Source organism: Mobula birostris, chromosome 3, assembly GCF_030028105.1.
Source record: "Mobula birostris isolate sMobBir1 chromosome 3, sMobBir1.hap1, whole genome shotgun sequence".
Lineage (NCBI taxonomy): Eukaryota > Metazoa > Chordata > Chondrichthyes > Myliobatiformes > Myliobatidae > Mobula > Mobula birostris.
In genome coordinates, this window is record NC_092372.1 from 131,929,575 (window position 1) to 132,073,753 (window position 144,179).

Here is a 144,179-nt window from a genome sequence, read left to right on the forward strand (position 1 = left end):
TGTAACGGGGTAATGAATCATGCAGCATCCACACAAACGGGGATCTGATGGGCTCGCGCCTCAATCTCACACATTTGGCGGGGCTGGAGATTGTCTTCCCTGGATTTACGCAGCCAGTGGAACCAGAGTATTTCATTTACATAATTAGTCTGTGCAAAGGGCCTGTTGCTGTGCTGAACTCTTCTACGTTCTATTTACTAGCCATGATCCAACTGGATATCAGAGTAGACCTGAGGAACTGCTGCTCATATGGACCTTCACCTTTCTTCACATATATCCCTGCCATCTATCACATCATTGCCTAACAGCCCTATATTTTGCCTTTTTATTCTCTTACTATATGTGGACATCACTCTCAAGGATAGCATTTATTGGACTGTGACCATTCGCTGAGCAGGAGTACAAAAAGGGAGCTGTCTTTCACATCAGGTCCGCATTTAAGTTTAAAAGGCAGAAATTTGCCTCAGATTTTCAGAGTTGGACTGCGATCAATCACTGAGCAGGACTCGTTCGAAAGGAGAAATAAAAATAACGCAAGCACAAGCAGAGTAGCCATTCTCGGAGTGGCCATTATTGTGAATGGGTCAGTGTTTGGAAAGGCTTTGGCTCATCAGGCTTGGGCGAGGCAAGTGTCTGGTAAATTGCTCTTTTTGTTCTTAATTCCTCATTGTCATCTGTTAGGGCCTAGTAGTGCAGTGAGAATGGCTCCAGAATTACTCTGTGTGGGATTTAGGAATTTTGGGAGACCACCTGTCTCCTGGATAAACTCATCTGCACCAGGTGCACTGAGCTGCAGCTCCTGAGAGAATGTATTAAGGAACTGGAGCTGTGGCTTGATGGCACTTGGCTTATATTTTGCCCGACGCCGGCCCCCTAGGCCTGAGTCAACGTAGTAGTCATATGGGAGATTGAGGAGGTGATAGGTAAGAGCTGCAGGATGGTGGTCACCCCTAGGTTGCAGGAGACGGGTAACTATCAGGAGAAGGAAGGGAAATGGGCAGCCAGTTCAGAATACTCCTGTGGCCATTCCCTTCAATAATATGTATACCCCACTTTAGATACTGTTAGAGGTTGACCTACCGGGGGGAGCCACAGTGACTGGGTCTCTGGCACTGAGTTTGGTGCTGTGGCTCAGAAGAGAAGAGCGGTGAAGAGGACTGCAGTGTTGACAGGAGATTCCATATTCAGAGAAACAGAAATGAGATTTTACGGGTGCGATAGAGACACCCGAGGGTATGTTGCCTCACAGGTGCCAGGATCAGGGTTGTCTTGGACTGTGTCCATGCTATTCTCAAAGGGGAGGACGAGCAGCCGGAAGTCTTTGTACATATTGGCACCAATGACAGAGGTAGAAAAGGTGAGGAGGTCCTGAAAAGAGATTTTAGGGAGCTAGGTTGAAAGCTGAAAAGCAGGACCTCCAGGGTAGTAATCTCTGGACTGCTGCCTGTGCCACACAGCAGTGAGGGTAAGAACAGGATGATTTGGCAGGTGAATGTGTGACTGAGGAATTGGTGCAGGGGTCAGGGGTTCAGATTTATGGATCATTGGAATCCCTTCTGGGGAAGGGATGACCTGTACAAAAAGGACAGGTTATACCTGAACCCAAAGGAGACCAATATCCTTGCGGGCAGGTTTGCTAGAGCTGTTCAGGAGGGTTTAAACTAATTTGGCGGGGGATGAGTAATAGTGCTGAGGATGAGGTAGTTGGTTTTCAAACAGAGACTGTTAGAGAGATTTTTGGGTTTAGGACATATACCTTTAGCAATTGACTTTGGCTCCCAGTCTTCACATCTGAAAATGTATTGTGCATTTAATTTGGAGTGCAGCACTGAACAGTGGGTTCCTAAAAGCTGTGAATCCCAGTCCAGACAATGCTATTTAAAATTCACTTGGATGTCTGTGGTGTGGATGGGAACCAGGAGGTGTGAATGTTGTATGTAGTTTCAAAGGAAGCATTGTCCATACATTGTAGATATAGAGTTGTCCTTTGATGCTTGACACATAAAATATCGAGCCCCATGTTGGGCTAGCAGACCTTACGACCAAAAGCGTCTCTGTATGATGCCTGCTGTATCTTGTTTTGTCGAGTAAAGAAGCTGCTTTGTATCTACCAATTTTCTCCGGAGACTTCATTCAAGCAACAATAGAGGCAGTGTGTAGCGAGACTGTTAGCAAGGAGAGGCTGATGATGGGGCAAAATTGCAGTTACAATGTAAAAGGCAGACAAAAACAAAACAGGTGAATACAGGTGTAATATGTTAATGCAAGTAATATACAGAATAAGGTAGATGAACTTGTAGCACAGTTACAGATTGGCAAGTATGACATTGTGGGCATCACTGAGTTATAGTTGAAAGAAGATTACAGCTGGGAGCTTAATGTTCAAGGATACACATTGTATTGAAAGGACAGGCAGGTAGGCAGAGGGTGTGGGTGGGCTCTACTGGTAAAAAATGAAATCAAATAATTAGAAAGAGGTGACATCGGGTCAGAAGATGTTGAATCTTTGTGGGTAGAGTTAAGGAACTGAAAGATTTAAAAGACCCAGATGGAGTTATGTACAGTTCCCAAACAGTAATAAAGATGTGGTCTACAAATTACAACAGGAGATAGAAAGTGGATGCCAAAAAGCCAATGTTACAATAGTCATGGGGGAATTTCGATATGCAGGTAGATTAGGAAAATCAGATTGGTGCTGGATTCCAGGAGGGGAATTTTCCAGAATGCTTCTGAGATGGCTTTTCAGAGCAGCTAGGAGCCTACTAAGGGATCAGATATTCTGGATTGGGTGTTATGCAATGACTGGAATTGATTGGAGAGCTTAAAGTAAAGGAATCCTTAGGAACCAGTATGATAGAATTCACGCTGAAATTTCAGAAGGAGAAGCTAAAGTCAGATGTATCTGTATTAAAGTAAAGGGAATTACAGAGGTATGAGAGAGGAGTTGGCCAAAATTGATTGGAAAAGAACACTGGCAGGGATGATGGCTGAGCAGCAATTGCTGGAATTTAGATTATGAAGACACGTAGACCCCTTTTATTGTCATTTAGTAATGCATGCATTAAGAAATGATACATTATTTCCTCCGGTGTGATATCACAAAAACAGGACAAACCAAGACTGAAAAAACTGACAAAACCACATAATTATACATATAGTTACAACAGTGCACAATACCATAACTTGATGAAGAAGTCCATGAGCACAGTAAAGTTCAAAGTCTCTCAAATGTCCCACATCTCGCGCAGACGGGAGAAGGAAGAAAAACTCTCCCTGCCATACCCGACCACAATCCGACTCTGAGTCACCCAAAAACTTCGAGCTCTGATCAGCTCTCCGACACCGAGTACTGAGCGCCATCTCTGTCCAAGCGATTCTTCCTCTTTCTTGGTCGCCAAAAGCAGGCAAGGCTGGGGATTTTGAGGCCTACCCTCCGAAAGATTCCCGACCACACAGTAATGACAGCAGTGGACGGGCGTTTCAGAAATTTCTCCAGATGTTCCTCTGTGATTTCACGTCCATTCTCCATTAAATCAGAATTGCCCACGGCCCCTATTTAACAGATACGACATCATTTTTTACCGGAGAGCTTCTGGAAGCAATTTGGAAGGCACAGGATGTATACATCCCAAAGAGGAAGAAGTATTCTTCAGGCAAGATGACACAACCATGACTAACAAGAGAAGTTAAAGACAACATAAAAGCCAAAGAGAAGACATTTAATAGAGCAAAAAATAGTGGGAAGCTTTTAAAAACCAACAGGGGGCAACAAAAAAGTCATAAAGAAGGAAAAGATGGAATATGAAGGTAAACTAGCCAGTAATATTAAAGAGGATATCAAAAGTTTCTTCAGGTACATAAAGTGTAAAAGGAAGGCGAGAATAGATATTGCACTGCTGGAAAATGATGCTGGAGAGGTAGTAATGGGGGACAAAGAAATGGCAGATGAGCTGAATAAATATTTTGCATCAGTCTTCTCTGTGGAAAACAATAACAGTATGCCTGAAGTTCGAGAATGTCAGGGGCAGAAGTATGTGAAGTTGCCATTAATAGGGAGAAGGTTCTTGGGAAACTGTAAGCTCTGAAGGTAGATAACTCACCTGGACCGGATGGTGTACACCCCAGGATTCTGAAAAAGGTGGCTGAAGAGATTGTGGAGGCATTAGTAATGATCTTTCAAGAATCACTAGATTCTGGAATGGTTCCAGAAAATAGAAAATTGCAAATGCCACTCATTCTTCAAGAAGGGCCAGAGGCAGAAGAAAGGAAAATACAGCCAAATTAGTCTGACCTACATAAATATGTTGGAGGCGATTGTTAAGGATGTGGTTTCAGAGTACTTGGAAACACGTGATAAAATAGATTGTAGTCAGCATGGTTTCCTTAGAGGAAAATCTTGCCTGACAAGTCTGTTGGAATCCTTTGAAGAAATAGCAAGTGGGAGAGACAAAGGAAAATCGGTTACTGTTGTGTATTTGGATTTTCAGAAGGTATTCGACAAGGCACCACAAGGTGCTGCTTAGCTTATCAAGAGCCTATGGTATTACAGGAGTTACTACCATGAAGAAGCAGTAGCTAATTGGCAGGAGGTAAAGTGTTAGTATAAAGGGAGCCTTTTCTGTTTGACCGCTGGTGGCTAGTGGTGTGCCATTGGGGTCTGTGTTGGGACTGCATCTTTTTATGTGACTTGGATGGGTTTGTGGCAAAGCTTGCGGATGACAAAAGGATAGATGAAGAGGTGGGGAATTGTGAGGAGGTGGAGAGGTCTCGGCTTCCTCCATCAGAAGGACTTAGATTACGAAAATGGACTAAGAAGTGACAGATGGAATACAGTGTCAGGAAGCATATGGTCATGCCCTTTGGTAAAAGAAATAAAAGGGTAGACTATTTTCTAAAATGGAGAGAAAATTCAAAAATCTGGTGGAAAGGGACTTGGCTGTCCTAGTGCAGGATTCACTCAAAGATTAATTTGCAGGTTGAGGAAGGCAAATGTGATGTTTGCATTCATTTCAAGAGGACTAGCATATAAAAGCAAGGATGAAATGCTGAGGCTTTAAAAAGCACCTGGAGTATTGTAAGCAGTTTTGGGTCTCTGATCTCAGAAAGGATGTGCTGACATTGTAGAGCATTAGAACATATTCTGGACTTAGGGTGTATAGCAAAATATTAACTTCTGCCACAAAAGTTTAGACCTGAGCATGAAATTAACTTTAAAATGCAGCTCTGGACAATAGGTTCCTAGAGCTGTTAATTGAAAAACCGGACAATGCGGACTAACATTGATTTTGGTTGTCTGGAGTGTGGGTGCAAAGGAGGTGTGAAAGTTATGTGCTTCAAAGGAACCATCATAAATCCATTGTAAATCTGGATTTGTCCTTTGATCTTTAGCTTATAAAATGTCATGGTGTGAGCAGGCCTGTTCACTGGATAGTAAGGAGCAGAAAGGGAAGGAGTGGACAGACATCAGTGCAAGGAGGGCAGCAGAGGAGCAAGATGCAACATAAATGACAAGAGTACAGGAAGAAACTATAACTGCTAAATTAATGAGATTACATGGAGGCGTGAAAGACCACAGTAACCAGGGTAACACATTGAGGGATCGAGTAAAGCAGCAGCGACATTTTGTAGATCAGAGAGAGCCAGAGGGAGAGAAGATAATCCTCCCACAGTCAGGTGACAAGTCACGGTAAGGGAGCTGGTTAAAAGACAGGTTTCACTCCCAGGTGGTGCCCTGGACAAACAATGTCTATGCTGGGGTACAATGCTGAGAACTCAGGTTAAATCATATGACCCACCTTCTTGTTGTCCCCCACAGACAGAGCGGGAGATCAAGTCTACCCAGTTACAGTGTGATTGCGAGAACACCAGCCAGCTGAACCAGACCTGACCACAGCTGATGGAAGCAGACCCACAGCAAACGCAAAGGCAGAGGACACTGAGAGAGCGTGACAGCAAGGCATGTTAAAGTATGACAGTAATGGTACTCTGAAATGGAGGCTGGTTGCTGAATGCCGGTGATTAGTTGTATAGCACAGCATAGAAAAAATATTGGGGAAAGTAGATGGGAAGGGATCAGAGATACAGCAGAGACGTCAGGTTCCACAACTTCGATGGCATAGCAGACCGAGAAAGAGAAGAAATTGCACACGGCATCTGAACACAGTCACCCCAACCTGAATGGGGAGTGAATATAAATGAGCTTGGCCTTTTCAGCAGTTGGGTCAGAGATCGACTGGACAGTCTGGAAGGGGGTGCCACTAGGGAGAGGTCCTTGCAGTTATTCAAATAGAGATCACCCAACCCCTCCTGTACATCGATGAGAGGGCCTGTGAGCCTGATACATTTATCTTGCTTGTGCCCCTGGAAAGACAGTAACCACTAGTAGCCACTGCAGAGTTTTACTGATCAGAGAATGACAGGGTAAAGATAAAGAATGTGATTACCACAATCGGCCAGCAGGCAAAGAGGGAAGCAGGCATAAGAATGACAAAGCTGCATTTTAAAAACTGTTGGTCAGATTTCTGAACCAATCTCCGCTTAAACTCTTGTAGGTAGCCATTAGGGATGATAGCACACAGTAGACATAGATCCACATACAGTGATTGCAAGGGTTCCAAAGCAGGGTAATTCAGCTGCCCTATTTGACTAGATCCTCAAGGTTGGAATTCCCTGGTACAAATTGATTTTTGTCCAGGAGGGCCAAGAGGAGGGACTGTTAGAGCATATTCAGGACTTCAATAACCAATCTTTAGACCTGAACACGGACTGTAGATTCAGCCCTGGACAATGGGTCTCTAGAGCTGTTAATTGAAAACCCAGACAATGTGGATTAACACTAATTTTGCTTGTTTGGAGTATGGGTGTGAAGAAGAAGTTGTGGAAGTTATATTTAATTCAAAGGAAGGTGTAGATACATTGGAAAGTCTAGAATTGTCCTCTGATCTTTAGCATATAAAATGTCATGTACTGTTGGGTTGAGCAGGCCTGTTCCTACAAAAGGGTCTCAAAATGATACCAGCTGTGTCTCATGTTGTTGAATAAAAGACTACCTAATATCTACTAGCAGCGTCTCTCCGGTAACTTTGTTCACATTACAACAGAGGGTTCAAAGGAAGTTCACAAAAATTATTCTGGGATTGAAAGGCTTGTCATATGAAAAGCTTTTGATGGCTCTAGGACTCTACTCACTGGAATTCAGAAGAATGAGGGGCGGCCTCATTTAAACCTATCAAATATTGAAAGAGTGGATGTGGAGAGGATGTTTCCTATGGTGGAGGACTTTAGGACCGGAGGACACAACATCATAATAGAGGGGTGTTCTTTTATAATGGAGATGAGGAGGCATTTCTTTAGCCAGAGAGCGGTGAATCTGTGGAATTCATTGCCACAGGAGACTGTGGAGGACAAGTCATTGGGTGTATTTAAGACAGTGGTGGATAGATTCTTAATTAGTCAGGGCATGAAACGACACAGGGAGAAAACAGAAGATTGGATCAAAGAGGGAAAATGAATCAGCCATGATGAACTGGCAGAGCAGACTCAGGCCAAATGGCCTAATTCTGTTTCTATATCTTACGGTCTTTTAGTCTTATTGTTCATTTATAATTGTCCTGGAAAAATATTCACTCTGATGGAAACAATTTTGCTGCCACTAATGGTACGAAATGCAAAAGTTCAAAGCAAATTTGGTTTCCTCCTTCTGCAGTCAATAATCAGATTGTTAGCTTAGCTGACATTGAGTGAAAGGCTGTTGTTGTGGTACCATCCAACTAGATTTTCAATCAAAGTTCAAAGGATATTTATTATTGAAGTATGTATATCATTCACAACTTTGAGATTTGACTTGACATCCACAAAATAAAGGAACATAATAAAATCCACTAAAAATGATCCCACACAACAAATATCATCGCGTGCCCAATGTGTGAATAAAACATCAAATTGTGCAAACAATAATAAAATAAACAAATAAAACACAGAACATGTGCCACAGAGTCCACAGCCATGGAGACAGTTCAGAGCTACATCCAGTCCAGAAGCCCGATGGCTGCAGTCCACAGCCACGGAGACAGTTCAGTGCCATGGTGAGTGACGCCTCTTGGAGTAGTGATTGAATACTAGTTCGTCATCTGTCCTCGGTTTCAACGCCTTGATCATTTTAATCAGGTTTGGTGCTTAAAGCGGCTAAACATTGGTTCATTTTCCACTCTTGGGCCCAGGCCCCGCAGCTTCGATCCTGCCCAACGTTTCATTCCGGCCACAAGTCTGCTCTAGCAATGAGTGTTGCGGCCGTACCTGCATTCTTACGAGTTCAATTGACTGAGTCCTTCAAAAACTCCAGGTCGTACAGACAGTTCAAAACCTCAACTCCCAAAAGGAAATTACGGGCTGTGGATTGCAATGACTTTAGTCCAGAAAAGGTATAATTAATAGAATAGTTAGTCATTTTGTTTGCTGCCTGCAAAATACCATTGTGTCTCATCAGCACCATCTTGTTTGGATCTCCCTCCTATATGCTGATTTGTCACCACCTTTGATTCCATTTAGCAAACTTAAATATGGCTCTAAGTTGTACTTGGCTTCAGAGCTATAAGTATAAAGTGAGTTGAGCGGGGGTGGGGGGGTGGGACAGTGGGACGAAGCACACAGCCCTATAGTGCACTTGTACTGATGGTGATTGTGCAGGTGATGTTGTCGCCAAACCAAACTGACTGGAGTCTGCAAATGAGGAAATCAACGAACCCATTGTATGGGGAGGCATTGAAGCCAAAGGCTTGGAGCCTATTCATTCATTTTGAGGAGATCATAGTGTTGAATGTTGCACTGTAGTCCATGAAGAGCATTCTGATCTATGCACCTTCATTGTTCAGATGTTCCAGGGCTGTGTGAAAAGCCAATTCTGAGTATGCTGTTTGTCATTTAGCTTGGTGATAGCAGTGCACTGCACGGCGGAAGGTGTCCTCATTATGAGAATGTGATTTTTGTCTCTAGACAATGACTACTATGAATGCTTTCATGGCAATGAAGACTCCACTTAAGAGTACAATTTGCCTCCATGCTATCTCTAGGTTTTTTCCAAGTGTCATGCCACATGGAGAACAACTGAGGAGCTGAGCAAGGATGGTCACTAGCAATGAGGCAGAAGATTCCTAGCCAGTGCTTGAACTTCATGCCACTAAATCAATATTAAAGATTTCCAGGAGAAGTCATTTGCAACTGTGCCTGTTCTCTGTTTGTGATGGATCGGGAAGTACCTATTAATTTTGATAGAGGAGTTGGGATGTTGGCTTATCTTGTTTATCGGCTCTTCCAATTTAGAAACCTGTGCTGGTGTCTTTGTATTGAGGACTTTGCAATCTTGCTTTGGCTGAGAGAACTTTGTGGCGCCTGAATCTGATGCTGAGATCAATGACAGTTTCATTTTTATTTTGTTTCAATATTTTGGTTATGATACAACAAAATGGTTTGATGGCCATCTGATAGATGCATTACACTACTGTATATCGGGGCAAGATCAGGTATTGGACACTGGGTTGGGTTGGTGGATTTTCTCCTCAGATGAATGACTCTAATGAATGAAGTGGGTTTAACACATAATATAGTTACAGTAACGAGATTAGCTTTCCTCCAAAAAAAGATTAATTAACTAACTGAACTTAAATGTCTTTTCTACTGTACTGGGATTTGAATTTGTGTGTCAATACAAGGGTTTCACTGCTGAAAATCACCGTCCTCTATCATATACAATAGCTAGACTATGTTGTCACAGATTTTTTTTCTTGCAGCTATACAGCATACCAATAATAAATCTAGAAAGTATAAAAAGGATATATCAAATAAATCCTGTCAATGTGGGATTAGTAGTGTATTGGTATGAAAGAGATGATCAATCTGTCTGATTTAAGAATATTTCTTTGGTGATGTAACTGCTTTAAAGTTGTTCTGCCTGAAGTTAAGAATCAATACTAGAGATTTATTTCCTAAAGAGGTTCACTAAACAGATATATTCTAGGTGCTTTATTATTTCTTGCGTAGCAGTTAACACGACACTATTACAGCTCAGGGCTTCAGAGTTTAGAGTTCGATCTCACACCCAGTGTAAAGGCTGATTTATACTTGTGCATCAAATGTACGCCATAGGGTGACGTGCACCTCCCCAAAAATGTAACTTGCGCGTCGCTGTGATGCAGACTGCAGCAACTGTGATTGGTCCGCTTGATAGCATCGCATTTCCTCCTACGCATTTCCGGTTGCTTTTCTCCGCCATGTCCGTACACTGATGCAAAATAAACGGTTGGAGACGATGAACCAAATCTCCAATCTACCTGCCGACATCCAAAAATATTTGAAATGCATTTCCTTGTCCATGTCTCTCAGGAAGAAACTCAACACAGTGGCATAGAAACCTCACCGCCAAATAGCGACGCAGACACAACTACGCATGCTCGCTACGGCGTAGGGCTATGCAAAAGTATAAGTCAGGCCTACGGCGTAGCCTGTACGCACAAGTATAAATCAGCCTTAAGGAGTTTGCCCGTCCTTCCTGTGGAATACATGAGTTTTCTCTGGCTGCTGTGATTTCCTCCCACAGTGCAAAGCCATACGAGTTAGTAGGCTAATTGGTCATTGTAAGGTGTCCTGTGATTGGGTTAGGTTTAAACGGGGGATGCTGGGCAGCGTGACTTAAAGGGCCTATTCCGTGCTGTATCTCTTAAGAAAAAACTCCACTGAGGCTTTGCCTCTTTTTGAGGAAGGGCTGTGTAGGGAGAATGAAAGACTGTCCTGGATGTAAGGAAATTGACCCTGCTCACTCGCACTGCTCCCAGCTGTGAATTTGGCTTGATGTGGAGACTGAACTAGTGAAGTTAGCAAACCAGTAAATTCACAGTGCAGTTTGAAGTTAAATGACACAATGGGGTGGACGATTATGAGTTCAGAAGAAAAGCAGGCAAATTTGTATGAAATATAATCAATGCACAAGGGGAGAACAGAGGAAGCAAGCACCGTAGAATGATTAAAGAAGCATTTGAATTCAAATCATGCTGAACGGAAGGAACTGTATTTTCTCTCCTTTTGAACCAGGATGAGCTGAATGGTATTTATCCTTTGATCATTGTGAATTGTAAAGTGGATTTCACCTGAAATTGGAAGCATGCTGGCTGCCCAAATGGAAATATTGTAAACCCTCACAATGTTTTTCTGATACCATAAACCCCTAGTTTCATAGTCAATCTGTATGAAAAGGAGAGTATTTACACCAATTTATTTGATTGTTTGTTTACAAAGGGACCCAATCTTTTATGATGTTATAAAATAGCTTGAAGGGGGTCTAGTCTGTTGAATAGGTTTTACCATCTCTGCGTAAAGATCAGAAGGTAACACCTGCGTGGATAGCTGTTTGCTGCTATTGAACTTTATAGCACTAACCGTGTGACTTCACGGAAACTGTGCACGGTTTCCCTTTGAGCTGCTGACTGCTGCAGTGTGCTGCCAGCAAGTGGTTTCTGCTCTACATCATTAATTCTTGAATGTTGAATTTGTGATCTCAGCCAGAATGAAATACATCTTGTGATGGCTTTCTTTGATTATTCCAGCCTGACTAATTGGTAGAACTCTCTGACCATCTGGAAATGTCCAACATTCTGCTGAGTGATACAACTGGCTGGTCTGCAGATGGTTTCCTCTACCTTGAGAGAGCCTTCCTTTCTCAAACTGAAAATTCTGGACCAAAGGTTGCTGAGAATGAAGGCAAACAACAGGAATTCTGCAGATGCTGGAAATTCAAGCAACACACATCAAAGTTGCTGGTGAACGCAGCAGGCCAGGTAGCATCTGTAGGAAGAGGTGCAGTCGACGTTTCAGGCTGAGACCCTTCGTCAGGACTAACTGAAGGAAGAGTGAGTAAGGGATTTGAAATTTGGAGGGGGAGGGGGAGATCCAAAATGATAGGAGAAGACAGGAGGGGGAGGGATGGAGCCAAGAGCTGGACAGGTGATTGGCAAAAGGGGATACGAGAGGATCATGGGACAGGAGGTCCAGGAAGAAAGACAAGGAGAGGGGGGGGACCCAGAGGATGGGCAAGAGGTATATTCAGAGGGACAGAGGGAGCAATGAGAGTGAGAGAAAGAAAGTGTGCATAAAAATAAGTAACAGATGGGGTACAAGGGGGAGGTGGGGCCTAGCGGAAGTTAGAGAAGTCGATGTTCATGCCATCAGGTTGGAGGCACTTCACATTCCCAATCTGACTCACACTGGTACAATCATTTTCTTGTGTTTTCATCAACACACACAAAACGCTGGAGGAACACAGCAGGCCAGGCAGCATCTATGGAAAAGAGTACAGTCTCTGTTTCATAGAACATAGAATTCTACAGAACATAACAGGCCCTTTGGCCCACAATGTTGTGCCGACGAAGTAGCCTGCTCTAGAAACTGTCAAGAATTTCCCTACCTCATAGACCTCTATTTTTCTAAGTTCCATGTACCTGTTTGAGTCTCTTAAAAGACCCTGTTGTATTCGCCTTTATCACTGTCGCTGGCAGTGCATTCGACACACCCACTACTCTATGTGAAAAGCTTACTTCTGACATCCCCCTTGTACCTCCTTCCAAGCACCTTAAAACTATGCCCCCTCGTGTTAGCCATTTCAGTCCTGGGAAAAAGCCTTTGGCTATCTACACGATCAATGCCTCTCATCATCTTATACACCTCTATCAGGTCACATCTTACCCTCTGTCGCTCCAAGGAGAAAAGGCCAAGTTCGCTCAGCCTATTCTCATGAGGCATGCTCTCCAATCTGGGCAATATCCTTGTAAATCTCCTCTGCATCCTCCCTATAGAATCCACATCTTTCCTGCAGTGAGGTGACCAGAACTGAATACAGTACTCCAAATATAGGCATCTGTTAGTCTCATGAGACCATGGATTTGTGCCTTGGAAAGTTTCCAGGGCACAGCCCTGGGCAAGGTTGTATGGAAGAGCAGCAGTTGCCTATGCTGCAAGTCTCCCCTCTCCATGCCACCGACAGCTTGGCACCAGTGTCGTCGCAGAGCAATGTGTGGTTAAGTGCCTTGCTCAAGGACACACTCGCTGCCTCAGCCAAGGCTCGAACTAGCGACCTTCAAATCACTAGACGAACGCCTTAACCACTTGGCCATGCGCTCTAAATAGTACTCCAAATAGGGTCTAACTAAAGTCTTATATAGTTTTAACATTACCTCATGGCTTTTGAACTCAGTCCCATGGTTGATGAAGGCCATCACATCATACACCTTCTCAACAACTGTCAACCTGCGCAGCAGCTTTGAGTGTCCTATAGATACAGACTCCAAGATCTATCTGATCCTCCACACTGCCAAGATTCTTACTATTAATATTATATTCTGTCTTCAAATTTTGAGCCAAAGGCTGGAGAAGGAGGAATCTGATTGGAGAGGACAGAAGGCCATGGAAGAAAGGAAAGGGGGACAGCACCAGAAGAAGGCAATGGGCAGGCAAAGAGATGAGGTAGGTGAGGGAAAAGGAGATGGGGAATGGTTAAGGAGAGAGCAGGGAGCCATTACCAGAAGTTCAAGTAATCAATGTTCATGCTATCAGGTTGGAGGCTACCCAGACGGAATATAAGGTGTTGTTCCTCCAACCTGAGTGTGGTTTCATTTCGACAGTAGAGGAGGCCATGGATAGACATATTGGAATGGGAATAGGAAAGGGTATTAAAATGGGTGGACACTGGGAGATCCTGCTTGTTCTGGCATCTTCTAGCCTCCAATCTGATGGCATGAACATTGATTTCTTGAACTTCTGGTAATTGCCTCCCCCTTTATCATTCCCCCATCCCCCCCTTACCTTATTTCTTTGCCTACTCTTCATCTCCCTTTGGGAAAGAGACTTGCTGTATTTTACATTACATATTTCCAATGGGGTTTGTAATTGCAAGAGAAACGTCCAAGACAATCACTCACTATTATACTGCCCACTGATTTCGTGCACTGACTCCAATGCCTCTCTGTAGCAGGCTGGAACATGGTCTGCGCTAAGCCCAGCTCCTCCAGCTCTTCCACCAACAAGCAGCTCACTGATGGGGTAGACCTGCACTACTTGAAGCTCTTAATGTCCAGCATTGTCTTGTGACCGTAAGAAAGACGTCTAAAAAAAGACAAAAACCCTGAGAGGGTGCCGCATCCAAACGCCGTCTTACCGGAGTTAATTGCAGTCCAATTCCGACGCCGTCTGTAAGAAGTTTCTATGTATTTTCTGTGACTGTGTGGGTTTCTTCCAGGTGCTCCGGTTTCCTCCCATATTCCAAAAATGTACCAGTTAGTAGGTTAATTAGTCATTGTAAATTATCTTGTGATGAGGTGAGGATTAAATAGGGAGATTGTTGGGCAGTGCAGCTTGTTAGGCTGGAATGGCCAATTCCACACTGTATCATAGAAATGTTAGCTAGGAAACAGCATCTGTATCTAGGAAAATTGCTTCTTTCTGGACTCAGTATTGAAATACACAACTTCATGTAACTAGCTTTCTCTTTTGGTAATGGAACTAGTCAGACCTTTTATAATCTCTAATGTGTTCGATGGCTAAGTCTCTACTCACCTTGCTGGGGTTTTCATACAGCTTTGTATTTCACAACTTTTGTGTGTCTGTCTCCGTCTCAGTGCGTGCATTTTATAGATGTTATGTTCCTTTGTCCATGCTCTGCCTCTAACTGCTACCATAAAGATATCAATGACAGTCTCATCTACAAAGTTGGGAAAGGTAACGAGTAAGGCATCCTGAAAGTCAGTGATCTACTGCTGGGCACTGGCTGACTAGGCAAAGTTATAGGTCAGACACTTACTGAGGGACCACGTTCGGGGTGTAGAAAGGCACCTTATGGAATGCTGCTCATATTCATTCTATGCTGGCTGTTATATCAAAGGTGTAATGAGGAGTAAGAGGAAAGAAGTGTGGACTGAGCTATATTAAACAAATAGAATCAGTCATAATGATTGTATGTGATACTTAAAGGGTTTGTGAGGTGTGTTGGTTATTATGAATCGGTATTCTATTCCCTAATGTACAATATAAGAAAATAACATGTGCTGATAAAGATCCCCTGGGCTACTCGGCCTACTCAAATCCATTTTGCTCTCTGTAAACCATGTTACCTTACTGAGTTGTTTTTGTTCATAAGTCCTGTTTCCCAAGTTTTATTTGACTTTTCCACTTGACTACCTTGCATTAAGTAGTTTATTGGTTGCAAATAACAAAAGGAGCTCTTAATGATAGAGGGAATTTAATTAAGCAAAACACCCCAAGGTGTTTCACAGGAGGAATAGAAAACTAGATTTGATTTTTATCGCGAAGAGGAGATACGGAGCGATGAACAACTTGTAGAAGAGCTAGGCTTAAAGACAGGCTGTGTAAAGCCATGGAGAGATTTGATGACTAGTAAGAGAATTTTAAAATCCACTTTCAGCCTAACCCGAAGCAAATTCAAGTGTATGGGTTATAGGGAGGATTGCAGCTATAACATGGGCAACAAGTTTTAGGTCGACTCACAGTTAAGAAGGCTAGAATGAAGAAGCTTGCCAGGAGTTTATTGCAATAATCTGATCTAGAGGAAGCAAAGGCAGTTATGGGTGAGCTGAGGTGGAAGCAGAGCCAGGTGAAGTTATAGCTAGAGAAGAAGATTGGCATAATGATAGTCTGGACATAATCTGTTGCCCAATTTGGAATCAAATATGCTACCAAGACTGGCTGGCTTTCAAACAGATCACAGGGAGAAGGACAACGTCAAAGGTTGGAAAGAAAAAGTTGTGACTGGGCTTCAGTCTTCTCAAAGGATGTTCTTTTGGTTAGAAAGTTTTAAAATTTAATTGCTCAAACTGATCACAATATAATGGCAACTGATATTATGCAATTACTATGTGCTTAATAAAAATATTCTGTTAAATACCTGCTGTTTCATACCACCAGGACTGCACATCTTCTCCAAAGCTTCTTTCCTGTAGCTATCCAGCTTATGAACAAAACTCACTCAGGTGTAATACCCTAATTGTCCCTGCACAACATCTGTTAAATAGTCTTTCCTACTGTTCTCGTTCAGTTGATAATGATTGAGTCTGTTCATATGTTCTCATTCATTTCAGTTTGATTATTGATGTTTGCTCATGTGACCATTCTGCTAATTGTTGATTGATCATGGCTATTTGCACTATTGTCCTGTAAGTTGTTGATTGCTATCATGTTATCTGTTATGGTATTGTCCTGTGTTTTATGTTTGGCATCGCACCACAAGTAATTCTGGTATGTTTCGAATATTGGCAATAAAATGATCCTGATTCTGAATTTACCCAAAGTTGAGGTAAGCCTATGAAACATATGTCATTGTAATTGACCTAATTAAACTTTTACACAAAGCTTCATTTTATCAGGCAGCAATGCAATACACAGCTGCACAAAGCCTTTCCTGAACGGAAATGGAATGGTCAAAAGCACAGAGATGTTGATTGGTTGCTAGTGCATGGAGATGAGGAGGAATTTCTTTGGCAGACGATGGTGAATCTGTGGTATTCGTTGCCATATGTGGCTGTGGAGGTCAGATCATTGGTTGTATTTAAACCGGAGGTTGATATAGAGTTGTTAAATCAAGGCGTGAAAGGTTACGGGGAGAAGGCAGAAGAATGGGGTTGAGAAGGAAATAGATCAGCCATTTCCATGGGCGTGATAGGCTGAATAACCTAATTCTGCTCCTATGCCTTATGGTCTTATGTCAAGAGTCCTCTCCAAAAGCAGACTTAATAAATCATTTTCTTTTCTCTGCAAAAGCATTACTAAATGCTATATTCCTCTAATTTGTGCTTTGATGCCCTCTGCTGGCAGTATCGCTATTCCTGCATGTGTACAATTCCTGTTTCAGCAAGATTGAAGTCAGGTTTCTTTTCAACTCTTGACAGCAAATAATTTCCTATAGCACAGTATTATTAATTTATTGCTCGTCCCATTTAGTGCCAGCCTGCAGAGTGCTGATTCATTCTAGCACTTTTAGTCTGCCCTCCAGTCCTACTCATAGGTACACAGGCCGCATGCTTTAAAAAAGGCATCCAATCAGGCCGCTTGTTTGCTGTGCCAGGAACTTGGAGCATTCCCCTGAGTCTCTGTTGTGTTGGGAACTTGAATGACAAAAGCCTGGCATGGACCCCTGTCTTCCAGTGACACTCAGTCACTTTCCCTTATGTGTGGAGACGCTGCCTGTTGGGCATGCTAGGAAGTGTGGTGTGGCGTCCTGCAGCTCTTCCAGTTAAACACAATGAAAGCTGCTGTTTCTGCCACTCGCATATTGGCTGCACGGCTTTCCGCAGCCCAGAGACTTCTGTGTTATAAACCTCAATGGCTTGTGACCATCAGCTAATGAAACATAGAAACATAGAAAATAGGTGCAGGAGTAGGCCATTCGGCCCTTCGAACCTGCACCGCCATTTATTATGATCATGGCTGATCATCCAACTCAGAACCCCGCCCCAGCCTTCCCTCCATACCCCCTGATCCCCGTAGCCACAAGGGCCATATCTAACTCCCTCTTAAATATAGCCAATGAACTGGCCTCAACTGTTTCCTGTGGCAGAGAATTCCACAGATGCACCACTCTCTGTGTGAAGAAGTTTTTCCTAATCTCAGTCCTAAAAGGCTTCCCCCTTATCCTCAAACTGTGACCCCTCGTTCTGGACTTCCCCAACATCAAGAACAATCTTCTTGCATCTAGCCTGTCCAATCCCTTTAGGATTTTATACGTTTCAATCAGATCTCCCCTCAATCTTCTAAATTCCAACGAGTACAAGCCCAGTTCATCCAGTCTTTCTTCATATGAAAGTCCTGCCATCCCAGGAATCAATCTGGTGAACCTTCTTTGTACTCCCTCTATGGCAAGGATGTCTTTCCTCAGATTAGGGGACCAAAACTGCACACAGTACTCCAGGTGTGGTCTCACCAAGGCCTTGTACAACTGCAGTAGAACCTCCCTACTCCTGTTCTCGAATCCTCTCGCTATAAATGCCAGCATACCATTCGCCTTTTTCACCGCCTGCTGTACCTGCATGCCCACTTTCAATGACTGGTGTATAATGTGAAAGTGATAGAAAGACAGGCAGACTCACCCGTATAAAGCTTCTGCTGAGTTGCTAAACTCCACCACCCTCAACCAACTCTTTGAGTCAGTACTGAGCACATATAGGAGCAGGAGTAGGTGAACTGGCCCTTCATGCCTGCCCTGCCATTCAGTATGATCTTGACTCATCTGTCCCAGGTCTCAACTCATCTTCAGTGCCAGTTCCCCACAGCCCTCAATTCCTTGATCTTTCAAAAATTCATCTGCCTCCTCTTTAAATACATTCCAAATGATCTAGTCTCCACAAACCTGATCCAGAAATTCATCACTTTCTGTGAGAGTGAACTTTCATCATCTCCTCGAATCACAAGATGGGTCCAAGGACTCAAAATGATGCCCAGGCTCATCATAATCTCCAAAGCTGAGGCCCAGGTTTCATTTATTACACTGCATCTATATGATGCCTGAAGGATCTGGTTGAAAAGAAAAACTCAACTTTAAATCAGAAAATTGCACAACACAGCTGATTGATGAATCAGGTAGTGATGTTTTGATCCTCATGAATCACTTGCTTGAATGTTGGTCTCCTCAGGGTAAAGAGACCTGGACAGCTTTCCAATGTTTGTCTCAATTATATTATGAGGGCATTTGGTTAGCAGAAGTGATAGCCATACATAACTGTTGCTTCTCATGAAAACAATGGTGAGGTCAGAATATTTTAACAGGATGTAGAAATTTAATATCTGAAAGGTATATAAAATCTTTGCCAAAACTAACAAAGGTATGGAAATAAGTGATGACTGATAATGAATTAAAGTTTCAGCTCTTGGCAGATTGACAAAGACAAATAATTAGTATATAGCAGTATCCTGTTCACATCAAATGCTCTGCTGGTGTTTGTTTTTCTTTTGGTCATTGTGGATGTACATTGGACAGAAAAAGTAAAGTTGCTGCTCTTCTTTTAATAATACTGTGCCATCTTTACTTCCGCCTAGCAGATTTAACATTAATCTTTCTATGAAGTCACAAACTGCGCAGCTATGGAGTTTAGTATCTCATTAAAAGTTGGAAGCACCAACTGCGGAGAGTTCAGAGAGTTCAGAATTGTCATGCTACATTCCAGCCCTTGAATAGTCTTCAGATCCATATCCACCTTTGTAATTTTACCCATTGTATGTGGGGCATGAAAGATAATGAATCGAAAGCCTTCCTTTTAAATGAGAAAACTTAGGAAGTTATCTTGGCTTAATTGCTAAGGGAATCACAATAAAATGACAGCAGATTTTAGTTAATTGCCCAATGTTTAACCAAGCAATTAAATAAAATCCATTGTTTACCTATGTAGCTCCACAGTGAAGCTTTATTGAGGTTAACCGTACTTTATCTAATGGAACAATGTGTCCTAATTTCTGATTTTTAAACTCTCCCTCTTTGCTTGCTCTCATTTCCCCTGTGTAGCGGTAGACGTAACTCTATTACAATACCAGCAACCTGGGTTCAATTCCCACCGCAGTCTGTAAGAAGTCTGTACATTCACCCCGTGACCGCATGGGTTTCCTTCCACATTCCAGAGACGCATGAACCAGAAGGTTAACTGGTCACAGGGTGTAAGTTGACAGCATGGGCTCATTGGGCTGGAAAGGCCAATTACTGTGTTGTACCTCTAAATAAACAAAAATAGAAATAAATGTGTTTAAGGAACTCGTGGATTGCTCTGTTCCTATGATTAAGTTTTCAACAATCTTGGTCAAAATTTATTGCTTTCTTCCTGTCACCAAAGTTCTAGCTTTCTCTCATCCTAATTTCCAATATACAATACCTCCCCCTTGATTTTTCCAATTACAGATCTCAGGCACATTTTAACCAGTAAACTGATCACTATTCATTCGACATTTCCTCCCAATGTAACATCTCACCACTCAACTACCTTTCTTTTCCTCTGTACTTACTGACAAAATAAGGTTCCCTTTTTTCAGAACCATTTCTACCTTTCTGTTCAAAATTGAGTATGAAAAAGGCTGAGCTTCCATTTTTTTTCATTCGACTAGCTCATGCCTAGACTCTCTTTTCCAAGATTCTTTAAGAATTGTGATCCACCGTCCACATTTCTCCAGTTCTGACTTCACCTCATCTGTCCCAATCCTTTTCAGTTCTGGTATATTAAGTTTATCCTACCAACAGGGTTAAGATGACATTCTTCGGTGTTAGAGTGGCATCTTCCTTCGATTTTGCTGTACTCTCCCTTCATTTGACCCTTCTGTCAATGCAGTGGAAAGCCAGAACAAGTCAATGATCCTAAAATTAGGTGAAGCTTATCAGATGTGGAACCAGGCAGGAGCTGTTCATACAAAGGTATTTAAAATCTGGAACCCCCTCTCCTCCACGTCGCTTGGATCAATTGAAATGTTTTAAGACAATCAACACATTTTTGTTTGGTAAAGATTTCAATTGCACCAAAATGGTAAATAAGATCATGGAACAGAATAACAATGATCAAGCTGAACTACATAACAGGTAAAATAACCTTCTGCTGTTAACAATGGCATTTAATATGCTCACCTCCCCTACTATGCTTCCCTTATTTTCCTCGAATATTGGACCATGAAGAAAGTTGTCTTAGTTTACAACTGGATATAGATCATCTGGGAAAGTGGGCAAGGAATAGCAGGTGGAACTTGGCTCAGACAAATGTGAAGTGATACATTTTGGGAAGGTGTATCAAGGCAGGACATAAATAGTGAATGGCTAAGCTATGGGGAAAGTTTGTAGAATAGAAAGACCTTAGTTTACTGAAAATGGCAACACAGGTAGACAGGGTGGTGATGAAGTTATATGGCATGTTTGCCTTCACTGGGTGAGGCATTGAGTACAAGGGATGATTAGCCGCACTGAGTATTGTATGCAGTACAGTGTTGCCACACCATGGAGAAAAATGATTAAATTAAAAAAGATGCAGAAAAGCTTCAAGGTTGTTGCTTGAATTGGAAGTGATTAATGTACCGGGTTTTTGAAGTTTAGAAAAGATCGAGGAGGAGATAAAAGGGTGGTGGTGGGGGGGGGGGTAGAATTTGCTCTACTAATCAGAGACAATATCACAGCTGCACTCAAGGGAGACATAATGGAGGGGTCAGACACTGAGTCCATTTGGGTGGAGCTCAGGAATAGAAAGGGTGCAGTCACACTGATGGGATTGTACTACAGACCCCCCAGTAGACACCAGGACATTGAGGAACAGATATGTAATCAGATTAAGGAAATGTAGAAACATAATAGGGTTGTTGTCATAGGGGATTTCAACTTCCCTAATATAAACTGGGACCTTCTTAGTGTAAGGGATTTAGATGGGGAAAAATTTGTTAAGTGTATTCTGGAAGGATTCTTAAATCAATATCTGGATGGTCCAATGAGAGGAGGGGCTGTACTGGACCTGGTGTTGGGTAATGAGGCTGGGCAGTTGACTAACCTTTCAGTGGGGAACAGTTAGGGAACAGCGACCATAACTCCTTAACTTTCAGGATAACTATAGATAAGGATAGGTATGGTCCTTGCGGGGAGTTTCAATTGGAATAGAGAAAATTATGAAGGCATGAGGCAGGAATTAAGAGGCGTTAGCTGGGAGCACCTTTTCTCTGGCAAGTCCACATCAGACATGTGGAGGCTGTTGAGAGATCAATTGCACAGAGTACAGGAAGGGTATGTTCCTGTTAGAAGGAAGGATGGGGATGGAAAGATAAAAGAACATTCGATGTTCAGAAGGTAATAAATTTAGTCAAGAAGACAAAGGAAAAGTATGTAAAGTTTTGAACGTTAGGATCAAACAAAGTACATGAGAAGGATAAAGAAGCCAGAAAAGAAATAAAAAAGGGAATTAGAAAGCCAGGAGGGGCCATGAAAAGTCCTTGACAAGTAAGATTAAGGTGAATCCGAAGGCATTCCATACATACATCAAGAGTAAGAGGATAACTAGGGAGAGGGTGAGACCACTTAAGGATAAAGGATGTATTTTTTTGACGCTGAGAAAGTGAGTGAGGTACTTAACGAGTACTTTGCTTCAGTATTTACCAAAGAAATGGATATAGAAGACCAGGAGATCAGTGCTGAGCGTATGAATATGTTAGGGCATTTAGTGTTCAAGGAGGAGGATGTGCTCTTAAGGAGTATTATGATGGAAAAGTCCCCAGGGCCTGATGGGATTTACCTCAGGTTATTGAAGGAGGCAAGAAATGAGATTGCTGGGCCTTTGAACATTATCTTTTTGTCCTCTCTAGCCACAGGTCCCAGAGGACTGATGAGTGGCTAATATCGTACCTCTATTTAGAAAGGAAACAAGGGAAAATCCTGGGAACCATAGACCGGTGAGTCTCAAGTCAGTTGTAGGCAAATTGCTGGAAAAATTCTTAGGGATTGGATACGAGCATTTGGAAACCCATGGCCTAATTAGGGAGAGGCAGAATTGCTTTGTGTGTGGCAAGTCGTGCCTTCCCAACTTGATTGAGACTTTTGACAAGGTTTTGAGAGAGATTGTATGAGGTTCGGGCAGTGGATGTTGTCTATATGGACTTTAGTAAGGTGTTTGACAAAGTCCTTCATGGGAAATTAATCCAGAAGGTTAAGATGAATGAGAAAGGCGGCAAATTGGTTTGCGCATAAAAGACAGAAGGTAGTGGTTGAAGGGATTTATTTGAGTTGGAGGTCTGTAATTAGAGGTGTTCCACAGGAATCTGTGCTGGGACCTCTGTTGCTTGTGATGTATAGAAATGACCTGAATGAAAATGTAGATGGGGGGTTCATAAATTTCCGGATGATACCAAGATTGGTGGAGTTATGGATAATGTAGAAGGCTGCAAAGCATACAGCACAATATAAATCAGTTACAGATATGGGCTGATAAATGGAGTTTAACCCAGGTAAATGTGAGGTGTTGCACCTCAGTAGGGCAAATGCAAGGGGACAGTACATTAAGGGCAAGGTCCTTAATTGTGTTGCTGAGCAGAGAGATCTTGGGATCCAAGTTCATAGTTCCTTGAAAGTGGCTACACAGGTCGATAAGGTGGTTAAGAATGCTTATGGAATGCTTGTTTCTATTAGTTGAGGCACTGAGTTCAAAAGTTAAGAGTTTATGTTGCAAATTTGTAGCACTCTGCTTTGGACACATCTGCGGTATTGCGTACAGTTCTGGTCACCCCACTATAGGAAGAATACTGAGGCTTTGGAGAGAGTGCAGAAGAGGTTTACAAGGATGAGGTGGTTTAGAGGTCACGTGCTATCACAGGAAGCTGGATAAATGGGTTGTTTTCTCTGGAGCGCTGGAAGCTGAGGGGAGATCTGATAGAGGTTTACAAGATTATGAGAGACATAGATAGAGTACACAGAGAGTATCTGTTTCCTGGGGTTAAGATGTCTAATACCAGAGGATATGCATTGAAAGTGAGAGGGGTAGGTTCAAGGGGGATATGAGGGGTAAAGTTGTTTTTTTTTACTCAGAGAGTGGTGATGTCCGGAATGTGCATCGTGATATGGTGCCAGAGATAAACACATTAGAGACGTTTGGATAGACACAAGGACGTAAGGAAAATGGATGGATTAGTGTATGAGTGTTTTTGGTTTGCTATTTAGCTGGTTTATCACAGCATTGTGGGCCGAATTGCCTGACCCTGTGCTGTATTGTTATATGTTCTCTAAGGAGACTTTTGGTAGGATTCAGTCTGAGAGGCAACATGATGGAAGTATATAAAATTATCAGAGACACAGATAGAGTAGGTTGTTAGAGTCCTTTCCCATGGAACAAATAGCAAACTACTGGAGGGACTCAGTGGATCAAGGTGAGGTTAATTCAGAAGGCATACATAAGTTTAAGGTGAGAGGTGGGAGGCTGAAAGGGGATCTAAAGAGCAAATTTTACATTCATCTATCATATTATGACCACTGTCTCAGGATTCCTTTACCTTAAGCTTATTAATCAAATCTGGTACATTACACAACACCCAATTCAGAATTGCCTAGTGGACTGAACCACCAGCTGCTCTAAAAAAGCTCTCTCATATGCTTTCTACAAATTAGACCTGTTGGGATCCAGCACCAACCTGATTTTCCCATCTACCTGCACACTGATATCCCCCATGACTATCGTTACATGTATTGGACTCCCATCAGGGTCTTTTTACCCTTGCAGTTATCCACATGAATCCTACATCTTCCAATCTTATGTCACCTCTTCTCAAGCATTTGATTTCAATTTTACCAACAGAGCCTCCCCTCTCCCTTTGCCTACCGCCTGTCCTTTCGATACAATGTGTATCCTTGGATGCTAAGCTCCCGACTATAATCTTCTTTCAGCCACAACACAGTGATGCCCACGGGGTCATACCTGCCAATCTCTAACTGCGCCACAAGCCCATCTACCTTATTCCGTATACTGTGTACATTCAAATATAACACCTTCAGTCCTGTATTCATTGAACCTTTTCAATTTTGCCCTGAAGTCACACTTAAACTCATCCCACCGACTGCAATTTTGCTCTATCATCTGCCTGCCCATCCTCACAGTCTCACTGCATACTGCATCTAGTTGTATATGAACTGCCCCATCTTTATCTCCATCACTCTGGTTCCTGTCCCCCTGTAAATTAGTTTAAAACTGCCCCAACAGCTCTTGCATACCTGCCGGCAAGGATACTGGCCCCCTTTGGGTTAAAGTGTAATATGTCCCTTTTTCACAGGTCATACCTTCCCTGGAAGAGGTCCCAATTATTCTGAAATCACCAGTTCCTCAGGCACTCACTCATCTGCCAAGTCATCCTTTTCTTACCCTCAATTTCCATTGAAGAATCTTCCAACTCTTCATGGCTACCACAGTCTCTTCCTTTTATTTGTGAGCAAAAGCTGAAGGAAGATTCTACACAATCCTGTATTAGATTATGAAGACACGCAGTCCTCTTTTATTGTCATTTAGTAATGCATGCATTAAGAAATGTTACAATATTTCCTCCGGTGTGATATCACAAAACGCAGGACAGATCAAGACTGAAAAAACTAACAAAACCACATAATTATAACATATAGTTACAACACTGTAACAATACCATAACTTGATGAAGAAGTCCATGAGCATAGTAAAAAGTTCAAAGTCTTTCAAGTGTCCCGCATCTCACGCAGACGGGAGAAGGAAGAAAAACTCTCCCTGCCATGCCCAACCACAGTCCGAATCTGAGTCATCCGAAAACTTCGAGCCTCTGATCAGCTCTCCGACACCAAGTACTGAGCGCCATCTCTGTCCGAACGATTCGACCTCAATCTCGGTTGCCAACAGCATGCAAAGCCGAGGATTTTGAGGCCTTCCCTCCAGAAGATACCCGACCGCGCAGTAACAACAGCAACGAACTGGTGTTTCAGAAATTTCTCCAGATGTTCCTCTGTGCTTTCACGTCCACCTCCAACAAATCAGAATTGTCCACGGCCCCTATTTAACAGATACAATATCATTTTTCATCGGATGGCCGTGCACATGCGATGCGCTGCTCTCTCTCCTCCTGCCGTCTGTTTACTACAGATGAACAGTTATAAATATTTCTAGCGAGGACTCCTGATATGTTTTCCATGCTGTTGAGACAACCTGCTTGGAAGGAAGTTGTAAAATCAGCCTTTGATGCAAACAGTGGAAAATTCTTCCAACCTCCAAAGAATGAGCAATTTTGTCATATTTTGAATGAAAGTTTTGTTGGTGTCTGTTGATTTAAAAAAAAACACTGGCTCCCATTTGAACACTTCTAGATCTTATATAGTGTTGAGGGCATATTCACCCTAAAACTGAAGTAGATAAATAGCTTTAAAAAATGATCAAAGGTTAAAATAACTTCTAATCTGAGATGAGTTGTCTACTCTATCATATCTTAGACAAGGAAGAGTCAAGTCTGTAAACAAATCTGCAGGTTAAAGAAAAGTCAGAATATTAAGCAAACTTGGAGTATCTTTGAACTGTTTAAGCAGATACTTAGGATATTGACAGCTATAACTCTTTTCATGTGGTTGTCTGGAAGTATTTTTCTGCTGAAACACGTCATGTCTTATTCTGACCAGCACTTGCCTTGATGTGTCTGATGCAGAAATGGATGGTAACAAATTGATCACTTTGCTTCCTGTTACTGGTATTATTCAGTAATGCTTGGGTAAATTCCAGAATCCCCACCAGCCTTTCTTGTAATCACAATGGGCCATTCTTTTAATCTGAGCAATTTAGTTTTGACTGGTGTTAGTCAGCGGGAAACCAATGATCAAGGCAATCAGAATTGCATGGGTGTGGTTCATTTGGGATCTGTGTATCTGGAGTCATGATTCATGGCTTCCCTGTTCTGCCCAGCAGCATAACAATAGGTTCAGTTTTGGGTCAAGTGAGTGTCAATTAATTCACACTGTGATCTTGTGCTCATTTTTGTGAACACTTTTATTTTTACTACGTAGCGTCAGTGTTGGGATACGTAAAGCAGGAAATGTGGATTTGGTTAGTTGGGAAGTATCCCAAATGTATTGTGATTGCAGTAATTTCAATGACAATTCTACCAGCACGAGCAACAAAAAGTGAGCATAGAAGCTGATGTTAATTTCATGTTGATTTATGGTCACCCAAGGCCACGATTAGATTTACCCTGTAATGATGACGGTTGATGATTTGAGTACAACAAAATCTTGGCCATTAAATTGAGACTCCAGTTGCATGCTCAATGATTCCACAGCACCGCCTGAAGAAGAGAAAGAGAATTCTTCATCAGCTGATATTATTTTCAATATTCCCCTTAACCAACAACACCAGCAGCAATAAGGTAAATTAAACATAGAAACATAGAAAATAGGTGCAGGAGTAGTCCATTCGGCCCTTCAAGCCTGCACCGCCATTCAGTATGATCAAGGCTGCTCATCCAACTCAGAACCCTGTACCTGCCTTCTCTCCATACCACTGATCCCTTTAGCCACAAGGGCCATATCTAACTCCCTCTTAAATATAGCCAATGAACTGGCCTCAACTGTTTCCTGTGGCAGAGAATTCCGCAGATTCACCACTCTCTGTGTGAAGAAGTTTTTCCTCACCTCGGTCCTAAAAGGCTTCCCCTTTATCCTTAAACTGTGACCCCTCGTTCTGGACTTCCCCAACATCGGGAACAATCTTCCTGCACCTAGCCTGTCCAATCCCTTTAGAAGTTTTTACGTTTCAATAAGATCCCCCCTCAATCTTCTAAATTCCAGCAAGTATAAGCCTAGTCAATCCAGTCTTTCTTCATATGAAAGTCCTGCCATCCCAGGAATCAATCTGGTGAACCTTCTTTGTACTCCCTCTATGGCAAGAATGTCTTTCCTCAGATTAGGGGACCAAAACTGCACACAATACTGCAGGTATGGTCTCACCAAGGCCTTGTACAACTGCAGTAGTACCTCCCTGCTCCTGTACTCGAATCCTCTTGCTATGAATGCCAGCATACCATTTGCATTTTTCACCACCTGCTGTACCTGCATGCCCACTTTCAATGACTGGTGTACAATGACACCCAGGTCTCATTGCACCTCCCCTTTTCCTAACTGGCCACCATTCAGATAATAATCTGTTTTCCATTTCTTGCCAGAAAAGTGGATAACCTCACATTTACCCACAATAAGTTGCATCTGCCATGAATTTGCCCACTCACCTAACCTATCCAAGTCACCCTGCATCCTCTTAGCATCCTCCTCACAGCTAACACTGCCGCCCAGCTTCGTGTCATCCGCAGACTTGGAGATGCTGCATTTAATTCCCTCATCTAAATCATTAATATATATTGTAAACAACTGGGTTCCCAGCACTGAGCCTTGCAGTACCCCACTAGTCACTGCCTGCCATTGTGAAAAGGTCCTGTTTATTCCCACTCTTTGCTTCCTGTCTGCCAACCAATTTTCTATCCACATCAATACCATACCCCCAATACTATGTGCTTTAAGTTTGCACACTAGTCTCCTGTGTGGGACATTGTCAAAAGCCTTTTGAAAATCCAAATATACCACATCCACTGCTTCTCCCCTATCCACTCTACTAGTTACGTCCTCAAAAAATTCTATAAGATTCGTCAGACGTGATTTTTCTTTCACAAATCCATGCTGACTTTGTCTGATGATTTCACTGCTTTCCAAATGTGCTGTTATCGCATCTTTGATAACTGACTCTAGCATTTTCCCCACCAACGATGTCAGGCTAACCGGTCTATAATTCCCTGGTTTCTCTCTCACTCCTTTTTTAAAAAGCGGAGTTACATTAGCCACCCTCCAATCCTCAGGAACTAATTCAGAATCTAAAGAGTTTTGAAAAATTATCACTAATGCATCCACTATTTCTTAAGCCACCTCTTTAAACACTCTGGGATGCAGACCATCTGGCCCTGGGGATTTATCTGCCTTTAATCCCTTCAATTTACCTAACACCACTTCCCTACTAACATGTATTTCCCTCAGTTCCTCCATCTCACTAGACCCTCGGTCCCCTACTATTTCCGGAAGATTATTTATGTCCTCCTTAGTGAAGCCAGAACCAAAGTAGTTATTCAATTGGTCTGCCATGTCCTTGTTCCCCATGATCAATTCACCTGTTTCTGACTGTAAGGAACCTACATTTGTCTTAACCAATCTTTTTCTTTTCACATATCTGTAAAAGCTTTCACAGTCAGTTTTTATGTTCCCTGCCAGCTTTCTCTGATAATCTTTTTTCCCTTTCCTAATTAAGCCCTTTGTCCTCCTCTGCTGGACTCTGAATTTCTCCCAGTCCTCAGGTGTGCCGCTTTTTCTGGCTAATTTGTATGTTACTTCTTTGGAATTGATACTATCCCTAATTTCCCTCATCAGCCACGGGTGCACTACCTTCCCTGGTTTATTCTTTTGCCAAACTGGGATGAACAATTGTCGTAGTTCATCCATGGGATCTTTAATTGCTTGCCATTGCATATCCACTGTCAACCCTTTAAGTATCATTTACCAGTCTATCTTAGCTAATTCACATCTCATACCTTCAAAGTTACCCTTCTTTCAGTTCAGAACCTTTGTTTCTGAATTAACTATGTCACTCTCCATCTTAATGAAGAATTCCACCATATTATGATTGCTCTTACCCAAGGGGCCTCGCACGACAAGATTGCTAACTAACCCTTCCTCATTGCTCAATACCCAGTCTAGAATAGCCTGCTCTCTAGTTGGTTCCTCGACATGTTGGTTCAGAAAACCATCCCGCATACATTCTAAGAAACACTCTTCCTCAGCACCCTTATCAATTTGGTTCACCCAATCTATATGTAGATTGAAGTCACCCATTATAACTGCTGTTCCTTTATTGCACATATTTCTAATTTCCTGTTTAATGCCATCCCCAACCTCACTACTACTGTTAGGTGGCTTGTACACAACTCCCACCAGCGTTTTCTGCCCCTTAGTGTTATGCAGCTCTACCCATATCGATTCCACATCCTCCCGGCTAATGTCCTTCCTTTCTATTGTGTTAATCTCCTCTCTAACCAGCAACGCTACCCCACCTCCTTTTCTTTCACGTCTATCCCTGCTGAATTATTGCAACATGTAAATTGGTGGCCCTGTTTGCCTACATAACATAGTGCCCAGACTTCAAACAATAAGTTATTGTCTGTGAAATCCTTTCAGGATGTCCTGGAATGCTAAACAGAATGAATTAATTTGGATACACAAGGGATTGAACAGATGCTGGAAATCTAGATCAACACACACAAAATGCTGGTGAAACTCTGCAGATCAGGCAGCATTTATGGAGGACAGAAAAACCATTGGAAAAAAAAAAATCAGATTTTCTATTTTGTTTTGTGCTTTGGTGCCGTGACCTTGATAATATCCTTAGGGTCACATTCCACCTGTACGTTGGTATAGATTCTGTGATCAGTGAAGGGATGCTCTGGACTTGGAAGAAACTACTCACAAGTATCTGAGCCACTTTGGTGTTATGCATAAGTTCAAGGATGGGTCAAGTTACTTGTGCAGCCAAGCATATTAAAGCATTTTCCTGCAAAAGTCAGGAAGAAAAACACATTGAGACATATAGAAACAGCAAAGGATTGGACTGTGCAGGTCTAGACCTGTCCACCTGGAATCTCCACTGTGATGTCCCCATTCTCCCATTTAGTTTACCTGCTTGCAGCAGGCTTGTCTTTTTGCTCCTTTCTGCCTCAAAACAGAGTAGTGAGATCTGGGTAGCACCAAGGCCTCAGAGTTATTTAAAAGCTATTAAAATTTAAGCATCTAACATAAAAGGATTAGAAAATTCCTTCACAAAAAGCATTATAAAAGATAAAGCTAACTTAAAATTGAGGTCATTATAACTACATTCAGTAAAATATTGAACCAAAGGGAACAATTGATCTACCCCTTTGCCTCCAAAAACTTAAGTTTACAATCCCCATTGAAATGAATGGGTGCAGGATATTGCCTGGGTGTAATACTGGGGAGTGCCTACAAGATTTTGCCTTGTACACCGTGAGAGCAAACTGACTGGTTTGTGTTGTGTGTTTAGTATATCAGTAATATTTTAGTAGTATTGTAAATATACTGTATTGTTTGATTAAGCATTCTTTATTGTTTACATAATGTATTCAGGTTGTATGTAAAAGTACATAAATGGCCTACGTTATATTACTTCCACGTGATATATGCACGCCTCACACAAAGTAACAAAAAAACAAAGATCGACTCTCATTCCTGGCTCTCTTCTTTTCCCTTCAATTAATTTTTATGTTTTGGTGTTACAAAACGTAACACTGGAAACAAGACAGCTTTAAAACACACCCGAGACAACTAACCACATCATGAAGTGCAGCAAGATGTTTGAGCTTAAAAAAAAGTGCAGCACACTTTCTTTGCAAGAAAAATGGTCAAGTGGAAAAAAAAGCAGTGCAGCATGTTTTTATTCTTGGCAAGGGGAGAAAGTTGGTCGAGTTAATACAAAAAGATAGGAAACAGAAGAATTCATGGGTTCATGAACAGTGAGAGCTGGGAGAAATTAATCATTAAAAACAGCAGACAAAACAGCTACTTCAAAAATATTGATATGTTCCATGACACAACAGATAACTGGATTTTGTATACTGAACAGATTGAGCAATATTTTAAAGCAAATGGAAGATGAGAAGCAATTGCAAATTTTGCTGAGTGCATTGGATTTAAAGGCATAGAGTTTCTTTAAAGTTTAACTGCTCCAAACAAACCAGCTGAAATGTGCTTTCTTGATATGGTAAAAGTAATGCAAAACATTTAGAACTGAAACCATTGTTGATTGCAGAGTGCTTTAGGTTTCATAAGCAGCATCAAAAGGAGGGGGAGTCTATTCCAGCATATGTGGTTGGATTGAAGAACTTTCCTGAGCATTGCTAGTTCAGCAATTGGCTTGATGACCATATATAACCATATAACGATTACAGCATGGAAACAGGCCATCTCAGCCCTTCTAGTCCCTGCCGAACTCTTACTCTCACCTAGTCTCACTCTGCATTCAGTCCATAACCCTCCATTCCTTTCCTGTCCATATATCTATCCAATTTAACCTTAAACAACAACATCGAACCTGTCTCAACCACTTCTGCTGGAAGCTCATTCCACACAGCCACCACTCTCTGAGTAAAGAAGTTCCCCCTCATGTTACCCCTAAACTTTTTTACTTTAACTCTCAACTCATGTCCTCATGTTTGAATCTTCCCCACTCTCAATGGAAAAAGCCTATCCACGTCAACTCTATCAATCCCTCTCATAATTTTAAACACCTATATCAAGTCCCCCCTCAACCTTCTACGCTCCAAAGAATAAAGACCTAACTTGTTCAACCTTTCTCTGTAACTTAGGAGATGAAATCTAGGCAACATTTTAGTAAACCTCCTCTGTACTCTCAATTTTATTGACATCTGTCCTATAATTCAGTGACCAGAACTGTACACAATACTCCAAATTTGGCCTTATCAATGCCTTATACAATTTCAACATTACATCCCAACTCCTATATTCAATGCTCTAATTAATAAAGGCCAGCACACCAAAAGCTTCCTTCACCACCCTATCCACATGAGATTCCACCTTCAGGGAACTATGCACAACTATTCCTAGATCCCTCTGTTCTACAGCATTCTTCAATGCCCTACCATTTACCATGTATGTCCTATTTTGATTAGTCCTACCAAAATGTAGCAGCTCACATTTTTGATGCACTGAGAGATTGCTTAGTTTGTGGAATCTTACAAGAAAGCATATAAAAACGGCTCCTAACTGAAACACAACTTACATTTTAAAAGAGCTGTCTGGATCAATGGAAACAGCAGACAGATGCAATTGAGTTGCAGTCAGGAATGAAAGTGAACATGACCAAAATTGCAGCATCTAAACAGAAACCTGCCAAGCCAAACAAATTGTGTTACCATTGTGGCAGGGGCTCACATACAACCCACCAATGCAGGTTTAAAGGTGAAACACGCAGAAAATGCAACAAAGTAGGATACATACAAAGAGCATGTTGGACAGACATACCTCTAAGTAAATGGACTACACGGAAGAGAAAAAGCTAAAAAGTCAAATTGCAGTTTCAAGAGCACTGATCTGCAAGTTGTTTATGAAAAATCTGGTAATGATGAGAGTGATACAGGGCTGAGCGCCTTGAGATTTACATTGTGAAAACTAATATTAGACACTGCAATATAGCTTACACCAGAATGGCAAGTTAATTAAAATGGAATTGTACACTGGCTCGGCTGTTTCGCTTATTCCACAAAATAAGTTTGAATGACATTTCAAGGACACTGAACTGAAGCCTGCAGATATCCAGCAGTGAACTACAACAACCCACAAACCTCATTGGGCTGGTATGTGGTAAAAACAGGAGGACAGGCATTGTGGGGATATGAGTAGCCGAGACAACTACAACTTGATTGGAGATCCATCCACCATTTGCATACCACATCCTCTGCAATAGAATCAACTGAAAGTGAATTAAGAAAAGTACTGGATGATGCCTCAACTATCTTCATGCTGTATGTTATGAACCATTCCACAGCAGAGACAAACAGGTATTGGTGGCAACCTCTGTTCCTGTGATTGAAAGCATATTGGACCAAGGAAGGGCCGTGTTGTTCAGAGGAAATGCAAAAGTGACAAAAGCAGTGGTCTGACTACAACTGTTCTTGTAGGTAGCATATCTGAGGAAGCCTCTGCTACATTAATCAGACAATTACTTGTGAAATATGGCTTGGCCTTAAGCTGGTAGAAAGACCAAGGGAGCTTCAGGAAAGTTTTAGAGTCATAGAAGAGTACAGCACAAAAGCAGGATTTTCGGCCCATCTAGTCCATGCCGCACCACTTAAACTGACTACTCACATTCACCTGAATGCAGACTGTAGCCCTCCATAGCCCTACCATCTATCTACCTATCCAAACTTCCCTTAAACATTGAAATTAAGTTCGCATGCACCATTTATGCTGATAACTCATTCCACACTCTCACGACCCTCTGAGTGAAGTTTTCCCTCATGTTCTCCTTAAACTTTGCACCTTTCACCATTAACCCATGACCTTTAGTTGTACTTCCATCAAACCTGAATGGAAAAAGTCTGCTTGCATTTATCCTATCTAAAACCATATATATCTCTATCAAATCCCCCTTCAGTTTTCTATGTCTTAATGAATGAAGTCATAACCTACTGAATTTTCCTTATAATTCAGGACCTCCAGTCCCAGCAACATCCTTGTAAATTTTCGCTGGACTCTTTCAACCCTGGTTACATCTTTCCTGTAGTTATATGACAAAAACTGTACACAATACTCCAAGTTAGGCCTCAATGTCTTATATGTCTTCAACATCTCAGTACTCAGTAATTTGATTTATGAAGGCCAATGTGCCAAAAGATTTAATTACAACCTGATGATGCCATTTTCAATGAATCCCAGATCCCTTTGGTCCACAGCGGGCCAGTGCCCTACTGTTCACAATGTAAAACCTACCCTGGTGGACCTACCCAAGTGCAACACCTCGCACTTGTCTGTATTACATACCATCTGCCATTTTTCAGCACATTTTTTCAGCTAGTCCAGATCCTACAGCAAGCAATGATAGTCTTTCTTGCTGTCCTATGCAAATTTGCTGATCCAGTTAACCACAATCACACAGATCATTGATATAGATGACAAACAACAATGGACACAGCACCGATCCCTACAACACTCCACTCGTCACAGGCCTCCAGTCAGACAGGCAATCATTTACTACCATTCTTTGGCTTCTCCCACAAAGTCAATGTCTAATTCTGTTTACTACCTCCACTTGAATGCTGAGCAACTAAACCTTGTTGACAACCTGCTATGCGGGACCTTGTCAACATTAAGAACATTGAGGGAGTTAGATATGGCCCTTGTGACTACGGGAATCAGGGGGTATGGAGGGAAGGCTGGGGCAGGGTTCTGAGTTGGATGATCAGCCATGATCATAATAAATGGCGGTGCAGGCTCAAAGGGCCAAATGGCCTACTCCTGCACCTATTTTCTATGTTTCTATGACAAATGCTTAAGAATGCTTGGGTTAACATTAAGGATAAGGGATGCTTAGGAATGTGTGTCATCCAATCAGCAGGGTAGATCTGGGAGAAGGTTCTAGAGAATGCTGGAGGAGCAGTTTTTGTGATGATCACTAAGGTGGGTCAAGGTCTTTTTCAGCAGGATATGGAAAGAAAAGGAGCTGAGAGAACTAGCTATAGGATTTGATCGGGCAGGAACATGTGATGCAATGGAGCCCTCTTATCAGGAAGTGGTGAGTAGGAGTTAGTGCAGTGTGTACATCAAATACAATGTCTTCTGGAAGATTTGTGTTCCATCATGCACATGTGACTGTTTAAGTAGAATAGGCCCTTTGTGTTTTTCTTTCTTTGTTTCAATTAACATTCTTAAATACACTTCTTTATAATTGTATGCAGTGTATGATGTGGTATTTCTTGTCAGTGGGCAATTGCCAGGGGAAGTAAATCACACAGCATTCACACAAACCAGGATTTGGGTGGGCGAGGCATCCCAACCTCACAGATTTGGTGGGACCAAAGTCATATACACCATAGACATCCAAAGCCTGGGAAGGTGGTTTCCTGGCTGTGGAATGCAGTGGCTGTTAGCAAGGGGTTAATGAGCTGCATTTCCAGAGATGTCCAGTAAAAAGGGGTTTCGTTGTGGGGGCTCATCCAGGATTGAATTCATTGAACTTCATGTGGTTGCCCTAAAAATTGATTAAGTTGGTTTGTGTTTAAGCCCTGTTAAACTATCTAGAAAAATGATTAAGGCATGTGGTTATGGATGCTGCAGGGATTAAGCTTTGGTGCGATTCATAGAGATCACTTGTAAGTAATGCTTGTGTTCTGGCAGAGTGGTCCCCAGCCTGAGAGGTTTAACCAAGCATTGCTAGACATGCTTGGAACCCTGGAGATCTGTAAGAGGAGTAAATGGTCCACTGCTACAAATACACGTAGATTGAAGCTACTGGTACTCACCACATTATCGGGTGCGAAGCAAGTTTGCTTGTTGACCTCTGTTTTGGGACTGGTGGGGGAGGATTTGCCATAGAAAACCTATCTTAAGTCTGTGTCTGACATGAGGGAACTGCAAAAGGCTTATGAACTAGCTGAGCTCTCAGCTACCAAGTAAAATCAAGGAAATAAAAGGAGATATGAAGAAAAGATTAGGTTCTCCCAATTCATGGCAGAAGACCAAGTCATAAAGAATTTGGGGCCACCTGGGGAGTATTGATTGGCTGTTCACTAGGTGTTTATGCTTTACGTAGTGGAAAGTCAGATGCCAAATGTGCCATTTTTCCAGGTGAAGCCAGCAGATGGAGAATTTTTCCATTCCCATCAGAACCACCTTCCATCTCTGGGACAAGAAGTACATGTTGACCCAGAGCCTGTCATAGACCCTACACCTAGCAGCTGGACTTTCCCAAACCTCCCTACACTGATGTGGGGAGGGGGATGTGCAGTGGACAGGCAGGCTTGCAGCTAGACAATGAAGGGAAACTGGGCTCTAAAGCTACAGCAAGAAATAAATCATACACTGCATAAAATTATAAAGGATACTTACAAATTTCTGCTTTATCAAACACTTAGTAGAAAGAAAAATAAAAGGACCCACTACAGTCAAACCCATCCAAATGTGCACATAAAGTTAGAGCTCATCTTGAAGTTATCATTTTACTCACACAGTGAACCCATGGTCTGCATAGAAGCACACCCCACATTCCAAACTTTGCACAAAATCCATCTCAAATAAATGGGCCCTCTCTCAGGAGCATTGACCCTTCCTCTAAGCCATTCAGCTGCACAAAGCACTTACTGCAAAGGGGTGTCAGGACACTGGAACAGGGATCCAATCACAGACTCAGTACTGTGCACACTATGATAGTAATTAAGTAACAAATCCTAAGATGCAAACAAAGTCAACATCAAAGCTCAGGCAGAGATCAAAACATCCAGAGAAATCCAAAAACCAGAGTCAGGAAACAGGCAGAGTTGATATTCAGACAGACAGAGTACAGATACAAACACTAGAAAGGCTCAGGAAAATTCACTGGCACAATCTGGCAACAAACAGCTGAAAACACAGGACTGAAATACACTGAGCAATGAACAGAGAGGCAGATGATAGGTGGAGCACAATGAGACACAGGTGGCAGCAATACAGGTAATAATGAGAAACAGGTGAGAGACGGAATACTCAGTAATACAGGAGCTGGAGTAGAGCAGGAGCACATGGTAATAGCCACAGACCAACAGTGAGGGGGGAAACACAAAAAGACAGAGTTGAACTGGAGGTACTGACAGGTGGATGCTCCTTCCCACAGCACCTTCAGCTATCTTGCCCCCAGTCCTCTCCACAGCTCTAAAGGAAAAAACCCACAAGCCACACTGCACGTCTCAATCTTATTCCGCCCATTTCTTTCTAGAACCTTCTCCAATTCCACCATCCTGATTGGCTGCCATAACATTCCTAATTTGAACACCATAGCCCCTTATCTTTTAGCTGAAACCAAAACAGTCTACTAGCAGAACTCACTGCTTTTACAGAACTGATAAAATGAAGTATCTACAGCACAACAGAAGAAACCTTAACTAGGGTATTACATTTATTCTGCACTTCCTTTTCTTCTTAACCAGGGCCTCAAGATCTCTTGAAAACCGAAGTTCTCTAAACCTGCTATCTTTACCTCTTATTCTGACAGGCACATACAAGCTTTGTATTCTAAAAAATTCAGTTTTGAAGGCCTCCCAATTACCAAGTACACCTTTGCCAGAAAACAGTCTGCCCCAACCCACACTTGCCAGATCCTTTCTAGTACCATTAAAACTGGCCTTTATCCAATCAGGATCTCAACCCACAGACCAGACCTACATTTTTGCATATTTGCTTTGAAACTAATGGCATTATAATCACTAGATACAAAGCGTTTCCTACACAAACTTCTGTCACCTGCCCTGTCTCATTTCCTAGTAGCAGATCCATTATCGCAATTCTGTCATTGGGACAGTCAATATGTGGAAAGTAAAAATCACCTATTATAACAACCTTAGGATTCTTGCAACAGTCTGTGATCTCTCCACAAATTTGTTCCTATAAATTCCTCAGACTGTTGGGTGGTCTGCAATATAGTCCCATTAACGTGGTTATACATTTCTTATTCTACCCATAATGCCTCATTAGACAAGTTTACAGTTTGGCCTGACTGTGCACTGCCATGATAAATTGCCTGATTAGTAATGCCATCCCTTCTCCTTTAATCCCTCCAGTTCTGTCGTGTCTAAAATAATTGAACCCCAGAATACTGAGCTGCCAGTCCTGCCCTTCCTGCAACCAAAATTCACTAATGGCTACAATGTCATAATTCCACGTGTTGGTCCATGCCCTGAACTCACCTGCCTTTCCTACAATACTTGTTGCATAGAAATGTATGCAGCTTAGGACATTAGTTGCACCATGCTCAACCTTTTGATTCCTCACTTTGTCCGAAATTTTAACAACATCTATCTCCACAATCTCTCCACTATCTGTTCTGGCATTTTGGTTCCCAACCCCTGAAACTCTCGTTTAAATCCCCCTCCCTTTGCAGCACTAGCAAAGTTTCCCAGAAAGATGCAAATATTTGGCTTTTGTAAGTATAATGAACCAGAATCTACTTCGCGTGTATTATGGTTATTGCATGAATGTCAGTGGGAGGCAAAAAGCTGACTGTAAGAGTAGATGCAAAGACCAACGCCCAGCTGGATGAATGGAAGGCCAAAAAGAAAGAGTCAATAGAGACACAAAAGCAGAGGAGTCATCAGATGATGCTGTGGATGAGGAAACCAAGAGGAGAGATCAGCTCGTAAAGGGAGCAATAGAAGGAATTATTATAGAATACTCTAGTGAACTAAACAGACCTTCCCAAATTAAGATGCACATACTAAAAAAAGAAAAATGAAGGAGAAGAAGGGTGTCCATAGCTGTCAGAACTTTTTCCTGAAGACGCAGAGTCAATGCTGACAGCCGCCACAAAGGAGGCCCCAGAACCTGAGATTATTTCACAGCCACAAGTCTCACTTGCCAAACAGGTGACGCATCCACCCCCGTCAGGAAGGATGTTATCCCACAAGAGTAAGAAAACCTCTACAGTGATTAAATCTTTAGGCCTGAATGGGACAATTTAGAATTCATTATTCTGTGGATGTCTATTTTGTAGTTGTATTATATCAGATCTTGACCTGGATCTGGGCCGTACCCTCCAAATATCCGAACCAGCCTCTCGTTTTTTTTGCACTACCTTACTTTCCCTTTTCTATTTTCTATTTGTGATTTATAATTTAAATTTTTAATATTTACTATCAATTTGTACTCCAGGGAGCGCGAAGCATAGAATCAAATATCACTGTGATGATTGTACGCTCTAGTATCAATTGTTTGGTGACAATAAAGTAAAGTAGTATACTGTATGTATAATATATGTACATAAGTTGAGATACATTCTATATTGAGTTAGAATTAATAGCTAAGAAGAAGGAGTGTTGTGTATTTAATATTTCAGTAATATTTGAGTAATATTGTAAATACTCTGTTTTGTTTGATTAAGCACTCTTTGTTGTTCACATAATGCTTTGTGGGTTATCTGTAAAAGTATGTAAATGGCATACATCATCACACCACCACATCACATATGCATGCCTCATTTAAAGTAAAGAAACAAAGTTAGATTCACTTTCCCAGCTTTATTGTTCCCTTTTCAATAGGTTTTAATATTTTGGTGTTACAAAACCTTACAGTTTGTTCTTCTGAATCCTAAATCCTAGATTTTATTCTCAGAGGTCTCAGGTTCACTTTAGTTTCAACAGCTGATCGCCTGCAGTTACATTTTGAATCATTATCTCAAGTCTCAAATCTGGCTGTTCATCTTAATTAAAAAGAAGGTCATTTAGCACAGTCATCAAGAAACTATTAAAACAATTTTTAAATCAATTATTTATTAAAATCTATTATATTTTGCAAATTTAGGTATGGCTGTCAGAATTCACAAAAGCAAGTAAGAGTGATCAATTTACCATATAGTTACTTGGCTGAATGAGGTTCTAATACTTCATTCAGACCTCACACAAAAGTGAACACATTTTCAGGGTATTTTGCAAGAAAACTATAACAATAATCTCTGCAGAGTTATGTTATGGTCTCCTATACTTTGGAGAAACCCAGTGAGATCCGGGTAACGGCTTAGCACACCAATTTAAAGGATGACCTTGAGTTTCCAGCTTCCTTTGTTCTTTATTCCACTCTCACTCTAAACTGTCTTAGCTTCAAAGTAAGATCATTGTAAATTTGAGGAACACCATTTCATTTTCATTCTGTGATTATCACTGTGCTAATTTCTCAACAGTGAATTCAACAATATCAGGTAACCAACCTTTTGAATTTATTCTAGAACTGATTAGTTCTGGTGTAGGAAACGGAGAGGTTGTAAATTCTCAGATCGGTGTTTCAGGTCAGTGATATTACACAGACCTCCTCTGTCCATATAAATACATCCTGGCCAATAGACTATCTCCAGGTTTTCTATTCTTGTTTCAGATTTCCATCACCTGCAGTTTTATTTTGCTTTATAATCCTGGCTCGTTCAGAAGTGACTCGGTTTTCTCTCTTCATCAATATTGTCAGACCTGCTGGGCTTTCTGGTATTTTCCTTTACTTAACATTTCAAACAACTTCAATGTCTTAACCTGACAGAGGTGGCATCTTTGTTTTCTGTTTTCTCTCCACTATTTACCTCTTCCTCATGCATCATAGTAGCCTTCTTGACCCCGCTCTATGATGTCCATTTTCTCTTTGTCTGTCTCCACCCTATTCCTGTGATGTCCATTTTCTCTTTATCTCCATCCTATTTGGACATACACTTTCTTCTCATCGTTCTCTTCCTCCAACCTCACCATCACTGCTGTGCAATTTAAACCTTGCCTGTTTTCTAAATTTTCCTAGTTCTTATGAAAGGTTATCAATCCAATATATATATTCTTTTCCTGTGAGGCTTGATACTTAGATTTCCAATATTTTGTTATTTTTATTTCAAGTTAATCGCATCTACTGTTATCTGGTTTTCTTTTGAACTGCTTTGCATTTAGTTATTTGAAGTGATGGAACAGCAGTTGCTGGAAATTTAAAACAAGAAGAGAAAATGCTGGAGAAACTCAGCAAGCCAGGAAGCATCTGAACATGAGCGATCATTGACCTTGTCCTTCCGCAAATACTACCTGAACATCCCCAGCCTGCCTATTCTTACACCAGAATAGACCAGTTCTGGCATAAACTGCAAAGGTGATATATCACAGTGTGGTCATAGCTGGAATGTTTCCAGTAGAAGAAATGTGAGTCTGCAAACAGTTTGACTTTCATTGCTTCAATATTTACATACAGTCCAAATTCATCTGCCATTGTTTGGATATTTTGCAAATAGTAGTATAAATAATAAAATGATTCAGTTTTAAAAATAGTGGAGTCGGTTTTTACCCTGTATATTATCAATATCACAGGAAAGTGAGATATTTGTTGTGAGTAAAATTATCCAAAATTAACCGCATGTTAGAAGATTTGCATCCAGTTGTTTAACTTGGCCTGCTACATCTCCTCTTTCTCAGTTTGTTTGGAGTCTGCATTAAAGCAGTGGGAGTTTAAACTCTTCAGATCAAGGTAAATAACTCCATGGTAGTAATTTTGCTGCTTGTCAGCTGCAGATTTGCAACAAAGGTGAACATACAGCTGTGGTGTGCAAATGAGGCTTGAACATGAAATTGTATCACTAGAATTGAAAAGAGCGCCTGGTAAACTGTACACACCAATTAAACTTCATTATTGCTTTATATAACCTTGAAAAGTAGGTGGCTGATGTGGGATTAACAGACACCTTCCGAAGGATTTAACAGTGCTTAACTATTACTAATATAATGACAAAATTTGGACAGCAAAAGGCATAATCTATTTAGGTTAGTGAATGCAGCACATTCCAGACTTGTAAAGAATTTCTATAAGATAACTGTAGCCTACAATTTTTTGTGAATTCTGATAGACGTACAAAACAATTGAGAAATAAAGAAGCAACAAAGGCTGGTAATACGTGAGTTAAATGCAGAAAAGGTGGAAAATGTTCACTGTGTTGGCCAACACTTGGGTGACAAGGCATAAGCTAATAATTCAGGTATGCATTTTTACCACAGCTGACGAAAGATTTGATTGAAGGGCACACCTGAAATATTTAATACGCTTTTCTATATTGCAGTTGTTAACTGAGCATGTTTAGATCTTTATGATTGTGGAAATAGCGATTTATTTATTTTGGAAGAGTTATTTCTTAATAACCTACCCACCTCTCACCTGAGTTGGTCTCCCTTATCACCTGCCAGCCTGTACTCCTCCCCCTTCCTCCACCTTCTTATTTTGGCTTCTGTCCTCTTCCTTTCCAGTCCTGATGAAGGGTATCAGCCTGAAACCTCCCTTCAATAGGTGCTGTCTCACTTGCTGAGTTCCTATAGCACTTTCCATGTGTTGCTCAAGATTTCCAGCATCTGCAGTATCTCTTCTGTTTAATCCTTAACATCAGACTGTTTCTTTTTGTTTACTTAATGGATTTCCAATCATCCTTCAAGCAGGTGAACCATCACAAGGCAACAGCCTCAGCTGTGTACCTGGCCAGTACTGAAAACCTATGCCAACCAACTGGCTGGAATTTTCGAGGACATCTTTAACCTTTCATTGCTGTGGTCTGAGGTTCCCACCTGCTTTAAAAGGACAACAATTGTTCTGATACCCAAGAAGAACAGGGTGAACTGCCCGAATGACTAATGCCTAGTAGAGCTCACATCTACTACAGTGAAGTGCTTTGGATGGTTGGTTATGGCTGGAATTCACTTCTGCCTGAGCATGGATTTGGACCCACTGCAATTTGCCTAATACTGCAATTGATCCTCAGCAAAATTCACTGGTCCTCCACTCTGCTTTGGAGAAAACCTACTGCAAGGCATACACCAGACAACTGTTTATCAATTATCAATACCATCATTCCTTCAATACTAATAACCAAGCTTCAAAATTGTGCCTCTGTGCCTCTTTCTGCAACTGATACTTGACTTCCTTATTGGTAGAACACAGTCAGTGTAGATAGGTAATAACATCTATACCTTGCTGACCCACAAAAGAGGTTCACCTCAAGGATGAATACCTAGCCCACTGCTGTACTCTGTATACACTCGTGACTGTGTGGATATGCACAGCTGAATTGCCACCTATAAATTTGTGATGACACCACTGTTGGCCGAATCTCAGCTGGTGATGAGGTGTGAGATGCGCAGATTAGTTGGTTGAGTGGTGTCACAAAAAACAATCTTGTGCTCAATGTCATGAAGACCAAGGAATTGATTGTGGGCTTCAAGAAAAGGACGTTGGGTGAACACATGTCAGTCCTCATTGAGAGGTCAGTGGCAGGAAGGGTGAGTAGTTTCAAGCTCCAGGGCCTCAACATCTCAGAGGATCTATCCTGGGCCGAAAATATTGGTGCTCTTTCAAATAAGGCATGCAGTGGTTTTGCTTCATTAGGAGCTGGAAGAGATTTGGTATCAAAGATTCTTGCAAACCTACAGATGTATGGTGGAGAGCGTTCTGACTGGTTGCATCACGACCTGATGTGAAACCTCCATGCACAAGATCACAAAGCCTGCAGACAGTTACAAACTCAGCTGGTTCCATCAAGGAACCACCCTTTCCAACAGCGAGGTCACATTCGAGAGGTAGTGCCTCCGGAAGGTGGCACCCATATTAAGGTAATTCCACCATCCGCAACATCCCCACTTCTCACTATTAACATCAGAGGGAGGCACAGGAGCATGAGGACACTCGTTCAATGATTTAGGAACGGCTTCTCCCCCTCCACCATCATAGCTTGGAATGGTCCACAAACCCATGAACATGACCACATTATTCCATTTCTTGCATTATTCACTTTTTGTGTAATTTATAGATTTTTATGTCTTTGCATTGTACTACTGTTGCATAACAACATACCCCATGTCATATTTCAGTGATTATAATTCTAATTCTGAAATCTGTAAATAAAATTCAATAAATATGCATGATGCTTTCATTGTAGAGAATTCTATAGCAAAACCTTTCATGAAATATTTAGTTCTTCTTATAACATAGGGCCAGGAGTATGCCATCAGGAAACCAAGCCATCCTGAATATAATTAGATCTTGTCTGTTACAATGCAGCATTGATGGTTTTACAAAAATGTGGTTTTACTTAGAACTGTTTTATAAGACCATAAGACATAGGAGCAGAACTCAGCCATTTGGCCCATCGAGTCTGCTCTGCCATTCAATTTTGGCTGACACTTTTATCTCCCTCCTCAGCCCCACTCCCCGGTCTTCTCCCCAGAACCTTTGATGCTGTGGCCAATCAAGAACTTACTAATCTCCTCCTTAAATACACCTAGTGACCTGACCTCCACAGTTTCCTGTGGTAACAAATTCCACAAATTCTCCTGCAGGAAAGTGGACTCAACTGGAAAAGTGTTTGAAGGAGGGAACTGATAACAAATACGTTAAAAAGGTCACTTTGGGAATTGGTGAAGGAGAATATTGTTGATTTCTTTAAAATAATATTTTAGGGTATAGTATGCGACTAATTTGAGTTGTCACATAACAGTGTCTGTGGCATGATTGAAAGGACAATGATCTATGGTAGGGGTTTCAAAATTCAAAGTTCAAAGTGAATTTATTATTAAAGTACATATACAGTGTGTCCCTATATACCTCCCTGAGATTCATTTTCTTTTGGGCATTCAGAGTAAGTACAAGAAACATAATAGAATCAATGAAAGACTGCACCCAACAGGACAGACAAACAACCAGTATGCAAAAACATAAAGAAAGAAAAATAAATAAATAAGCAATAAATATCAAGAACATGAGATGAAGAATTCTTGAAAGTGAGTCCATAGGTTGTGGAACCAGTTCAGTGATGGGGCCAGTGAAACTGAGTGAAGTTATTGCCTTTGGTTCAAGAGACTGATGGTTGGGGGGTAATAACAGTCCCTGAACCAGATGGAGTGAGTCCTGAAGCTCGTGTAGCTTCTTCATTTCATGGTTTTCAAATTCAAATTTAAAGAAAAATTTATTATCAGAGTACATACATATCACCACATGCAACCCTGAGATTCTTTTTCTGCGGGTATGCTTAGCAAATCTATAGATCAGTAACAGTAAACAGGATAATTAGACAACAAACTGCTCAAATGCACGTGGGTGTAACAGGGATTCTGGATTGTGCACAGTGGAATGAAAAGGTATTGCTATGGGTAGCACAGAATGGAGCAAACAGGAGGAATTAACAGCAAACCAGTCAGTCAGGCTTTTACTTGTGTTCCAATGAAACTTTCTTCCTCACTCTATCCCAAAATCTCTCTAATGATACCATTGTTGGCAGAATTTCAGATGGTGACAAAAGGGCATACAGGAGCAGGATATACGAGTTAGTTGAGTGGTGTTGTAGCAACAAACTTGCACTCAGTGTCGGCAAGACCAAAGGGCAGATTGTGGATTTCAGGAAGGGTAAGACGAGGGAACACAAACCAATCCTCATAGAGGGATCAGAAGTGGAGAGAGTGAGAGAGCAATTTCAAGTTCCTGGGTGGCAATATCTCTGAGGACCTAACCTGGATGCAACATGTTGATGCAGCTATAAAGAAGGCAAGACAGTGGCTATATTTCATAAGGAGTTTGAGAAGATTTGGTTTGTCAACTAAAGCACTAAAAAACTTCTGTAAATGTACCGTGTAGCTTCTTCTTGATGACAAAGCGAGAGGACAGCATGGCCTGGATGGTGGAGGCCTTGATGATGGATGCTGCTTTCCTGTGAGAGCGCTCCACGCAGACGGCTGCTCTTTATGTTTTTAGGTAGTTACTGAATGTTTACTTACTGAATCAAACTTACGTTAAAGTGCGCATTTTAAAAAACTTGGTATACTTGTGGAGATTGGATGTTATGTTGAAGTTGTAGAAGACATTAGTAAGGCTTAATTTGGAGTAGTGTGTGGAGTTTTGGTCACCTACCTCTAGGAAAAATGTAAACAAGGTTGAAAGAGTTTAGGAAAAATTCACAAGGATGTTGCTGAGGACCTGAGTTATAAGGAAAAATTGAATAGGTTAGGGCTTTATTCTTTAGAACATAGAAGACTGAGAGGAGATTTGACAGAGGTATACAAAATCATGGTGGGTATAGATAGAATAAATGCAAGGAGGTTTTTCCTCTGAGGTTGGGTGGAACTACAACCAGAGGTCATGGGTTAAGGGTGAAAGGTGAAAAGTTTAAAGGAAACATGAGGGGAAACTTCCTTACTCAGAAGGTTGCGACAGTGTGGAACGAGCTGCCAGCACAAGTGGTGCATGTGAGCTTGACTTCAATATTTAAGGGAAGTTTGGATAGGTACATGGATAGTAGGGGTATGGAGGGCTAAGGTCCTGGTGCAGGTCAACGGGATTAGGTGGCTTAAATGGTTTTGGCATGGGCTAGATGGGCCAAAGGGCCTTTTTGTGCTGTACTTCTCTATGACTTTATGACTCTAATTGTCAGTTGTATTAGTAAATAATATGCTTCACTAATCACATTTGCAGACAAACCACCTTCAACCTTAAATGCTAAGTAGCTTCTAGAATTTACCCTGATAGTCTAACATGTTTCCTGCATAGCTTCTTTCACTACTGAACCTGAAGCTGAGTTTGTTATTCACTCAGAGCCTTGCAAGCTTGTACTTCACCAAAAATCCTCATGTGGTGCATAGTTATGTATTTCCTGTGCCTGTCATTGACTCATTATCATCTGTTGACACCTGGATTGTTTAGCATCGCACATCAACCAGAAGGCATTTACACTGGCGGCATTCTTTCGAAAGGAAAGATGATCTATGGCGCAAGGAAAATTTTGACTGCAGGTGTTGTTCCACCCAACCTATGATCACTCACCTCTTAAGAGGAAAAACCTTTAATAATATTAGGAAGATAAGCAATAGACACGTTGGGAAAGAGAGGAGAGGACACTGCTGTGAAATTATTATGGTATTCTGTTCCATTTCTTTCTCATGTTATGGGATAAGCATTTTCTGTTAGCCAAACAAATCTTAAATTATCAAAATTTCATTCTGTTACAAGTCAGATGTGAACTCTAATTATCTCTGCTCACTTCTATCCATTTCTTTCTCTCATTTCATCCCCTTTCTTATATAGATGTACGTCTTGGCTTCATCATTTGCCATCTGCTCCTCAGTCACGAGAGAAGAGAGAGAGAGAGAAAAGGAGGGTCAGATGGAGAAGGAAAGAGTTTAAAGAAAGTAATAAGTGAACAAGTCAATGAATCATTTGAATTCACACATAATACCTTGATGTATTCCAATACATTATTGGTGAAGTACTGAACTGGTAGAGCAGTGGTACAGCAGTTAGCATTACTGACATCAGGTACTACCTGTGTGGAGTCTGCAGGCTCTTGCCATAATTACATTTGTTTTGACCAGGTCTTCTGGTTTCCTACATTATTCCAAAGACATGCTAGTAGCTTAATTAGCAATTGTTTATTGTATCAAAGGGCAACAATGAAAATCTAAAGGACAGTAAAGCAGTATCCCTAAGGGAAGTAAGAAGGGATAAAATGGAACTGATAGGAATGCTCTGCTGGGAGGCACAATGAATCTGATTGGCTGAATTTAGTAAGTCTTTCAGTGTTATAATAATTATTCTTTTGTCTAATGTAAGTATGCGTGGGTAGGCAAAGCTTTTAAACAGAATCAGAATCAGGTTTATTATCACTGTTGTGAAACTTGTTAACTTAGCAGCAGCAGTTCAATGCAATACGTAATAATCACCCTACTGTATCTTACATTTAACAGTTTGTGAATAGAGTACTATTTGTATAAATTATTAGTTATTTAACTCTGTGCATTTTGTGGTAACCTTTAAAAGTATACAGCTAACTATCCAGACAAACTATAGTTGTGATCAAAGCTTTGAAACACGAGAACATTACCACAGGAGCGAAGATTCTTTGGAATCTCTTCTGGTTTAAGATTGCGCTGGGGAAGCTCAGTGACTATTTGCTGGTGACAAGTAAAACAAAGAAAACAACTACTTTAAAGTACTTTATTAATCACACTTTTTCTGGTAACTGATCACTGTAAACAATACCCCATAACTTCCCTGTCGGAGTAGAGGTTTTGAACTGCCTGGCATTTGTGTGGTGTGATCGGAAGTCTAGAAGTTGCGGGACAGTTGTGGCGTGCCGTGTATGTGCTGAATCAAGGCAGCGGGGGCTGGAGAGCGGGGAATGAGCCAATGATGGCCATTGCTGGAGTGAACTTGGAAACAATTCGATGCAGCAGAACCAAGGCGCGGCAGAGTCAAGATGGAACCTGGGCCAGAGAGCGAGGAAAGACCCGAGATTTGATCAATTTAAACACCGAGCCAAATTGGAGAGATCGGGTACGAGTCCAGTCGATGTAGCGGAGCCCAGGCCCAAAAGTGTATCAAAGCAGCAGGACCCAGGTCCAAGAGTGAGGAACAACCGAAGGTTTGAATGATTTTAAAGGTCAAGGGATCTGGGCTGGAGATGAGGGAGGGGCAGATTCAGCTCGCTGCTCTGTGAGGTTTACTCATCTCTACACTGAATGGATGCTGTGGCCTGCAACTAACGTGCTCCTTAATCAGCGACAGTGATGCCTAGCTGTGGACTGACTTCCATGAACCTCAGTTCTGAATGCTATTCGCTTACTTCTATTGTTTGCACAATCTGCATGTTGGACTGTCTTCCTTTGTTTTAATGGGTTCTATTGGGCTTCTTTGTTTTGCGGCTGCCTGTAAGAAGATGAATCTCAAGTTGTATAAAGTATACATACTTTGATAATAAATGTATGTTGAACTTTGAACTTCTGAACTTTGGCTGAATGGAGGCTTATATGAATACTTTTTTTGGTGGAAATAGGAAAATATTATTGCTTTTCATTGGAGAATTAGTGAAAAGGGGAAATATTAATTTAAAGAAGTTTGAAAAAATTGAGGAGAGTGATTAGAATTTTTTTTTGCCAAATTTGTTTTAAGGGCAGAAGGCACTGGCAGTCACAGTGATTGAGGAAAGAGACATTGCAAGAATTAAGGTAGGTCAATATTTCATGTAGGGAAAGATAGGAGAAAGCAGGGTAATAGCATTAGTTTTGGATTTCATTGGCAGTCAAGGCTACAGTTCTAATTAACCTTTTGTTAGAACTTTCTAACCTTCATGGTTAGTGACTATGCAAGATGGCGGTGCATTCAGATGCAGCGACCACCTTGCTCCGGGTGAAATAGTTTGTCCATGTCCTGCATGACTTCATTATGATCGGAAAACCCTGCTGGCTGTTAAATGTACTGTGCACAGCAACTCCACCTCACTATTGAACTGTTGAACTGCAGAGGAGCTCAGCAGCCTGGGCTTATTGTACACGCCTCTGTCTGCTAAAGGCCTCCGTGAGCGGCGCCGTAGGAAGAGGTGTCCAAGGAAACAAAAAAAGGGGGAAACGCGATGGAATCTTGCAGCAACCTAGGACGAAGCCCTTCAGGCTGGCACTCCCCTCGTTCTTACTGACAAACGTCTATTCACTTGAAAACAAACTGGACAACCTGCGCTTGAGACTGAACTGGCAGGAGAAAAACATCTATGCACTCAATTTCACAGAAACTTGGCTTCAGGACACCCGACCAGATGCGGCCATCCAGCTGGCGAGTTTCAGCGTGCTTCGGGCTGATAGGAACCTAGCGATCTTAGGCAAGACCTGTGGTGCCAGTATCTGAATAAGAACTGGTATATGGACGCTTTAGCTGTGCTATCGCACTGTTCACCCATGAATGAGTTCAGATTTGTGAAGTGCAAACTATTTTATATACTGAGTGAATCCACGACAGTTGTGTTGGTAGCAGTCTATATTCCCCCCCCGCGCCCCCCCCCCCCCCACTCTGGCTAATGCCGGTGAGGAACTGCGTGAGCTCTACAGCACTGTCAAACTTTCCAACTAAACGCCCCGATGGTATCTTCATTTTATAAGCGTCCATTAGCTTCGTGAGACCATGCATTTGCGCCTTGGAAGGTTTCCAGGGCGCAGGCCTGGGCAAGGTTGTATGGAAGACCAGCGGTTGCCCATGCTGCAAGTTGCCCCTCTCCATGCCACCAAAGTTGTCCAAGGGAAGGGCACTCAGGCCGATACAGCTTGGCACCGGTGTCGTCGCAGAGCAATGTGTGGTTAAGTGCCTTGCTCAAGGATAAAACACGTTGCCTCAGCTGAGGCTCGAACTAGTGATCTTCAGATCACTAGACTGACGCCTTAACCACTTGGCCACGCGCCAACAGTATCTTCATTGTCACTGAGGATTTTAACCATTCAAATCTAAATTCCACCAGCATGTTGGTTTTGCTACCAGAGGTGAAAATACACTAGATCTGGTTTATACTAACATACTAGGTGCACTTGAAGCTGTCCTCGGACCCCACGTTGGACTCTCAGGTCACTTGTCTGTAATGTTAATCTTAGCAGACAAACCAGTGATCAATCAGGTCCAACTAGTTCTAAAGGTGGTGAAAACCTGGCCTGGGGGGGCAATCTGTACTCTGCAGGACTGCTCTGATAATACAATCTGAAGAATTTTCAGGGAGGCTGCCACCTACAGCAACCATGTTAGTATCGAGGAATTTGTGGATTCTGTGACCAGCTACATAGAGAAGTGTACTGAGGGTGTTACCATCATGAGGGCAAATCAGAAACCATGGCTTTCTGCAGAGATCCGTGCCAGGCTGAGGGATCATGATAGATTTTTTAGATTGAGAGAAGCAACAGCTCTCAGGGAAGCAGGGACTGTGCTTTCCCGCTCCGTCAGGAAGGCAAAACGGGAGCATCCTCAGAGAACTTACAGCCACTTCTGCAAAACCAGAGGCATGAGGTCACACCTTGAATGTCTTCTATGCCCAGTTTGATGCACAGAACAAAGTGCAGGTGAGGAATGCACCCCTCCCCCCAGGGGAGCAGACACCATCTGGCTGAAGCTGAGGTGAGGAAGACCCCGGCCAGAGTCAGCCCACGTAAAGTTGCAGGGCCTGAGAATATACCAGATCAGGTTCTGAAAGACTGCACAGCTTGTCTGATGGATATATTCAACACCTCTCTGGAATAATGCATTGTTCCCTTGGTTTTTAAACTGGCAGCCATCATTCCAGTGCCAAAGAAGGTGACAGCAACCTGCCTAAATGACTATCATCTGGTGGCATTAACATCATCCATTATGAAATGCTTCCAGTGGCTGGTAACAGAGCACATTAAAGCCTTACTCCTGGCTATGTTGGACACTTTTCAGTTTACTTATGACTCAAATTGATCCACTGACGATGCAATAGCCTCAGCCCTCCAGCCTGTCCTGTCCCAGCTGGAAAATGGTCTTTCATATTCCAGACTGCTCTTTATAGACTTCAGTTCGGCATTCAACACCATCATACCCCAGAAACTGGTGGGGAAACTGTCCTTGCTGGCCATCAACACCTACCTCTGCAATTGGATACCGGACTTCTTACTAGTAAGACCACTGTAAGTCAGTGTGGGCAGTGACGTCTCTTGTCCCATTACGCTGGGCACTGTCACTCTCCAGGGCTGTGTGCTCAGCCCTCTGCTGTTCACACTGCTGAGGCATGACTGTGTCACAGGAACCAGCTCAAACTGTGTCATCAAGTTGGCCTTATCAAGAACGGACGAGATGGAATACAGAGAGAATGGTAGTGGCTGGTGGACTGGTGTGAGAAGAACAACCTAAGCCTGAATGTGGAGAAGTCAAACTAAATCATCGTGGACTTCAGAAAGGTGCAGACAAACCAGCCCCCTCTGTGAATACATGGCTCCTCTGTAGAGAGAGTTAAGTGTACCAAGTTCCTGGGAGTTCACATCATGGATGACCTCACCTGGTCCCTTAATGTCACCTCCCTGAACATGAAGGCACAGCAACACCTCCACTTCCTAAGAAGATGGAGGCAAGTAAGGCTCCCCCCTCCATCTTAACTGCGTTTTACAGGAGCACCATTAAGAGCATCCTGACAAATTGCATCTGCATTCGGTATGGGAGCAGTCGAGCAACAGACCCAATGTCCCTACAAAGGATTGTGAGAACAGCTGAGAGGATCACAGGGGTCTCCATTCCATCTATTGGTGACATGTATCAGGAGCGCTGCGTACACAGGGCCCTTAGCATTATTAAGGGTCCCACTCATCATCTTGCATCCTCTTTGACTTTCTGCCACCAGGCAGGAGACTCTGATGCTTAAAAACATGAATGGTCAGGATGAGAAACAGTTTATTCCCCCAGGCCATTAGGCTTCTGAGCTTGCTGCCGCATTGTATTCGAAGTGTCACCAGTTAATCTGTTCCATACTTCACAGTATTTAATATTAATGTACCTTAGTTTATTATTTATATGTGATTCACTTGTAGATTTTATCCTTACCTTCGTGAGTTATCATTAGTCCATGAGCCAGGATCTCAAATTTGGGCCACCAGTACCATCTGGGGGGAATAATTCTTATAGTGATTTTTGGCAAGGTATGCACCTCTAGTGCTAGAAAATATGTGATAGCATTGCAGCGGTGGTAGAATGGTAACGTCCATGCCATAAGAACCATGATCCCATGGTGCTTTGCCTACGATAAGATGAACTATGCCAGGTACCTGTCCCCTTACTTTGCCCAGAGAAGAATCCTTCTGTGTATGAGGCCTTCAAGACAGGCCAATTCTCAGTGCAGCTGTCAAGTAACAACCCCTGTGGGCAGACCCCTGTGGTCCAGGCCATTGAAGCCGCAGTGAACAAAGACACACAGACTTCTGGGGGTACATCACAGTTCAGCCTGAATGCTGGAGCTATCAAGCGTTACTACATAACAGCTGAGCACTGCAGTGCATTCCTGGGACAGTTAAGGGAGATGGTGCAAGGCAACAAATCAGAGCTTTGTCATGCAGAGCTACAGCGGCCAAGAATCCAGAAGGATGAGGAAGCAGTTTCAGCAGAGGTTAGCCTCATACATGAATGGGTCAACCCATTTGCAGAGAAGCGGGACCTCATTAACATCTCTACGGCATCTCTACAGCCCCCAAGGACATTGCCTCCGACCTGATAAAGGCATATGATATTGGTGAGCAATGCTGTGCAACCTTCAAGGATGAGAGACTAGAGGAAGACCCACCAGCAAAGAAATTCCATGACCCAGTGAAAACCAACAAGCTGAAAACATTCAATGATATGTGAAAGAAGAGAGAAGTGAAATCAAATGGGAGGGCAATCATCTTGAAAGCAGACAGTTTGGATGCATCATAGTGATGGCACACCACTATATCCTTTCTCATCCCCTTGGACCATTGCCCTGGGCCCTGTCCACACCAGAAGGATTGCTGAGAAAGACAAATAAAGCTACTTTAGCCACAACCTTGCAGAAAAATGTAGCAGTAGAAGAACAACTCCCAGGAAACTCTGCTACAGTGGTTGATGGAATGAACTTGGTCCAAAGAGTGAAAGGTGATCAAGTTGCTTTCAGAGATGTTGCCACAACAATTCTGGGTATGGCTCTGAGGGAAGTCAGTCAGAGTAGCAGAATAGTTGTTGTGTTTGACACATACAAGGAGAACTCTATCAAGAATAGTGAAAGATCTCTGTGGGGTGAAGAGACTGGTCACGAGTTGCAAGGTATCACAGGCACACAGATGGTGAGGGAGTGGAGGAGCTTCCTGACCAAAGTCAGTAACAAAAATAGTCTCATTAGCTTCACAGTCCATGAATGGAGGAAGGTGGAGTACAGAGCAAAGCTACAGGAGAAGATTCTGTGTGCAACTGTGAATGACAAATGTTACACAATCACATCTCAAGACAGTGAGGAGGTGTCAACTCTTCAGTGTCAACAAGAAGCAGATGGCCGCTACTTCTCCATGCTGCTCATGCCACAAGAGAGGGAAACCAATTTGTAGTGATCTGCTCAGAAGACACAGATGACTTTATCATGTCTTTAGCATTTTGTGACAAGATTGAGGCCCCATTGTTCCAAAAGTGTGGCACTAGAACCCGTACGAGGCTTGTAGACATCAGGAAGGTTGCTGCCACTGTTGGCACAGAGATTTGTATTGCTCTCATCGGGTTGCACGCGTATACAGTATGTGATACTGTAAGTACTTTTGCAGGCAAAGGGAAGACAAGTCCCCTCAAACTTCTGACCAGCAACAGGGAAACTCAGGACACATTCTTAGAGTTGGGTCAGGAATGGGACCACTCGCCAGAACTGATGAACATACTGGAGGCATTTACATGTCTCCTGTATGCCCCAAAAGCATCGACCACCAAGGTCAATGAGCTCAGGTATCACCTTTTCTGTGCCAAAAAAGGTGAAATCGAAAGTCATCAACTCCCACCATGCAAGGACTGCTTAACAAAACATGCACAACGAGCCAACTACCAGGCTGGTATATGGAGAAGATGTTTGGAGAAGGACCCGCAAGTGCCAAGCCCTGTTGGCAGAGGTCGGAAGATGGAGACAGAAGAGGAAGCTGAGCAGTTGGTGGTACACTGGATGGAAGACCAGCCAGCACCCGATGCCATCCTGGATCTACTGGCCTGTAACTGTCCAAAAATTGTTCACTCCCAAGATGTATGTGTGTTGCAAATGGCCTCAGGTGTACTGACATGTGTAGACTGGCAGACTGTGAGAACCAGGCATCCATCTCAGAGAGTGTGGAAAGTTCAGATGAAGATGTGGAAGACGTGGAAGACATGGAAAATTATTATGATTATTAATAGGTTATGAAAGTATGGAAAACAAAGTATGGAAAGCAGTCTTTGATTAAATATATTCATTTTACAACCAAATGGGGCCTAGCTTATGGCTGTGTAGAACCCCACATTTGAATTATTGTATATGCTATGACAAAAGCTTAAGATTGTTTTGATTTGATACAACAATATGGAAAATATCATGACATTGATAAAACTCCAGAAATCTCTCCAAATGAGTTTTTTACCTTTTGGGGGGGGGGTGTGGTAACACTTTCTGTTGTTTTGATGTTAATATGGAATATATACAAAATGTGGTTACTTATCTGAAATAATAAAGCTACCACTGGTGCAACGCTATCCCATATTTTCTAATTCTAGAGATGTATACCTTGCCAAAATCACTATGAGCATTATTGCCCTCAGATGGCACTGACCAACCCTACTGGCTCACAGACTCACAGATGTATTATGTGTACTCCTGTGCTTTACACCCAGGTTCAGAGAAATGTCTCAGTTCCATGTACATTATATGGTTATTTATATATGTTATACACCTGTGTATAGTTAAATGACACTAAACTTGACTTGACTTCTAAGCTGCCAAAAATGATATTAGTCACAAATCACAAACTCCTGCACTTCGACACTTGGGAGGCGTTAGTGTTTCTGTTTGCTCTGTAGAATGATTATACATCACTTCCCATTGCCAGAGAAGGTGGAACCTGAGTGCTGCTGGACTTGTTGGGATTGTTAGATTCTCTGTGATCTAGGGAGTTACTAACTCCACACATTTACGTATGCATGCTCCTTATTTTATCAACCCACGTTTACCTGATACCACCCTTCCATTACTCGTTCAGTATCTCCTGTGTTCCAACCTACAGCGCACCATCGCTTGGACGTTCTACACTCCTCATCCTTTCACTGCACATTAACACCTGTTTTGTATCTTTTTTTTAGGTTGGATTAAGGTTCATTGGTTTGAATTCATATCTCGATTTTTTCACTCTGTAAATGTTGCTATGTTTGTCCAGCAGACATTGCTTCTCTTTCAGATTTCTAGCCTTTGAAGTACCTCTAATTCATTCTATGAAAGAATTAGCACGATCTTCCTAAGAAACTGTAATAAACACACATCACTTACTTTATTCCGAGAGGATTTAAGAATAGTGCAGAATCAAATTCAAATTCTTCCAGGTTCAATTAAAATCAAAAGAGTGCATGTTGGTAAAAACAGTCACATTCCTGTACTGATGTAAGTTTGACTTTTTGCAATCATGTGAAACAATATATTGTGAGTTTTTACATTGACTGCAAGGTTCATTGCTCTCATACGTAAATATTAAACTGGATACCGCCACTGCCACCATTGCTGCCTCCATAATGAGCACAATCAGATAAAATTTAACCTTTAATATCATAAAGGCATGTGGGCTTGTAAGTGAATTGACCATTGTAAATTGTCATTGGCATGCAGATGCATTGCAGAACTTGTCGATATTTTCTGGGAAGTTTGGGAGAATAAAATGGCACTTTGTAGATGGTTCATGTAAATGGAAGCTTACAAGCATGGACCCAAAGGGGTGAATGATTCCAGATACAGAAGGTAAATAATATAGGGTTGTCAGTCCAAAGTGAAAGAGGGTAGTAATGGGCTAAGTAATAAAGGATGGTTCTGCGTGATGCACTGGCTGTGGTTATTAATAATTTGCATATTTAGGGAAAGAACTTGTTTCTTATTCCAAGCAATCCCAGGTTAAATAGTGACCACAAAATATGGGTCCCAGACTCATCCAAGATCCAAACTCAGCCACACTTCTATAGGAGTCAGAAGATAGTGTACTGGGTAGTTAATACAAGCATGGAGCTGCAGCTGGAAGACTGTGCATTAGATTTGTTTAAGTAAAGAAGAAATGGAAAAGGTGAGTAACAGCAGGCCAATCACCTTAACGTCTGTGTAAATAAAATACTCAGAAAAGAGTTTTGAGGAGGTAACACAGAATTTTGATGATGTTGCTGTATTTGAAATAGTATATGTGGATTTGAGCAAGTTATTTAACAACATTCCATATGGCAGTATGATTGAAAAAGTAGTCATTCATGGGATCCAAAGTGCAAAGTTTAATGAAAATAAGGCCCAGGAAGGAAAAGTAAAGACAGTGGAGAGTATCAATTTTAGTGACTGAAGTTCTGTATACAGTGGGCTCAGTACTTGGTCTCTTGTTTTTTTTAAAATAAATGAGCGAAAGGATTAGGGAGTTTGCTGATGGTAGAGAAGTGGCAGTGTGGCTGAATAGTGATGAAAGAAGTTAGAGATGGCAAGAAAGTAAAAGTAGACTGGTTAGATTGACAAAGACATGGCAAATGAACTACGGTCTGGAGAAGTATATGGAAGCTAAACAAAGCAATGCACAATAAATGCTGGGAGTACAGAGTCATGGAATGCCTGTCCACAGATATATGAAAGCAACAGAACAGTTAGTTTTAAAAAGGGCCAAATGGCTTTTTCTTAGCTGTAAACCTCTGTGATTCTATAATTCCATCAACAGAAGTTAACATTGCTGCCTGACTTTCTTCTTTGTCCTTTTTGTTTCATGGCAGCATTATCAAAGATTCACCTGGAATTCAGAACCCTGGAATTATAAGGCAAGGCTGCCAATAATGTAGGAATTAAATTTTAGAAATTTTATGTGTTGCTGATTGAAAAGGTTATTGGGCTGGGGTATAACGTGGAGAGGGAAAGGGGTGGATGAGAAAGCATTGAAGGGATTTGTAAACAACAATGGAAGGGCTTAAATGGAAATAATTGTGAACACAGAGAAGTGAACTGGACTTTTGCAAATTTGAACGGGGCAACAGCATTTTGGAGGACTTTTGCAAAGAGTAAAACAAGGAGGTGAATCCATCAGCACATTTTGCTAAATACATGAAAGCATATCCTTGACGTTTCAAGGGCAGATCAACTCAGGCAAATGCATAAAAATCTGATGCTTCCAATTCCGTTCCTTCCTTCACTGTGTCAACAGAGGAAAGCCAACTTGGCACGGGTTTTATAATTCAGTGGTGAAAGTAAACATGGTAAACAGGAAATGGTATGAAAGCATTATGTACTGCATGACAAGAGCTCAGCAATGATCAATTACTCCTTCAAAAGATTCAGATTATCTGACTTTTTGAGACATCTCTTTATTAGTTTGATCAAAAAGTGGTATAGTAAAGGAAAAGAATAATTCCTGTCTCGGGTCTATATTCGTAAAGTTCAATATAATGTTGGACAACAGATATTCAGTGAGTTTGTTACGTTCTTTGACACATTTCAAAGGAGTTAGCTGTCAGTTATAGATCCAAAAGAGAAAAATTTCCAACAAAAACGGCAGAACAATGATAAAATGATGTGTGACATCTTTTTTGTAAACAAGCAGTTTAATTAGTAAACTGTTGCTTTGCAATTGGGCAGAGAGATTTTGTTTACTTTCAGTAGATAATTACTTAATTTTCCTCCATCAGAAAATGAAGTTGTCATTTTGACAAGTTAAATATATATGAACTAACAGTCAAATCTCTGCATACACTTCTGCAGAGTATTTTTATTAAAGTATTGCAATGTTGTGGCTCAGCACAGACATACACAGAAGACCCTTTTGCCTAATTTGTATCCCAACTTCATTCGCAGTGGTATCAGTCAGATTTAATGGCATTCACCGGGATTAGTGTAGATATTGTCAGGATGGTGACCCTGGAGCTACCCTGGCACAGACTCTTAATACACTTTCAGAAGTTGTCTGGTGGTTTGGATACCAGAGAGGTCATAATGGTCTCAAGGCAATATTTCCATTGCAGATACTGGAGAAATTATCTGCTTTTAACAAAGTGACATCATGCGTGCTTCAACTCAGCCAGCTGGTATGCAGTTATCAACAAGCAGATGCTGAGAAATGTTACCATACAGGGCATTGTGTCTATGTACATGAAGCAAACTGGGCCAGCCTCACAAGTATTCATTAGAATTGTTTGACTTGCCTTGTTTGGATAACATTTTGTACTATTTCAAAGAACACGTTGTGCCGGAATCTCCAGTTTACAAGAGTTTCTGCAAGCCATGTTTAGTGTCAGGATGATGTGTGTCTTGGAGGGAGCCTTGGTGATAATGATGATGTTTCTCTGCACTTGATGTTCTAGTTCTTCAGAATGAAGATTTGGTGATCTGCCCCGCACTCATTGTCCCCTGCAGCCGTGTTTCCTGTTAGTGGGTCAGAGAGAAGCCATGGAATGTCAATGGGTGTTAAAACCCAGGGATGGGTATCTGTAAAGTGATTGCCTTGTCGTTCTTGTTGAGTTCCTTGAATTTGTGATCATCCTAGGCAAGTGTGGCATATTACATCAGACACACCAGACCTCGGATGTGTCTGATGCAAAATGCTAGTCCATACAATGCACTTTTCAAGAGGTACTTCGGGAAAGCGTGATCAATTTGGAGATAAAGTAGGCAAAAGTCAGCATGGTTTTATTAGCACGAAATCTTGCCTGACAAAATATTGGAATTTGTTGAGAAAATAGCAGGCAAGAAGACAAAGGAGAGTCAGTGGATGTTGTTTACTTGGATTTTCAGAAGGCCTTTGACAAGATGCTGCACTGTTACATGCTCAAGGGGAATCTGGTTTTTTTTATGAGAATGATGTAATGGTCTTTTGGAGGTCACCTGATGTGATTTTCCCGCCAATGTGAGGTTACGTGATGACGTGTGCCCTGTGACTATATAAGGGTGGACTCAGGTGACGCAGTAGGATTTTGAGTTTGTAGATTTCCAGGTAGAACGTGTTGTGCCTCCGTTTCTGTTGCATGTTTGTTTTTGTGACACAGTTTCATTTTTAAAACGGAAGGTGCGTTCTCTTACAAGACTTCTATTATTGAACTGGAAATTTGTGGCTGGAGGTGCCAATTTACTCAATTCTGACAGTTTTGAAGGGAGAGTGAAGAATTCATCGAAGTGAAGGATCGAGAGAAGCCGGCATCGTTTGGCAGTTTAATAAAGGATCGCCCTTATTGAGTCTTCGTTGAAGAGAAGCTGCATTGAGATAACTCTTGTAAAAGCGCAATGAGTTCATGCAAAAAGGCTCTCTCTCTCTAAAAGGAATTTAAGGTCAGTCGATTTAAACTGTTTATTTTCGGCATCGGGAATCCTGTGGACAGAACCGGCAGTAAAGGTGCGTCGGTGAAGAAATCGTTCTCCAGCGAAGTCTCTCCCAATTGAATGTGTAAAACTGTTGGACTTTCGAAGTTATCGCTTTAAGAACTATATCTGACTGTATTGCTTTAAGAACTGTTTCCGCATTTAACTCTTTAAGAACCAGAGCCGAGGGGAGTTGATGAACGGCTGCGTACCTGTTTAACCTCCGGTTAAAGTTTTCCTTTTTTTTTCCCCTTATCGCTTATATGTGTTTAATAAATGTTCGGTTGTTTTTATAAAACCTGTCTCGATTAATATTCATTGTTGCTGGTTATGTAACAGCACACGAAGCTGCTTAACAAGATAAGAGCCCATGGGTACTACAGGAAAGATGCTAGTATGTCTAGAGCATTGGCTGATTGGCAGGATGCAAAGAGTCAGAATAAAGGGGTCTATTCTGGTTGGCTGCTGCTGACAAGTGGTATTCCACAGGGGTCGGTATTTGGACTGCCTCTTTACAAATTATATGCCAACGATTTAGATGATGGAATTGATGGCTTTGTGGCCAGGTTTGCAGATGATACAAAGGTAGGTGGAGGAGCATGTAGTGTTGAGGAAGCAGGGAATCCACAAAAGGACTTGGACAGTTAGGGAGAATGGGCAAGGAAATGGCAGATGGAAACGTATGGTCATACAGAAGGAATAAAGATGTGGACTATTTTCTAAACAGGGAGAAAATTCAAAAATCAGAGGTGCAAAGGGACCTGAGAATCCTTGTGCAGGATTCTATAAAGGGAAACTTGCAAGTGGAGTTGGTGGTAAGGAAGGCAAATGCAATGTTAGCACTCACTTCAGTGGACTAGAATATAATAGCAAGGATGTGATGCTGAGGCTTTATAAGGCATTGGTTAGACTACACCTGGAGAATAATGAGCAGCATTGGGCTCTCTATCTAAGAAAAGATGTGTTGGCATTGAAGAGGGACCAGATAAGGTTCAAGAGATTGGTTCCAGGAATGGAAGGGTTAATATATGAGGAGAGTTTGATCACTCAGGGCCTGTACTTGTTGGAGTTCAGAATAATGTGGGGGGAATCTCATTGAAGGCTATCAAATATTGAAAGGCCTACACAGGAGTTGGTGTGGGGAGGATATTTCCTATCGTGGGTGAGTCTAGGACCAGAGGGCACAGCCTCGGAACAAAAGGATGTCCATTTCGAACAGAGATGAGAAGGAATTTCTTTAGCCAGAGGGTGGTGAATTTGTGGAATTCATTGCCACAAGCAACTGTGGAGAACAAGTATTGAGTATATTTAAAGCAGAGGTTGATAGGTTGTTGGTTAGTCAGGACGTCAAAGACCATGGGGAGAATGCAGGAGAATGGAGTTGAGAGGGATAATAAATCAGATATGATGGAATGGCAGAACAGACTCAATGGACTGAGTGGCCTAATTATGCTCCTGTGTCTTATGAGATTCATCAGTTATCACAGAATTCCAAGTTACTGCACTGCTTTAGTAGCTACAGAATTCCAAAGTTGTAAGTAAATTTATTATCAAAGTACGTATAGGTCATCTATACAACCATGAGATTTGTTTTCTTGCAGGCATTCACAATAAGTAAAAGAAACACAGAATCAATGAAAGACCACAAAAACTAAATAAACATTAAATATTATGAACATGAGATGAAGAGCCTTGAAAGTGTGTGCACAGGTTGTGGGAATAGTTCAGTGATTCGGGTGAGTGAAATTATCCCCTCTGGTTCAAGAGCCTGGTGGTTGAGGGGTAATAACTGTTCATGAACCTGGCAGTGTGGGTCCTGAGTCTCCTGTACCTTCTGCCTGATGGCAGCAGTGTGAAGAGATTGAGATTCCAGAATGTTGACTCAGTAATGGTCATTTTATTGAATGTTGAGATTAATACCTATCTACCCATTCAATGGCCCTCTTGTTTTATGCTGCTTCATATCAAAACCATATTTCACCTCTTTGCTGCAGGCTGACATCACATGGAAAGGAAGCTTCAATGTTTTGCTCTTGATGAGGTGGAGAGTCACCAAAGTAAAGTGAGTTAAATTATTTTTTTACCATGATTATCTATAATGGCTATTCTTAATTTAATGCATAGGTGAATGCATTGTAGTGATTCACACACAGGGACCACCCTTTCTTGCCTCACAAAGCAGAGTCGCTATCATTAATTTTATAACGAGCACTCCTAGGAAAATAGGTACAAAATTAAATATAAATGTGGGAAATCTAAAGTGGAGCCAAGAAGTGTTGGAATGCAGATCTAATTTATCATTATTGAAAGTAGAGAACACTAGTTAATAATATGACCCTTTATCCTGATATTAATTAATTACTTAATTAAAGTGTCACATAAGAAAGAAATCTGGGGAGGGGTGGTGTCTAAAAGAAACCATGAGGTTGCACTAGCAGAGAAGGTGAAGGAGAATCCCCACAGCTTATATAGATATATTAAGAGCAAAAGGATAGCAATGGATGTAATAGGCCCCCTGGAAGATCAGAGTGGACATCTATACATGGAGTCAAAAGAAATGGGGGAGATCTTTAACAGATTCTTTGCATCTGTACTTACACAGGAGCCAGAAACAGAGTCTGTAGAAGTGCGGCAAAGCAGTAGTGAGGTCATGGACAGTATGAAAATTAGAGAGGAGGAGGTGTTTGCTGTCTTGAGGCAAATTAAGGTGGATTAATCCTCAGGCCTTGACAAGTTGTTCTGTCAGATTCTGAGAGGCTAGTGCAAAAATTGCAGGAGCCCTAGAAACGGTGTTTAAAACTTTCTTAGCCATGGGCGAGGTGCCGGAGGATTGGAGGATAGCTAATGTTATTCTGTTGTTAACAAAAGAATATGCCAGGAAATTATAGGCCGGTGGGCCTGACAAAAATGGTGGGTAAGTTATTGGAAGGTATTCTGAGGGACTAGATATATACTAACTTGGATAGACAAGGAATGATTAGGTATAGTCAACATGGCTTTGTGCATCGTATGTCATGTCTAACCAATTTTATAGTGTTCTTTGAGGAAGTTGCTAGGAAAGCTGATGAAAGCAAGGCAGTGTATGTTGCCTGCATAGACTTTAGCAAGGCCTTTGAGAAGATCCCTCATGGGAGTTTGGTTAAGAAAGTGCAGTTGGTTGGCATTCAAGATGAGGTACAGTGGTAAATTGGATTAGACACTGGCTTCAGGGGAGAAGCCAGAGAGGGATTGCAGATGGTTTCCCCTCTGACTGGAGGCCAACAACCGGTGGTGAGCTGCAAGAATCAGTGCTGGGTCTGTTGTTGTTTGTCATCTATATCAACATCTGATAATGTGGTAAACTGGATCAGCAAATTTGCAGATGACACCAAGACTGGGGATACAGAATACAGCAAGGAAGGCTATGAAAGCTTGCTGTGGGACCTGGACCAGTTGGAAAGTAGTCTGAAAAATGGCAGATAGAATTAAATGCAGACAAGTGTGAGGTGTTGCATTTTGTGAGGACAAACCAGGGTAGGACTTGCATGGTGAGCGGTACAGCAGATGGATCTGGGAATACAAATCCATAATTCCTTCAAAGTAGTTTTACAGGTAGAAAGGGTCATAAAGATATTTTGACCTTTATAAATCAAAGTATTGAGTGTAGGAGTTAACATGTAATGTTGAAGGTGTATAAACAACAGTGAGCCTAATCTGGAGTATTGTGTGCAGTTTTGGTCACCTACCTACAGGAAATATGTCAGAAAATTTGAAAGAGTGCAGAGAAAATTTACAAGGATGTTGCCAGTACTTGAGGACCTGTGTTTGAGGGAAAGATTGGACTTTATTCCCTAGAGTGTAAAAGGAGTAGAGATTTGATAGAGGTTTCAAAGTTATGAGGGGTATAGATAGGGTAAACGTTAGCAGGCTTTTTCCATTGTGGTTAGGTGAGGGTAGAACTAGAGGTCATGAGTTAAGGGTGAAAGGTGAATTTTTTGACAACATGAGGAGGAACTTTTTCACTCAGAGGATAGGGAGAGTGTGGAACAAGCTGCCAGTGGAAGTGGAGGATGTGGGTTCCATTTCAACATTTAAGAGAAACTTGGATAGGTACATGGATGGGAGGGACATGGATATGATCTGGGTGCAGGCCAATGGGATGGCACAAACTAGATAGGCTGAAGGGACGGTTTCTGTGCTTGAGAAGCACAGCTCTACTTGAGAGGTCCTGAAATACGTAATGAAGCTGATTTTGTGCTTTCCCTTTCAGTTCTTACGTGTAGCAATACAACCAGAATTAATACAGACTGCAAAATTATTGATGAATTTATATTGACCTCCACGCATGATGCTTGGAATAATTCAGGACTCTAATGCAGAAATTTTAACTGAAGTTGTCACCCTGGGTGAGATACTGCAGGAAAACAATCTTGTTAAAATGTGTTGACACTGTTGTTTCCCTGTTATGGAAAAGAATTTTCTCTGAACATTACTCACGGGGATAACAAAATAATATAAGCTGTTATAACCAGAGACAGTTCTGTCTATTTTGTGAGCCTGAGTGTTTTCTTAAATCATGTACAGTAAGGCAATCAGTGCAGCTATCAACATTGCCACAGGTAGTTCTTGTATGAATTTACACGCACTGTAATGCTGAGACAGACAGACATCAAAGATCAAGATGAAAATCAATAACAGAAAAAGAACAAATTTCTTGACCTTGTCTCTGTAAGGCCAACAGCAACATAGAATTTGTTTGGATTTAATTACCGAATGCAACTATGGCAATCATATGTGCTGATGGGTTTTCATTTGATTTGAGGTATTTAAAGAACATTGCATTTCTTCAGGAAAACTGTGAGAACACAGAGGATTAGGAAATGGATTATTGTAAAGGCTTGCGATCCAATTGCGTGAAGAGCAGCCATTATCGCCGGGTAATTGCCCACAATCCTGGAGCAAGTTCTGTAGATCAGGAACAAGTTGTGTGGGTTCTGCTGACCTGTACTTGCCTTTATGTTGCTTGCTAATGGCTATAATGAATGTTCCTTTGTTTAACAATGCTGCAATAGAGGTCCTCATATTGGTGAGATCACTCATCTACCACATTCACTTTAACATCTCTCTGTCCCTTACTCTAGCATGTACATGGTGGTTTGTTCATTGTAACCATGTTAACACATTAAAGTGCTGCTCTTCACTGGAATAAATTTACTTTATAATCCTGCTCTGTTCTCATAACTTAGACTGATCACCGGTACATAAATGTCCCTTGAGGTCTCTATCTGGCAAGTATTTTAAATAACACAAAAAAACCTTGAGTTGAATATACACCTCTGCAATCTTACCTCCAGCCTTTATGCAGAGTAGCTTATCATTGCCACAAATGGAGAGTAAACTCTGTGGACAGTGATGTGATTATTTAATAGAAAATGAGAAGTTGTGCTTTGTGCTTTCCTGAAAGTTGGAGGCACAGTTTCAGTAAAGATGTTTAATAACACACCAGTTGGAAACCAGTTAACTTGGATTGCTTTTACAAATAGCAGTGTTCTCCTTAAGCAGCTCACTAGCTCAACCTATCAGATGACATTTGAATGCAAGGTATGGCTATAACCAAGACAACATGATGGTCCTGAAATTCTGCTGTGCTGCTGTTGCTTTCCTGTAGGGGTTATAGAAGATCACTAATGGCTCCGATTTACAGTATAATTACATTTCCAAAACTCCAGAATGCCAGCAGGACAATTGTTAAGATAAAAACATTCAAAGAGAACCAAATTATTGGATTCCTCAGTGGAATTGTACGTACAAAAAAGGATGTATTAGTGAGAATACAGAGACACAAAAATGAGGAAAAGAATAGAACAAAAGTAAGCGTGTAGCTATTTGGCCCCTTCCATTGGCTCCACTATTTAATAAGAGTAGGTTCATTCCCTGTTCTGTGTGACAGAGGTGTCAGTGTTGACACACTGTCTGCAATTACACGGTTACCTCTGCACTTGATTTGCTATTCTCTGTCAACCCTTGCATGTCGTGTGCTAGCAATAAAGATTTTGTCATGAACTTCATGCCATAGTACAATATAGAAATAGGTTCATACTAACTGTTAACCACCCATCTAGACTTATCCTACATTAATCTATATTTTTTAACTTCTCACCACATTCTCATCAGCTCTCCTTAGATTCCACCACTCACCGATACATCAAAGGCAATTTGCAGTAGCTACTTTATCAACCAATCTACATGTCTTTGGCACATGGAAGGAAACCGGAATGCTCAGAGGAAACCCACAGATTGAATGTGGGAACTCCACACAAACAGCACTTGAGAGCAGCATTGAACCGGAGTCCCTGGTGCTGTGATAAAGTGGCTTTTCCAACTGCACCACGTAACAGCAGGTATAATTAAAATACTGTGAATAAGTTATATTGCTGTGATATTCTTATCCCATGAGAAAAATTGGCACAAAAAAGCCCAGGCTGCTGCTTTGCAAAAGAATTGAAGAACATGACTCTGTCCTTAAATATCATTATACAATTTGCATGAGAACTAATCTGTGCTTGGGACTGGTAATATGAAAATTAGATATTAGAATTTATCATGGGATCACATGATCTTCTCAACTCGTTCCACAGTAGGGTCTGACGGCTAACAAAGAGAAGGGCTTTCACTCCATCATTCTGGAAGTATTCAACCTAAATTCCTAAGATCAATAAGCCATGTCCAAACCTACAACAACATTTAGTCTGATTGCAGCCAAATTATAAAGGGGATATAGAAAAAAAATCTACAGCACATTACAGGCCCTTTGGCCCACAATGTTGTGCCGACCATGTAACCTACTCTGGAAGCTGCCTAGAATTTCCCTATTGCATGGCCCTCTATTTTTCTAAGCTCTATGTACCTATCTAAGAGATTCTTAAAAGACCCTGTTGTATCTGCCTTTACTACCTTTGCTGGCAGTGCATTCCATGCACCCACCACTCTGTGTGAAAAACTTACCTCTAATATCCCCCTTGTACCTACTTCCAAGCACCTTAAAACTATGCCCCCTCGTGTTAGCCCTGGGAAAAAGCCTCTGGCTATCCACACCATCAATGCCTCTCATCATCTTTTCCACTTCTATCAGGGCACCTCTCATCCTCCATCACTCCAAGGAGAAAAGACCAAGTACATTCAACCTATTCTCATAAGGTATGCTCTCCAATCCAGCCAACATCCTTGTAAATTTCCTCTGCACTCTCTCTATAGCATCCATATCCCTCCTGTAGTGAAGTGACCAGAACTGAACACAGTATTCCAAGAGAGGTCTAACTAAAGTCTTATATAGCTGTAATGATACCTCACGGTGCTTCAATTCAATCCCACGATTGCTGAAGGTCAACCCACCATACGCCTTCTTAACAATACTGTTATCCTGCGCAGCAGCTTTGAGTGTCCTGTGGACATGGACACAAGATCTCACTGATCCTCCACAGTACCAAGAGTCTTACCATTAATATTATATTCTGTCTTCAAATTTGACCTACCAAAATGCACCACTTCACACTTACCTGGGTTGAACTCCATCTGCCACTTCTCAGCCCAGTTCTGCATCCTATCGATATCCTGCTGTAACCTCTGACAACCTTCCAGATTATCCACAACAGCCCCAACTTTTGTTTCATGAGAAAACTTACTAACCCACCCTTTAACTTCCTCATCTAGGTCATTTATAAAAATCACAAAGAGGAGGGGTCCCAGAACAGATCCCTGCGGAACACCGCTGGTCACCGTCCTCCATGCAGAATACGAACCATCCACAACCACCCTCTGCTTTCTGTGGTCAAGCCAATTCTGGATCCACGAAGTAAGGACTCCTTGGATCCCATGCCTCATTATTTTCTGAATGAGACTCACATGGAAACCTTATCAAATGTCTTACTGAAATCCATATACACTGCATCCACTGTTCTACCTTCGTCAGTATATTTTGTTACATCCTCAAAGAATTCAATCAGGTTTGTAAGGCATAACTTGCCCTTGACAAAACCATGCTGACTATCCCTAATCAGATTACATTTCTCCAAATGCTCATAAATCCTGCCTCTCAGGATCTTTTCCAACAACTGCCCACCACTGAAGTAAGACTCACTGGTCTATAATTTCCTGGGTTATCTCTTCTCCCTTTCTTGAACAAGGAAACAACGTTTGCAACCTTCCAATCCTTTGGTATTTCTCCCATCTCTATCGATGATGCAAAGATTATCGCCAGAGGCTCAGCAATCCCCTCCCTCACTTCTCACAGTAGTCTGGAGTAAATCACGTCTGGTCCCAGCGACTTATCTAACTCAATACCTTTCAGTACATCCGTTTTCTTAATGTCTATACACTCAAGCATTTCAGTTCGCTTTAAGTCATCCCCACAATTGCCAAGGTCCTTTTCACTGCTGAATACTGAAGCAAAGTATTCATTAAATTCCTCCACTATCTCCACGCACATGTTCCCACACTCACTCCTGAATGGTCCTATTCTCACACAGCTCATCCTCTTGCTCTTCACATACTTGTCGAATGTCTTAGTGTTTTCTTTAATCCTGCTCGCCAAGGCTCTTTCATGGCCCTTTCTAGCTCTCCTAATTTCATTCTTGAGCTCCTTCTTGGCACCCTTGTGATTTTCTAGAGCTCTATCAGTACCTAGTTTCTTAAACCTTTCATATTCTTTTCTTCTTAACTAGATTTTCTACATCCTTTGTACACCATGGTTCTTTACCCCTACTATCCTTTCCTTGCCTCAATGGAACATACCTATGCAGAATGCCATGCAAATGTTCCCTGAACATTTGCCACATTTCTGTCGTGGATTTCCCTGAGAACATCTGCTCCCAATTTATGTTCCCAAGTTCCTGCATCATATTTCTCCCTATCCCAATTAAATAATTTCCCAAATTTTCTGCCCCTATCCCTCCCTAGTGCTATGGTAAAGGAGAATGATCACTACCTCCAAAATGCTCTCCCACCGAGAGATCTGACTCCTGACACGTGATCAAATTCATTTCCCAATACCAGATCAAGTACAACTTCTCCTCTAGTTGGCTCATCTACATATTGCATCAGGAAACCTTCCTGAACACACCTGACAAACTTCACCCCATCTAAATCCCTTGCTCTAAAGAGATGCCAGTCAATATTAGTAAATTTAAAATCATCCATCACAACAACCTTATTATTATTGCACTGTTCCAGAATCTGCCTCCCTATCTGCTCCTTGATGTCTCTGTTACTATTGGGGGGGGGGGTTTCTATAAAAACACCCAGTAGAGTTATTGCCCCCTTCCTGTTTCTGACTTCCACCTGCAATGACTCAGTAGACAATCCCTTCATGACTTTCTCCTTTTCTGCAGCCGTGATACTGTCCCTGATCAGCAGTGCCACTCCCCCACCTCTCTTGCCTCCCTCCCTGTCCTTTTTGAAACATCTGAAGCCTGGCATACTCAGCAGCCATTCCTGCTCCTGAGTCATCCAAGTCTTTGTAATGGCCACAACATTATAGTTCCATGTATCGATCCATGCTCTAAGTTCACCCGCCTTGCTCATGACATTCCTTGCATTAAAATAGACCCATCTCAAGCCATCTGGCTGAGTGTTTTTTTGCTCTATCATCTGCCTATCCTTCCTATGAACTCCAGTTCAAGTGTAACCCGTCCCACTTGTGCAGGTCAGCCTTTCCCCAAAAAATATTCCAATGATCCAAGAACTTGAAAGCCTGCCCCCTGCACCATCTCCTCAGCCACTCATTTGTCTGCACTATCTTACTGTTCTGACCTTCACTAGCTCGTGGCAATGAGAGTAATCCAGAGATTACCACCTTGGCCTCCTACCTAACTCCCTAAACTTACTGTGAAGGACCTTTACCCTTTTCCTGCCTATGTCATTGGTACCAATATGTATCATGACCTCCAGCTGCTCACCCTCCACTTCAAGGTTCAGAGACATCCTGGACCCTAGCACCCGGGAGGCAACACACTATCCTGGTGTCTCTTTTGCTACTGCAGAATCTTCTATCTGTCCCCCTAACTATTGAGTCCCCGATGATTATTGCTTCACTTTTCCCTTCTGAGGGTTAGAGATTACTGCAGTGCTATTGGTCTGGCTGCGGCTGTTGCTGCTGCCTTGCCCAGATAGGCATCTCCCACAGCAGTATCCAGAGGGGTATGCTTGTTGCTGAGGGGAATGGCCACAGGGAGATCCTGCACTGATTTCCTTTTCTCTTTACCTCTGTCTGTGTTCACCCGTCTACTCCCTGAATTCTGCACGCCTGGTGTAACCACCTGCTCAAAAGTCATATCTATCAATTTGCTCTACCTCCCAGATGATCCTAAGTTCATCCAACTCCAGCTCCAGCTCCTGACTCCGGTCTTTCATGAGCTGGAGTTGGCTACACTTCCCGAAGTTGCAGTCATCAGGGAGACCATCAGAATCCATGAATTCCCACATCCTACAGGAGGATTATTCCACTGCCATATCTGCCATCCTGCCTGCACTGTACAATGGGCAACCAAGATCAAATCCACTAACCTGTTTCTTTTGGCCTCAGCCTCTCCTCCTCGAAGCCTCTTGAGTCAAAGCCTGATGCTCCTACTCTCTCCGATGGTCTAGTCCCAACAATGGCTGCCCCGACAGTGGCCACCCCACTTGCCCCTTTTGTACTTTTATTTACTTGGTAGTTGTTGACCCAATGCTGACTGGACCTCTGGAATGTCCAAGCCCTCGTGAAGCTCTTCCATACTAGCTTCGCCAACCTTAGAGTAAACTCTTCAAAGTGCTCCGCTCTTGATGCTGATTGGATCTCTGGATATATATCAGCTGTGGCTCAGTCAATAGTAATCATGTGTTTAAGTGTGGGTTCAGGTCCCAGTCAAGCGTATTGAGTACAAAACTTGGCTGTTATGCACTGGTGGGGATAATACCCTTCAGTGAAAATGTTAAAAATATATAGAGGAATTATCCCATCTTTCCTGATCAATATTTCTTTGTGAATTATGAATTACTTTATAAAAATTGCTTTTCTTCCCACACTCATGGGAGCTTGTTGAATATAGACTGCCTGCCTTTGTTACCATTTTACAACAATGACTACATCTCAAAAGCATTTCACTGGCTGTAGACATTTAGGACAATATCAAAAGGATGTGAAAGTTGCTATTTAAATATCTGATATATAGGTTCTATGAAAGGCACTGTATAAATGTGTACCTTATATTTTTCTAATTTGTAAATGGTTAATTAGCATGGCAGAAAATAAGAACTGAAAATCGAAGTACTGAGAGCACATCACTTTGTGAATATGCATGCTATTAGTCCTGCGTTCTATTGATGCCTTGAAGAAATATGTAAATTAGTCATAAGCTCAATTAGTGGCAACAAATCAGCAGTTGTAAATTTGTTTGAACTTGTATTTGTGAGTAGCAAACATTAATCAGATTAGATTGTGACAGTTTGTAGGAGTCAGGGTTGCTATTGGAAATTGAGTTGATGATTTTAGCTAGAGTCCAGTTAGTTCAGGTTTCTTCAATTTGGTTATAAATTAGCATCTGGAAATAGTTATCAGTATGGAACTTGGCTGGCTAACATAGTCCTCACTTCCCCTTTCTTTGAAAATCATCCTCCACTTTTGCCAGTGGTTCACCTCAATCTTTATTCCCTTGACTGGGAAAATAAATTGCAGATATAACTGACAATTATTAATTCGCATTTTTAAATGTGAAAATACATTTCAATAAAAAACAGTGTTAGATTGTTAGATTATGAGGACACTCAGTCCTCGTTCATTTTCATTTAGTAATGCATGCATTAAGATATGATACAATGTTCCTTCAGTATGATATCACAGAAACACAAGACAGACCAAGACAAAAAAACTGACAAAAACCACATAATTATAACATATAGTTACAACAGTACAAAGCAATACCGTAATTTGATGAAGAGCAGACCATGGGCATGGTAAAAAAAAAAAGTCTCAAAGTCCCGATAGCCCCATCATCTCATGCAGACGGTAGAAGGGAGAAACTCTCCCTGCCATGAACCTCCAGCGCCACAAACTTGCCGATGCAGCACCCTGGAAGCACCCGACCACAGCCGACTCTGAGTCAGTCCGAAAACTTTGAGCCTCCGACCAGCCCTCCGACACTGAGCACCATCTCTGCCGAGTGCTTCGACCCCGGCTCCAGCCGCCAAGCAACAGGCAAAGCCGAGGATTCGGGGCCTTCCCCTCCAGAGATTCTGGATCACACAGTAGCGGCGGCAGCGAAACAGGCATTTCAGAAGTTTCACCAGATGTTCCTCCGTGCTTCTCACGTCCGTCTCCATCAAATCAGGATTGTGCACGGCATCCTACTTGACAGATAACAGATATTCAAAAAGCATTTTCAGGAAATCTGATCACTTGGCTGCCCTTCTCTTGCCTGCATCCAGGCAGAGGCTAAAGAGCAAAGCTCCAGAGATTAGGACAACAAAAAGGTGGTCAGTTACGGGAGGCAGAGGAGTGGCTACGGGAATGCTTTGAGTTGGTGGACTGGGCCATGTTCAAGTATTCATCAAAGGATCTGAATGAATACGCCACAGTGCTTGCAGACTTTTTAAATACGGTCATAGATGGGTGTGTCCCTAGAAAATCATTTAGCCTTCCCCAACCAGAAGCCCTGGATGAACCATGGGATTCACAATCTGCTGAGGGCCACATAAGAGGCATTCAAGTCTGATGACTAAGAAAATTACAAGAGGGACAGGTACGATCTCTGGAAAGCCACCTCATGGAAGCAGTGGCTATTTTGGACAAAAATTAAATCAACAAAGGATGCTCGACAATTGTGGCAGGGCTTGAATGCAAACACATCTTACAAAGTGAAATCAAATGACATAGGTGACAACAGGGCTTTGCTACCCGATGAACTCAATGCCTTCTATGCTTGCTTTGACTGTCAAAATACGGAGGAACCCACAGCTCCTGATGACGCTGAGATTTCATTCTCTGAGACAGTCATGAGAGCATTGTTCAGGACGGTGAATCCATTGAAAGCATTCAGCCCAGATTGGGCAACTGGCCAAGCACTAAAGGCCTGTGCTGATCAACTGGCTGGAATGTGCATTGAAATCTTTAATGTCTCTCTTCACAATCTGAGATATCCACCTGCTTCAAGCAGGCTTCAGTTATACCAGTGCCTAAGAAAAATTGTGGTAACCTGCCTCAATGCAATCGTCCAGTAGCCATTACATTCGCTCTGATGAAGTGTTTGGTGATGAAACATATACTCCTCTCTGAAAAGTGGCCTGGATCCACTCTAATTTGCCTACCGGAACAACATGTCCACGGCAGATGATATCTCATTGCCTCTTCACTCATCCCAGGAACATATGGAGAGCAAAGGTACACACATCCGGAAGCTCTTTATCAACTACAGCTCAATACCATTAGCATTAAATACCATCGTCCTCTCAAAACTAATCAATAAACTTCGAAACTCAGGCCTCAATACCTCCTTGTGAAACTGGATCCTTGATTTCCTCACTGTCAGATCTGCCTCAGTGACAATCATCCAGTAGCCATTACATTCCCTGTGATGAAGTATTTTGAGAGGAAGATGATGAAATGTGGCAACCCCTGCCTAAGAAGCAACTTCGATCTACTCCAGTTTGCCTACTGGCACAGCAGGTCCACAGCAGATGCTATCTCATTGGCTTTCCACTCAACCCTGGAACATCTGAACAGCAAAGGTGCATAATCAGAATGCTCTTTATTGACTGCAGCTCAGCATTCAATAGCATCATCCCCTCAGAACTAATCAATAAGCTTCAAGACCTTGGCCTCAATAACTCCTTGTGCAATTGAAACAGAGAGAAATAGAAAACCTACAGCACAATACAGGCCCTTCAGTCCACAATGCTGTGCCAAACATGTACTTACTTTAGAAATTACCTAGGGTTATCCATGGTCATCTATTTTTCTAAGCTCCATGTAGCTATCCAGGAGTCTCTTAAAAGACCTCAATTGGATCCTCAATTTCCTCACTTGTAGATCCCAGTCAGTTTGGATTGACAACAGCATCTCCTCCACAGTCTCTATCAACACATGTGCACCACAAGGCTGTGTGCTTAGCCCTCTCTCTACTTGCTTTATGCTTATGACTGTGTGGCTAGGCACAGCTCCAATAGCATATTCAAGTTTGCTGATGACACCACTGTCGTAGGCCAAATCAAATGTGGTGATGAATCAGCATAGAGGAGGGAGATTGAAAATCTGGCTGATTGGTGCCACAGCAACATCTCATTCAATGTCAGGAAGACCAAGGAGCTGATTATTGACTTCAGGAGGAGAAATCAAGGAGTCCATGAGCCAGTCCTCAACAGGGGTTCAGAGGTGGAGAGAGGCAGCAACTTGAAGTTCCTTGGTGTTATTATTTCAGAGGACCAGTCCTGGATCCAGCATGTAAATGCAATTACAAAGAAAGCATGGCAGTGCCTCTACTACCTTAGAACTTTGCAAAGATTCAGGACAGCATCTAAAACTTTGAGAAACGTCTATAGATATGCAGTGGAAACTATATTTAATGTTTGTATCATTGTCCAATATGGAAACACCAATGCCCTTGAAAGGAAAATTCTACAAAATGTGGTGGATATGGCCTAGCCCACCACGGATAAAGCCCTCCCCACCGTTGAGTACATTTACACAGTTGTTGCAGGAAAGCAGGATCCATCATCAAATACCCCCACTATGCAGTTCATGCATTGTTCTCACTGCTGCCATCAGGAAGAAGGTATAGGAGCCTAAGGACTCACACCAGCAGGTTCAGGAACAGTTACTACAACTCAACCATCAGTTTCTTGAACTTGAGAGGATAACTTCACTCAACTTCACTTGTCCCATCACTGAACTGTTCCCACAACCTATGGATTCACTTTCAAGGACAGTTCATCAATATTTATTGCTTATTTGTTATTATTATTTTTTTTCTTTTTATATTGGCACAGTGTGTTGTCTTTTGCTCACTGGTTGGCTGCCCTATTGGTGAACTTCTCATTGTTTCTATTACACTTTTGGTTTTACTGAGTATGCCCACAGGAAAATAAATCTCAGAGTTGTATATGGTGACATATACAGTGCCTACAAAAAGTATTTACGCCCCCACCCCCAAGAAGTTTTCATGTTTTATTGTTTTACAACATTGAATCATAGTGAATATAATTTGTTTTCTTTTTACACTTCAACAGAAGGCTCTTTCATGTCATAGTGAATACAGATCTCTACAAATTGATCTAAATTACAAATATAAAACACAAAATCATTGATTGCATAAGTATTCAATCCCCTTTAATATGTCACATCAAATATCACTGGTGCAGCCAATTGGTTTTAGAAGTCCATAATTAGTTAAATGGAGATCTGTTTTTAGAGACCTTTGTGCAGTGAAGGTGTTTCAATTGATTAGTAAATATACAACTATATCAGAAGGTCCAACCGCTAGTGAGGCAGTATCCTGGCAAAAAAAAAAAACACCATGAAGACAAAAGAACACTGAGCAACTCTATGAAAAGTTTATTGAAAAGCACAAGTTAAGAGATGGTTACAAGAACATTTCTAAGTCACTGAATATCCCTTGGAGTACTGCTAAGTCAATCATCAAGAAATGGAAAGAATATGGCACAGCTGCATATCTGCCTAGAGCAGGCTGTCCTCAAACTGAGTAACCTTGCAAGAAGGGGACTAGTGAGGGAGGCCAGAGACTTATGATAACTCTGGAGGACTTACAAGCATCTGTGGGTGAGATGGGAAAATCTGCACATACAACTGTTACCTGGGTGCTTCACCAGTTGCAGCCTTATGGGAGAGTGGCAAAGAGAAAGCCACTGTTGGAAAAAAAACTCACATGAAATCTCAGCTAGAGTTTGTCAGAAGTCATGGGGGAGACTCTGAAGTCAGCTGGAAGAAGGTTCTATGGTCTGCTGAAATGAAAATTGAGCTTTTTAGCCATCAGACTAAGTATTATGTTTGGTGCAAGCCAAACACCACACATCAAAAACACACCATCCCTACCCTGAAGCATGATCGTGGCTACATCATTCTGTGGGGATGTTTCACTGAAGCAGGCCCTGGAAGGCTTGTGAAGGTGGAGGGTAAAATGAAAGCAGCAAAATACAGGGAATTCCTGTAGGAAAACCCAATGCAGTCTGCAAGAGAACTGACTTGAGAGAAGATTACTTTTCCAGCAAGACTATGACAATCCAATTGAGAATTTGTTGCTGGATTTGAAAGGGCTGTTCACTCATGATCTCCATGTAACCTGACAGAGCTTGAGCAGTTTTGTAAGGAAGAATGGGGAAAATTTAGTGTCCAGATGTGCAAAGCTGATAGAGACCTATCCACACTCAAGGCTGTAATTGCTGCCAAAGGTGCATCTACTAAATACAAACTTGAAGGGGATGAATACTTATGCAACCAGTTATTTTGTGTTTTATATTTGTTATTAACTTAGATCACTTTGTATAGATCTATTTTCTTTGACATGAGTCTTTCTGTTGATCAGTGTCAAAAAAGCCAAATTAACCCCACTGTGAATCTGCCACAAGGTGGGGGGGGTCACTGGGAGTGGGCCCAAATGCAAGACACAGACACTGAAGTACTAGGAACAGGACTTAACTAGAGAGGTGGGACAAGAACACAGACTTGGGCTACATTGGCTTGGCAAGCAGGACCAGGACAAGGAACTAGGAGCCTGGACTTGGACTCTGAGCCAGAGACCGGTCAGGGACCCAGAACCTGGGTCTTGACTTGGGCTCAGACCCCAGAACTAGGCAAGGGCATAACATGGCTACAGGACTAGACATGGGTTGTGTTCTTCAAGGTGAGGACATGACAAGCATTGAGTTCTGACTCCAAGCCAGAGACTGAACAAGGACCCAGAACCTGGGTCTTAACTCAGGCTCAGACTCCAGAACTAGGCAAAGACATGACATGGTCTTGGGAGACAGGACTAGGTGAGGCTACAGGACAGAACAAGAGACTCCTGGCATGACAAGGGAACTCCAGAACAGGACAAAGCACATGGACAGGACAAGAACACAAAGCCTTGACTTAGTACTCAGGAACAGCTAAGCCTTGGATTCAAGACAACAGGAACACAGAACTTTGGTCTAGAGCACAGGAACACAGAGCCTTGGACTTGTGAGACAGGAACACAGGGACATGGAAAACAGAGCTAGGACCCCTCCTCAGGAACAGGACATAGGGCCAGGACTCATACACAGAATGCTGAATATGACAAGACAGTTCCTAACACTAGGTAACAGCAAACAGCCAGACCTACCTAGCAAAGGCATGGACACAGAGACAGGTCCAACTCAATGATAGACAGTTCCTTATCTTGACACAGCTAGGCTCCAGTCTCACTCCACTGGTAGAACTTGACAAGGTCGCAGGCAAAGGCTCCAGGGGGAAGGGGGAAGGGGGAAGGGAACAGGCCAGCCTCAGGGTATCTGCAAAGACAGCCTGGCTTACCCAACAGAATCAAGGGCAAGAAGGGACAGATCCAACCACAAGATAACAGCCTAACTTACCCCACAGAGGCAAGGACAGGACATTAATAAGACAAACCAGCAACCACACTCAACCCCAGGGCCACTTATATTCCCAGCCCCAGGATGAGCATCAGGTGCCTATGGTTAAGCCAAACTGAAACAAGGGACAGCCAGAAGACCTGGAGTCCGGAATCCACGGACTGGACCGTGATCTGGAACGCGGACACAAGGACCGGACCATGACAGACTCATTGTTGTAAAACAATAAAACATGAAAACTTCCGGGGGAGGAGGGGTGGTGAATACTTTTTATAGACACTGTCTGTACTTTGACAATAAATTTCCTTTGAACTTTGAAAAACAGTTTCTTAAGTTTTTATTTTTATTAGGAAATTCTCTTATGCACATTTAGTATTTGTAGAAAAATTAGAGGAATTCTTTTAGGATCAGGATTGTCACCAACTGCTGGATTCAAAATCAAACTGACTCTAGGGCCAAGGCTGAAACTAGGAAAAAGATTTTCAAATGTGGTATTAAGGTAAATCATTTGAACTTGTGTGTGGCCTTAACAATCATCTAGTCACCAGTGTTATTTTAATGCAGTGCCTTGCACTCTCTTGAGATGAATCTCTGGCTTCTGCCTCACTGTCAGCTTTATGCCATGATACTGCAGATTCTTGTTCAATATTGACAACAGCTTTTTGTCTCTGTGTTTTTGGCACTCCTTTGAGATTGAGTGCCCCGGGTGAGAGTCAATGGTATTTGATGGGTTAGGCTTGTTAGGTTCAGTGTTCTATTCTTACGATCTGTTTGTATTCTATGTGGACCTAGATTTTTTCCCTTAAGTTTTGGAGGGATTCTCTGCTTCCTGGCTAAGCTACCAGGTACTACTGACAACATGCACAAAATGAAGGAGTAACTCAGCAGGCCAGGCAGCACCTGTGGAAAAGAGTAAGTCCTGAAGAAAGGTCTTGGCCCAAAATGTCAACTGTTTACTCTTTTCCACAGATGGAGCCTGGCCTGCTGAGTTCCTCCAACCATTTTGAGTATGTTGCTTTGGATTTCCAGCTCCTGCAGATTTTCTTGTGTTTCAGGTACTACTGGAGTTTGTTTAATTTCTTCTTATGTAGTTATACCTGACTGCTTCATTGTGATTGCTTCGTGTCATTGAAATCCTTTTGATTTTGTAGTTAATAAAGCAGTTTTTGATACTGTAACTTTTCTGGGAAAGAAAACAAATGAGTAAAACGGTGGATATAAAATTAAAACAGGCAAGAATTAGAAAATTGATTTCTTGCTGCTTGGTTAAATTAAAAATAATATGTATAGATTGCTCATAAAAACACCCAGACCTGCTAAAAAAATACTTAGCCAATGATTTTAATTTAATTCCTTTTAGTTAATACAATTATTGATACCTAGTTCTTTAATAGTTTTTTCACAGTGTTTAACTTATTGAATTTTCTACTTTTTCTCAATATTCAATATGGGGCAAATACATAGTGTGCGTGTGTGTATATATATATATATATATATATATATTAATGATTAGACACATTTAAATTAATACTTAATTATGGGACTGGGCGAAGAAGTGACAGATGGAATATAATGTATGGTCATGCACTTTGGCTGGATTAAAGGCATGACTGTTTTTGAAATAAGGAGAGAATTCAAAAATCAGAGGTGTAAGAGCACTTGAAAATCCTCATGCGGGATTCCCTGAAGATGAACTCACATTTTGACTTGGTGTAAGGAAGACAAATGCAATGTTTGTATTCATTTCGAGAAGACAAGAGTACAAGAGCAAAGATGTAATCCTAAGGCTTTATAAGACATTGGTCAGACCACACTTGGATTATTGTCCCATTATCTAAGAACAGTCGTACTGGCATTGGAGGTTCATGAGAATGATATCAGGAATGAAAAGGGTTAACATATGAGGAGCATTTGACGGCTCTGGGCCTGTATTTCTTTAGTTTAGAAGTATGAGGTGGTCTCATTGAAGCCTAGGGGGAGTAAACCAGCCATGATTGAATGTTGGAGTGGACTCAATGGGCCGAATGGCCTATGTCCTATGGTCTTAATAAAAGAAATGTATTTTAACAGTTCTTTTCTTTTTATTTATGGACATTTTTATTTGTCTTGTTTTTCCATTCAGTACAAAAATGATTCATTTAGCCTACTGTCTGGTATGGGGTGGCTACTGCACAGGACAGAACAAAGCTGCAGAAGGTTGTAAATCTAGTCAGCTCCATCTTGGGTTCTAGCCTACAAAGTACCCAGGACACCTTTAGGGAGCGGTGTCTCAGAAAGGCAGCGTCCATTATTAAATTCCTCCAGCACCCAGGGCATGCCCTTTTCTCACTGTTACCATCAAGTAGAATGTACAGAAGCCTGAAGGCACACACTCAGTGATTCAGGAACCGCTTCTTCCCCTCTGTCACCCGATTCCTAAATAGACATTGAATCTTTGGACACTACCTCATTTTTTAAAAATATACAGTATTTCTGTTTTTGCACATTTTTTAATCTATTCAATATACATAATTGATTTACTTGTTTATTTGTTATTATTATTTTATCTGCTAGATTATGTATTGCATTGAACTGCTGCTGCTGTTAATAAATTTCACGTCACATGCCAGTGATAATAAACCTGATTCTGATTCTGATTCTCAGATATTTTTCAATCGCTTAGAAAGTACTATTGGATAAATGAGATTAGGTGAGGTTTAATTAGCTGCAGTAATAATATATTATGTGGTTAACTGGATCAGCAAATTTGCTGATGTCACCAAGATTGGGGGTATACTGAACAGTGAGGATGGCTATTATGGCTTGCAGAGGAATCTGCATCAGCTGGAAAAATGGGCTGAAAATAGCAGATGGAATTTAATGCAGATAAGTGTGAAGTGTTACACTTCATTGGGACCAACCAGGGGAAGTCTTGCACAATGAACAGCAGGGCACTGAGGAGTGTGGTAGAACAAAGGGATCTGAGAATACAGGTCCAGAATTCATTGAAGGTGGCGTCGCAGGTAGATAGAGTCGTAAAGAAAGCTTTTTGCACTTTGGCCTTCATAAATAAATGTATTGAGTACAGACGATGAGATAGAAACGTAGAAGCATAGAAAACCTACAGCACAATACAGGCCCTTTGGCCCACAAAGCTGTGCTGAACATGTCCTTACCTTAGAAATTACCTAAGGTTACCCATAGCGCTCCATTCTTCTAAGCTCCATGTACTAATCCAGGAGTCTCTAAAAAGACCCTATCGTATTCGCCTTCATTACCGTCGCTAGCAGTCCATTCCACGCACTCACCACTCTCTGCGTAAAAAACTTCGGCCCACAATGCTGTGCCGAACATGTACTTAAATTAGAAATTACCTAGGGATATCCATAGCCCTCTATTTTTCTAAGCTCCATGTACCTATCCAGGAAACTCTTAAAAGACCCTATCGTATCCGTCTCCACTACCATCGCCGGCAGCCCATTCCACACACTCAGCACTCTCTGCGTAAAAAACTTACCACTGATGGCTCCTCTGTACCTACTTCCAAGCACCTTAAACCTGTGCTCTCTTGTAATAGCCAATTCAGCCCTGGGAAAAAGCCTCTGACTACCCACATGATCAATGCCTCTCATCATCTTATACACCTCTATCAGGTCACCTCTCATCCTCCGTCGGTCCAAGGAGAAAAGGCTGAGTTCACTCAACCTATTCTCGTAAGGCATCCTCCCCAATCCAGGCAACATACTTGTAAATCTCCTCTACACCCTTTCTATGGTTTCCACGTCCTTCCTGTAGTGAGGCGACCAGAACTGAGACAGTACTCCAAGTGGGGTCTGACCAGGGTCCTATATAGCTGCAACATTACCTCTCAGCTCCTAAACTCAATCCCACGATTGATGAAGGCCAATATATCGTATGCCTTCTTAACCACAGAGTCAACCTGCGCAGCTGCTTTGAGTGTCCTATGGACTCGGACCCTAAGATCCCTCTGATCCTCCACACTGCCAAGAGTCTTACCATTAATACTACATATTCTGCCATCATATTTGACCTACCAAAATGAATCACTTCACACTTATCTAGGTTGAACTCCATCTGCCACTTCTCAGCCCTGTTTTGCATCCTATCAATGTCCCACTGTAACCTCCACACTATCCACCACTCCCCCAACCTTTGTATCATCATCAGATTTACTAATCCATCCCTCCACTTCCTCATCCAGGTCTTTTATAAAAATCATGAAGAGTAAGGGTCCCAGAACAGATCCCTGAGGCTCACCACTGGTCACTGACCTCCATGCAGAATATGTCCCATCTACAACCACTCTGCCTTCTGTGGGCAAGCCAGATGTTATAATGAAGTTGTATGAGACATTAGTGAGGCCTAATTTGTAGTAAAGTGTGCAGTTTTGGTCACCTACTTACAAGAATGATGTAAATGAGGTTGAAAGAATACTGAGAAAATTTACAAAGATGTTGTCAGGTCTGAAGGACCTGAGTTATAAGGAAAGATTGAATAGGTTAGGACTGTATTCTTTAGAATGTAGAAGATTGAGAGATTTGATAGAGGAATACAAAATTATGAGGGGTACAGACAGGGTAAATGCAAGCAGGCTTTTCCCACTGAGGTTGGCAGGGACTACAACCAGAGGTCATGGGTTAAGGGTGAAAGGTAAGAAGTTTAAGGGGAACATGAGGGGAAGCTTCTTCACTCAGAGGATTGTGAGAATGTGGAATGAGCTGCCAGCACAAGTGGTGCATGCGAGCGCAATTTCAGCAATTAAGAGATGCTTGAGACGTACATGGATAGGAGGGACATGGAAGGCTATGGAACTGGTGCGGGTCAATGAGAGTAGGCAGCTTAAATTGTTTCAGCATAGACTAGATGGGTGAAGGGCCTGATTCTGTGCAGTACTTCTCTATGTCTCCAGGACTGTGGCATGATAGGTTTCTGTTTTATTTTATGAGATATTAAAATAGTGATTTTGAATCCATATGTTTGTCTACTGCTTTCATGAACTACAGATGATTTATGGCACCAAGATGAATGAGATGAATGAGTGGAGAGGGGTTTGAGATGGGGGAGGGGAGAGGGGTTTGATATGGGGGAGGGAACTTATTTGACTGTTAATTTATTGCTTGTGAACCAATGTTTCAAGGTATATAAAAAAATAAAAATACTTCCTTAAATAAAACTCCAGAACAGGTTTAAAAAGGCAAATGCAAAATCTATAAAGAGATGAGAAAAATGAAATAAAAATTCACAATACAGTGGATTCCAGTTAATTGGACCATTGATTATTTGGAACAACTCATAAAGAACAAAAACTAATGAAGAAAATTGCTGGGATTTCCTTTGTTTATTTGGGTTCCCTGAATTTATTTGGGACAATATGCCACGAATCTGTTGCTGAACAGGTTCTAACTAGTGTCAGTCACGCACACTTCTGTGGCTGTTAGATGCTACACCATGCTTAGAGTGAACAGTTTTTAAATAGCATCAGTTGTGTGTTTTTTGTGTTCAGAAAGCAGTGATTTTTGTCACCGATAGTTGGTGAAAAGTAGCAGTAAGACAATTCAGAACTGTTTTTGCTCACTGCGGTTTCAAGCATTCAGGCTTGGAGAAGCCAGCAACGTCCGGAAGTGAAAATCAAACAATTTCACTATTTCAACAAGTAAGGACCTACGAAGAACTTGAAGGTATCGACAATCATCTTGTATGTTACAACAACAATGCAGATTTGGTGGATACATTCGTCAGTAGCTTTGTATGTTGGCAGTCCATTATCAGTATTAGGTGTCTGTGGTGATTTTGTTCATTATCTACACTGGATGAATTCCTCAATTGATAACTATTAGGAACTAATACATAGTTTTATAGAACTGTAGTAGTATTGGTAGTGTTCTTATTTGTTCTGTATTTCATTTAAATTCATAATTTGTTACTTAGTTTGTCCTTTTTATACCTTTCTAACTATTTCCATGAAACTTAAGCTAATTGGGGCAGCTGCTTAATTGGGCCAAGATGTCCCCCGATGTGTCACTGTATTTCAAAAGAATATTTATACTATAATTAGTTAGTTTGTAAAAGGATGTGGAATGTTTGTTTATCAATAATGTTTCTGGACATGTTAAACCAAATAAAATGTACAGTAGTTTTGAACAAAAGATATAATTTTTGGTTAACCTTACAGAAACAAGTCTGTTAAGAATTTTACCAGTGTATTACAATATGACTTCAAGCTAAGGTGATAAATAAATTGAAGATGAAAAGCTTAAATTCATTTCCTGTTCTAATCATAAACTAAGAAGAAAGTCTTCTGATGTGATTTTAAAGATTAGTTTTATTTAGGACTTTAATACTTCAAACACAGTTGCCAAATTTATCCGCATTAAAAAAAAGGAATAAACATGAGCCATTCCTGACTGTCTGTAAGAAGATAGCAAAATTTGAAACAAATTTAAAACTGGAATGCACCAGCTGAAAGAAAGATAGGACAAAGGTTAATAGGAAATTTCAATAGGGAAAAATCTGCATAACACTCAGAAAGAGTTGGAAAGTGGATATAATCAGATAATTTTCTCCAAGCATAAGTGAATTACCTCCTGCAAGCATTTATATTCTGATTTAATACAATTTGGATTCAAAATAAAATCATAGATTTTTAAAGCAATTTAATAACAATTGTATTTCCAAGCACAGAAGTGATCATTTTTATTAATATGAACCATTTTGAGAGAAATATGGTTTTTATTAACATTAGAAAACTGTTGATCAATTTTTTTTCCCTTCCCTAACTGTCAAGCACAGGATCCTTAATGGGATCTGGCTGTGGTGTAGAATGTCATGAGTGAGAGATAATTCACTTCTGGGAAAAACTGTATCCCTATAATCCAGTCATTTCTTGAATACTTTTTAAAATTGCACTTAGGGTATTCAATTGTTCATAATATATGAGAAAACACTTGTTTATTTTTCTTTTATAAGATCCATGTAGTATTTACACACATGTAAGATGTAATTCTGTATGATTTTGATTTATTTAATTACTAAACTTAAAATAAATCTTCATAAATATTTGACTAAAAGTATGTGTCTGGTTTCATTTCAAATTAGTGAGTCGCCCCAAAATTAATAAATGGTCGATTATCATTAATTGAAACTAAACATTTTGTGTCACCCAAAAAACAGAAAATATACATTTGTCTATATAGTACTTTATATTTTATTTCAGCTTTGATACGTTTTCTGCACTATACGGAGTTTTATCAGGACAACACTTATTTTTTACTTGTGAGCCAGCATGTTAATTATCTTCAAAAATCACCACTAAGTGGCAATATTGAGTAGTCTTGTTCCTTAAAGGGTAACCCAGGGCTGTAGATACAGGTTTGCCTGCTGACTAGTTTGGAATAATGATGCCCAAGCTCAGTTAGGCACTTATTACCTAGTGTACCAGCAAAGTATTTAATAAAAGCAGCTCCCATTTATAAGAGCAGCACAATTTTAATGCTGTGACAAAGCAGCTGCGTATTGTGCTGGTAAGAAATATGACTAAATATCCAGAATCACCCATTATTCACTCGGTAATCCAATTGTCATCAATTTACCTCATTTTACCGACAGATCTAAGAATGGTAAACAGAAAATAACATCAAAGAACATTATAAACAGATGGCTAAAATGTGCCAACTTTATCAAACCAAACTGCATTGTTACATTTCCTTAGGATGTCTCAGTATGTTTCATGTTTCAGTAAAATGAAGCCAATTATGTATTATGTGTGTCATAGGCATGCAAGAAATTTTGCACACAGATAAACTTTGAAAGCAACAATAAAAAGATTGCACAGTTAATTTGTTTTTGTTAGTACTGGCTGGGGGAGAAATGTTGTCATGGATAGCAGGGAGCTCCCCGTCCTCATACAGATAGTCCAGTGACATCTTTCATCCCCACTGAAGCACCAGAAAAAGCTGCTTGTATTACCTGTTGAACATTGCTGTAATACATACTTAATATATCATCATTTGGCAGGTGGTTTCCTCTTTGAACATTATTTTCTTTTAAATTACTGTTTCTTCTTTATTCTAGACAATAGTGCATATTAACAATATCCTGCTCCTGTCAAGCAAACTAGCTAAAGGAATTCCAGTCCTTATACTTTTCAGTTTTAATGTTTTGCTCCATTCCAGGAGGTGTTTTCTATTTCTCAAACTCCTGTGTCCATCATGTTTTCACAATGAGTGCTTTCAAAACTAAAGTGGGAAAGGGTTGATGAAAATAATTACACTAAACTGTAATAACTGCAGCAAGTTCAGTGAGAACCTTAAAAACTGAGCAATCAGACCAGTAACAGGGTGAAAACCTTAATAACTGTTTGTAATAACTGTTACTAACAGTTAATAACCATTGAAAGGATAAGAACAAGGGATACACCAAAGTGGGCTACTTTGCCAAATTCGTGGTGCTTGTATAACTAGGACATTTTCTGCTTACTCCTCCCTAAATATAGGTTTAAAACAAGCAAATGTGGATGGCCAAAGTGAACTTTCAAATGTTTTTTGCTCCGTTTATACTTCCCATCATAAATTTCCAGGTCATCGTGATTATTTCCAGACAAGCAGCCTCTTGTTTGCCTTTTCTTCTTCTTTTAAATTAATGGTTTAAAGTGAATTGGAAAGGAATGTTTGCAATCTTGTATGGATATGTAATTGTCTGATTCCTACAACATGGATGTGCCTGACTTTTTGAGTAGGTAACTTAGAATATTGAGGCATTCTGTCTTGTGGAAGATACAGGCTAGTTTAATCTTTACCAAACCTTTCCAGAAAAGTAGGCTTTTTTTTGCAAAAGCAAAATGATGGACAAGACAAAAAGCTTTTAACTAGATTTTTTTATACAGGTGAAATCACTATCATTTTACAAATCATAGGGAACTTTCTTCAGTTAGCACCTAGGTTTACTGGAGCACTTGGGAACTTGGAATAGCAAAGCATTAGAAGCATTCCTGAAAAATAATTCGCCCAATTTTTTTTTTCTGGTTAATTTAGATCTTTTATTTTCTGTAATCCAATGGGCATGGGCACAAAATCAGAAGAATCACTCAGCATATTTATTAAGGTGAATGCAAGCTTGATGTTAACACTGGATGCAGTAGTTCATATGGGAATTATTCCATTTCCCAGTGCCAGGAAAATCATTTTGACAAGTGTTTAAAAATTCTTTGTATCAGACAGACGAGGCAGACAAAATATACAATTCTATTCACTGGCATGCTTTTTTTTAACAACTCACTACATTTTAAATGTAGTTTTGTACTTCTGTCCTTCTGTTTTGAAAGGGGTAGCTCATGCCAGGTACAATTGCTCTCTGGCACCTCATCCAGATGGTAATTATTTATGTCAGCCCTGTCACTTATAAAGTATTAGCTTTTATGACAATGAATGTTAATGGATTATTCAATCATGAGGAACATCACAGGTGAACCAGAACTGACATTCTTACAGAGAAACAAGTAGCAGGGTATTCCAAGACTCCAAATAATCATTGAGGGCAAGACTGAATTTTCACCTAGGTCGCACCGAAGCCCAGTGTTGTCAACATTTTTATTATTTATTCATTCACCGATGTGGATATTGCTGGCTAGATCAGTACCTATTGTTCATCCTGAAGTGAGAAGATAGTTACGAGGCAACCAATTTGGTAGATTGTTAATCGGGCAATCAGGCGAAAGTCGATCGATTTCCATTCCCAAATGGTTAGTACAACAATCTGGCAGTTGATGGTACTACCCTTCTATTTCCAGTTTATGTATTCATTGAAATATAATTTCCCAGTTTTCATGGGAAGATTTGATTTCAGATCTCCAGACTACTGATTCAAGTTTCTGGATGCATATTCAATAACTTAACCACTATGCTTTAATGGCTCAGTTGATAATGATTAGCTCAACATAGTTTTTTAAAAAAACTAAATTCATCAGTAGCTTGCAAAAGAAGAAAATTAACAGGCAAGGAAAAGAAACAGTGAAATGGAATTGATCTAGATAGTTCAACTGTAGAGTGGCTTATGTACTGAATATCTTTATTAACATTAAAATTTGTGATCTGAAAAATCAGGAACAAAATTGGAAAACTCCTGACAAATGTTGCACTGTATTGCAACACGAGGTACTGAACTATAGCACATACATGCTTTGTATGGAATTATTTGTTGTCATGTTAATGCCTCCTGCTAGTATTGCAATAATATGGATGCGAATCTTCCCTTTAGTGCATTTGCTAATAATTCATACAATTTCATGTTTTATGAAGACTGAGTGTTAAACTAAGACATTTTTATTCAATACATTTCAAATAGACTTTCCACTCTAGAACATCTGAGATGTCCTCCTTCAAAGAATGGGGTTTCATTTCCTCTACCATTGATGCTGCCTTCACCTGCATCTCCTCCATTTCTTGGATATCCCACCTCACCCAATGTTCCTGCTGCCATAACAAGGAAAGTGTTCCCCTTGTCCTTACCACCTCACAAGCCTCCACATATCATTCTGTATTATTTCTGCCATCTTCAAAGCGATTCTATGACTAAACACATCTTTCCCTTCCCCCCTCCCCTTCCCTCCTACTATCCATTTTCCACAGGGATTGCTCTCTCTGTGTCTCCCTTTCCCATTTGTCCCTGCACACTGACATTTACTGACAAGTGCTACACCTGCCCCTTTACCTTCACCACACCATCATTCAGGGCCCTAAAACAGTCTTTCCAGGTGAGGCAACATTTCTCCTGAGGTCTTTCAGGGTCATCTACTGTGTTGGGTGCTCCTGGTGGCCTCCTTTATTTTGGTGGGACCCGACGAAGATTGTAAGACTAATTGGCAAACAGCTTCATTCCGTTCACCACAACAGGCTACCCATTTTAGTTCTACTTCTCATTCCCATTCCAACATGTTGGTGCATGGCTTCTTCTACTGCCATGATGAAGGCACTGAGGTTGGAGGAGCAACCCCTCTTATCCCATCTGGGTAGCCTCCAATCTGACGGCATAAACATCAATTTCTCTAATTCTGGTAATTTCTCCCCTCCCTTCTTCTTTCCTCCTTACCTACCTATCATCTCCCTCTGGTGCCCCTCCTCCTTCCCTTTCTTCTATGATTGATTCACTCTCCTCTCATATCAGATTTCTTCTTCTTCAGCCCTTAACCCTTTTTGCCACCCAGCTTCTTACTTTAAACCCCTTACACCACCCATGCACCTTTCACCACACCTTGCTTCACCTATCACCTGCCAGCTTGTGCTCCTTCTTCCTCCCCACCTTCTTATTCCATTTTTCTCTTCCTATCCAGGCCTGATGAAGGGTCTCAGCCTGAAACATTGACTTTTTATACCTTACCCTAGATACTGCTGGACTTACAGAATTATTCCAGCATTTTATAGAGTCATAGAAAAGTACAGCACAGAAACAGGCCCTTTGGCCCATCTACTCCATGCTGAATCATTGAAACTCCCTACTCCCATCGACCTGCACCAGGACCATAGCCCTCCATACCCCTACCATCCATGTACCTATCCAAATTTCTTTTGAACGTTGAGATCGAGCTCTGATGCACCATTTGTGCTGGCAGCTCATTCCACTCTCTCTTGACTCTCTGAATGTAGAAGTTTCCCCTCATGTTCCTCTTAACCCATCACCTCTGATTGTAGTCTCACACAACTTCAGCAAAAACAGCTTGTTTGGATTTACCCTAACTATATGCCTCATAATTTTGTATACCTCTATCAAATCTCCTCTCAATCTTCTATGTTCCAAGGAATAAAGTCCAAACCTATTCAATCTTCCCTTGTAACTCAAGGCCTTAAGACCCAGCAACACCCTTGTAAATTTTCTCTGTATTTTTTCAACCTTATTTACCTCTTTCCTGTAGTTAGGTGTCTAAAACTGCACACAATACTCCAAATTAGGCCTCACCAATGTCTTATACAATTTCAACATAACATCCCATCTCCTGTACTCAATACTTTGATTTATGAAGGCCAATGTGCCAAAAGCTTTCTTTATGACATTATCTACCTGTGGCACCACTTTCAGTGAATTATGGACCTTTATTTCCAGATCACTCTGTTCTACCACACTCCTCGGTGCCCAACCACTCACTGTGCAAGACCTACCCTGGTTTGACCTACCAAAGTGCATTATCTGCATTAAATTCCATCTGCCATTTTTCTGCCTAATTTTCCCACTGGTCCAGATCCCTCTGCAAGCTATGATAGCCCTTCTCACTATCCACTACACCCCCGATCTTGGTGTCATCCAAAATATTTACTGATCTAGTTAGCCACATTATTATCCTGATCATTGATATAGATGACAGACTACAATGGACCTAGCACTGATCCCTGCAACACTCCATTAGTCACAGGCCTCCAGTCAGAGAAGCAACTATCTATTACCATTGCCTGGCTCTTCCACAAAGCCAGTATCAAATCCAATGTACCACTTAGTCTTGAAAGCTGAGCAACTGAACCTTCTTGGCCAAGCTCCCATGCAGGTTCGTTTTTTGTGTGCTATTCTGGATTTCCAGCACTTGCTGAATCTGTGTTTATGCAATACCACAACCCTTGCTGACGTTCAGTGTAAAAAAAAACTGGCAGGACTTTCATTTCTGTATCTGTGTGTTATAGATTCATTCGATCCCTGCTGAAGACTTGAGCACAAAATCTGAGCTGAATCCCAATACCGTACAGAGAGAATGCTGCATTTTCAGGTCTGGTATTTTTCAAATGAACCATTAGGCCTGTGCCTCCTTTTGCTCTCTCAGGAGGCCAAACACTCTGTTTTGATGGAATGGCAGAACAGACGCAATAAGCTAAATGGCCTAATTCTGCTCCTATATCCTATGGTCTTTAAAAAACAGCAGGGAGGAGGGAGAAGTGGCTATTCCTAAGGTTCAGACTATTGTTTATCTCTTAATCAATATTGCTTAAAAGATAATTACCTGCTCATTAACCTATGCAATTTGCTGGAGCTTTCTGTATGCAAATTAGATATTTTGTTTCCTTCAATGCAACTGCATCTACACTGCAGAAGTACATGATATGGCTGGAGAGTGCTTTGGAATGTTCTGCATTGTGAAAAATATGTCAGAAAAGCAGATCCTTGTCCCCAATTTTAGTCGGTTCCTTAACTATTTGCAGGGGCTTGCAGGTTAGAACCATAGGTGATAAGACCAGTAATTAAGGGGTATTAAGATGAAAAGTAGTCCATTCAGCCCATCTGGCCAACACAATCATTCTAACTTTTTACTTCACAAGATTCCTTCAGCTTTATATTTTACTGGTCCCAGCATCCATAAGCATATGGTAAAGGAGATTTGTATTCCTACTTCCCATTCTGTGAAAATTTCTTCATTCATTCCGAGGTGGTCTGGCTCTGATTTTAATATTCCTCTGTAGATTTTGGACTCTTAAACCAAACATTAATATAGCTTTTCCACATCACCCTTATCTTGTTCCTCTTAGTCACATAAATACCAAAATTAGATGATTCGTTTGGTAATTCTTTGGGAGTCAGAATAGGTAGAAGGAAGGATAAACCAGTGCTCGACATCGGCCTGGGTAATGACCTAATGGAATCACCTATTATAAGAAACAATGCTTATAAGGAGACCAGTTTAAAAAAATCATAGTCGTAGAGCCATAGAGCACTAAAGCACAGAAGTAGGTCCTTTGGCCCATACAGTCTGTTATTTTGCGTAGTCCAATCGACTTGTGCTTGGACCACAGCCCTTTAGATCCCTCCCATCCATGTACTTATCCAAATCTCTCCTACATGTTGAAATCAACCAACATCCACTACTTCCTCTGACAGCTAATTCCACACTCTCACCTCCCTCTGAGTGAAGAAATCCCCCCAATAATCCACTTAAATGTTTCACCTTTCACCCTTATCCAATGACCTCCAGTTCTATTTTGACCCTACCTCAGTGGCAAAAAGAGCATGCTTGGATTTACACTGTCCATACTCTCATAATTCTCAACCAAATCTCTCCCGATTCTCTTGCACTCCAGGGAATAAGGTTTTAACCTATTCAACTTTTCCCTGTCAATTCATTGTAGGTCAAGTCCTGGCAACTTCCTTGTAGATTTTCTCTGTATTGTTTCAATCTTATTGACATCTTTCCTGTAGATAGGTGATAAAAAGTGCACACAATGCTCCATATTAGGTTCACCCACATCTTACACAATGTCAACATAATATCCTAACTGCTGTACTCAGTACTTTAATTTATGAAGGCCAATGTGCTAAAAGCTCTCTTTATGGCCCTATCTACCTGTGATACTACTTTCAAGGAATTATGGATCTGTACTCTCAGATCCCTCTGTTCTAGCATGCACTTCAGTGCTCTACCATTCACTGCGTAAGTCCTACCCTGATTTGTCCTCACAATGGTCTGTATTGAATTCCATCTGCCATTTTTCCAACTGGTTCAGGTCCCAATCCACTACAATTCCAATCTTGGTGTCATCCACAAATTTGCTGATCCCGTTTAACAAATTATCATCCAGATAGTTGATACAGATGACAAATAACAACTGTTAAAGGAATTAAAAGCATACAAACTATGACACAGCTGTTGCACGTCCGATTTTGTCACTAATTTCACATTGAATTGTCTTTTTGCTCTCACAATGGCCTTCTGTAGATCGTACCTGGACTTCCTATAGGATTTTGAATCACAATTCTTGAACAGCATGGATCATGGCCCTCAGCGGACTGCAAATCTCAGAGCTCCTAGCTTGAGAAGATTTGGTATGTTCTTGAAGGCACGTACTCATCTGCACAGGTCGTGCAGAAGTCAGTGATAGCTGTGGTATATTTGTTCAGATCTGAATATAAATCTACTGACTGAGCTCTAGTCCGTCAGTTCAAAGTATTACTGTAAGCATTCCAATGCCTCCCTTGTTGATGTCTTCACCATACTTATGGTGATGCAATCTTCAGTCTTTGCCTATATTCTGGGACAAGTCTTTCATAATCATTTGAAAAAATTGATGTGAATTTTTGACTCTAGATAGTGTTCAGACAGATATCTGTTTTGCCTTCCTAGTTCTTTTTTATAGATTTCAATGAAGGTTAAAAGTGAGTGTGCCCTAAAACACATGGAAGTCCCATATTCATGCACTTCCTGCCCAGGAGGAACATTTCTGACACCAGAGTTCTGGGTTCCAGGGAATATTTTGCTTGTACGTACAGATGGCATCCTCAACAAACTATCAGTGTTGTTCATATTATCTCCTTTTAGGAACTACTGGAAGGACCAGAAGTCATCACACAAAAAATGGCCTGTGGTTAATCATTTCCCCTTGGAATGCTCAGCATGGACACGGCCACTTTTCTTAAGGGCAAAAATTAAGTTCTGCAAAATTTTAGGTTTCTTAAGTTTCTTCATTTGTAAGCACCAGCTGACCTTGGAACCAGCATTAACATCTGAGGACTTCAGCATTTACGAAATGTACACATTCGTCGCAGACTTTCTAAAAAGTTAACTCTGTTCACATTTACATCCTCCCTACATCTGCATACAACACATTTAATCTCCATCATGAAACAGCAGGGGAAATACTGATATATTGTATCAATATCTGAACCTGGGCTGCCCAATCACATTACACAAGAAAAACTATCCCTTGGGAGATGCATTCTTTTAAGATATATCCAGGGATGTTAGCTACTGTGAAGAACCTATTTGTGTTCAATGATGCAAATGGGCTATTAGGAACCTTTGTTAGCAACATCTGAGCAATATACTGTATAGACTGAGTGGCAGGATATTTATTTTAATGAAGTTCACTTGATCTATTACAGCAATAAGAAGCTTTGTCTAACGTGCAAGGTCAGAGTAAATATATTTCACCAGCTTGGATCAATAGGATGTTGTTAATATCGGGAATGTCTTGAATGCTAAGTCTTCAAAAGCTTACCAACATCACTTGTTTTCTGAGAACTTGACTAATGGCTGCTATGCCACAAAGAGTGATGTTCCAGTTTTACAAAAGGGATAATTGTTTCACAGGAGTGACCAATGACTTAATCTATTAATCATAATGTAAGCATCACATTTACACAATTTCATGCAAAATTAATCTATCATCTCTCTTTCTAGCAATATCACAAAAAAATACAGAATAACATCAACGTTAGTTGGAATGTAAGGCAGTAATTGAAGATTATCTTCTGACATTCATAAAGGTTTCTGGGTGAGTTACTGATTGAAGCTCAGTAATACTGCATGGGTAATGTGGATGTGTCTTCTGGTGATTATGCTGCTTGGAAAATCTTTCAATGCCTTTGCATCAGAGGGGAAGTTTTAACAGCTTTTATCTCCATTAATCAAGGAATTTTCCTTAAGTTTGCTTGCCTCTCTCTAGAGCAGCGGTTCTCAACCTGGGGTCCACAGACATCTTGCTTAATGGGATTGGTCCATGACATTAAAAAGGTTGGGAACCCCTGCTGTAGAGCTTCTCCAGTTGGTTGGTGTGGTGGTGACCATCTGCAGAAATTAAACAGTCATCATGTTGGATTATCTCAATTGGTTCAGCTGAATCATATTTTGGTTTAGAAATTCTTGGGTGGAATTATAGCAAAATTTTAGCCTGAGATTTAACATGCATGTAGGTTATTGTAAGAATATCTTCTGTGCCTCTCTCCTTCAAAGCGTGAATCTGTAACTTGAAGTGCCACTCCAGAGGCACAAATATCTTCCGACACATTGATCATTACTGCGGGTTTAATGCACTGTGCGAGGCACTGCGTCTCAGGCTAAGACCATAAGACATAAGACATAAGAAATAGGAGAGGAACTCAGGCCAAATAGGAGAGGAACTCAGGCCATTGAGTCTGCGCCACTATTCCATCATGGCTGATTTAAATACCCTGTGAATCCCATTCTCTTGCCTTCTCCCTGTAACTTTTAATGCACTTGCTAATCAAGAATCTATCAAACTCCACTTTAAATCTACTCCACGACATGGCCTCCACAGCCATCTGTGGTAATGATTTCCTCAGGTTCACTACCCTCTGGCTAAAGAAATTACTCCTCAGCTCTGTTCTAATGAAATGTCCCTCTATTCTGAGGTTGTCCCTCCTGCCTGTAGACTCCCCCAAAGTAGGAAACATCTTCTCCATGTACACTCTATCTAGGCCTTTCAATAGTTGATAGGTTGCAATGAGATTCCCCTCATTCTTCTAAACCCCTGTGAGTACATCAAATGCTCCTCATATGTTAACCTTCTCATTCCCGGAATCATTCTGGTGAACTTGCTCTTGATTCTCTCCAATGGCAGCACATCTTTTCTTAGATAAGGGGCCCAATACTGCTCACAATGCTCCAAGTGTAGTCTGACCAATGCCTTATAAAACCTCAGCACACATCCTTGTTTTTATATTCTGGTCCTCTCAAAATGAATGTTAACATTGCCTTTGCCTTCCTTACCACTAATTCAACTTGCAAGTTAACCTTCAGGGACTCTTGCACGGAGACTCCTAATTCCCTTTGCACCTCCAATTTCTGAATTTTCTCCATGTTTAGAAAATAGTTTACATTTTTATTCATTCTACCAATGTACATGCCCATACACTTTCCTATATTAGATTCCATCTGCCTCTTCTTTGCCCATTCTGGTAATCTGTTGAAGTCTTTTTGCAGACTCCCTGTTTCCTCAACAATAATTGTCTCTCCACCCACTTTTGTATTGTCCAAAAGCTTGACCACAAAGCCTGACCACAAAGCCATCAGCTCTGTCTTCCAATTCACTGACATATAATGGGAAAAGATTCAGTCTCAGCACCCACCCCTGTGGAACACCATTAGTTACCAGCAGCCAATCAGAAAATGCTCCCTTTATTCCCAGTCTTTGTCTCCTTCCATTCATCCAATCTTCTATCCATGCTAGTATCTTTCCTGTAATACCATGGGCTTTTATTTTATTTAGCAGTCTCATGTGCAGCATCTTGTCAGAGGCCTTCTGAAAATCCAAATAAACAATATCCACTGACTGTCCTTTGTCTATCCTGCCTGTTATTTCCTTATAGAATTCCAACATATTTGTCAGGCAAGATTTCCCCTTAAGGAAATCATGCTGACTTTGGCCTATTTTATCATGTGCCTCCAAGTACCCCGATTCCTCATTCTCAAGAATGAACTCCGAAATCCCCCCAACCACTTAAGTCAGGCTAACCCGCCTATTATTTCGTTTTCCTCAATCTCTTCTTGAAGAGTGAAGTGACATTTGCAATTTTTCAGTCCTCTAGAACCCTTCCGGAATCTAGTGATTCTTGAAAGATGCTTCCACAACCTCTTCAGCTACTTCTTTCAGAACCCCGAGGTGTAATTCATCTGGTGCAGTTGACTTATCCACCTTCAGACCTTTCAGCTTACCAAGGACCTCCTCCTTAGTAATAGCAACTACACTTACTTCTGACCCATGCGCTTTCGAGTTTCTGGCATACTGCTGCTATCTTCCACAGTGAAGAATACTTATTAAGTTAGTCTGACATTTATTTGTCTCCCATTACTACCTCTTCAGTGTCATTTTACAGCAGTACAATATCTACTCTCACCTCTCCTTTACTCTATATATATATATCTGAAAAATCTACTAGTATCCCCTTTATGTTATTGGTGACCTTACCATCATATTTGATTTTGACTCTCCTTATTGCTTTTTAGTTGCCTTCTGTTGATTTTAATAAGATACCCAATACTGATTTTCTCACTAATTTTTGCTATATTATTTGCCCTCTCTTTTGATTTTTCACTGTCTTTGACTTCCCTTGTCAGCCCTGGTTGCCTGATCCTCCCTTTAGAATACTTCTTCTTTGGTAGATATCAATTCTGTGCCTTTCACGATGTTCTCAGTAATCCAGCCATTCCTGCTCTGCCATCATCCCTGCTAGTGTATGGGTGTATGGGGTGTCAGGGAGGGGTAGCACCTCTGGTGAGGGAACATATCGCATCCTTTTCAAGGCGGTTAGTCCACCTTTGGTCCCCACCTGGCACTCAGCTCTTACTTGTGGCTCCCCGTAGCTGTTTACATGCGAAAGCGGCCACACCCCGGGCAACGGCTTCAACAAGCCGGCTAAACCAGGTGAGGGTAGCCAACAGGTCTCAAACCCTCGGTGAGATAGGGAGTTGTCTACCCCAGCATGTGAAGCCAGACTCCGGCGGATTGAGCAGACGAGACCAATGGAAGGTCCAATGGTCAAGGAGGTCTCTGCAAGCATCGTGGAATGTGTCGAGCACGACAAGACACAGAAGACGTCCTGGTCATCCATTGCACCTAGTCCCATCTCCAGCCGTCTCGACTCTTATCTTGCCACTGGATCCAGATGGGAATTGGGAAGAGAGAGTGAGGCTGACGCTGCCCAACTCTCCCTCACTTAAATCCAAATCACACACTAGTCTCGACACCATCATCAAAAACAGCCAGCTGGTGACGTTGTGGCATCAGAGCTGGACTTTGGGGCAAGAGGTCCTGAGTTCGAATCTGGCCGGCTCCCTTGCACGCTCTCCATTGAGCGTGCAACTCGACCTCATAAAAAGCACTAATGGTGTCGAGGTCTTCAGCGATGATGATGGATGAACCTTCTTCTGCTAGTGCCCCCTTCCAATCCTGTTTGTTTAGATTCTCTGACATGCCTCTGTAATTCCTTTTACTCCACTGTAATTCTGATACATCTGATTTTGAGCTCCAACCTCTCAAACTGATCACTGCCATAAGTTCACTAATCAAATCTGGTTCATTACACAAAACCCAATCAAGAATTGCCTAGTGGGCTCAGCCTCAAGCTGCTCTAAAAAACCATCTCGTAGGCATTTCACAAGTTCCCTCGCTGAGGATTGAGCACCAAACTGATTTTCCCAATCTGCCTGCATATTGAAATCCGCCCTCCCCCCTGACCATTGCCCTTTTGACGTGTGTCTTCTGACTCCCTTTGTAATTTGTAGTCCATATGCTGGTTATTGCTTGGAGGTCTGTATATTCAGTAACTCCTATCAGGATCTTTTTACCCTTGCAGTTTCCTAATTCTACCCACAAGGGTTCTACATATGCTATGTGACCTTTTAAGGATTTGATTTCATTTTTTACCAACAGGGCCATCCCACTCCCTCTGCCTGTCTGGCTGATCTTTCAATACAATATGTATCCTTGTTAAGTGTTGATCAAAGGCTTTGTTTGCTTATTGCATTCCAATATCTAAAGCATGGAGAGACTTGTCATAGATATATCACTGGAAAAACGGAGCTTTATTGGAACTAAAAAGTGGGAATGCATTGTGTGGCCTTGTTCTTGTGTTTTGTATGTTAAGAAAATGTCTTGGCCGGGGGTTCTGTAACTGGGGTCCACAGACACCTGAGGTAATGATAAGGCTTCATGGCATATAAAATGTTGGGAACCCTGATCTTGGTCAAATTTTATGGAATTATGAAGGCTTCTTGAAAACGTGACCCAATAACATTTGGAATAAAAGGTGGTATTGACTCTGATCAAGTCACGGAGTCAAGAATTGTACACAGACTATTTGACATTCCTGTCCATCTCACCCAATGCGCCCACCTACAGTAATTCTATTTACTCATATAGTTGAATAAATGAATCCCATCTGCTGCCCTGCAATCATTCAGTACTATACATCACCCTCGGCTAACAAGGATATGAAAATATCTGTCAGGGCTCTTGCAATCTAGAATTATAATTAGAATTTTTAAAAATCTTACATTCATCCCACAGCATGAGGGTAAAAATCTTTGTGTCAAGACTGTATAGCAACGTACAGACATGTGAATTTTAAAAGTCTAATGTCTTGTAGAAAGAAGCTGTCCCGTAGCCAGTTGGTCCTGGCTTTAATGCTGTGCTGTGGTACCGTTTGCCAGACAGAAACAGATGAACCAGTTTATGGTTGGGGTGACTGGAGCACCCAATGATCTTCCAGGCCTTCTTTATGCACCTGCTGCTGTAAGTGTCCTCAATGGAAGGAAGCTCACATTTACAGATGCGCTGGGCTGTCCGTACTACTCTCTGCAGTACCCAACGATCAAGGCTGGTGCAGTTCCCGTACCCCAGGATCATACCTGACGTGACCTTCAGTTTCTTGTAAGAGAAGTGCAGAAAGAAGTAGAGAGAGAAGCAGAAAATTACAATGCCAATTCGGAGTAGGCAACACGGCTGCCCTACACAGTGCCATCTTGCAGTACATAACAGCCTGGGATATAGTTGGTCAGATGTTGGAGATCTAGCTACCTTCACGCACCTCAAGACATCAAACACCTTCTCTTTCCAGATGGTACCATACTCCAGAATATGAGTCTCCTCATCCTGAGCCATCTGCTTCTGCTCAGTGAATACAGGTAGATAGAGGTAGGTAGATAGTTTATTGATCAAGAGGAAATTACAGTGTCACAGTAGCACTGCAAGTGCACAGATATATAACTATTAGAAGAGAAGTAAGAAAAAGAGAATTAGTCATTTAGGACATCTCCCAAATCATTTAGGACATCACCCAGTTCACTTAGCCCATGCACAGGTTGCTCCAATGAGAACCTACGGGGGATGTACTGTACATTTTCCCCTTTAATATACGTGTAGATTATCTTGGGATTCATTTAAATCTTGCTTGTCATTGATAGTTCCTTTTTGACCTCCCAATTTCCTATTGAAGTACCCTAATGAGTTCCTCACGGGTCTTTGCTGCTATGTCAGCTCCTCAGCAAATGAATATCTTCCACCAAATCTCGAGGAAATGTTGAGGGGAGCACAGTGATGGAGATAGATAGAGATAACCGATCCTGACTGTTAGTGCTATTTGTGTGTAAATTACACAATTTCACCATGACCATGTGTGTTTCCTCAGGGTTGCTCCCACATCCCTAAGATGGGCAGGTTGGTAGACTAAATGCTACTGTAAATTGTACTTGGTTGGCAATTGAGTAAGATATGGAGAGAATACAATAAGTTTAGTGTAAATGGGCATTTGATGGTTGGTGTGACTTTAGTGGTCCAAAGGCCCTATTTCCATGTCTTACTACTCTATGAGTTCATAACTCCAGAACGAAGCACCCACAGAATCATACAAAAGAAAATGACTTTGATTATTGGGAATCCACCTGACTAAATGTGAATCAGGTCTCCCCAGGGCTAGATATAGACTGTATATTGGAGGCTGCACATTGATGAACGAGAGTCAAAAATACTCTTTCTACTTTCAGAGAGAGTCCAATTCTGCAGGAAATTACTCCAGAGGATGAAGATGTGGCATGCCTCTTGAATTTTGAATGATATGCAGTGTGTTATTGGTGGCCGTCAGACGAGCTAACTGCCAATGTGGCCGGCAAAATAGGCCAAGTTCATCAGGCCCACGGTAAGCTGAAGCCACAAGAAGCAGGCACTGCCTATATATTGTATACAGATGAGGCATCCAGCCTTCAATTGTATACTCAAGACATAGATCATGGATTTTTAGATAATGTGTTAATTAGGACATATGGGGTCATACAGGAAAGTGGTACAAAGGTAAAAATTCAGCTGTAATGTTACCAGATGGTGGAGTGGACACAAGTGGCTGAATGGTAGACTTCTGCTTCTCTTCCTTTTGTTCTTATAGCATCCAATTTTAGGCACTGCAGACTTGGATAATACCTGATAACAAAAATGAAAATGTCCCTCTCATAGCTTCAGCCTTGTAGAATATCTGCCAGATGGCTCTGTGCTCAGATAGGTAGCAGGGTGTTTAAAGAGTGGTACATGACCTACAGGCTAATGATGGCTCTGTGGCCTGTAAGAACCTCCGCTTTAAAGGTAATTACGGAACGCACGATTACTCTTCTTAGACATGTGAGTAGATGTAGGAAGTTGAGAGAGTAAGGATTGAAGCAGGCTGGGATTGAAGAGCTGAACAATATGGTATGATTTGAGAAAAGTACATTTGGAACATGTTCAAGGATTATTGTCTGTAAATGGTTGCTCTCACAACTGTAAAAGATTCATTGTGATTGATATTAAATAGAGGCATTCCTTCTACTTTCAGCCATTAAATTAAGATGAATTAATTACATATTTTTCTCTCATGCTTGATTAAACTTGCTTGGTTTCTAACATTTATTGCATAAGTGAATTTTAATATTTCATTAGATATATACAGTACTCGCCCAAAAGAAAGAATGCTTCTCTAAGTTCTCTCACTTCATAATACTATATATCAGAAAAGATTTTTATTTGATAGAGTGATTGAATATCTAATTATAGCATATAATATGTATCCATGGGTGAATACTTCACATTTACATTTGTGTAGATAGTATATATATTTGAGGGGATATTATTCAAGGAAATTAAAAAGCCAATTTTTTATTTAAATAAAGAAGTCCTGCAATATTTTAATTTGAATTACTCACAAAGCTCTTATCACCCCACGATCCAGTAACATATTGTCCCTTGTACTTGGTGACATGGTGCACATGCTTCCATTCAAAACTACAGGTAACATTTGTAATCATAAGTTTAATTGACTGCATTATTGAACAATCAACAGTCATGTATGTGATATGATTATAAATGCAATATTTTCAAACAAAATTAGTAACCAGCTTCATTGACATTGTTAATTGTTCATTATGATAAAGGCTGGGACTTGACAGTTGAATCAACACTGAACAATATTGATCAGCGTATCTGAAAGCTGTTAGCTGTTGGTTTGTGTTTCTTCCTTCATTCTCTTCTGATTAGTCATCTCTCTGTCCCTTTTCAGCTGCTGTCACCAATATTCCTCTGTATTTCAGCAACATTGTTGATTTTTATGGTGGAAACTTGGACCAAGACTTTATATTACAGGTGTCCCCTGCTTTTCGAACATTTGCTTTACGAAACCTCACTGTTACAAAAGTCCTACGTTAGTACCCTGTTTTTGCTTTCAGAAGGTGTTTTCACTGTTATGAAGAAAGGCAGCGCCTGATAAAAAATCAGCATGCGAAAAAATCAGCACGCGATAAAAGGCAGCGCGCGCCCCGAGCAGCCACTCCTCCCCCGGATTCGGAACTGCATTCTAGCCAGCATTGCTTAAATACATTGCATGGAGCAGCCGTTAGCAAGATGAGTTCTAAGGTGTCAGAAAAGCCTGAAGGAGCTTTTAAGGGTGTTACACTTAGCGTAAAACTAGACATAATTAAACGTTTCAATTGTGGTGAACTAAGCAAGGACAAAGTGAGTTTGGCTTGTGGAAGCTGACGAAGATGATGTTGAAGAGGTTTTGGCATCCCATGACCAAGATCTGATAGATGAAGAGCTGATGCAATTGGAAGAGGAAAGGATAACAATCGAAACCGAATGCAATAGCGAAAGGGAAGCAACTGCGTGAGATTTTCGCTGCAATGATAAAGTACGACTTTAATTTTGAAAGGGTACGTAGGTTTAGGGGATATTTGCAGGATGGTTTGAGTGCTTACAAAGAACTGTGTGATAGAAAAATGCGCGAGGCTCAGCAGTCAAGCAAGCCTTCTCCATCACCCACAGCAGACGACGAACCTCGGCCTTCGACATCGAGGCGAGCAGTCATAGGAGGAGATGAGCTGCCTGCCCTGATCGACGATGAGATGACACCCCCCTGTCCCACCACCCCAACTCCCAGGCTGCGGACAGGTACTGTACCGATTCGCGGAGAATGTAGCGGTAGCCGGGAGGCACACAGCACATCTTTAAGAAAGAAGCTGAAATAAGCATGCTGATTAATTACATGCCAGGCAGCACCTAATTAATTAGCATGTTTATTTTGGCTTTTTTCTTAAAGATGTGCTGTGTGGCTCCCGGCTACCGCTGCATTCTTCGCGGCAATGTATTGGGTCGGCGGCCCAGAAGGTGGGGGCCACTGCACCACCCCAACCTGCGACGACTCAGTCTAACACACCATCGTCAGTGTGCTCGGCGCTGTTTTCCCAATTCCGGTAAGTGATACTACACTGCACATACATTATTTCTACTTTATATAGGCTGTGTATTTTTACGCGTTATTTGGTAGATTTGGCAGCTTCATAGTTTAAAGGTTACTGGACAGCGCGTTTATGCCAACAGCGCTTGCGTGAGATTTTCTGCCGAGAGCGCTTGCGTGAGATTTTTGCTACGGAGATCTGTGCAGGCAATCATTGTAGAGAAGTATTTCTACTTTATATAGGCTGTGTAGTTATCATACCATTCCTGCTTTTACTATATGTTACTGTTATTTTAGGTTTTATGTGTTATTTGGCATGATTTGGTAGGTTATTTTTGGGTCTGCGAATGCTCACAAAATTTTCCCATATAAATAAATGGTAATTGCTTCTTTGCTTTACGACATTCCGGCTTACGAACCGTTTCATAGGAACGTTCTACCTTCGGATGGCGGGGGAAACCTGTATCACGTAATACACTTTCAAAAACTCTTCTCGGTATTCCCTACCTGATTCAGGAGGCCAAGAAAGGTGATTGTAGGAAGTGAATCCATAGACAAGAAAATCTGCAGCAACACACACAAAAATTTCTGGAGGAACTCAGCAGGCTAGGCAGCATCAATGGACAAGAGTAAACAGTAGGTGTTTCAGGCCTAGACGTTGACTCTTTTCCATGGATGCTGCCTGACCTGCAGAGTTTCTCCAGCATTTTGTGTGTTGAGTGAATCCATAGGCTGTGGGAACAGTTCAGTGATGAGGCAGGTGAAGTTGAGTGTAGTTATCCCCTTTGATTCAAGAGCCTGATGGTTGAAAGGTAATAACTGTTCCTGAACATGGTGGTGTCAGTCCTGAGGCTCCTGAACCTTCTACCTGATGGCAACAGTGAGAAGAGAGCAGGAACTGGGAGTGGGAGCCCATAAAGATAGATGCTGCTTTCCTGCAACAAAGTTTCATGAAGATGTTCTCAATGGTGGGGAGAGTTTTGCCCTTGATGGACTGGGTTGTATCCACTGATTTTTGTAGGATTTTCCATTCAACGGCATGGATGTTTCCAAGCCAGGCTGTGAGACAGCCAGTCCATAGATTCTTTACTACACATCTATAGAAGTCTGTTAAAGTTTTAGATGTCATGCCAAATCTTCACAAACTCTTAGGGAAGCAGAGCTGCTGCTGTGCTTTCTTTGCAATTGCATTTACATGCCTGATTCAGGACAAGTCCTCTGAAATGATAATCGAAGAATTTAAAGTTGCTGACCCTCTACCTTTGATCCTCCAATGAGGTCTGGTTCAAGGACCTCTGGTTTCCTCCCCCTGAAGTGAATAATCAGTGCCTTGGTCTTTCTGACATTGAGTAAGAGGTTGTTATTATGGTGCCACTCAGCCAGATTTTTAATTCCCCTCCTGTATGCCACAGTTGATTTGGCCTGTGACAATGGTGTTGTCAGTAAACTTGAATATAACATTAGAGCTGTGCTTCGCCACCCAGTCGTAAGTGTGAAGTGAGTCGAGCTGGGGACTAGGCACACAGCTTTGTGATGCACCTGTGCTGATGGAGATAGTGGAGGAGATGTTGTTGCCAATCTGAACTAACTGGGGTCCGCAAGTGAGAAAATCCAGGATCCAATTGCATAAGGGGATACTGAGGCCAAGATCTTGGAGCTCACTGATTAGTTTTGAGGGAATGGTATTAAATACTGAGCTGTAGTGGATGAAGAGCATCCTGATGTACACATCTTTCCAGTCCTGATGTTCCAGGAAGAGCCAACGAGATGACAACTGCTGTGGACCCTTTGCTCCAGTAGAGAATTTAGAGCCGATCTAAGTTGCTTCTCAGGCAGGAGTTGATATGTTTCATTGTTTGGAATCACTATCATTGATTGGAGTACTGCGCAGACTCAATAGAAGTGTTCCCATGCAAGTCCGGCAGTCTCCATAAAAGGAAGGCATTATCTAGCAGAGTGGTCATCGTGAGAGCGGTCGACGTCGGAGTGGCTTGAGTCAGAGTAGTAAGGCTTTGAGTCAACAAGGCTTCAGCGAGAACAGGGGGCGAGGCAAGTAAGCACATAAATTCATTCCTTGTTTCTTATTTCTTTTTTTCTTATTTAACACGTGAGAGAATAGTCTGTATGCCTTCAGGGCTAGTGTTCTGTTCTGGGTGTCAGATGTGGGATTTCTGGGAGACTACCAGCCTCCCTCATGGCCACATCTGCACCAACTGCATCGAGATACAGCTCCTTGGAGACCGTGTTTTTATACCAAGTATTGGTGGTCATTTGGTTGTTTCTGACACACCAATCAGTAAACCTTTCTCCACTTTCATTTTTCTCCCCTAATCCAAAAGGTTCTATGATGTTATCAACCCTTTCCTGTCCAACTTTGGAGTTAAAATCTTCCATGTCTAGTTTTATATCCTGAGATTTACATTGCTCATAGGCACTGTCGAGATCTTCATAAAACTTGTTGATATCCCCTTCATCCGCATCATTTGTTGGTGCATAGGCTTGGATTATGCTAATGTTAAAAGGGTTACCCCTTAATTTAACTAAAAGCAGCCGGTTGGATATCGCCCAAAATCCCATAAGACATTTTGATACTTGTTTGTTTAAAATAATTCCAACCCCATACATACGCTGTTGCTCTCCAGAATACATTATCAGAGAACTATTCTCAGTAAATTTGCCACTGTTGGTCCATCTAATTTCTGACAGGCCTAAGATATCAACTTCCAACCTTTTCATTTCATTTAATGTGTTGTCCAACTTTCCTTTCTGGTAAAGTGTACGGATGTTCCATGTTGTTACCGTTAGCCCTTCCCTATTGCTTACAGTCTCCGGACAACAGTCTGGTGTCACCTGCAGCACATGACTACCCCTACTGAGTGAGGTGTTGTTCTGTTGATTAGAATCAACCCCATTCACGCTGTTGTCTGGTTTCCTTCTTTTGTTTCTTTCCGTGATTGACTCGGCAGAAATTTCAACAGTGGTTTGCCATTGCCTTCTGTTGCCGCAGTGCTCATCTAACTAGAGCATTTGACCTCTACTGGTGCTCCCAATTGGGAATCATACACTAGACGTCGCTCAACCTTTGCCGTTGTTGTACAAAGACAATCCTCCACCAAAGCTTGGAGTCCATCTCCCTGCTGCCGAAGACTTCAGTGATATTAGGTGACACCACCACCATTGGTCTGAGTATTTTTCTGGTGCCAAACACTCGCCATAGACAGAGCTCCTTCAGTGAGACAGGGTGCACCCAGACCTAAGTCCTACATGAAGGTGGAGTTGTCTTGGGTGGTAGAAGCTACATAATCGCTATTGGCATTTCCTGATATTATGTTTTATTGATTTCACTAAAGCATTCAACAAAGTGCAGCATGAAAAATTATTTCAAATTCTCGCTAAACTAAACATTGACGGAAGGGACCAACAACTGCTTCAAAATTTATATTGGAATCAAACGGCAGCGGTAAAAATTGATGATAATATAAGCAGTTGGACTAAAATTCAAAGAGGAATTAGACAGGGATGCGTTACCTCACCAGAATTACTTAATATCTATAGTGAAATGATTCTCAGAGAAATAGAAGACCTAGATGGGATAAAAATTGGAGGTGTTAACATCAACAATATAAGATATGCATACGATACCACCCTAATAGCAAGTGCTGCAGAAGACCTACAAATCCTCCTAGACAAAGTAGTACAAACAAGTGCAGATTTCAGTCTAACCATCAACTGTAAAAAAACCAAATGTATGGTAATATCAAAACAGCAGGATACTCCCAACTACCAATTGTACATCAGTAACCAAGAGATTGAACGAAAGACCAGCTTTAATTACCTTGGTGGCTTTATATCACAAGATGCCAGAAGTAAAGTAGAAATAAAAAGAAGAATTGCCATTGCTAAAACCAACTTCCAAAAAATGAAACCAGTTTTTACCAACAGACACATTTCTATGACAACAAGGCTTAGGCTGCTAAAATGTTACATCCGGTCAATCTTGCTGTATGCTTCCGAAACATGGACTATAACACCAGAACTCCAAAGAAACTTAGAAGCAACAGAAATGTGGTTTCTTAGAAGAATGCTGAAAATATCATATAGAGATAGGGTAACTAATGAGACAGTACTCCAACATGCCCATACAAAAAGATCTTTAATGAGAACATTAACTGAGAGGAAGCTTAAATTCCTGGGCCATGTCAACAGAAAGGGAGAAGTAGAATGCCTTACATTACAAGGCCGCGTGTCTGGGAAATGCAGAAGAGGAAGGCAAAGAAGAAAATACGTGGACACTGTGAAAGAACTAACAGATCTAAGTGTGCGAGATACCATTGATGCTGCGAGGGATTGTTTGATGTGGAGAGCCACGATCGCCCAAGCATGTAACGTGCAAGGCACATGAAGAAGAAGAACAACAGGACAGTCAATGTAGCATAGAAATACAATTGTGAATTAATCAGTCTGATGGCCTGGTGGAAGAAGCTGTCCCGGAGCCTGTTGGTCCTGGCTTTTATGCTGTGGTACCGTTTCCCAGATGGTAATAGCTGGAACAGTTTTTTTGATTGGTGTGACTCAGGACCCCAATGATCCTTCAGGCCCTTTTTACACACCCATCTTTGTAAATGTCCTGAATTCTAGAAGGTTCACAACTGCAGATGCGCTGGGCCGTCCGCACCACTCTCTGCAAAGTCCTGTGATTGAGGGAAGTACGGTTCCCATACCAGGATGCTCTCAATCATGCCCCTGTAGAAAGTTCTTGGGATCTGGGGACCTGTACCAAACTTCTTCAGCCGACTGAGGTGAAAGAGGCGATGTTATACTTTTTTCACTACACAGCCGATATGTACAGACCACGAGAGATCCTCGGTGATGTTTATGCTGAGGAACTTAAAGCTATTCACTCTCTCAACCCCGGATCCATTGATGTCAATAGCTGTTAGCCTGTCTTCATTCCTCCTGTAGTCCTCAACCAGCTCCTTTGTTTTTGCAGCAACGAGGGAGAGATTGTTTTCTTGACACCACTGTGTCAGGGTGATGACTTCTTCTCTATAGGCTGCCTTGTTATTATTTTAGATTAGGCCGATCAATGTAGTATCGTCAGCAAGGCCTAGTGCAGGGGACAACCCAGTGTTTAGACAATTTAAACGCCAGACCAAATAGACTGGAGAGGTAGGGTGTCGGGACGGGAGGCAAAGGTCGGTCCAATTTCCATTGCTCTCCCACGATGTTCACCCCTCCTACTGCTGCACTGAGGCTGAGAGACTGCTCCAGCTGCTATGCGCTTTATGTCTGTAAGCTTCGCGGCAATTTGCCCTGGTATTTGATGAACTGAGTACTAGTGCTTGATCTGCCTGCATTTTTATCAAAAGGTGAAAGTTAGTTTCACATCATTTTGGAGCAGTTTTGAGGCTGAAGTGTTGTGCTTGAGGCCTAAGCGCAGAGGCTTTGATAAGTGAGGCTGTAGTGAGCCCACTGAATGATGTATGTAGAAGGTATTGCTAAGTGAAGGTCAAGTCTTTCCTCTTTCTTTCTTCCAACCCAGAAATAATTTAAGAGGTAATAAATTGCTGGAGTGATACCTGTCTCTATCTGTCTGTCCAGGTACCATATCTGATGCGGACTTTGGTGACCATGGTTTTCCATATAGATCTATCCTTCGTTTTTTGGATGACTTCCATTTCCTCAATGTGTAGCCACCTGGCTATGCTTTTGATGTACATAAGCCGAGGTCTTCCTTTAGGTTTGCTCCCCTCAATCTTTCCAGAGAGTATGAGTTTTTCTAGTTCATCTTTCCGCCTGATGTGTCCTAGGAATCTGAGTTGTCTTTCTCTTATTGTTTGTATGAGTGATCGAACTGCTTGGGCTCTTCTGAGAACTTCTTCATTTGATGTGTGTGTGGTCCATCATATTTTTAACATTCTCTTGTAGAACCATAAACCAACTGCTTCTAGGCTCTTTTCCATTGCTGGGGAAATGGTCCAGTATTCACTTCCATAAGTTAAGATAGAATAAATGTAGCACTGCAGTATTCTGTTTTTAGTGTACATGCTCATCTTTCTGTCTGTAAATATGGTCTTCATTTTTTGGAAAACTTCTTTCGCCATTGCTATTCTGTAATGGATATCTGTATCGCATCTGCCATTACTTGTTATCAAGATGTCTGAATTTGTTGGCTTGTTTGATGTTTGTATTTCCGATCTTGATCACACATTGTGGGATGTTTATCTTTCTGGAGATGGCCAAGCTTTCTGTCTTCTTGGTGTTGATTGAGAGGCCTCTGCGATTACTTTCTGCTGCCACTATAGTGAGTAGTTTTTGATGTTTTGTTTCTGAGTCAGCTATTAGTATGATGTCATCAGCATATCTGATGTTATTTATATTATGGCCTCCAATTGTGAATCCTTTGATATCTTTGATACTTCTCAAGATATTTTCACTATGCAGTTTGAATAAGTCCAGTGAAAAGACACCACCTTGCCCGACTCCTCTCATGATATTCACATACTCACTCACTTCTCCTTTTATTCTGATGGATGCTATCAGGTCCCAGTATAAGTTTCATAAGAAACCTATACCTTTTCCATCTATGTCAAGACCTTGAAGCACTTCCAGAAGATCTTGCTGTCTGACAGTGTCAAAAGCTTTTGTATAGTCGATGAAACATAGGTAGATGTCTTTTTGTACCTGGATGGCTTGTTCACAGATCATCCGTAGCATGAAAATTGCATTTCTGGTTCCATCGTTTTCCACAAGGCCACATTGTTCTTTACTGATTTCTGGTTTTATACAGCGACTTGCTCTCATCATGATTACTCTGAGAATAATTTTTGCCACGTGGCCCATCAGGCATTTTGTACAATGTAACTCACATTCTGTTACTCCCTCTTTCTTTGGAAGTGTGATGAATACTGATTTACTTAAATCATCAGGTATCTCCCCATGACCATAGATTTAATTTGCTATTTCTGTTATTTTCTCTATTCCGAAATCTTCTAAGGCCATTTCAACAGCTATGTTGCCTGGACCAGTTGTTCTGTTCTGTTTTATTTTATTAATGGCTGCTTGAATTTCTGATTTTAGAATGTTAGGTCCTTCAAGATTCTTCTTTATGTTCAGTTTTTCTCCACTTTGGTCTTCAAAAAGTTCTTTTATATATTCTGTCCATCTGTTTAGGATTTCCTCTTTGTTCATAATTAAGCTGCCGTCTTTTGCCTTGATGCATCCACTTGCTGAGCAAGGTAATTTCCCCGTTAGCTCTTTAATCTTACTGTGCATCAACTTTGTTCCAGGGTTATGGGTTTGTAGCATTTCTATCTCTCAGCATTTCTCATTTAGCCATCTGTCTTTAGCTTCCCTGCATTTTCTTTTTATTGTCTTATCAAGTTTTTTGTATTCTTCGCTGTCTCTTGGTTTGATGGTCTGTTTTTGTTGCATCAATTGTATTATATCTTCAGTTATCCATTTCTTCTTAGGTGGTATGCTCCTCCTAAATGTGGGAGATCAGAAAGAAGTTGAGTGTTCTTGGCAACCGTGTTTGCAGGAAGTGTGTATAATTGTAGCTCTTTACAGATCAGATTGATTAGCTGGTACAGCAGATAGACTCAGGGCAAAAATTGTTAGAATAGAAGTTTTAGGGAGTTGCTCATACCACAGGTTCTTCCAGAGGGGTGATTGACCAGCAGGAAGGGTGGGCAATTCCCTGTGGTGATTCCCCTCTCTAGCAAGTATACTGCTTTGGAAACTGTTGGAGAGGTCAGCCTCACAGTAAGAATCAACAGCAGCAAGATCAAGGACACCATCGTAGCGGGGAAGGGAAGGGCGATTTCTTGGCCAGCAGAATTGATAGGGGACTCTTTGATCAGGAACACAGGCAGGCATTCATTTCTGTGGCTGCAGTGGTGTGTTGCCTCTCTGGTCAAGGATGTTCCTAAAATGGTACAAATGATAAAGGCAGGGAGAAAGCTGAGGTCCTGCAAAGGAAAGTAGGCAGAAGGTTAAAAAGCTACAATCTCTAGATTACTTCCTGGACCATGTGGGTGAAGGCAGGAACAGAAGGGGAGAGTAAATGACTGCATGACAGAAGGCCTGGTGCAAGTGGGAGAGCTTCTGCTGCTGATACCATCGGGATCCTCGCAAGGGCAGAGGTGACCTTTACAAGACAGAGGAATTGCACGTGATCTGTACGGGCAGCAAGATCCTTGCAGGGAGGTTTGCTCATGCTACTCAGGACGGTGAACACAGGTTTAGCAGTGGAGTGGGGTCTAATGTAGCAGTGTAACAAACGAGACAGTTGAAGCAAATATAGAAGATTAAAGCAGGCAAGTCCAGTAGACAGATCAGGCAGGAGCAAGATAGAGGAATTCCATCAGTGTCATTGCTTGATTTATTTCCCTGACCACTAACTTCCTCTCTTTCATTCTTTTGTTATCTACCTGCAGTAAATGGCTAATTAACCCATGGGAAACCAGAGCACCACTGGACACTAGTGTAGTCAAGGACAAATTCCTCACAGATAGCACCCAAAGTCAGGAACAGACCCAAGTCCTCAGAACTGTGGAGCAGCAACTTTCTTTGCTTGTCCAAGAAGTACCATGAAAATAATATTTAACAGGCAAATTCTGTGCTCAATTAATCTGCAATTTTATATTAGATGGACAGAATAAATTCGGAAATAGGAAATAAATGAAACTTAAATCCCAGTCAGGATTAACCGCCTGCAAGCTGGCGGAGTTTGGTGCAGATTCTACATCTCCAGTGGTGGAGACATGTCATGTTTCCAAGTATATGCCAAGAGTAATGAAGTACAGAATTCCAGGCACTATCCGTCATTTCAAGTTACCAGTGTACAGGTGGAGGAGAAAAAGTTAAGGAAAGATTACTTGCAGATGAGATATCCAGGCTGCTGAAATATATTTCCCAGCAACAAGAAATGCAAATAAAATAGCATCTTAAGTTGTCCTTTACTGATTTGAAGATCTACATTCCCCACTGTTACGGTATGTAAGAACATAAGAAATAGGAGCAGGAATAGGCCATTTGGCCTGTCGAGCCTGCTCCGCCATTCAATAAGATCATGGCTGATCTGACCACGGACTCATCTCCACCTACCTGCCTTTTCTCCATAATCCTTAAGTCCCCTACTATGCAAAAGTCTATCCAACCTTGTCTTAAATACTTTGTATATTTACTGAGGGAGCCTCCATTGCTTCATTGGTCAGAAAATTCCACAGATTTACCACTCTTTGGGAAAAGCAGTTCCTCCTCATCTCCGTCCTAAATTTACTCCGGGGAATCTTGAGGCTATGCCCCCTAGATCTAGTCTCACCTACCAGTGGAAACAACTTTCCTGCCTCTATCTTATCTATCCCTTTCATTATTTCATATTTTTCTATTAGATCTCCTCTCATACGCAGAAGAGAAGATGGCGGCGTGATGCAACGTGCAGCGGCCACTCTGCAGATGAATATCTGTTATTTGTTAAGTAGGATGCCATGCACAATCCTGATTTGATAGAGGCAGATGTGAGAAGCACAGAAGAACATCTGGTGAAACTTCTGAAATGCCTGTTTCGCTGCTGCTGCTGCTGCTGTGCGATCCAGAATCTCCGGAGGGAAGGCCCCAAATCCTCGGCTTTGCTTGTTGCTTGGCGGCCAGGGCGGGGTGGAAGCGCTCGGCAGAGATAGTGCTCGGTGCTCGGTGTTGGAGGGCTGGTCAGAAGCTTGAAGTTTTTGGATGGACTCAGAGTCGGCTGTGGTTGGGTGCTTCCAGGGAGCTGCATCAGCAAGTTCGCAGCGCTGGAGGCTCATGGCAGGGAGAGTGTCGCCCTTCTACCATCTGCGTGAGATGATGGGGCCATTGGGACTTTGAGACTTTTTTTTACCACACCCATGGTCTGCTCTTTATCAAATTATGGTATTGCTTTCCACTGTTGTAACTATATGTTATAATTATGTGGTTTTTGTCAGTTTTAGTCTTGGTCTGTCTTGTGTTTCTGTGATATCATACTGAAGGAACATTGTATCATTTCTTAATGCATGCATTACTAAATGACAATAAATGAGGACTGAGTGTCCTCATAATCTAATCTAATCTACTTCTGAATTCCAGTGAGTGCAGTGTCACGCGACTCAATCCCTCCTCATCGTCCAACCCCCTCATCTCTGGAATCAACCTGGCGAACCTCCTCTGCACCACCTCCAAAGTCAGTGTATCCTTCCTCAAGTAAAGAGGCCAGCACTGCACAGTGTACAGTGTGTATTCTCTGCAGGATTAATGACAACATCAGTAAGGTTCCTTCAGCAGCATTGCTTAACTCTGTGATATCCACCGGAAGCTTAGCAAGATACAATCCTATGGCATATCTCCCTATGAAGATACTGTTATGAATAGAGGAATAGCTGACAGGCAGGAGGCAGCGAGTGGGAATAAAGGGAGCCTTTCCTGCCAGTGAATAGTGCAGTTCCTCAGGGTTCAGAATTAGGACTGCTACTTTTCACATTGTTTGTCAATGAATTAGATAATGGAATTGATGGCTTTGTGGCAAAGTTTGCAGATGATACAAAGATAGGTGGAGGGGTAGGTAGTGCTGAGGAAGCAATGCGATTGCAGAAGGACTTAGCCAAATTGGAAGAATGGGCAAAAAGGTGGCAGATGGAATACAGTGTTGGGAAATATATGATAATGCATTTTGATAAATGAACAATAGTGTGGACTGTTATCTAAATGTGAAGAAGGTTCAAACACCAGAGGTGCAGAGGGACTTAGGAGCCCTCATGCAAGACTCCCAGAAGGTTAAATTATAGGTTAAGTCTGTGGTAAAAAAGCAAATGCAACGTTGGCACTTATATCAGGGGGAATAGAATATAAAAGCAAGGAGATAATGCTGACAATATACACAAAATGCTGGAGGAACTCAGCAGGCCAGGCAGCATCTATGGAAAAAAGTACAATCGATGTTTTAGGCCGAGACCCTTCGGCAGGACTAGAGAAAAAATGGTGAAGAGTAGATTTAAAAGGTGGGGACAAGGGGAGAGAGAAACATAAGGTGATAGGTGAAATCGGGAGGGGGAGAAATGTAGTAAAGAGCTGGGAGATTGATTGGTGAAAGAGATACAGGGCTGGAGAAGGGGGAGTCTGATAGGAAAGGACGGAAGGCCATGGAAGTAAGAAAAGGGGGAGGAGCACCAGAGGGAGTTGATGGGCAGGCAAGGAGATAAGGTGAGAGAGGGAAAAGGGGATGGGGTATGGTGAAAGGGGTGGGTACATTACCGGAAGTTCAAGAAACTGATGTTCATGCCATCAGGTTAGAGGCTACCCAGACAGAATATAAGGTATTGTTCCTCCAACCTGAGTGTGGCCTCATTGCAACAGTAGAGGAGGCCATGCATTGACATATCGGAACTGGAATGGGAAGTGGAATTAAAATCCGTGCCCATTGGGATACCTTGCTTTTTCTGGTGGATGGAGCACAGGTGCTCGGCGAAGCGGTCTCCCAGTCAACAACGGGTCTCACCGATATACAGGAGACACACTGGGAGCAGCAGACACAGAATATGACCCAACTGCCTCATAGGTGGACTGTTTGAGGCCCTGAATGGTAGTGAGGGAGAAGGTGTAGGGGCAGGTGTAGCACTTGTTCTGGTTGCAAGGATAAGTGCCAGGAAGGGGATCAGTTGGTAGGGACGAATGGACAAGTGCCAGGAAGGGGATCAGTGGGGAGGGACAAACGCTGAGCCCTTGTAAGGCACTAGTCAGGCCACACTTGAAGTAATGTCAACAGTTTTGGGTCCCATATCTCAGAAAGGATGTGTTATCATTGGAGAGGGTCCAGAGGAAGTTCACAAGGATGAAACTGGGAATGAAGGTGTTAACATATGAGGAGCATTTGGCAGCCTTGGGCCTGTACTTACAGGAATTTATTAGAGTGCAGGGCAGTGGGGTGGGGGGAGGTTCTTTTTGAAACCTACCGAATGTTGAGAGAACTAGATATAGTGGATGTGGAGAGGATGTTTCCTATGGTGGGGTTATCCAGAACTAAAGGGCACAGTCTCAAAATTGAGGGGTGACCTTTTAGAATGGAGGTAAGAAGGAATTTTCTAGCCAGAGAATAGTGAATCTCTGGAAAGCTCTGTGACAGACTGTGGTGGAGGCCAAGTCTGTGCATATATTTATGGCGGAAGTTGATCGTTTACTGATTGGTCAGGGCATCGATGAATATGGCGAGAAGGCAGGTGTGTGGGGTGGAGTAGCCAAGATGCAACAGGGGATCAGACTCGATCGGCTGAATGGCCTAATTCTTCTCCTAAGTCTAAACGGACAGGCAGGTAGGCAGTGTGGGTGAGGTAGCTCTGTTGGTAAAGAACGAAATCAAATCCTTAGAAAGAGGTAACATCTGATAAGAAGATGCAGAATCCTTGTGAGTAGAATTAAGTAACTGCAAAGGTAAAAAAGACCCTGATGAACAACAGCCAGGATGTGGTGTGCAAATTACAATAGGAGATAGAAAAGGCATGTCAAAAGGACAATGTTACGATAGTCATGGGAGTTTCAATATGCAGGTAGATTGGGAAAATTAGGTTGGTGCTGGATCCCAAGAAAAGGTATTAGGAGGTATTTGTAGAATGGCTACGAGATGGCTTTTTAGAGCAGCTTGTGGTTGAACCCAGTTGGAAAAAAGGCTATTCTGGATTGGGTGTTGTGTAATGAATGAGATTTGATTAGGGAGCTTAAGGTAAAGGAGCCCTTAAGAGACAATGATCATAATGTGAAAGAATTCACACTGCAATTTGAGAGAGAGGGGCTAATATCAGATGTAAGAGGCATGAGTGAGGAGTTGGCAAAGGTTGATGAGAAGGGAACACTAGCAGGAATGACAACAGAACAACAGCTTCTGGGGGTAATTCAACAGGACAGATACATCCCAAAGATGAAGAAGTATTCTAAAAGGAGGATGAGGCAACCGTGGCTGACTATGAAAGTCAAGCACAGCATAAAAGCAGAAGAGAGGCCAGATAAATAACAAAAATTTGGGGGAAATTAAAGGATTAGAAAGCTTTTAAAAACCAACAGAAGGCAACTAAAAAGCCATAAGGAGAGAAAAGATGAAACATGAAGGTAAGCTAGCCAACACTATCAAAGAGGATACCAGAAGTTTTTTCATATATATCAAGAATAAAAGAGAGGTGAGAGTGGATATCAGACCCCTAGGAAATGACACTGGAGTGGTAGTGTACTGCCTTCACTGTGTGGATATATAAAGCTATTCAGTAGTTAAACAATTTCTCAAAAATCAACCAAGGTAGAGGCTTCCTGCAGGGTTTCTAATGAAACCGTACTTGTGAAATTGCAGAAAGTGGAGTACATATTAAATTCAACACAGAATTTTCACACACCTGAATGTACTGGTACTGTGGATTATTCTGTCAATCAGTGCTAACCAAGTTAATATACACACACAACACTCCATCACTATGCCGTGTAATCAGGAGTAAACTTGTGGCACAATGATATCTCAAATAAAGATAAAGGATAAGCATAATGTTCCTTCAAAGTACATCAACTAAATATTTACCAATATTAACAAAAACTTAAAATTCACAGATATTGCTGTTTCAAAGGCAAATAAAGAGCAAATAGAGATACCTGTCTTTCCACCAAGCACTTCAAAACAAAATCTAAATTAAGCCATGCAGGAAATGATATAAAAAGCAGCTGACGTACAGGAAGTACCGTTCGTACAAAATGAACTGTGCCTCTGGAGGCCAGAACACTCCCCACCTGGCAGATGTCTGGCTTAACTACTGGAGCTAAAAGTCAAATGATCATTTCATTAACATTTCCTGCTTTGACAAAAGCAGGATAGTTTGGGAGACCGGCCTAGAAATCAGTCTTACTGGAGGGTAATGTAATTGTTGGAAACATACATAATTCATAGCCACTGATATCGAGCTGGGATGGCATGATGACATTACAGAAAATACTTTTTAACCACGTTTTGGTGTAAAATAACTGAGTTGTCGTGAATTTTCTTAAACATTAAACGCCTCTGACGTTTTACTTGCATAAACCTACATTGGTAACCCCAATGCTCTAGGACGATTCCAGAGTTAGTGAGCATGTCAGCCAATGCAGACGCTTTGAAGCTGCCGGAGTTAAATGCCATTGCTTGTTTTGTACAAGCTGAGGCCCAAACCTCACTGGAGGCCGCCAACGGCATCAGGATCTAGACTTACGTGACACAATGGGTGACGCTCTGCTTCAATGGGTGACATTACACATGGGACTTCATCCAAGCTATAGTGGCTAGACCTCTGGTTGGCGCAGATTTCCTGTGTGCCCAAGGACTATCAATCGATTTTAAGAACCGCTGGCTTGTGGATATCAAGGATATTGACTTTCCTGACCATCGCATCTCTGCAGGAGGTGCAAAACCCCTCCCATCAAAAGTAGCTGCTGTTATAGATTTCCCACTGCCCTACACTACTAAAAACTACAGGAGTTTTTAGGCATGGTAAATTCCTATCATCACTTCATTCTCTGAGCTGCTGAACTTATGCTCCCCCTGTATAGTGCACTTAAAGGCAATACCCCTAATCACGTGCTTGACTGGTCAGCGGACATGACCAGGACATGATGATGCCAGCCAAGCTCTTTCTAACGTGACCCTCCTGGTGCACCCATTCCCAAACACACCCATGGACATTACTACTGCCGCTTTACACTATGCTGTGGATACTGTGCACGAACAGTTGGTTGGGTAAGTGTGGCAGCCGCCCACCACCTTCAGTGGGCAGTTCCATCTCCCCGAAAGCACGTACAGCGTGTTTGACCGCAAGCTTCTCACTCTCTATCTGGTTGTTCAGCATTTTTATTTTCTTCTAGAGGGCTGCCATTTCACAGCGTTCATTGGTCACAAACCCCTCGTGCACATGATCACCAAAATATCAGATGCTTTGACTGCATGGCAGCAATGCCCCTGGCCTACCAATCTGAGTTCACAATGCATATACAACATATCAAGGGGAAAATAATACTGTGGTTGATTGCCTCTCAGAATCAGGCTTATTATCACTGGCATGTGTCGTGAAATTTGTTAACTTAGCAGCAGCAGTTCAATGCAATACATGATACAGAAGAAAGTAAGTAAATAAATAGAACAATTACAGTATACGTATATTGAATAGATTAAAAATTGTGCAAAAACAGAAATAATATACATTTAAAAATTGAGGTAGTGTTCACGGGTTCAATGTCCATTTAGGAATCGATGGCAGAGGGGAAGAAGCTGTTCCTGAATCACTGAGTGTGTGCCTTCAGGCTTCTGTACCTCCAACCTGATGGCAACAATGAGAAAAGGGCATGCCCTGGGTGCTGGAGGTCCTTAATAATGGACACTGTCTTTCTGAGACACCATTCCTTGAAGATGTCCTGGGTACTTTGTAGGCTAGTGGCCAAGATATAGCTGACTAAATTTACAACCCTCTGCAGCTTCTTTCAGTCCTGTTTTTGAGTGTTTTTGTTGACATACCAAATCGCTTCAAACTCCTAATGAAGTACAGTTGCTGCCTTGCCTTCTTTATAGCTGCATCAATATATTGTGACCAGGTTAGGTCCTCAGAAATCTTGACACCCATGAACTTGAAACTGCTCACTCTCTCTACTTCTGATCCCTCTATGAGGATTGGTATGTGTTCCTTCATCTTACCCTTCCTGAAGTCCACAATCAGCTCTTTCGTCTTACTGCCATTGAGTGCCAGGTTGTTGCTGTGACACCACTCCACTAGTTGGCATATCTCACTTCTGTACTTCCTCTTGCCTCTAGCTGAGACTCTACCAACAATGGTTGTATCATCAGCAAATTTATAAATGGTATTTGAGTAAATACCAGCCGCTGAGGTCATAAACATAGGGGTTGACAATGCCTGCATGTCACCCGACCAAGCTACTGACCCGGAGTTCCAGGCTTACTGAACAGCAGTCACGGGCCTGTGATTGGCTGACATTAAGTTCGGAGAAGCTGGGGTTTCTCACTTGTGTGAACTCTTACTCATTTGCCCTCGCCCCGTAGTGCCCACAAACTGGAGACAAAGTGTTTTTAACTCCGTACATGGCTCTTGCATCTGGGCCAGAAGGCCTCACAGAAACTTGTTGCACTACAGTTTGTGTGGTTGGCCTTAGAAAGGACATGCGTGATTGGTCTGCAGCCTGTGTGGAGTGCCATTGGGCAAAAATTAACTGTCATATTCAGGCACTATTGGCACCTTTTGAGGTCCCTGAGTGACCGTTTGACCATGTCAATGTGGACCTTGTTGGTCCTCTTCCCTCCTCCCATGATTTCACACACCTTACCATGGTGGATCATACTACCAGGTGTCCAGAGGTCATTTCTCTACCGTTGATGATGGCCGCAGAAATGGCTCAGGCGTTCATCAGCACCTGGGTTGTTCAGTTTGGCCACAATTCCCAAATCATATCAAAACTTTGTGCTGTGATGACCCAGAACCATGGTGTTAGGCTACAACACACCACAGTGTATCACCTGCAGTCCAATGGCCAAAGCAAGCTGTTTCACCGCTCCTGAAAGGCTGCTCTGACCACTTCCCTGACAGATGGGCATTGGCACGATGGCTTCCTATGGGACCTGCTGAGGCTCAGAACAGCTTCAAAAGAGAAGCTGCAGTTGCCATGGCTGAATTGTTATATGGGCAGCCATTACAAGTGGCAGGTGATTTTATTTTTGATGGTACAACCGCCTGGTTGGCCTCTCAACAGCACTCCATCCTCCTCAGTAAATTCAATTCCTTTGCACCTGTTCCTACCTCCCATCATGGTCTACAGCACTCCTGGGTTCCTGTTAACCATATTCCACCTCATTTGTTTTTGTCCACCATGATGCACACCAACATCTCCTTAGGCCCACTTACAATGGCTGTTCCATGTCTTGGAACAGAGAGAAAAGACTTTTATTGGACATAAAGAGGGTTAAATCTGAATGTGTTTCGGTAGATCGCCTTACACCGGCCCACAAAGATTTGTAGGATCCCGCTACCATGCATCTGTCATCAGGAGATGACCAAGAGCATGTCAACACATCTCTGGACAAGCCAGAGGCACCTGCCGTTCCTCTACCCATGGAACATAGGAGCCGAGCCCAGCTGCTCATCTGTGCTCCGGGTGGGCTCACAATGCCGGTTTTAATGAATTCTTGGGGGGGGGGTGCCTGTGTAGGGTAATATAATTGGTGGAAACATACATAATTCATAGCCATCAACATTCAGTTGCAGTTTCACTTTAAGAAGTTGGTCTGACATGATGATATAGTTACGTGAATTGCTTCTTACTGTGCTTCGTGTTCAGTGTTAGGAGTACAATAAATGAGTTGTCATGGACTTTCTTAAACATAAAACACCTCCGCCATTTTATTTGCAAAAAGCTACATCACTACACTATATGTAACTGTTCTCACTTCGAGTTTTCTATCTTTCCCATCTTCACTAGTGAAAGTTTGTATGATCAACCCTAATGGCCAATGATAACTCCTGGATTGGTTCTCTTTCAGTAAGGTGATATCACCTGTTTGTAATTTTGGCCCCTCAGTTTTCCAATTTCTCTGACTCTGGAGACTGCTAATGTACTCTCTTTGTCAAGTTAGCCAAAAAGTTTTGGCCAAACTTAGGACCTGCCTCTGGATCATTGCTGCCTGAATAGTTTGGCATTGTTAAAGTGACTTGGCCGAATGGGAGGAGGGCCAAATTTTTATGTTAGAAGCATTGTGTGGGTCGAAATATGAAGCTCATCTGCATCTGTAGGGACTGAAGTAAGTCTGGAGTTTACAATAACTGTGACCTTGGCCATGAAATTTGTCAAGACGTCATGTGTGAGCTTTCGAGACCCAATTTTAAGGAACATTGCATCAGGGATCCAGTGTGCGATGCCAATCATCGTTTCCCAAGAAACACCCATATGGGAACAGTGAGAAGGGTTGTTGAAAATCCATATTCAATCTTGATTAGACCATAAGATATAGGAGCAAAATTAAGTCTTTTGACCCATCAAGTTTGCTCTGCCATTTCATCATGGTTGATCCATTTTCCTCTCAGCCCCAATCTCCTGACTTCTCCCCATATCCCTTCATGCCCTGACTAATCAAGAATCTATTGACTTCTGCTTTAAATATGTCCAAACATTTTGTCTCTAATGTACTCTGTGACAATGATTTCCACAGATTCACTACTGTTTGGTTAAAGAAAATCCTCCTCCTCATTTCTATTCTAATTGAATGTCCCTCTATCCTGAGGCTGTGTCCTCTGGTCTTAGATTCCCGCACCATACACCCACTCTATCGGTAGGTTTCAATGAGATCCTCCTCATTCTTCTGAATTCTAGTGAGTACAGGCCTATAGCCATCAAAGGCTCCTCATATGATAAGTCTTTAAATCCCAGAATCATTTTCGTGAACCTCCTTTGACCTTTCTCCAATGTCAGCACATCCTTTCTTAGATAAAAGACCCAAAACTGTTCACAACACTCTAAGTGAGGCCTCACCAGTGCCTTATAAGCCTCAACATTACGGTCTTGCTTTTATATTCCAATCCTTTCGAAATGAATGCTAACTCCCATTGGCCTTCCTCATCACTGACTCAACTTGCAAATTAACCGTTAGAAAATCCTGCATAAGGGCTCCCAAATCCCTTTGCACTTCAGATTTTTGAATTTTCTCACCACTTAGAAAATAGCCTACACTTTGATTTCTTCAACCAAAGTGCATGACCATACACTTCCTGACACTGTATTCCATCTGCACTTCTATGCCCATTTTCCTTATCTGTTTAAGCCCTTCGAAAGCCTCTTTGCTTCCTGAACACTATCTACCACTCCACCTATCTTCATATGATCTGCACACTTGACCACAAAGCCATAAATTCCATCATCCAAGTCATTCACATATATCGTAAAAAAGAATTGGTCCAAACTCAGACCCCTGTGGAACACCACTAGTCACCGGAGGCCAACCAGGAAAGGCTCCCTTTATTCCCTCTCTTTGACTCTTGCTAATCAGCCAATGCTCTATCCATGCCAGTATCTTTCCTGCAATACCATGGGCTCTTAACTTTTAAGCAGCCTCATATGTGACACATTGTCAAAGGCCTTCTGAAAATTCACCGATTCTTCTTTGTCTATTCTGCTTGTTATTTCTTCAATAAATTCCAACAGATCTGTCAGGCAAGATTTTCACTTAAGGAAACTAGACTGACTTTGACTATTTTATCATGTGCCTCCAGGTACCCCGAAGCTACGTCCTTAAGAATTGACTCCAATATCTTCCCAACCACTGAAGTCAGACTAACTGGCCTATAATTTCCTTTCTTCTGCCTTTCTCCCTTCTTGAAGAGTGGAGTGACATTTGCAATTTTTCATTCCTTTGAACCCATTCCAGAATCAATTGATTCTTGAAAGATAATTCCAGAATCTCTTCAGCCATGTCTTTCAGAACCCTGGGGTGTAGACCACCACGTGACTTACTTACTTTCAGATCTTTCCGTTTCTCAAGCACCTTCTCCCAAATAATGGAAATTTCACTTATTTCCACCCCTGACACTCTCGAATTTCCAACGTACAGCTCGTGTCTTCCACAGTGAAGACTGATGCAAAGTACTTATTCAGTTCGTCCACCATTTCCTTGCCTCCATGACTACCTCTCTAGCATTATTTTCCAGTGGCCCAATATCTACTTTCGCCTCTCTTTTACACTTTATATATCTGAAGAAACTTTTGGTATCCTCTTTAATATTATTGGCTAGAATTGAGCGGCAAGTTTGATAGGGTCAAATAGGCTATTGATAATCAATGTTGCATAAAGGTCTTCATGCTGCATAAAGGTCTTTTGGTATCAGCTACCTGGAAGGTAAGGGTGTTGGTAACAATATCCCATCCAAGGCCAAGGGTGTGCTGCATCAGAGAGAGGTCCGGTCGACCTTTGGCTGTATTTTCAGATGGGAAACTTTGACTGACCTCATCACTGTTGGCTGTGACCATGTGAAGTCTGAGGTTAGACTGTGCTAAGATGTCTTGCACTCCTTCTTCTGCACTGGAAAATGATTCAAGACCATCATCAAAGTAGAAGTATATACCCCTGTGCTTCAGTTCCGAATTCCTTCTCTCCCTCGATAGCCGTCCTCTTAAGGCCTGGCAAGGGACAGTTACCAAATACATAAACCTTCATACAGTACTCCAGCTGGAGGTCATGAAACCACAAGAATCTGAGGTAGACTCATTGACTTTTGTCGCACTAGCAAGTTGTAGAACATCTGTTCGATGTCTGCCAACACTGTGACAGACTCAGTTCTGAAGCACGTGAGGACCCTGCACAGACTGTTGTCAAGGTCTGGACCCCACAAGAGCACATTGTTTAGTGAAACACCTTTGAACTGTGCACTTGAATCACACAATTTGTGCTTGTGCAGGTTGATGGGGGTGGCAAACACCAAAAAGGGGAAATACCAGTTTTCTTTGTTGGGATCTGGTGGAAATGCTAACTCATCATGATTGTTCTTGAAGATTCACTCCATGAACTCTGTGTAAGGATCTTCCTCTCAAGGTACAATTGAGGGATGTGAGTGACTATGGGGCTGTTTGGTAGGAGTTGTAATGATGAATAAAAATGAAGGGGAGTTACCCACGTGTTTTTGATCCATTTTTGCTAAATTCTTTGTTCATGATTCAACGGATGACCTCATCTTCTATGGAAGGTGCTGCTTACAGCCGTCTTCCAAGTGACAGAGGACCAGCTTTCCTAAATCTGTTTGAGCAAAGGTATATTTGTCGGGGGCGGGGGGGGGGGGCGCGGATGTTGCGGTTATCTTGCATATGTACAATGTTTTCTTTCAAATAGATTCTACTGTCACAAGGTCTGAAATGACTTGGGTCCCTGATCTCTAGGCCATTAGTCTTAAATGTGCTGACAGTGGGCCGACGAGCACCATCAAGGCAGACGGCACCCACTGTGACTCAACCCAGTATCAGTCATTGGGCATAATGTACATTGGGCTGACTATTACACTGTTCATGTACCTTACGTACACAGATGTGGTCTCTGCCAAGCTACAGGTGAATCTCCGCAGAAGAGTCAAGTGGGGGAATATTGTCAGCTATGTCCTGATGTAAATGACTGTGTGCAGCTTCAGGAGGTGGGATTTCATCTCTGTTGTTGGGAATATGGATTACACTCAATGGGCGTTGGCAAGGGTAAGCCGACCTCCCCTCCTATTGACTCCACAACAAGTCCACTGGCTTTTCTTCTGGCAACTTCTGATTTTCCAGACCATGTCTTCAGAGTGTATCAGGAAACAGGATACTGACTAGGTCAAAGAATGTTGATTTTACCAATGGCACATTGCTCTGATCATCCAATATCACATATGCCTTGCTCAGGATGTCCTTTCGGGTAGTTGCTGGCTAGACAGGATTTGCTTTGAAATCCTTTCCCACATGAGGAAGTAGCCACATCTGATAGATGCTCAAGCAGCTCACCACCGTGCTCTGCTGAGGGTGCACCGGAGCCAGTAGTAGCCCAAGGTGCTGGTCCTGAATGAAGTGCTGACATCTGCTGGTCACTGTCACACTCAGTGCAATGGATGATAGCTTCACAGTCTTTCACTTGGTGCGCTGTTGAAGCACAACAATTGAAACATACTGAGTGCCCCATTCAGAAAGTGCCTCCTATCTGCAAGTAGTTTTTCTGAATCCTCTGCATTTCCTTAAGGGGTGAGATTTCTTATGGACCAGGCATTGTCTATCGGGATTCATGATAGAATTTTGTACTTCGGTTTTGTTGACCGTTATAGGGGTTTTGTTTTTCCATGATTTTGTTGGAGACTTCTCTTTGAATGACTTGTTGCCAGAAGTTGAGAGCATAAAAAACAGGTAATTTCGCATTTCTGTTTGGCAGCAGATGAATTCCACAAACAATGAAAATAGCTTCATTTTATACTTGAACCCTTCGGTTATCCATTGCTCTTGCATGTTGCTTGGCGGTTTCCCCACTATAAGGTTTATCCCTCTTGCTGTATCGGCCCAGTAGGTAACCCTTATTTTGTTTTGTGGCCCACAGTTCCAACAACAGATCTGCCAGCTCCAGCAGATTCTGCAGTTCTTTGTGTGAGAGCTTTGGAAAATGATCGAGTCTACTGGAGAGAGATTCTTCAATTGCCTCTGGAGAGCTATAGTATTTGTCCAGCTTCTGTCACTACAATTGCAAATGCGCGCGGCCTCTCCGGTGAATGATACCTGTAATCTGTCAAGTAGGGGACCATGCACAATTCTGATTTGATGGAGACAGATGTGAGAGTACGGAGGAACATCTGGAGAAACTCCTGAAATGCCCGCTTCGCTGCCGCTGCTACTGTGTGGTAACCAGAATCTCTGGAGCAGAAGGTCCCGAATCCTCGGCTTTGCTTGTTTCTGTGGCCGGGGCGAGGTCGAAGGCACTCGGCAGGCTGTATTGGAGGGGCTGGTTGGAGTCTCGAAGTTTTCGGATGGACGGACTCAGTGTCGACCGTGGTCGGCTGCTTCCAAGGTATCGGCAAGTTGACGGTGCCTGGAGGTTTATGGCAGGGAGTTTCTCCCTTTTGCCACTGCTATTGGGGACTCAGGAGTTGATCGACTTGGGGACTTTGAGACTTTTTTTTACTGTGCCCATGGTTTGTTCTTTATCAAATTATGGTATTGCTTTGCACTGCTGTAACTATATGTTATAATTATGTGGTTCTGTCAGTGTTAGTCTTTGGTTTGTCCTGTTTTCTGTGATATCACTCTGGAGAAACATTGTATCATTTCTTAATGCATGTATGCAATTCTAAATGACAATGACTGAGTGTTCTCATAATCTAAAAAAAAACCTGTAGCTGGATTACTAATGAGAACTACCCTAGCCTTTCCTGCATGTTGCAGTGACTCCCCTTCAAGCCACTTACAGAGAAGGTACAGCTCCTCGCTAGATGTGAGACTTAGTCCTTCCACAGCATTGCGAAATCTTGACTTCCAGGACAGACGACTGGCAGACCTGATTGGCCTCCTGCAACTAGGTCTCAATGAATCAAATACCAAGTCAAAACTACTGCACCAGTGGCTCCTGAATGATACCACTGTGCAGACTGGTTTGCCAGTTGTGTGTCCTGGGATGGATGGAAGTTTGTTCTGTCCATGTCTGTGCAGATGGGGCTGGCATCAGTAGCACTTCTTGACTGAAGTCTTTGCTGTGATGAAATTGCAGAAGGTGATGTGGTGGGTCTTTGCTTCTGAAGTTCTTGACTGTCAATACCTGAAGTATGTGAAAAGTATGTTGGCTGGATGAGTGGACAGCTTCTCCTTGTAAAGCTGGAGCACTGTCTTTTTTTTGTAGACAAAATGCTTTTGGACATATTCTTTAGTAAGGTGCATTGTCTGTTGTGACAATAAAGCATGACTGATTCTGATTATAGATTCACCCCACTGTCTAGGTCATTTCCTGGTTCATATGTCTTTGATTGCGCTAAGACAGCCTTAGCTTCGCAGTCTTCTTTGAGAGCACTGCAGACACTCTGACTCTATACACACTCTCTCCATGTCTACTTGAACTTTCTTCATGGCTATCTGAGTTTTCTCCATTTGCATCTGAGCTTCACGTTTAGCATAAGCCGTTCTCATTCTTGCCTCTTGAGCTCTGCCGTGGGCTCGTGCTGCAGCTATGCTAATTGTAGATTCATTCTAGCATTGCAAAGGCACTATTGGTGTGCCACACCCTGATCTAACTTCCACGTCTCAGCAATCAATGTTGCTTGGGTCAGAAGCTGATATTATCATGTACAGCATTCAGGTGTATCTCTGGTCTATGGGTAATGCCTTTGAAGATAAGTTATATTTTCACTCTACTGCCCTATATGAAGCTATACAGTGCGTTATACACCTACTTGAAGATCACCCGAGACAGAGGCTCTCTTCAGGGTTTTTAATGGGATCTTGTGAAACTACAGAAAGCTAAGTAAAATATATATCAAATTTAATACAGAATTGTAGGTGACTGAACAGTGTCAATTACTTTCACAGTCAATGTTAACCAAGTTAATATACACACTCAACTCTCCATGACTATGCCATGTAAACAAGAGTAAACTCATGGCAGGACAATATTCTAATAATGATAGGTAATAAACATAGTACTTCTTTTAAAATACATCTATTAAATGTTTACCAATACTAACAAAAACTTAAGACTCTCAGATCTTGGTGTTTCAAGGGCAAGTAAAGAGCAGATGGAGACTTTCCACCATGTGCTTGAAAATGAAATCCAAATTAACTTGTGTAGGAAATGAAGTAAAAAGCAGCTTATGTATAGGAATGGATATTCATACAAAATAAACTGCATACAAAAAGAACTGTGCCTCTAAAGGCCAGAACAAGTACTAATGGGGGACAAAGAAAGAATGGACAAACTGAATAAGGATTTTGCATCAGGCTTCACTGTATTGTGGACAATTTGAAAATAGGTAGAGGGGCTCGTAGTGTTGAGGAAGCAGGAAGACTGCAGAAGGACTTAGATAGATCAGGAGAATAGGCAAATAAGTGGTAGATGGAATATAGAGTATGGCCATGCATTTTGCTAGAAGGAAGAAAGGTACTGACTATTTTCTAAATGGGGAGAAAATTCAAAACTCAGAGGTGCAGGGGGACTTGAGGGTCCTCGAGCAAGCTTCCCTAAAAGTTAAGTTGCAGGTTGAGCTGGTGGTGAGGGAGGCAAATACAATGTTAGCATTCATTTCAAAAGGACTAGTATATAAGAACAAAGATGTAATTCTGTTGTTTTATAAGGAACTGGTCAGTCCACACTTGGGGTATTGTAATCAGTTTTGGGCCCTTTATCTAACAAAAGGTGTTCTGGCCTTGGAGAGGACCCAAAGGAGTTTCACAAGAGTGATTCTGGGAATGACAAGGTTAATATATGAAGAGTGTTTGATGACTCTAGGCCTGTACCTGCTGGAGTTTAGAAGAATGCAGGGGGAGGGGGGGATCTCATAGAAACATATTGAATATTGAAAGGCCTAGATGGAGTGGATGTGGAGAGGATGTTTCCTGTAGTGGGTGAGTTGAGGACCAAAGGGCACAGCCTCAGAACAGAGGGACATCAATTTAGAACAGAGCTGAGGAAGTACTTCCTTAACTAGAGGATGGTGAATCTGTGGAATTTGTTGCCACAGATGGCTCGGGAGTCCCAGTCATTGAGTATATTTAAAGTGGAGGTTGATAGGGTCTTGATTACTCAGGGTGTCAAGGTTATGGAGAAAGAGTAAGAGAATGGGATTAAGAAGGTTTATAAATCAGTCATGATGGAATGGTGCAACAGACTCTTTGGGCTGTATGGCCTAATTCTGTTCCTATCTATTTTGGTCTTATGGCCTAAACCCTTTTTCCCCCTGAAAATAAAGGTCTAGCACTGCAAGTGCATGGGAGCACTGTCATACCAAGTTCCCTGCTAAATCGCAACCTAGATTTGGCAACATGTTCGGTTTTTCATTTCCCTTGAGCCAGGATTCCGCAGCTTCCTCTCTTTAGGAATACTGTAACTATACATATATTGCTGAGTTTAATTCGGAAGACTCATCAGCACCTTCTCAATGTCAATAAATGCAAGCTTGCCCAGAGCATCATATTCAATAGGTTCAATAGGTACATTTAGGAGGGAGGGGAGGGAACATCGACTCAGACCATGAGAGGCCTGTGTCGGGCATTTCCATGCCTTACAAGGTGCAGATTGGAAATCTGTGTGGGGCACCACTCCTCGCACAGACACTAGAGCAATGTATGGTTAAGTGCCTTGCTCAAGGACACAAACACACACGGCCACAGCTGAGGCTCGAACTAGCGACCTTCAGATCACTAGACGAATGCTTTAACCACTGGCCACGTGCTCATTTAATGTCAGGGAAATATATACAATATACATCCTGACATTCTTCTTCTTCACAGACATTCAAGAAAACGGACGAGTACCCCAAAGAATGAATGACAGCTAAAACATTAGAACCCCAAAGCCCCCCTCAACTTCCCCTCCTATGCACAAGCACCAGCAAGGCAACGAGCCCACCCCCACCCACACCAGCAAAAAGTCATCAGCACCCTCCACCCTCCATTCTGAGCATAATTATTAAGTAAAGATGCTGGTAAAAATTATGCCAACTCATCTCCTGTCCAAGAAATGAGATGCGATTGATGGGCAGAGTTGGAAGGAAGTGCAAATACAAACATATATTAAATTATTAAAATGATAATATGTAAAAAAAATGGCGGTGACAGCCCAGTTTCTAATTTCCCTCCCTCCCTTGTTGAGGAAGGGAGGCAGTTTGCTCCATCATACATAAAGATTCTAGCACCTCTCAAATCTGGAATCCATACACAAAAAGAGTCTCTTATCACAACTCTGTGGTTGGCCAATGGATGTGGGGTAAAGCTTTAACCTGGTTAACTGCAAACGGTCAATTGTCTAATCAACAAAATTAGAGTGCTAAAAAAAGGTTTATTTAAACAGTGAAGGAAACTGAATTATGAAGGAATTACAGCGGCATTTTTTTTTACCAGAAATATAGGGAGTAGAAGATTTAAAGTTGGTATTTTAGTTTGAAACATAGTCACTTGGACAGCATGATGAATTAACAAAATTATCCAATTATCCTATTTTGTTGTTGAATAGCATTGCCACTCTATGCTTCTTTCATTAAATAATCCTTTGGAGAAAAGTTTAACTTGGCAAGAAATAGCATCTGGCCTATATGAGGGTGTTAATGGTTGGAACTTAATAACTTCTCAGAACAGTACTGAGTTGTTTCATTATCATGCTAGAACTGTTTCATTGCCCAATCTGCTCCTATTCCTGTCAGTTAAATGAATAAGCAGAATACCAGGAGAACAATTTAATGGAGCTTATATTCTACAAAATAATGGTGGCAGGAGCTTTAAATGTGTGTTCTGCAAAACATTTAAAACAGTTAACAATGCATTACTGGATATTTTCTACTCTCTACTTCAGAAGTGTGATGATATATTTTTGCTAACTGACTAGGTTGTTGCAATAACTGAATTTAGATTAATCATATAAGCATTTCCAAGTATGGAAAAGATTAGTGATTTACTATTTTAGGTAGTTATGATTTATTGACATTATTTGGCACTGGAACATTTTTTTCTTTTTTCAAAGGTGATTTATTCAGTGATTACAGAATCATATTATTACAATTTTGCTCTGTTTTGCAATATATGGTATAAGTTATAAGTTGAACATCATTATCCAGAATACACTCAAGCTCCTGTGGTCCCCACCACTCTATTGATCCATGGATACTGTGTGCTTCTTCTCCAGGGACACATGAGCATCTGATACAACCTTTGGTTCTTCTGAAAACTGGTAACTGGATCCACCTGTCTGTACGTTCAATGTAAGTGTAGCCCAAAATACCAGGCTCCGAAAGTCAAGCTAAATTTAATTCTGATTTCAAACTACCCTATTAAAGCTGCCAGGGGAGTTCATACAACATTTCTTCAATGCACAACATGAAGATTTGACATCTTGTTAACTTTAGAGCTGTCCAACTGAGGTAATTGTGAACCTTTGGGTTGGTAGACAGCCAGTGGGAAAATTGTATGTGGGATTACACTGCTCACTCCCAATTTTCAACTATTCATTTGCCTAGGCAAGCACATGCACCAAACACAAATGGGCAATGGTATTCTAAGTTCCCTAGACAGCTAAAGTGTTCGCTGTGTTCAGTAGTAATAATTCACATGATGTATCTGATTCCATTTCCTTTTCCCTTCTGTTGTGTTGGTGTATTGTTCTGTGATATTCAAGAGAAACAGGTACAAGTTGGGAATTCTTTTAGTTCCTCTCAAGTTTACAGCTACATCTCATTCCCTAGCTCAGCATCCATGGCTTTTATTGCCTAAGAAAAGAAAGTTGGTAAAATTTGTGAAGATGTTTTCACCCCCTTCCCTATTGGCTTCACAGATGAGTTTCTCCAGGGCAACATTAGCCACCCTCCAGACACCATCACTTGCTGAAAATTAGTGAGGGTTTCTGACACCTATTGTTTCTGTCTTTGGTTGAGTGCTCAAACACATAGTGAAGATCAGTAAATTGTCCACATTTACTGATGTGGCAGTTCAGGATGTGATTTAAATGCTGTAGAAGTCCATAGGTGGTTTAGCATCCTGCACCAACAGACTTGCTTACGTTCTAACCATTTATTATAAGCTGCACATTTATAAATAGCATAGCTGTTTCTCCTGGCTCAGCAGCAGAACTTGCCTAATGGGGCGGCGCTTCTTTTGGCTTCTGCTGTTTACCCTGGCAAGAAAGTCGTTGCTGCTCTCTGCTTAGACTTCAGATTAAAATACTGGAACAGAAACTTATCTTCACAATTAAGAAAAAAACTATCAGATTCATCAATCTATGATTTACTATTGCAGACTCTGTGGTGATGTGGTTATAATGGTGATGGAGAGTGGTTGGACGGGAAACGGTGTTTCATCACGTTGTAAATGCCTTACCTAAAATAATAGACCAATACAGCATGATCCAGGTGCTTCAGCCCCATCAGTCCATGCTGACCATGGTGCTCACAGAGCTCGTCCCAGTAGCTTGCGTTGGGCCCATGTTCCTCCAAGCTCTGGCACTGATTTCACAAGAGTTGCGGTGTGAGACCCTGGTCGTTCATTCATTATATGCCGTGTTGTATGACGTGGCGATCATGGTCTTTCTATGACCATGATTGCTCTTAGCAAATTTTTCTACAGAAGTGGTTTGCCATCACCTTCTTCTGGGTAGTGTCTTTAGAAGATGGATGACCCCAACCATTATTAATACTCTTCAGAGATTGTCATAAAACATAGAACATAGAATAGTACAGCACAGTACAGGCCCTTCAGCCCACAATGTTGTACTGACCCTTAAACCCTGACTCCCATATAACCCGCCACCTTAAATTCCTCCATATTGTCTGCCTGGTTTCAGTAGTCGTATAATCAGGACTTGTGATATGCACCAGCTGCTTTTAAGACCATCCACTGCCTCCTCTCATGGCTTCACATGACCCTGACTGGGGCAGCTAAGCAGATGCTACATCTTGCCCAAGGGTGACCTGCAGGCTAGTGGAGGGAAGGAGCATCTTATACCTCTTTTGGTAGGGATGTAAATCTCCACCCCAACACCCAAGTAAGACAATGGGATATTTAATTGGGCCTGTTTCAAACCAGACAATGTGGTTAAGTTATTTAGTTCAAGAAAGCTTGCAGACCAGATTAATAATAACACAGCATAGTTGGAAGGTTTGTGTGCTCAAAGAGTCAGCTTCATAGCATTAATGGTGGGAACTAGGAACTTTGGCACCAGAAGCTTTGAGACCATTCGTATAAAAAGGCACCTGGAGAAAATATCACCTATTTGTGAAATGCACACAAAATGCTGAAGAGAATCAGCAGGTCAGGCAGCATCGATTGAAATGAATAAACAGTTGACATTTTGGGCCAATGCCCTTCATCAGGACTGCCTGATGAAGTGTGTTAGCTCAAAACATCGACTGTTTTATGTGTGTTGCTCTGGATTTCCAGCATCTGCAGAATCTCTTGTGTTTATGATCTACCTGTGAAGCCACTCTAGTGACAGAAAAACAATATAAATGTAAAGAGCAGTTAGGCTTATTAGGAATGGTTAAAGATCATCAAGAAGAATGACAGAAACATGGGGCGAACTAGAATTGGTCCCTCTGCCTTCGATTTCTGTAACAAACAATTCATTTTTCTGCATCATTGGTATGTCTTATTAGTTTATAGGAATTGTACCTGTGTTTTGGGAATCCTTTGTGTTTTAGAAATGGTTTGTAATTTGGAAATCTTTAATGAGATAGAAATCCTCTGTGAGTTTTAAATGTGTTTATGAATTTTGTCTGGATTTAAACCTGCATCACTGAAAATAAATGAACTCTGTTTAAACTACATTAGCTGGAAGTATCTCCTCTTTGGTAAGGAGAAGAGACCCACCACTCAAATAGTGGCTGTTTACAGCTAAACTTGCCATAGGGGATTAACAGGAAAGTGAACTAGTCTTGAAAGAGAAGATGCTTGCAGTATAACCTCTATTTAGTGAGGGTATCTGTAGCTATCTATATCGGATAGGGCTTAAGGTCTTTATCTGAGTTTAGAACTTTGTGGTCAGCAAACCCAATACCATCAACAACATCAATTCAAGTGCTTCTTAAATGATGTACTTCCTCTGGCAGCTTGTGCCATATGCTCACTATCCTTTGCATGAAAATCTGTCCCTTAGGTCCCTTTTTAATTGCTCCCCTCTCACCCTAAACCTATACTTCCTAGTTTTAGATTCCCATATATTGGGATTAAGATTGTTATCATCTACCTATACACCACTCATCATTTTAAACACTTCTGTAAGGTTACTTTCTAATTAATGAAGACTGGAGTTTCTTTACCCAGAATGTGATGAATCATTCAAATTCATTGCCACAGATGGTTGTGGAGGCCAAGTCACTGAGTATATTTCAAGCAGAGTTTGGTAGGCTCTTGATTAGTAAGGGGGGGTGGTCAAAGGTTATGTGAAAAGCAGGAGAATTGGTTAGAGGGGGATAATAAATCAGTCAGGATAGAATGACAGAGCTGACTTGATGGGTCAAACGCCTAATTCTTCTCCAATGTCTTATGGTCTTGTGGACCTACTCTGGCCGATCTCTCCCTGTTACTCAGGCACTCTAGGCAACATTCTTATAACTCTTTTCTGCATTCTTTCCTGTGTAACCATATCTTTCCTATACCAGGGTGACCAGAACTAAACACTACTCCAAATGCAGCCTCACCAGTGACTTGCACAACTGCATCACAATGTCCGAACTCCTGTACTCAGTGTACTGACTGATGGAGACCACTGTGAGCTAAATCCTTTTTCAACACCCTGTTTGCCTGTGGCACCACCTACAATGAACTATGCACTTGAACTCATAGATCACTCTGTTTCATTACACTCCATAGTGCTCTACCATTCACAGTTGAAGTCTGATGCTGGTTTGCCTTTCCAAAATGCATCACTTGAACTTTTCTGTTTTGAAATCTATATGCCACTCCTCAGCCCACTTACCTAATTGATTAAGATCCCAATGTGATCTACGATAATCTTCCTTACCATCAACACCACTTAATTTTGTGTCAACAGCAAACTTACTGATCAGGCTTTATGTATTTGCATTCAAATAATTTATGTAAGTAACCATTAACAAGGTTCCCAACACTGACCCCTGAGGCACACCACTTGTCCCCAGCCTCCATCCTGATAAACAGCTCCAACCACCACCATCTGCTTGCCATCTCTGAGCCAATATTGAATCCTCCAAACCAGCACTCCCTGGAATCCATGGACTTAACCGTACAGACTAGTCCACCATGTGGGACTTTGTCAAAGATATGTAGACTGGACCCAGAAAGGCTGGCAACCATGAAGGCTGAGTTTGCAACATGGAAAGACTTGGCATTGTATGCCAGTTGAATAGCCCTTGGGCTTTGCCCCTCTATATTGTCCTTAAATCTGATGGTGGTTACTGCCCATGTGGCGATTACTTTTGCCTTAATGAGGACACCACCCCCAATCATTACCTGCTTCCACACATCCAAGACTTTTCTGCACGTTTAGCTGGAAAGTTAATTTTTTCCAAAATCATTCAATTTAGCGGCTACAATCAGGTGCCTGTGTGCTAGGAGATCATTCCCAAAGTGACTGTGATAACCTCATTTGGTCTTCTCGAGTTTCCGTGTATGCTGTTTGACTGACAAATGCAGCACAGCCTTTCCAACAGCTGATGGACTTGGTATTAAAAGACTTCAATTTTTTTTTGTTGTTTACCTGGATGACGTATGAGTCTCCAGTGCATCCCAATCGGAACACGTGTCTCATCTCCACATACGGGTAAGTGCCAGTTTGGGTTTTCAACCATTGACTTTCTTGGCCATCACATCTCCATAGGAGGTGTGAAACCCCCTACCATCAAAAGTAGCCTCTATTAAAGATTTCCCACCACTCTGCACTATTTAAAAAAACTACAGGAAATTTTTATGCATGGTGAATTTCTATCACCGCTTCATTCCTGATAAACTTATACTCCCCTGTATCATGCGCTTAAAGGCAATGCCCCTAATCACGTGCTTGACTGGTTAATGGACATGACCAGGGCATTTGATGATACTGAACAAGCTCTTTCCAACACGACCCTGCTGGTGCACCCATTCCCCAATGCACCCAATACACCCACCGATACTTCAGACTATGCTGTGGCTGCTGTGCATGAACAGTTGGTCGGAGGTGTGTGGCAGCCTCTCACCTTCTTCAGCCAACAGCTCTATCTCCCCCCCGCCCCTGAAAGGAAGTATGGCATGTTTGACCGTGAGATTCTTGGTCTCTATCTCGCTGTCCACCATTTTCGATTTCTTTCGGAGGGTCACCATTTCACAGTGTTCATTGACCACAAACCTCTCGTGCATATGATGGCCAACATATCAGACCCTTGGTCCGCATGGCAGCAACGTCACCTGGCAACCAGAGTTCACAACGGATATACAACATATCAAGGGGAAAAATAATGCCATGGTTGATTGCCTCTCATGGCCAGCTGCTGAGGCCGTACACATAGGGGTTGACTATGCTGGCATGGCAGCCAACAAAACTACTGACTGAGAGGCTTACCGAATAGCAGTCACAGGCCTGCGGTTGGCTGAGATTAAATTCAGGGGAGCTGTAGTTTCTCTCCTGATAGGCAGGATCCGAGTCTGGCTGGAGTGGCTGCCAGTTACGTGCACATTCAAGCTGGAAACTTCGTGAGGGATCTCTGCACCTACCACCTCCCAAGCAGTTTTGGTAGCAAACCTGAAGTATACCTAGGATTCCTTGTACAAGGCTCCTTGGCATTTGAGTTACAACTATCCAAGTTTCCGTTGGAATGCAATAAGGTAGGCTATATCAACCCACTCCTTACTGGAAGAGCCCTTGCCTGGGCCACTGCACTCTGGGAGAAGGGTTCACCCATCTGTGCCAGTGCAGACCTCTTTTCAGAGACCTTGAGGAGGATGTTCTATCACCCCGCTGGAGAACATGGGTCTGTGCTAGGGGAATGGGTCTGTTGCTGATTATTCCATGGAATTTCAACTACAACTACAGACAATCCCAGCCTCCAAGGAGCCTATGCAAATAGGCCAGACCAGGCGTTCTTGAGTGGGAAGAGAGAGAAGGAGGAAGAGGTGCTGCATTTACTGTGGTGAGGCTCTTGTCCCAAGCTGCTCCTGGGACCACCCAGCGAAGGGAGGGCTGTGACATTTGCGAGCCTCACTCCTGGACATGTGCTCCTGTGTCAATTTCATGGAGAGACCAAAAACATTCCCTAGATGTCTTTGTTGACTCTAATGTAGCACAGAATTTTTTGAACCTTGGACTAGCCAGAAGATTGAAAATCCCCTTTTTTTGTCTCAACCTGTGGCTTGTTACCGTGACCCTGGATGGGAGACCCTTGTTGCTGGGGCAGATCAATCACCAAACGTCAAGCACAAATTTGGACAGCATGTGGAATCAATCCAGCTCCATCCCATTTGCTCCACAGAAATACCACTCATTCTGGGTCATCCCTGGTTGTCATCCCACAACCAGAGAGTCATGTGGACTACTGGCATCATTCTGGGCTGGCCAAACCAGCACAAAAAGAAATGCTTCCAAAAGGGCCTGAGGCTACCTCCAAAATGCCTCTGAAATTACCTTTGAACTTTCCACCTCGAACCCCAGTGATGTGATTTGTCTGGAGTACCTGCAGAATATTCATAGCTGCTGGAGGCCTTCAGCAAGAAAAAGGCCCCACTCGACACCTCACTGGGACTACAACAGTGCCATCAATCTGCAACTGGGGACGTCTCTGCTCTCTATTGGCCTCAGAGAGAAAAGCCATGGAGGACTACATCCAAGAAGCTCTGGCGTCTGAGTTTATTCAACCATCCATATTACTTGCTGAGGCCGATTTTTGTTCCTCACTAAGAAGACCCTGCATAGACTATAGGAGGCTAAATATGAGCACTGTTAAAAACCAGTACCCTCTCCCTCTCATGAACGCGGCCTTTAGGATTATCTAGGGAGATAGAGTATTTACCAAAATGGACCTCCTTAGTGCCTAAAACCTGATCTGTATTCTTGAGGGAGACGAATGGAAAAACGGCATTCAACACACCCATGTGCCACTACGAATACCGGGTCATGCCTTTTGGGTTGGTAAATGCTCCAGCAGTACTTCAAGCCCTCCTCAACGACATGCTCTGGGATATACTACAGCACTTCATCTTTGTCCACCTAGGCGGTATACTCATTTTCTCCTCGTCCACTCAAGAACAAGTCCAGCATATCCAGCAGGTTCTACAATGGCTTCTGGAGAATCAACTATTTGTCAAGCTTGAGAAGAGCAAAATTCTTGTATCCACAGTCTCCTTCCTTGGGTTTGTTATATCAAAGGGCATCCTGCAAATGAAACCTGATGAGACTCAACCCATACAGAAATGGCTGCAACCCATCTTCATGGGAGTAAGGGCCACTTGTTCCAATGACCTGCCTTGGACCATAAATTACATCCTTGTGCCTTCTACTCAAGATGTCTTTCTCCCACCGAGGCAAACGATGGCATCGAGAATTGGGAATTGTTGGCTGTTAAACTGGCACTAGAGCAGTGGAGGCATGACTTGGTGGGTGCTAACAGCTGATTGTGGTATGGATCACCACAATATATACCACAAAGAATCTAGCCAACATCCACGATGCAAGGAGGTTGAATTCCAGGCTGGCATGTTGGTCCCTATTTTTTAATAGGTTCAACTTCCTTAAAATTTACCACTCAAGATTGAAAAAATTAAAAACAAGGCAACCTCTCTTGATAGCTCGAAGCACACAATGGGCAAGAGAAACCTTCAACTATAATTTCCATCTCAAGAGTGATGACGTCCATCTGCTGGAACATAGAGTTGACAGTGCGCTGAGACCAAGAGCAACATGGTAATAATTCTGCCAGATGTTCCTGAACCTGTTCATCTGGAGGTGCTCAGCTGGGGACACACTTCGAACCTGGCTGAGCATCCAGCGGTTGCTCATAACCTGGAGTTTGTCAAGAAACATTACTAGTGGCTAGGCATGACTAGAGATGTTTGGGAATATGTCTTAGCATGTGATGTCTGAGCATGAAATAAAGAGCCCCAAGCCCAGCCTCAGGGTCAGCTTCAGCCTCTTCCCATTTCTACTCTCCCTTGGTCCCACATTTCTATGGACTTTGTCACTGGTCTTCCAGCATCTCGGGGTAATACAGTAATCATGGCGGCCGTAGACCAATTCTACAAGGTCTGCCACTTCGTGCCTCTCCCCAAACTACCACAGGCTTCAGAGACCATCAAGCTCATGATGCAACATGACTTCCCCCAGGACACCATCTGCAATCGCAGTTCCCGGTTTGCCTCTTGGTTTTGGTAGGCCTTTTGTGAGCTCACTGGGGCCTCTGCCAATCTGTCATCCAGGTTCTATCTGCAAACCTGTGGGTGAATGGAGAGGGTCAACCAGGACCTAGAGAGAACACTAGCCATGGGGATCCCTCCCACCTGGATTGACAACCTGCTCTGGGTGGAGCTTGTGCACAGGATATATCAACGTTCATCTATCGGGATGTTCCCTTTTGAATGCCAATTTGGCTACCGTGCTCCGCTATTCCTAGAACAAGAAGCAGGGGTAGGGGTTCTATCAGTGGACAATCTGGTCCAGAAGAATCGTAAGAGATGGGTTAAAATGAGAGAGACGTTGTTGGCCAATTCACAGCAACAAGACCAGTCCAGCCACCGGAAAAGACAGGCACCAACCAGCACTTCTTCTATGTCGGTGGGTCTGGCTCTCAACTAGAGATCTCCCCATGTGGGTTGAATCCAGAAAATTGGACTCTTATTACATTTGTCCCTTCAAAGTCCTGTGAGGTGGCAATCCAGTTACCTATCATCTCCAACTCTCAAGCTCCATGTGGATTCACCCCACATTCCATGCATCTCACCTCAAACACTTGATTGCCAGCCCCTTAGCTCCAGTTCCCAAACCTCCTCTGCCTCCCAGAATCATTGAGGCACAACCTACCGACACAGTCTGGTGACTTCTGGACACTTGCATTGTTTGAGTTAAATGGTGGTACCTCATGGATTAAGAGGGATATGGCCCAGGAGAAAGAAGCTGGATTCTTTCACAGGACATCCTGGATCTTATCTTGACAGAGGACTCTCATAGGCACCATCTTGATTGCCCTGGGCCAACAGGAGCTGATGGTCGGGTGGGGGGGGGGGGTCTGTCATGGCCCTGACTGAACCGTGGCAGGCATCCAAGTTTCAGCACTCTAATTCCCCAGAATATGAAAAGCTGCCACTATCCCTTTAAGACTCAGACTGCCAATTATTGCCTGCCACATTCCTTTGTGGAAAGTCTGTACTTAAAGGTCTCGTGCTGAGCACTCAGTTCTCAATTGTAAGAGTTCCATTTCTAGTCCTACTCTTTGTGATTTCGGCTTTGAATTTCATTTGTGTCGTCTTGTTTATGTCAAGTCTGAGTGTATTCTAGACCTTACTCTGCACTTGGGTTCACCACTATGCAAAATTATCTCATTGCAGCTCAGCATGGAAAAGTTGGTCCCAAGCTCTATGACTCTTACCTACAAAATGCAGAGAGTTATGCACTAGGTGGAGTATTTTGCACCTTAGCCCTGGGGATGGTGTTTCATTTAGCTGTACACACATAATGAAATCATAGAGAAATAGATTACTACAGCACAGAAACAGGCCCCTTGGCCCATCTATTCTGTACTGAACCATTGATCTACATTGTCCCATTGACCACATCTGAATCGTAGCCCTACATACACCTCCTATCCATGTACCTATCCAAATTTCTCTTAAATATTGAAATCAACCCCATGTCTACCACTTATGCTGGCAGCTCATTCAACACTCTCAGCACCCTCTGAGTGAAGAGTTCCCCTCCCCCCCGATGCTCTCCTAAACATTTCACCTTTCACCCTTGACCCATGACTTTTAGTTGTAGTCTCACCCAACTTCAGTGGAAAAACAAGACAGAATCCACAGATGCTGGAAATCCCAAACAATACACATAAAATACTGGAGGAACTCAGCAGGCTAGGCAGCATCTATGGAGAAGAGTAAACAGTTGATAATTTGGGCTGAGACCCTTCATCAGGATTGGGAAGATTTAAACTTCTTCAGGGTAAGTATCCCTGGAAGTGACTTCGTAGTGTAGTCACAAACATGAGAAAATCTGCAGAGGCTGGAAATGCAAGTATCATACACAAAATTCTGGAAGAACTCACTGGCCAAGCAGCATCTATGGAAAAGAGTAAACAGTTGACTCCCGATGAAGGGTGTCAGTCTGAAACATTGACTGTTTACTCGTTTCCACAGATGCTGCTTGGCCACTGAGTTCCTTCAGCATTTTGTGTGTATTGCTTAGCGGAAAAAGATCTGCTTTCATTTACCCTATCTATACCCCTCATAACTTTGTATACCACTATCAAATCTCCTCTCAACCTGCTAAATTCCAGGATATAAAGTCCTAACCTATTCAACCTTTCCCTATAAACTCAGGTCTTCAAGTCCCAACAATATCTTTGTAAATTTTCTCTGCACTCTTTATACTTTATACTTTATTGTCGCCAAACAATTGATACTAGAACGTACAATCATCACAGTGATATTTGATTCTGCACTTCCCGCTCCCTGGATTACAAACTGATAGTAAATATTAAAAATTTAAATTATAAATCATGAATAGAAAATAGAAAAATGGAAAGTAAGGTAGTGCAAAAAACACGAGAGGCAGGTCCGGATATTTGGAGGGTACGGTCCAGATGCGGGTCAGGATCTGTTCAGCAGTCTTATCTCAGTTGGAAAGAAGCTGTTCCCAAATTTGGCCATACGAGTCTTCAATCTCCTGAGCCTTCTCCCAGAGGGAAGAGGGACGAAAAGTGTGCTGGCTGGGTGGGCCGTGTCCTTGATTATCCTGGCAGCACTGCTCTGACAGCGTGCGGTGTAAAGTGAGTCCACGGACGAAAGATTGGTTTGTGTGATGTGCTTGATGATGATGATGTTCACGATCTTCTGCAGCTTCTTTTGGTCTTGGACAGGACAACTTCCATACCAGGTTGTGATGCACCCTAGAAGAATGCTTTCTACGTTGTATCTATAAAAATTAGTGAGGGTTTTAGGAGACAGGCCAAATTTCTTTAGTTTTCTCAGGAAGTAAAGGCGCTGGTGGGCCTTCTTGGCAGTGGACTCTGTTTGGTTAGACCAAGTCAGGTCATTTGTGCTATTGACCCCGAGGAACTTAAAGCTTTTGACCTGTTCCACTTGCGCACCACCAATGTAAGTTGGGTCGTTCTGAAGTCAACAATCAATTCCTTCATCTTGCTGACGTTGAGGGATAGGTTATTGTCTTCGCACCATGCCACCAGGTTCTTAATTTCCTCTCTGTACTCAAATTTATCATTACCTGAGATACGGCCTACAATTGTGGTGTCATCAGCAAACTTATATATTGAGTTTGATGGAAACTTGGCTACACAATCATGGGTGTACAGTGAGTACAGCAGAGGGCTGAGTACACAGCCTTGTGGGGCACCGGTGCTCAGAGTGATTGTAGAGGAGAGTTTGTCCCCTATTTTTACAGCCTGTGTCCTGTCTGTGAGTAAGCTGAAGATCCAGCTGCAGATCTGAGTGCCAAGGCTCAGGTTCCGGAGCTTAGGAATCAGTTTCTTTGGAATTATTGTATTAAAGGCAGAGCTGTAGTCAATGAAAAGGAGCCTTATGTATGCGTCTTTATTCTCCAGGTGTTCTAAGGAGGAATGTGGGGCCAGAGAGATGGCATCTGCCGTTGACCTGTTGCTCCGGTAGACGAATTGCAAAGCGTCGAGGTTGACCGGTAGGTTGTGGTTGATGTGTGCCATAACCAATTGCTTGAAGCACTTCATAGCAATTGATGTCAGAGCCACAGGTCGATAGTCATTCAGGCATGCCACCTTGCTCTTCTTCTGCACTGGGATTATCGTTGCCTTCTTAAAACACGAGGGAATCTTAGACTGAAGCAAGGAGCAGTTGAAGATGTCAGCAAACACTCCAGCTAGCTTGCTTGCACAGGCCTGGATAACCTGTCCTTCGACGCCATCTGGGCCCGTCGCCTTCCTTAGATTTATCTTCAGGAAGGCCCTTCTAATGTACTCTTCGGTGACGATGAATCTCGATGCCACCAGGTCTGGTTCATCCGGAGGGCGTGCGATGCTCCTCTTCTGTTCGAATCTTGCGTAGAATACGTTAAGTTCATCAGGAAGAGAAGCAACACAGTTATTGATATTCCCAACCTTTTCTTTGCACCCAGTGATCTCATTTAGACCCTGCCATAGTCTGCTGGCATCCCTTTGGTTAGCCTGGGCTTCCAACTTGGCTCGATATTGCTTCTTGGCACCCTTAATGGCTTTCTGGAGTTCACGCCTGGATTCCATGTAGTGACTGGTACCCCCGGACCTAAAAGCCGCAGCTCTAGCCTTTAAAAGGGACTTGACCTCATAATTCATCCAAGGTTTCCGGTTAGGAAATACCTGGATCCTTTTGCGAGACACACAGTCCGCCGTGCATTTCCAAATAAAGTCCGTGACAGCTGAGGCATACTCAACGAGGTTAGCTGCCGAGTCCTTGAATACTAACCAGTCCACCGATTCAAAGCAGTCATGGAGGACCTCACCCGTTTCCTCCGTCCAACGCGACACTACTTTTGACACTGTGACCTCCTGCTTCAGTTTCTGTTTGTAAGCCGGGAGGAGGAGTACAGCCTGATGGTCCAATTTTCCAAAGTGAGGTCGTGGGACAGAACGGTAGGCATCCTTGACTGCTGTGTAGCAGAGGTCAAGAATATTCGAGCCTTGAGTGGGGCAGGAGACATGTTGGTATAACTTTGGCAGCACCTTTCTGAGGTTGGCCTGGTTAAAGTCCCCGGCTGTAATGAGCAAAGTCTCTGGATACCTGGTCTCAAGTTCACTGATGTTGGCAGACAGTATATTCAGAGCACACTCCACGTCCGCCTGGGGGGCAATGTAGACCGCTGTCAGTATGACCGAGGTGAATTCCCATGGCAGATAGTAGGGACGACACTTCACTGACAGTTGTTCCAAGTCCGGGCTGCCGGAGCTTGTCAGTACCACTGTGTCCAAGCACCACGCAGTGTTGATCAGTAGGCAGACACCATCTCCCCTCCTCTTGCCCGAAGACGCCGTGCGGTGCATCCGATGGATCAAAAAATCCCTCCGATGGGATGGCACAGTCGGGGGTAGCAGGGGAGAGCCAGGTCTCGGTGAAACAGAGTACACAGTAGTTCTGCATCTCCCTGCAGTAGTTGAGTCTCCCTTAAAGATGATCCAGCTTGTTCTCTACGGCTTGCACATTAGCTAGTAGGATGATGGGCACAGGGACCCTGAAGCCCCTCAGCTTCAATCTGACCAGCAGCCCAGCTCTTTTCCCACGCTTCCTCTGTAAATTGTGCATCTTTCCAGGTTTCCGTCGATACAGTGTGTTGTTGTCAGCTCTTTGAATTTGGTGGATGCGTCCCGCGGGGATCGATCGGCGGGTCGCGTCGTCGGGCTCTCCGGGTTGGGCCAAGTGACGGGGGAGGCTCCGCTGCCACTTCCAGATGCCGGGGGCCCGGGCTGTCAATTGGGTCGGGGCCCGAAGCCGACATTTAATCCTGGCGGGCAGGGCTCCTGGCTGAAACAAGTCCGTAAGCCGAGTCACGGTTGCGGAGGCCTCCGCTCCAGCCAAGTCTTGGGCTCGATTTCCGAGGTCGGCGGCGGAGGCCTCATTTCCAGCAGCTGTGGATGACCACCAATGGGGCTTTACGGTGGTCACTCCGGGGAAGCGTCTGGGGCACCTTGAGGTCTCCGCCATCACTTCTGTGTTGTTGTCTGCTCCGGAGAGGTGCTGGTTGGAATGGGCCATGTCTCCAAGCTCTCTGGCACGGTAGCAGGCCGTGGGTCTCTGGGAACGTGGTGGGCCTCGGACCAGGCCTTGCTGGTCGGGTCCAGGTGTGGTCCGGAGTTTAAGAAGCAATTCTGGCAAGGTGCTCTCCAGCTGGGTCAGTAGCTTCACCAGGGTGTTGTTGATCTTGGTAGGTGTAGCAGATTGGAGGTTTAGAAGGGTTTCTCGGGTATAGGATAGTGTAGAGGGCAGTTTGCTCAGGAGAGCACATGCAGAGACGCCAGTTACCGGCGCCATCTTAACTTTTTCAATCTTATTTAAATCTTTCCTGTAGTTATGTGACCAGACCTTGACATACTACTCCAAATTAGGCCTCACCAATGTCTTATACAATTTCAATATAACATCCCAGCTCCTGTACTCAGTGCATTGATTTATGAAGGCCAATGTGCCAAAAGCTTTCTTTACGACCCTATCTAACTGATGCCACATTGAAGGAATTGTGGATCTCTATTCCCAGATCCCTGTTTTACTACATTCTTCAGTGCCCTGCCACTTACTATGTAAGACCTACCCTGGATGATCCTTCCAAAGTGCTACACCACACACTTGTCTGCATTGAATTCCATCTGCCGTTTTTTTTGGCCCATTTTTCCTGCTGGTCCAGATCCTATTGCAAGCTTTGATAGTCTTCCTGACTGACCATTACACCCCTTTGAGTCATGGGAAAATTTGCTGATCCAGTTAACCATATTATTCAGGTCATTTATTTAGATCAGTGACAACAACGGGCCTAGCGCTTATACACCAACAGTCAAAAGCTTTAGTCGAGAGGCAATCATCTGCTACCACTCTCTAGTTTCTTCCGCAAAGCCATTGACTATTCCA

The 144,179-nt window shown here is 42.1% G+C and overlaps 1 long non-coding RNA gene across 2 annotated transcripts; it reads right to left on the bottom strand.

Annotated features, from left to right (window-relative positions):
• Positions 1-25,027: 25,027 nt before the first annotated feature.
• On the bottom strand, positions 25,028-115,855 carry LOC140195283 (uncharacterized). Of its 2 annotated transcripts, none has more exons than XR_011885410.1 (3): positions 115,836-115,855; positions 26,730-26,823; positions 25,028-25,700 (listed from the first exon to the last, which is right to left on the bottom strand). It is a non-coding gene; the product is annotated as an uncharacterized lncRNA (long non-coding RNA). The 2 variants fall into 2 exon arrangements; XR_011885411.1 differs by having other exon boundaries at positions 115,792-115,846.
• Positions 115,856-144,179: the final 28,324 nt, after the last annotated feature.